The 144179-nt window shown below is 39.6% G+C and overlaps 1 protein-coding gene across 1 annotated transcript; it reads right to left on the bottom strand.

Annotated features, from left to right (window-relative positions):
- Window positions 1–32132: 32132 nt before the first annotated feature.
- LOC137003829 (cadherin-24) lies at window positions 32133–108015 on the bottom strand. Its single transcript, XM_067364087.1, has 12 exons — window positions 107733–108015; window positions 106419–106538; window positions 100685–100852; window positions 74356–74537; window positions 52103–52359; window positions 50218–50354; window positions 42142–42263; window positions 39409–39526; window positions 38730–39038; window positions 36898–37102; window positions 34871–35309; window positions 32133–33125 (listed from the first exon to the last, which is right to left on the bottom strand). Exons 1-12 carry the CDS (start codon window positions 108013–108015, stop codon window positions 32133–32135), a joined length of 3333 nt encoding a protein of 1110 aa, XP_067220188.1.
- Between the last annotated feature and the right edge of the window lie 36164 nt (window positions 108016–144179).

Below are 144179 nucleotides of genomic sequence, written 5' to 3'. Positions count from 1 at the left end.
CATTGGTATTTGGCCCAAACCCAGAGTACTCTCCCCGCATTCTGGTTGGGAAGATAACCAGGCAAGTGTGAGGTGACGGGGTGCTGGAGGGATGCTGTTGAGGAACATAGGTGAGTCGACTGCGTATTTATAACATCCTCCACTTATGCAGATTGGGTAGACATGTTGATTACTGATTGCTGACAGTGATGACGTGATGATTGGATGGATCACTTGAAAGCGCTCCTCCTGAACTTTGTTAAAGAGGTGATGAACTGAGAAATCAAATTTTGCTTGAGCTTTTGACAAATAAGAGGTCATCATACTATAAGAATATCCTGTAAGTTTTAGAGCTGAACACTTCGTCCAATAAAAGCTTTTATTGACACCAGACCCAGCAAACGACAGGATTTTCAAAGTGAGGATCTGTGACGTCAAAGGGCAGCAAGCAATGCCTCCGCAGAAGAACATCAACGCCTACTTCATCACTGCCTGTTTAGCCCCGCCCACTGATTCGCGCATGACATGCAATAGAATAGGTACACTGCAAAAAATGCTGTTCTTACTTAGATTTTTTGTCTTGTTTTTAGTCAAAATATCTTAAAGTTCTTAAATCAAGAAGCATTTTCTTGACAAGTACAAATTATTTTCTTGTTTTCAGGAAAAATAAGTCAAAATTAAGTAAGTCTTTCCTTAAAACAAGCAAAATAATCTGCCAATGGGGTAAGCAAAATAATCTTATTTCAAACCAAGAATAAGATATATAATCTTGTTTTCAGTTTGGGCTAAGATTATTTTGCTTACCCCATTGGCAGATTATTTTGCTTGTTTTAAGGAAAAAAGTACTCAATTTTGATTTATTTTTCCTGAAAACAAGAAAATAATTTGTACTTGTCAAGAAATCGCTTCTTGATTTAAGAACTTTAAGATATTTTGACTAAAAACAAGACAAAAATTCTAAGTAAGAACAGCATTTTTTGCAGTGTAGCCTAAGTAACATAGGCATATGTGGTGCTAAACCAGACTGAGCTACCAAGCAATAAACATGGCGTTGAGGACTACAAAATATTGTGCAGTGCCTGGACTCGACAGTAATGCAACATGTAAGTAACTGTGTTCATTCTAATGCCTGATCTGATATTAATGATTCATGTACAGTCAGATGTTCTTTCTATGTGTCAGTAAATCAAACCTGTGACTAAACGTCAACTTGCGTTGTTTCTATGAAAATATGAAAATAATCTGTTATATAACGGTGATTAAATTATATAAAGAAAGTGATCAAAGAGAGCTCGCTTTGCAATCGTTGGAGCAGCGCGCACTGAAGCTGTCAATCAAACAGTGCGAATTTATCAGTGACTGACACGCAAAACTCCCATTTTATTGAACAAATCTCTTCGTTATATCGTGTTTGCACTGTCAGTGAAGATGAAAGCATTTGTTAAGTGTTCAGAATTGCTTTCATGCGCTCAACATATCTCTGTAACCTTTCATGTCATGATCTAAATATAACGCCATAGATCTAAATGTAATGCAAACCTTTTCACGATTAGTTAACCTTGAGAGCTGTAATAGTAAAAACATGCTAAAAGAGAGTAATACTTGGCTTTTTCCAAAATGGAAAGATGTCAGCCAATCACAGCAGTAGGCGTTTACACTGAAGTCTCACAGCAGACACGCCCCTTAAAACAGAGCGTCCAAACCAGAGGCTAAAATCAGGGTAGCAAAAATGCCTTTTATTTATAAATTATGACAGTTTTGGATATAAAAAGCATACTAACATAAGTGCACCCCAGGAAACATTATAAAACAATAAAACAATGCAGTTCATGACCCCTTTAATAAAACATAATTTAATAGTATTTTTGTGTCGTGACACAAGGGGGCGGGAATATGTCATGTGCACTGACTAGACTGTTTTATTCTAGCATTTAATGCTGAGGAGGCCTCGAGCCAGTGTGGCCAAGTCCGCAGTTTTTCCCGTGGAATTGGGCTTGGGCTACTTTAACAGCATTGCCGTGGGTTGTTTTTCATGTCCGCGAGTTGAAGCGACCCCAATAACGTGATATTTATCCCCTGGAATGCTAGGGGAACCCCGCGAAAAAACAAGGATTTTGCCCCATGGGATGCGATTTTTACCGGGGGACCCCCCCCGAAATGCAATTGGACTAGTTTTGAGTAGCAATTGGGTGGGTTTTGTTGTGAAAACCTGGCAACCCTGACTCGCAGGTGTAAACGGGGACTAAAACGGTTTGAGCTTGTCCACGTTCGTCCACTTTCAGAGGTAGTCAAAAACACATTCAACTGGATTGCTTTCGTAGTGGAAACGCTCATGTGGTTGAATGCATTCGAACAGCCACAAAAGTCCACCGACTCTCCTTCTACTGACCGAATGCGTAAACATTATGGGAAGCGCGTTAGCCAGACGGGATTTAAACTTTGTCGCCTGAAGACCCAAGTTTGGTTTGAAGATGAAAAATGTACCAAGCACAATGTTCTCTCACCATTCCTGATTTCTGACACATTCACAGCGGTTTTGCGGCTGTCAGAGTAGAAACGAAAGCTGCATGTTCTCTGTATATTTTTCCGTTGTCTCCGGACGCGTGCGTATGTATATTGCTGTACCATGATGGTAGATGAATAAACTCAGGGTTATAGGATTAGTTTCGAGTTGACAAAACCAAACCACTCCAGTCCGGCTTTGTTGGTACCATGATGCTGATCACCAACTTTCTCTGTCAACTCAGGCTTTGATCCTGAGTTTGTGGAGCGCGTGCATATGAATGTGTGACATCAGTGGCAAACAGCCAGTCACATGCCTTGCAAAAGAGATAAACTCTGATTCATTTCTCGGAGAGAGCCAGCACGATTCAAAACACTTTCGCTGAAAATAAAGAATTTAAATGCATTTACACTAATGGAAAATACTTCCCTGTGAAAGAGGACAAATAAAAGAAATTATCTTTCTCTATCAGTGCAAGTGAAAGTAGTGAAGTTAGTTGATAGCGATAGAGACTTAAACATACAAGGTCACATGTAGTAATTTTTAAAGAGTATATTTACTCCTTATTTGGGCCTATATATGATCTATATATATATATATATATATATATATATATATATATATATATATATATATATATATATATATATATATTAATATTCATTTAAACTAAGTGCTTAATAACTACTGTTACACTAAATTTGCATGTGTGCAATGGATTAATAAAAATATAGATCATATAATTATACAAATCATATATAAATTATATTATCATTAAAAGCAGACAATTTCATCATTAAATATTTGTTTTTACTATATAATGACCTTTAATTTGGAGGAAGAGAAACTGGGAGAGTGACTTTATTGCGTTGGGTGTGTCAGTGTAACTTTGCTCACATCTGATTGGTCCAATTTCAGTTTGAGATCTCTAACCACGAACATAACCTGCCCTGGAGCAGGTTTTCCGTGGAGCGTAAGATACTATGGCCATGAACACCACTAAAAGCCAATTCACTTTCATGGTACCTAAAACCCAAACTAATCTGAAACTTACCTGGCTAGCCAGCTAATCCAGCTTCATGGTACAGGCCCCTGGTGTAAATGGGAATGTGTCTCCCTCGTCTACTTGTGATCCAATCAACCAAAACAAATCTTAATAACAGATGGAAACAGGCCTTAGGATGCAGTCTTCCATTTGAGAAGCACTCAATGTGTCCATGCAGTACATCTTTTTGGTGTACACTTTTGTTTTATTCAAATAAAAATGCATATCCCGGTTTGAAAGTGCGACTATACATTCATTTATCTTCTGGCATTCAGAATCCCATGACCAACATCAGCATATTTAATAATAAAGTTGTCAAATTAAATTTACTGCTGTTTGAAATCGCTGTGTATTGAGATGAGAATTAATTTCATTTGTTGTTCATGATATTGTTTACAGTACGCAATATTGTCCTGTCTGTGAAATAAAATGGAAATATGCCATAAAAGTCAGAAATTAAAAGTAAAAACAGTAAAGGATGTTTTTAAAAATGCATATGAATCAGGTTAGTGTTCATCAGCAGTAGTTTCACCTGATCAGCACCAGAGGTCATCATCGCCTGCTGTGTTTTTGTGATTTCTTTAAGAGATTGGTCTATTCTTCTGGGATTATATTGTCTCATTATCTCAGCAGAATAATCAGGGATGGGTTTACCATTTTGTGAGCCCTAAGCAAAGTGTAGAGCTTTGCTTTGTCCCCGTCGGCTGAAACTGTGTTCTGGGGTGAGGGGGATTTATGGCCAGCAGGGGGCCTCCCACTTTCATTTGAATAATGGTTAACAACGATACTGAGTATGTCTATTTTTGACATCTTTGCAAAGCCTTGCTTGTGTGTCACTGCAATTCTAAGCACTCTTCATTGTCATTGTTTGTCCTGGTTTTGAACTGTCAGCGTTTTTCTTGGATCATGGAATTGGATTTTTTTTGCTGGATCTTATCTACTCTGACTCTGTCTCCAGGCACATGTCTCTCTGAACTGTAACGACTTCCTTCATCATATAGTGGTTTTACTACTGTACCAGAGGCTTTACAACATGCAGCCAGATACTGGGCAAGTTCTGACAGAGGAAATGTCACAAAAGAGCCACAAATGCTGTTTTGTTTAGTGTTTTGTCCAAAGAGAACACATTTAAAAAATAGCTCAAATTATAAGAGTTTCAAATGAACACACAAATGAAAAAAAAAAAATATATATTTTCTACATCACCAAACTTGAAACTGTAAATTAGGGTAAATTCTTGTCAAATAATGTCTCTTCTTCTGCCTTAGTGTTCTCTTATCTTTAGTTTCAGTTTCTATGGCTTATCATTTCTCACATCTCTGTTTCTGTTCAATTCCATAAACAGATTTGCTCATATGACCTGTTGTAAATCAGTGCAAGGGTCATTAATGTTTCATTCTCTTTTGACTTACTTTGGTGAATTTGTAGATGAGCTCCTGAAGCAGTGTTGTATAATCAGAGGTTCTTGATTTTATCCTTCCAATGTGTTTTCATCCATCTCAGCAAAAGCTATTTTCTCAGTTCTGTCATCCTACATCAATCCTACTGGGAATGTGAAACCCCTGCAGACACCTAGAATAAAAATCATGTTGACACCTGGTTAAAAATCATTGCAAAAACACATCATTTGTTTTGCAGATGACACTTGCTTTGTGATTTTAAGTCTGGTTTGTCTAAATACTTTACTATTTGAATCATGTTCTATAAAGAATGGAAGATTATTTAATTCAAGTTAGTTTTATATTCATGTTTATCATATGGTGGCTTAGAGCAATAATGGATTACGTCATGACTGACACCGGTTCCCTCGCATATTTACTGTAAAGTTACCTGACGAATCACTTCCTTGTGTGTAAAACAGCCAACTGGAATTCAGTGCAGAGTTAAACTGATCAGATAAGCCTATAAGGAAAGTCTTTCTCACCACATATAGGCCTACAACAATGAAATAAAACAAACAAACAGACAGCTAAATAAAATATCATTCCCCATATTCTAGTTTTTATCTCTGTTTCCAAGATTTGTACTTCAGAACTTCTCAGTTTATAGTTCTGGTCCAACCTGTTTGACGCTGTGGAATAAAAGTGAAACTATTTGTAATATTTTTCAGCTTCTGCTGCACCGCTGTGGAGGTAGGTTGGTTGTTTTGTTAAACTTAAATCTACATTATTATTGTAACTTTAATTAAATGTGCAGTGTCAAATTGTCTTCTTAGAACATCAAAGAGAATTTGTTCACTAAATGATATATATATATATATATATATATATATATATATATATATATATATATATATATATATATATATATATATATGTATCATTATCACTGTAAAAAAGAATCGTTGGTTTTACTTAAAAATGTAAGTTAATACACTGAAGGCGATTGGTTTAATCAACAGAAACTCAATTATGTTATCTGAAAGTTGATTTAACAAAAGAAAAAATGTTGTGATAACAAATCATGAAAATAATGTTTTTGTATTATATATATTTTAGTCACGTCCCGATCAAGTTTTTTGTGCCCCTGATCCTATCCAAGTCATTGAATATTGAGTATCTGCACACTTCACATACAAGTTATGATTTACTTTTCCTTGTGTCAATAAAAAAATTACTTCCCATCTTCTGAGGAACAATTCTTTGGAAATGTATTTGTAAAAATGTCCCGTGTTTTTTGTCCATACAATGGCAAGTTTTAGACCCCACTGACTTTCATTGCATGCACTAAAATGCATGCATGCAATAAAAGTATATAAAATCTTCATATATATATATATATATATATATATGATTGAAATCACTTCAAAAAGGAAAATACAGTTAAGTTCAATGTGCAGCGCAAGTCTGTCATATAAACAATGTAATATAATAATAAGAACATTATAATTGTGTGATTGGGACATGGCTTTTAATTGTGAAACTTTGTCGTAATCAGGCTCTCATAAATTATATAAAAAATTGGATTTAGATTTATCGGCCAATATATCAGTTATTGGCTTTCAAATATAAAGAATTATCAGTATTGGCCAAAATATTTGTGCATTCCATATATATATATATATATATATATAAATATATATATATATATATATATATATAAATATATATATATATATATATATATATATATATACATACACTGTACTATATACACACACGGTAACACTTTATTTTAGGGTCTTTTTAACTAGTCTTTTAACTAACATGTATTTTACTAGAATATTGGTTGTTTTTTTAGTACTTATAAAGCACATATTAATGCCTTATTCCGCATGACCTTATTCTACATTCTTAATCCTACCCAATACCTAAACTTAACAACTACCTTACTAACTAGTAATTAGCAGTAATTAGGAGTTTATTGAGGCAAAAGTCATAGTTAATAGTAAATATGTGTTCCCCATACTAAAGTGTTACCCACACACACACACACACACACACACACACACACACACACATATATATATATACATATATCTAGCCAGGGGTATCCAATCGTGCTCCTGGAGGGCCACTGTCCTGCAGAGTTCAGCTCCGACCCCAATTAAACTCACCTGAACCAGCTAATCAAGGGCTGCATCCGAAATTGCATACTTCTCTACTATATAGTAGGTGAAAAACTGTACAGTACAGTCCAAAAGTTTGGAACCACTAAGATTTTTAATGTTTTCAAAAGAAGTTTCGTCTGCTCACCAAGGCTACATTTATTTAATTAAAAATACAGTAAAAAACAGTAATATTGTGAAATATTATTACAATTTAAAATAACTGTGTACTATTTAAATATATTTGACAAAGTAATTTATTCCAGTGATCAAAGCTGAATTTTCAGCATCATTACTGCAGTCTTCAGTGTCACATGATCCTTCAGAAATCATTCTGATATGATGATCTGCTGCTCAAGAAACATTTATGATTATTTTCAATGTTGAAAACAGTTGTGTACTTTTTTTTTCAGGATTCCTTGATGAATAGAAAGTTCAAAAGAACAGCATTTATCTGAAATACAAAGCTTCTGTAGCATTATACACTACCGCTCAAAAGTTTGGGGTCAGTAAGAATTTTTATTTTTATTTTTTTTTTAAAGAAATTAAAGAAATTAATACTTTTATTCATTGAATCAATCAAAAGTGGCAGTAAAGACATTTATAATGTTACAAAAGATTAGATTTCAGATAAACACTGTTCTTTTGAACTTTCTATTCATCAAATAATCCTGAAAAGAAATATTGTATACAAATATTTTGTACAATTGTACACATTAAATGTTTCTTGAGCAGCAGATCAGCTGATCTGATTTCTGAAGGATCATGTGACACTGAAGACTGGAGTAATGATGCTGAAAATTCAGCTTTGCATCACAGGAATAAATTACTTTGTGAAATATATTCAAATAGAAAACAGTTATTTTAAATTGTAATAATATTTCACAATATTACTGTTTTTACTGTATTTTTTAATTAAATAAATGTAGCCTTGGTGAGCAGACGAAACTTCTTTTAAAAACATTAAAAATCTTAGTGGTTCCAAACTTTTGGACTGTACTGTATGTGACAAAAGCAGTATGTCTGAATGCACAGTACTCATAAAAGAGTATAGGTCAAACGTCCCAGGATAGTTTACTACTTCTGGTGAGATTCTGAAGTATGCATACAATGGACACTTCACTATCCCATGAGATGGAGAGGATTTGTGAATGTCAGTGAAGCGACGTAACTGATGCTGGTAGGTCACATGATAATGACAACATGGCGACTGTAGTACGTTCAGATTACATTCATACTACATGCATTCGTACTATATAGAACATGCTTTTTTTATAGTTCGCAAAGTAATTACTTATTCAAAAAAGGATGCGATTTCGGACGCAGTCAAGGTCTTACTAGCATACTAGAAACCTCCAGGTGTGTTGAGGCAAGTTGGAGCTGAAGGACAGTGGCCTTCCAGGATTGAGTTTGGATCCCTGCTTTAAGCAAACCCCAATAATAACTAATGCATTGCAACATTTATCTGAAGGTTTGTTTACCAGACGTCTGTCCCATCGTGGGAATACAGCAGCAAGATGTTTCGGACATCTGTGTTTGTGAGCTCTTCTTGTTCTTGTGGTATGTGCCCTGAGTGTTTCTTTGTTGACATTCAACCAAATTGGCACAGAGGCGAACAATCCTACATAATGTATCACGGCACTACGATGTTCAATGCGATGAGGATCATGAGCGAGGGCTTCTCTCCTTCTGCTGACGGCATGCTGGGACCCGGAGTCTATGTCACTAGAAGCTTTGAAAAAGCTTCCCGTTATCCTCTGAATTCAAATGGAGAATCGCTTGCTGTTCTCAGACTCAGCGTAAGAGTGGGCAAGGTGAAGATAATCAATTACCAGGGTCATCCTTTACAGAAGACCTGGTCTGAACATGGATATGACACAGCGTGGGTTCCTCCTAAATGTGGCATGGTGAAGAGTGGCCTAGAGGAGAACTGTGTGCATGATCCGAGCCGGATCACAGTGCTGGATGTCATGCCAAACCTCCGATTCTGGTAGATTCTGTGAAACATAAGGAAGAGGTCAATATTACATGACTGGCAAATGAATTTACTCAACAACACACATTCTGGTTTATGATTTTGTATGTTTATTTTTGGTTTTATATAAAAACAGAACATTTTTACTTACCTCCTTAAAATATTTGTTGTATTTTTACATAATTTGTACACCTGCAATAAGACCATTTCTCTCTCTGAGCAACACAGACTCCAATTAATGAACTAATTAAAGGGTCAGTTCACCCAACAATGATATTTCTGTCATTAATTACTGTTATGAAGCGACGAGAATACTTTATGTGCACCAAAACAAAACAAAAATAACAACTTTATTTAACAATATCTTCTGTTCCCTGTCATTATCCTTACTCAGGTAACGTAGTAAGCACAGTGAAGGCTTCCGTGTTTACGCCCGAATGCCGGCTCAGTATTCAAAAAAGCTGATCAAGTTGATTTTTTTTTTTTTTTTTTTTTTTTTTGCAGAAAAAGTATTCTCGTCGCTTTATAAAGTTAAAGTTGAATCACTATCTCTCAAAAATGCTTACAGTATATGAACCTACTGTAGAAGGACTCTCAGATCCTCGGATTATTTTCTTTTAACTTTACCACAAAGTAGAACTAAAAGATTCGGTGATGGTGATTTTAGCCGTTATGCTCCTCGCCTCTGGATAACCTTCTGGAGGAAGTAAGATGTGCAGAAAATATTAATAGTTTTAAAGGATTAGTTCACTTTCAAATGAAAATTAGCCCAAGCTTTACTCACCCTCAAGCCATCTTCGGTGTATTTGACTTTCTTCGTTCTGATGAACACAATCTGAATTATTTTAATAAATATCCTGATGCATCCGAGCTTTAAAACGGCAGTGAAACAACGAGTATGAGCTGAAGAAAGTGTCTCCATCCACATCCATCCATCATAAACGTACTCCACACGGCTCCGGGAGGTTAATAAAGGCCTTCTGAAGCGAAGCGATGTGTTTGTGTAAGAAAAATATCCATATTTAACAAGTTATGAAGTAAAATATCGAGCTTTCACCAGATCGCCTTCTGTATTCAATGTATGAAGAAAGTGTACAACTCTCACAGTTCAAAACACTAACGCTACATCCTACAGCTTCCCTATTCAACATACAGGAAAAGCTTAACAGTTACACTTTCTTTGTAACTTGAATATGGAAGGCGGTCTGGCGGAAGCTCGATATTTTACTTCATAACTTGTTAAATATGGATATTTTTCTTACACAAACGCATCGCTTCGCTTCAGAAGGCCTTTATTAACCTCCCGGAGCCGTGTGGAGTACGTTTATGATGGATGGATGTGGATGGAGACACTTTCTTCAGCTCATACTCGTTGGTCCCGTTCACTGCCATTATAAAGCTCGGATGCATCAGGATATTTATTAATATTTCTCAGATTGTGTTCATCAGAAAGAAGAAAGTCATATACACCGAGGATGGCTTGACGTTGAGTAAAGCTCGGGCTCATTTACATTTGAAAGTGAACTAATCCTTTAAAACTAAATTATAGTCTGGCCTTCCTGTAATGTCTTACATATTTTATATGTTTTTCTTAATTTTTAGTTATTTATTTTTATATATTAGCCATCATAAACTTTATTCTTGTATTTTAATGAGTCTATTTTTATAGAATTTTTATACCAACTATTGTATCTATTGTTTCATTCTTGCTTGTAAAGCCACTGTGAACTGCACTGATGTTCTCTTGTTTTTTTTTGTTTTTTTTTTACATAATGCATAAGTAATTATAATCAGTTTTAACAATAATGAGCTTATTATACAAAATGCATTGACTTTGAACAATATTCATAATGTGTATTGGAGATTAATATTTGGTATAAAGTGGTAAATTATGTTTGTTTTTGTTTTTTTTTGTGCAAACAAAGCACTCTCGTCCCTTCATAAATTTTTCATTATGAAAAACCAGTATCAGTGTTAACTAGAATTTATACACATCTTACTGATTCCTTCAACATAGCTTGTTGAGAAATGCTGTTTTGACTTCTTTTGTTAAAAGACAGAATGTTAAAAACCTCTTGAGTTAGTGCAGGACTGTTTGTTTAATGATCACGTAAAAATACCAAGTGCACACACAGAAGCGGTGGTGTTTTCTAGTGGCACATACGGTATTTTATTTCTGTCACACTCTGTCATAAGACCTTTTTTTGGTTTCAGTGTGTTGAAATGGCTGGCAGTGTGACTTCACTTCTTCATATAAAAGTGAAATTCCCTTGTTCAATAAACTCAATGTTACACAATCCCCTGATATACAGTATGTCACAGAAAATAAGACGAATGTATTCCACCAACTCACTGGCATTAGCATTACAGAAATCATATAATAATGCTCAAAGAACATACCCAAAATGTATACAAGCACTATAACTATTTAACTCTGGATGTAAATTCTCTTCAACAGCATCATAACAGTCACCAGACAATGACAATATGTTATATAGGCCACAAAAGCCTTAATAAGCAGATTTTACTCAACTCTTTTTACAAACAACATTCAGCACATTATAATTACAATCTTATTAAACAAAATGCATTTATTTTGAACAATATTCATAATGTGCATTGGAATATTTTGTAAATAAAGTGATAAATTATGTTTTTTTGCACAAAGCACTCACTTCACTTCATAAAATTGAGGTTAAACCACTGGAATCACATGGATTACTTTAATGATGTCTTTACTACCTTACTGGGGCTTGAAAGTGGTAGTTGCGTAGGCTGTCAATGGAGAGACAGACATCTCTCAGATAAAAATATATCTTCGTTTGTTCTAAAGATGAATGAATGTTTGGAATGAATGTGTATTGTATATCTTCATTTTTGGGTGAAATATCCCTTTAAGTGTTCATTTGTGAGTTTCTAGATAGTTGTGTGTCATTGATTCCACCTGATCAACACCAGAGGTCACCAGTACTTGCTTTATGACACAGGTTTTCAAAGATTCACACAGTGACAAAACTTACAGACACTTCAGGTGCCCAATCCACAATGGATTATTAGTCTTTTAATATTGTGCTAACCTGTGCCAAAATAACTCCTGTTATGAATTAACAACATTTTGAAAATACTTTAAGAATAAAAAATGTACCAGCCAAGCCTGGTCTCAACTTTTGTACCAGCCAACCCAGTTGTCAACTTTTACATTTTTTTTTTTGGATATGTGTCATTGCAATTCAAAGCATCCTGCCTTGTCAGCAAGAATAAAAATCAAGAATATCTCGTCTTTCCTTTTTTTTTTTTTTTTTTTTTCTCGGTTTGAGTAATTAGATTTGTTGTCTCTCTTAGACTGGCTTTAGTTTGCATTTTAGTACTCAGTCTTGTATTACGTATATACATATCTTGTTAGGAGGTAACTTATGCCTTGAATGTTTCAGTATCAGTGTTAACGTCTCGGTTACGTATGTAACCCTCGTTCCCTGAAGGAGGGAACGGAGACGTACGTCAGTAGTGACCGACGAATTGGGATATCGCTTAGAGAGCCCTATCATCTTCGTGTAAACTAAAACAAGCCAATGGAATTGGCGTGCGATATTTGCATAATGCGCACCGCCCCCGACAGGTGTATATAAATAGGAAGCAGATGCAATCGCACTCTGTTTTTCGCTGAGGAGACAACTGGTGTCCGCACTACAGCGAGGGTACAGAAACTGTGGCGACGGGACGTACGTCTCCGTTCCCTCCTTCAGGGAACGAGGGTTACATACGTAACCGAGACGTTCCCTTTCAGTCGGTCACGTTCGACGTACGTCAGTAGTGACCGACGAATTGGGATCCCAACTAAAGCGCCACAGTTACGAAACCCCTTCCAGTGCCCAGCACAAGCTCAGCCGCCCATAGCACCGGTTGGCGGTGAAGGGGGCGAGCTTACACCGAGAGAGTCTACTGCTGTCTAACCACTACCCACTAAGTAAACTAGCACACTGGGGAAGCGAACCCGTAAGGGACGCTGCGGAAACCACTACCTACCCAATGGGGGAGGAGTTTACGTGGGAATGCACATATGGACTGGCCCGGAGGGGCAGTACGCATATGGAGTCCCTGGGATGGCTCCACCTGGTTAGGGGGAGACTCATCTGACAGGTGACAGCAGAGCTGGCTCTGCTAAGGGAAAGACACGGACTCGGCCCGTAGGGAGTTTTAAACCGTGGAAAATACACATATGGGACCGCTCACGTAGAGGGGTCACGACATATGGGCCCCAGCCAACAGACAGCGTCAGCGACGGATGTAGGCCTGGCATCAGACACTCCGCAATGTCCGAGCCGAAGGGGGAGGCGGAGGAACTCGACAGGGTTCACCAAGCGGGGAACACGACTGGAGTGAAAGTATGCACGTATCCGGCCAGTGGCGGGAATGGCATTGCAAGCCGACACTTAGAGTGGGTACAACACGTCTACCGACTAGTGGATGCGAGTACACGCGAGGATACCGGCTCTACACGTAGGCTATAAAACCTAGCGAACGTGTTAGGTGTCGCCCAGCCCGCAGCTCTACAGATATCTGTCAGCGAGGCGCCATGAGCCAGCGCCCAGGAAGAGGCCACCCCTCTGGTGGAGTGGGCTCTCAACCCGAGCGGGCAAGGCACGCCCTGGGATTCGTACGCCAAGGCGATGGCATCCACTATCCAGTGGGCCATCCTCTGCTTGGAGACAGCCTTTCCCTTCTGCTGGCCTCCGTAACAGATGAAGAGCTGATCTGAGGTCCTGAAGCTTCGCGTTCTGTCCACGTAAACGCGCAGAGCGCGGACGGGACAGAGCAAAGCTAGGGCTGGGTCTGCCTCCTCCGAGGGCAGCGCTTGCAGGTTCACTACCTGATCTCTGAAGGGAGTGGTAGGAACCTTGGGCACGTATCCAGGCCGGGGTCTCAGGATGACGTGAGAAGCACCGGGCCCGAATTCTAGGCACGTTTCGTCGACCGAAAATGCATGCAGATCCCCTACCCTCTTCAGGGAAGCCAATGCAACCAGAAGAACCGTCTTGAGAGACATTAGTTTCAGGTCGACTGATTGCAAAGGTTCGAAGGGATGACCCCGGAGAGCTGTGAGAACCAGGGTCAAATCCCAAGAGGGTACGGAGGAAGGGCGAGGAGGATTCAGTCTCCTGGCCCCCCTCAGGAATCTGACGATCAGATCGTGTTTCCCCAGGGACTTACCCTCAACTGCATGGTGATGTGCGGCAATGGCGGCAACATACACCTTGAGGGTGGAGGGAGACAGCCTTCGCTCCAACCCATCTTGCAGAAAGGAAAGCACGGATCCGACCGAACATGATCGGGGGTCCTCTCGGCGAGAGGCGCACCATTCGACGAACAGGTTCCACTTCAGCGCGTAGAGATTCCTAGTGGAAGGAGCTCTAGCGGAAGTGATGGTGTCTACGACCGCTTGCGGGGAGATCACTCAGAACCTCCGCATCCCGTCCAGGGACCACACGTGGAGGTTCCACAGATCGGGAGGCGGGTGCCACAGGGTGCCCCGTCTCTGAGTCAGGGTGTCCTTCCTCAGAGGAATCGGCCAGGGAGGTGCTGTCACGAGGAGAATGAGGTCTGAGAATCAGGTCCGAGTGGGCCAGTACGGAGCCACTAACAGAACCTGCTCCCCGTCCTCCCTGACCTTGCACATGAATAGTGCGAGAAGGCTCACTGGGGGAAGCGCATGTTTGCGCAGACCCGGGGGCCAGCTGTGTGCCAGGGCATCCGTGCCGAGCGTGCCGCCGGTCAGGGAATAAAACCACTGGCGGAGGGCAGTTTCCGGGGAGGCAAACAGGACTACCTGGGCCTCGCCGAACCGCTGCCAAATCAGCTGGACCGCCTGGGGGTGGAGCCGCCACTCGCCCGCAAGTAGATGCTGCCGTGACAGCTCGTCGGCTGCACGGTTGAGCACACCTGAGACACGAGTGGCCCGAAGGGACCTCAGATCCTTCTGACTCCACAACAAGAGATGGCGGGCGAGTTGCAACATGCGACGGAAGCGTAGACCACCTTGACGGTAGGTGTACGCAACGGCCGCAATGCTTAGTGAGCGGACTAGAACGTGCTTGCCTGACAACAGCTCCTTGAAGCGGGCCAGCGCAAGACGAACCGCTAGCAACTCGAGGCAATTGGTATGCCAATGCAGCTGAGGCCCCGTCCAAAGACCTGTCACTGCATGCCCGTTGTACGTGGCCCCCCATCCCGTGGCAGAGACATCTGTGGAGACCACAGCGTGCCTGGACACTCGTTCGAGGGGTACTCCGGCCCACAGGAACGAAGGGTCCAACCACCGGATAAGGGTGCGACGGCAGCTCGGTGTCACGGGGACACGGAGCGTGCCGCACTGCCACGCCCATCTCGGGACCCAGCCATATGCCATATGCCCCAGGAGCCTCTGAAAATCTTTCAGTGGAGCCGCTGTCCTGCACTTGAGCGAGCTCAGGCAGTTCAACACCGACTGGACGCGCACCTCGGTGAGACGCGCAGTCCGTGCGACCGAGTCTAGCTCGAGACCGAAACAAGAGATCCTCTACCCGGGGGCGAGTTTGCTCTTGTCCCAGTTGACCTGAAGACCCAACCGGTTGGGAGCTACAACCATGTCGGGTAGGACCTTGTACTGACATGCCCGACCCTCGAACGCAGACCGACCTAGGAAGGGTCTGTGTCGAGGCAGAATCGAGACATGAAAGTATGCGTCCTTCAGGTCTTTTGCTGCAAACCAATCCTGGGGACGGTCCAGGATTGGCCGTAGCCCACCGCCCTCTTACGGTACAATGAAGTAGGGGCTGTAAAACCCCGACTTCATATCGGCTGGAGAGGACCGGCTTGATTGTGCCCTTCGCCAGGAGGACAGCAATCTCCACCCGGAGAACAGGAGCACTGTCCAACGACACCGGAGTGAAGTGGACAGCCCTGAAGACCCGGGGGACGCCGGGCGAACTGAATCGCATAGCCGAGTCTGATAGTACGAATGAGCCAACTGGACAGGCTGGGGAGCGTGCTCCATGCTTCCAGACACTGAGCCAGCAGGACCAAAGGCACCACAGACGCACCGGGGGTGGGGCAGCAAGGCAGAGAGGGACCCGACCCGGACAGCTTGGGGGCGGCCCGGAGTGGGGTCAGACTCTGCGAGGCAGCAGTGTGCATGGGAGACGGCGCACGGGACGCGGTCTGCACCATCACACTGCCACCTGCTGGCGAATGGGAGAGCTGACTGCAGCGTGGCGGAGCCTGGCACACTGGCAGACACCCCCTGTTGTGACCTGGTGTTTGAGGAAACTGCTCCTTTTGTGGCAAAGTGGGTACCGCTGGACTCCGGAGAGCCAGCGGCGGTAGATGGACAGCCGCCACAAAATCCCCCCGGCCCTCCTCCGGGGGTGGGAGAGCAGATGGAATACTCTCCCAAAGGGCAGGAACCTTCCGCTCCAGGTCGCCCGTCTCAGGGCCGAGTTTTCCCCGACCGCTTGCCACCTGGCTGGCAGGGACGGGCTGGGCACCACGTCCGCGCCCGGCACCCTGCTGTTTGGCTGGTGTAGGCTGCTGCTTTGCCAACTTAGCAGGGGCGGAGGAAGACGCAGGCGGGCGCCCTCGGCGACGAGCGGGCTGAGGCTGAGCCACGGGCGGCTGGGTGGAGGCAGCAGCGGACCGCCGTGGCATGACATGTCTGATAGCCTCAGCCTGCTTCTGTGCAGCGGAGGACTGTTGGGCACAGCTCTCCACCGCGTCGCCGAAAAGGCCGACCGGAGACACGGGGAATCCAGGAACCGATGTTTGTCGGTCTCCCTCATGTCTGCCAAGGTCAGCCAGAGGTGGCGTTGCTGGGCTACTAGAGTAGACATCGCCTGGCCAACAGAACGCGCTGTCACTTTCGTTGCCCGGAGGGCAAGGTCAGTGGCAGCGCGCAGCTCCCCAAGCAGCTGTTGGTCAGGACCTTCCTGGGGCATCTGCGACAGCGCTTTTGCCTGATAGACCTGCAAAAGGGCCACCGCGTGCAGGGCAGAGGCAGCCTGCCCACAGGCACTGTAAGCTTTCTCAGTCAGACCGGCTGAGAATTCACAGGCCTGGGACGGGAGACGCGGCTCACCGCGCCAGCCAGCGGCCGTTGGACACAACTGCGTCGCAACAGACCGCTCGACTGGCGGGATCTTCGCGTACCCCCTGGCTAGCCCGCCGTCCAGGGAGGTGAAGGCGGACGAGGGACCAGGCCCCGTACGAGCCCCAAGCGGAGCTTGCCAAGACCTGGTCACCTCATCGTGTACTTCCGGGAAGAAAGGCATTGGGGGGGACGCTGGATTTGACCAGCGTGACCCCCCGCCAAGTACCAATCGTCCAACCGAGATGGGCCGGGACAGGGTGGAGGGTTCCACTCCAAGCCCGACGCACAAGGCGGCCCGGGAGAGCACAGCCGTAAGCTCGGGATCCGACTCGGGCAACGCTACCGTCCCGGGCGGCAGCGCGTCCGAATCCTCCCCCGAGGACTCAGGCTCACCTTCCGATGCAGCGATCGACATCTGATCCGCCGCCGGCACACCAAAGGTAACGGCTGGACAGTCCGTAGAGGGCCCAGCGGAAACCAACGGTGGCATGATGGGTTGCGGTGCTGATGAGGCGGCAGGTGCCCGAGGAGCGTTTCCGCTCGGCGGGAAGCCCTGACCGTAATCCTCCGGTCACCCTTCCTATACAGCGCCGTACCGTCATTCCGGTTCCCGGGGCCGGAAAAAACGGTCGTACGCGGCATAGGAGAGGGGACCCCCGCTTCCTGAGACTTCAGGAAGGAGAGTCTCGACCTCAGCATCGCGATAGTCATGTTCCCGCAATGGGAACATGAACCATCCACAAAAGCTGCTTCAGCGTGCAGAATGCCCAAACACGAGATGCAACGATTGTGCCCATCAGCAGGGACCAGGGAACGACCGCACCCATTAACGCACAGACGAAATGACATACTGTCAGGGTTCGTCTGTAAAGCTCTTTTAGAAGGGGAAGTCAACTCACTCGTGCTGAAGCACCCAGGGAGCGACGCGATGTGTCAGGTACACCACTCCCTGACACACCGAGGAACCGGCCCAAATCGCTACACACGCACACGCTCTTTGTGTTGCTGTGAAAACAGCAGTTTTCGAGCTTATAGCTCAGCTCCTCGGAGACTCGCGACCTCGCTGAACGTGCCCTTTCACCAGCACTGAAAGCTCGCTGTAAATCCTCTTCTGAGGCAATGTTTTAGAATAAAACAAACGAAGAAAGGAGTCTTCTAAAACAGGACACCAGTGAATGGCTCCGAAGCGAAAGACAGAGTGCGATTGCATCTGCTTCCTATTTATATACACCTGTCGGGGGCGGTGCGCATTATGCAAATATCGCACGCCAATTCCATTGGCTTGTTTTAGTTTACACGAAGATGATAGGGCTCTCTAAGCGATATCCCAATTCGTCGGTCACTACTGACGTACGTCGAACGTGACCGACTGAAAGGGAACTAGAATTTATACACATCTTACTGATTCTGTCTACATAGCTTGTTGAGAAACTGCTGTTTTGAATTCTTTGTTAAAAGACAGAATCTAAAAAACCTTAGCATTGTTTGTTTAATAACGTCCAAACAGGTGTGATTGCTCACAAAAAGAAACTGAATTGCATTCATAAGAAATGTGGTCTAAGCAAGTGTAGGCGACCACATCCTTAACCTCCAACCCTGTTTCCGCGAAATTAAAAGCGAAAGAAGAGTTACTCATTTCTAAAGGCTGTTTGGCTGCAAAACACTCCTGAGCATGTAAGTAAAATTAAAACAAATTTTTAGTCAAACAAACTTCATTCAGCTAAATTAAGTGAAGCTCTTTAAGCTTTTCAGTGATGCAGAGAACTAACTTTGATGTTTCACAGCATAATTTGTGTAGTGTTCCCAATTTCCCTTCACAACTTTCACACTGAAAACTGCAGATTTTTGTTATCGTGCAAATATTGTTTTTGGTTATTCACTAATTATCAAATATATTAACTTTTCAAAGTGCTTTGGTTATTGTGAATGCCATGGTGGACAACGGTTATGACAATGGAATACAGAGGTATCCTGGACGGAGAACATACATCATGTACCACGGAACTACGATGGCAAACGCACAGAAGATCCAACGTGAAGGATTCAGACCCTCTTCCGATGGGATGCTGGGTCGAGGAGTCTACGTGAGCCGGAGTAAAGAGAAAGCTTCTCGTTACCCTATAAATGATAGTGGACAACAGCTGGCCATTCTTAAACTAAGTGTTCGAGTGGGAAAAGTGAAGAAGATTGATTATCAGGATCATCCTTTACAGAAAACCTGGAATCAACATGGTTATGACACTGCGTGGGTCCCTGCGAACTGTGGAATGGTGAACAGTGGATTAGAAGAGGACTGTGTTTATGATCCAAGCCGGATCAGGGTTCTAGAGATTCTTCCAAACTTTAGAAACTAAAACTTTTGTCAGCTTTATTTTGGAACCTTTTGACTAGCACCTAAAAAATGTAATTGTAATGTCCTTCCACTAAGTCTTGCCAAACTGTTGAAGTAAAAAATTTGACCTTGTTAAAATGAATACATGAATGAATCAATCATAAAATATGCATATTGTACATGTATAGCTGTATACTTGTATGTCACCATATAGCCTACTTTTTAAAGTTACACTATGAAACGCTTGGCCCTCTATAGCGGTTAAAAACTAAAAACATGCATTTTATGTGAGAACATTGTTTTGGTTGTGCTTGAGCTCTGCGTGACTGTGTGGATGAATATGGTTTGGGGCACCTGTGAACACATGGAATTCATAATGTCATCTGAGCAAGTAGGCTAAGTGCAATATTTAATGCCGTTGTTTTGACTAATTGGAAACACAGATATATAATGCTTTACAATGCTTTAAATTCACAAGTTCTCATCAATGTACTAAAAACAGAAAAGTTTTTCCTTTGCATTTTCTGTGTACAGACAACAACATTGTCAAAATGATCCCTGTTCATACAGATCCACAATAACCAGTAGATGGCGATGTCACTTTGTAAAGAAACACCATGCGCTTGTAGACTGAACACATAATACTCATGCACATGACACCACTGTTTTCACAAATTCACATTTTTGTAGTTTACACAGGGATGATAACCCTATCATTTTCAAAAACTTTTGAAACCCCTTTTTTAAAAGTTTGCATTTTCAGGCCCCCAAAACGCGGGTGTCATGTAAATGAGTGGCCAAAAAACATAAAAGTTTTCCCTTTTTTAGTTGAAAATGGTGTTGTGTAAATGGTCACTTAGGGCAGTGGTTCTCAACCTTTTTTCCCAGTGGGCCGCACTATGTTCCAAGTGCAGGTCTCACAGGCCGCATATCATTGACATATGACGTCACCAATGAAAACCAATCAGACTTAATGGTATGGTATTAGCAGATTATATTATTATTATATCTAGATGTTGCACACACAGAAGTAGCAGTGTTTTCTAGTGGCACATACGGTATTTTATTTGTCACACTCTGTCCTTAAAAAATTTGTTTTGTTTTAAAATTTGTGTGTTGAAATGGCTGGCAGTGTGACTTCACTACTTCATATCAAAGTGAAATTCCCTTGTTCAAAAAACTCAACGTTACACAATCCCCTGATATACAGTATGTCACAGAAAATAAGAACAATGTATTCCACCAACTCACTGGCATTAGCATTACAGTAATCATATAATAATGCTCAAAGAACATACCCAAAAGGTATAAGCACTTTAAGTAAATTGTGTACAGACAACAATGTCAAAATGATCCCCGTTTACACAGATCTGCAAAAACGGCTAAAAACGCAGTGATATGTAGCCAGGCCAGTAGATGGCGATGTCACTATGTAAATACGCATGAACATGATGCCACTGTTTTCAGAAATGTTCATTTTTGTAGTTTACACAGAGTCAATAACAGTATCATTTTCAAAAAAACTTTTGAAACCCCCTTTTTAAAAGTTTCCAAGCCCTCAAAACACCGTTGTCGTGTAAATAAGCAGCCCAAAAACCTAAAAGTTTTCCCTTTTTAGTTGGAAATGGTGTTGTGTAAACAGCCATTTAGGGTATGTTTACACAACAACAATGAACTAATAGTGGAAAAGTTTTTCCGTTGTTTTATTCACGTACAGACGACAATGTTGTCAAATCGATCCCCATTCACACAGATCTGCAAAAACGACTAAAAATGCTGTGTTTTGCTGCTAGGCCAGTAGATGGCGATGTCACTTTATAAAGAAACACTTTGCGATTGTAGACCGAACACGTAATGTGCATGACGCCACCGTTTTCACAAATTCGCATTTTTGTAGTTTACACAGAGACAGTATCATTTTCACAAAACGTGCACCTTGAAACCATTTTCAAAACTTTCATTTTCAAAAACTTTTTTTTAAAAGTTTGCATTTTCAGGCCCCCAAAACGCGGTTGTTGTGTAAATGAGCGGCCAAAAAACATCATGAAAGCTTTCCCTTTTTTAAGCTGAAAATGGTGTTGTGTAAATGGCCACTTGAGTAGGTTTACACAACAATGTAAGATTTACCTTTGCATTTTTTCGTGTACAGACGGCAATGTTGTCAAAACGTTCCCCGTTTTAAAACAGATCCGTGAAAATGACTAAAAGTGCTGTCTCTTTTCTTTCCCAGCTATTCTCCTGCATTCTTGGTGAGACTGTTGGACAATGGATCAACTAATATATCAGTGGGGCAGTGGGGGATTGACTACCATAATATTTTTGAATTTCTACAATGGCAGTCAATGGAGGGCAAGATCTGCTTGGTTACAAACATTCTTCCAAATATGTTCCTTTGTGTTCAGCAGAACTAAAAAATTCATACAGGTTTGAAACAACTTGAGGGTGAGTAAATTATGGCAGAAATTTCATTTTCATTTTCACTATCCCTTTAATAACATCATGAATATATATATCCTGTCATCATTTACTCATCCTGTATGTCCACAAGAGAGCGACAGCTATCTTACTCTCTTTATTCCTAATGTGTCCATAAGATGGCAGCATCATCTTGGTCAACAAAATCAGCAAGGATTTTTATTTTGGATTTTGTCTTCTGAGTAATTCTGATATGTCTTACCAAACGTTTGTGTGTCTTATTGCGTCTTATTATAATGATGATGATTATTATTATCCTAATTTATTAAACTTTTTTTTTCAAGCAGTGCACTCTAGTGAACATGTTCAAGTTGCTCTGCTAAGACATTATCGTAGCAGCGCTGAAAAAGAGAAGAACCAGTATCCTGGACGGAGAACATACATCATGTACCACGGCATTACGATGGCAAACGCACAGAAGACCAACGTGAAGGATTCAGACCCTCTTCCGATGGGATATTTCAAATTTGTGTATTTGCCCACATTTTCACAAACAAACTTTAAAGTCAGTTTGGGAAGGTGGGAAATGTCTATTCATTCATTTTTCTTTCTAAAGACTATATATATATATATATATATATATATATATATATATATATATATATATATATATATATATATATATATATATTATTATTATTATTATTATTATTATTAGCGCGTAAATAAGGATCATTGTCAGCCACAGCTTAGATTTATGTATCTTCTACGCTGTGCTGCTGCTTCTCTCCATCTCAGCCGGTCAAGGTCACTTCACTCGTCCCGCATTCAAAGGTGGCTGGTGGCAAAGAAAATCTTCAGGGTTATTTTTTGCCAGCCAACAAATGGACATGGGGTAATATGCTTTATATGAGCCTGCAGGGTTTCTTCACTGCCTTCTTTCTTTCCTTGGACTTGTTTTCCCACTTGGCATCAAATATATGTAGTATATGTGATCCTACTCATTCCAGCATTCATTTTTTAAGGCTGTCAAAATGACTGAGATGGCCAATCAAATCAAAGAAGGCTGTCGTTGCAATTCTAAGCATCCTGCTTCATCAGCAAGAATGAGAGTTCCAATCAAGAAGAGACCTTTTTTAGATCAGTTGTCTCTCTCAGATTGGCTTTAGTTTGCATTTTGAGACTCTCTTTTGCATTTTGGATTACACTCTTCACATTTGGTTCTCGGTTGAGGATTAACTTAACTTCTTACAGGTGATCACACCTTTAACCACTCCCTCCCATCTTTGGTCCTACTGACAAATTAAAAGTGGAACCAAAGTTATACATAGAGTTTATTATTTGGAGTCAAAGGACTCTTTAGCCGGTAAGAATTTTTTTATTTTGAGTTAAATATAACATTTTTATGATGCATTTGTTTTTAAGAAACTACACAAACATCAGTTGCTATTAATTGATGTAGTAGGACGGTTTAAATACACATATGGTTCAAAAGTTTCCTTTTTTAACCTTCACACTGCAAACTTCATATTCTGTTTATATAATAATTGTCTTTGTTAGTTCACTAATTATATATGTAAACCTTACAAAGTGCTTTGGTTACTGTGAATGCTATGGGAAATCGTAGCAGCGCTGAAAAAGAGAAGAACCAGTATCCTGGACGGAGAACATACATCATGTACCATGGCACTACGATGGCAAACGCACAGAAGATCCAACATGAAGGATTCAGACCCTCTTCCGATGGGATGCTGGGTCGAGGAGTCTACGTGAGCCGGAGTAAAGAGAAAGCTTCTCGTTACCCTATAAATGATAGAGGACAACAGCTGGCCATTCTAAGTGTTCAAGTGGGAAAAGTGAAGAAGATTGATTATCAAGATCATCCTTTACAGAAAAGCTGGAGTCAACATGACACTGCGTGGGTCCCTGCGAACTGTGGAATGGTGAACAGTGGATTAGAAGAGGACTGTGTTTTTGATCCAAGCCGGATCAGGGTTCTAGAGATTCTTCCAAACTGATAGAAGTTTTGTCAACTTTATTTAGGTGCTACTTTTTACTTAGAAACATTATGAATATGTTCTTTCGCCGAGGCTTGCCAGATGGTTTATCTGTAAAGACAATGAATGAATGAATGAATGAATGAATGAATGAATGAATGAATGAATGAATGAACAAGACCAAAAATTGTGAAAATTGGTTTGTTTTGAAATATGCAAACACTGATATATGCAATGACCTTCATTGTGCAACTTTACAATCAATGTCTGCCTCTTCCTTAAAATAGTTACATGAAAGACACCACCACACTCAAAAGAAGCAAAGTGCAGCCAGTATACTTCAGTAATGCTGATATATTTAAATGGTCAAAATAATTTATTATTGTCAATAAACTTTAGGTCTATAGAATAGCTGAAGGACTGACGTGTCCGGCTGGTTTTTAGTATTCGAGGCTTGGGTCATTGGGCATTCACATTTAATCTGATTTAAATCCATATTGTCTAATACTCCAACTATACATTTATTCAAATTAATTCAAATAAACTCTAAATCCCCCCTCTGTCCTACTTTGTCTCTCAATATAAGAAGTCACCAACAAAATTCTGTCATAATTTCCTCGTCCTCATGTTGTTCCACCTGAATGAAAAGCACAAGATTGTGACAGCAGCAGAAGCATCATAAACTACATCTTGGATTGTTTATTTCTAATGTGTCCATAAGATGGCAGCACCATCTTGTTAGCAAAATCAACAAGGAATTTTTCTTTGGCTTTTCCTTGAGATACTCCGATTTCTTGCCAAATAGTTTGATTGCATAATTGTTGTCAAAGGTTTGAGTGGAGGACTATTATAACTATTGTTTAATAAACTTAAATGCTGTCAAAGTATGAACATTACGATTGAGTCATCATGCCTTCTGTTACTCGTTTCAATCTCCAGCCTTAACCCACAGACCCCTTTACTGCTCCTAGATGGATTTTCTGTCGGCTTACTGTTTTGGAGATCGAACACTAATTAAGATCGTTAATGAAGATTTCATTTACCACTTCAAACATGAACACATAGCACAACACAACAATCTGCCAGTCCAGCATCTAGACTATACGCAGCAATTGTTTCGTTCCTGAATGAATCAACAAATTGGTTGATTAAACGATTCAGTGGCTCATGCATAATATACAATAATGTTGTAGATGAACAGCAATCTCGCTCATGGTCATTGCTCAATTGCTATATAAAACTTCATTTTTATAATGACTTTATTAATAAAACATTCTTTATAGAGCATAATTGAATGTCCCCAAAAAAAGGTTTTGTCTCACCAATTTTGTCCCCAAACTAAAGGACACAGACCAAACACACTTTTTTTTTTTTTTTATCATGGTGGAAATTTGACATTGAAATCAAGTTTTGTTTTTTGTTTTTGCACTGACCCATGGAGATCTTCTAAATCTATCCCCTAAACCTAAAGGCAGGAACACACCAAGCCGACGGTCGGTTTTCTCAGTGTGTTCCGCACCGTCGGCTGAAGTTGGTCCTCGTCAGCTTTTTTTCGGACGATTCAATGGCTGCGTCCGAAAACCTAGGTAGCTGTCTTACTGCCTCGCTATCTTATAAGAGAATGACTTGTACAGCAGCGTTTGTGCATGAAGGCACCTCACGAAATTGATTTCGGACAGACTTCTGAGGCAGCGTGACAGTTTAATGATCTACAGCAATATAGCGCGAGCTTTGGTGAGAACTAAACAAATATTTAATTACCACAGTAGTAATTTCTTGATATAAATGATATCAAAATTGAAATATGTTGATCAAAATCGTACATTTATACACAAACTGAGCAGCAAACGCAACCTTCGGACGCCATCTTTATTTTTCTAGCTCAACTGTCACAGAATGGAAAGCACAGGATTGTGGGATATCAAAGGCAGCTAAGGATACATCTATGCTTCCTTCAAAAATCGATCTGACGAAGGTATCTCATGAGACAGGAAGTGAAGCTAACATTGGATTCGGACGTGCCTTGATGCCTTTTTACCTTGAAATGTGTCCTCGGAAGGCAGCATTTTTCAGTTTTCGGACGCAGCCAATGGCCAACCAAGTCTGCTTTTGTCACCACTAGTTTGTCGGCTTGGTGTGTTCTGGCCTTAACATAAAAACTTGCTTGCATTTAAATATTAAAGGGTTTGTTCACCCAAAAATGAAAATTCTGTCATTTATTACTCACCTTCATGCTGTTCCACACCCGTAAGACCTTTGTTAATCTTCAGAACACAAATTAAGATATTTTTGATGAAATCCGATGGCTCTGTGAGGCCTCCATAGGGAGCAATGACATTTCCTCTATCAAGGTCCATAAAGGTACTAAAAACGTATTTAAATCGGTTCATGTGAGTACAGTGGTTTAATATTAATAATATAAAATATAAATATAAAATATAAAGCAACGAGAATATTTTTGGAGCTCCAAAAAAAACAAAGTAACGACTTATTTAGTGATGGTCGATTTCAAAACACTGCTTCATGAAGCATCGGAGCACAAATGAATCAGTGTATCGAATCATGTTTCGGATCATGTGTCAAACTGCCAACGGCTGAAATCATGTGACTTTGGTGCTCCGAACGGCAGATTCGACACACGGATTCATTATGCTCTGATGCTTCCTGAAGCAGTGTTTTGAAATTTTGTGTTATTTGGTGCATCAAAAATATTCTCGTCGCTTTTTGGGTGTACTAACCCTTTAAGTCATCATTCAATGTTCATTAAGCCGTTTCTTCATGGGACTGTTCACTGTTCATCAGTCACTACAATGTTTGACTACCCTTGCAAAAGTAGGCAAAGCCACCACTGCTACATATAGACCTATACAATGCAGTTTGCAGTAATACAGAGCTAAATATGGCATGTACCACCAGCCAGTCTTGCCGTTGTCCCTTTCACCCACTGCCTCAGTGGGCCGGCTATTTAGTGGTTTAATTATCAAGGTTGGTGGGCATTTTCACCTTGCTGTTCCTGAGGAAACATAGAAAATGCAAAAGTGAAGAAACACTTTAGGTTCACATGCCTCTATTCCAGATGTATTGTGGTCAAGCTAAAGCTTCATTCTGAGTTGTGCAGGATTGCAGGACAATTCACCAAATTAATCTTCAATGAGGACATTTTGCAGTGAATTCATGTATTAATAGCAAGTTATTTTTGTTCTTATCTGTGTACGTCTGTGCTCCATGTGTTGTGATAAATGTTTTCCGGTCTATGAAAAACGAAATCTTCTGACGCTTTTAGAAATAACCCATCTGTGGTATCACTCTGCTTCATAAAACATGCCCAGATGCCATATTTATTTGCTTAAGATTTCTGAGAAAAATATTAGTAGTTTCAGTTAAAAACTCTTGATACTTTTTCTGTGATAGGTTCTCACACCCTTCCTATTTAGATATACAGTGCATTGCGTAATATGCTCAATTCATTATGTAACTCATGGACGGAGCGTGCATTCATAATCTAACTTTGCCTAAATCATTTTGAATCCCCCTTCTGCTCTAAGTGAATTTTGAAGCAATCACACTCTCTCCTTGTCTCTCTCGTCTGCTATTTCCTACATCAAGCTTTGTGAATGTAATTAACCAAATTTAATCTAACAGGATATGCGCTGCAGCTCATGAATAATTAACCAGCCTCAAATCAAAAAGGTGGCTGTGGCTTGTTTATTTGCCAGCACATGTGGGTTTACGCTGGTTTAAACACAATCACACACACATATTGCAGGATTGAGGTGTACGATAAGCAGGGTTGACTTGCAGGTGCAGTGGTTTGAAACAACCTTTATTTTCTCCACTTTCATCGGCTCAAATAAGGCATGTCAATCCCACTAATAAATCCCTCACTTTTTACGTAACCCAGACTTCAAATAGAGTGATCTCCAAGGAGAACATTGTCTGTCTCAAAGTGCAACCTGAACTCTCAGTTACCATTATTGACCTTGGGTTGTTGCAAGTCTATCACGTAACTTGGGAGTAAGTGGACTAGACACTGTGTTTACTCCCTGTCAACTCTGTCCCTGTTTGAACGGCCTCTATGGACATCTCCAAAGCCTGTACTTTCATTTACTCAAACACACAGGAGTCAATTCAATCAAGAGTTTCGTTAAAAAAGAAGAGCATATACACATCAGGTCGCGCACACATCACCTCAAAACATACTGTCTTTATTCAAATTTACAAAAAAGAAAAGGAAAAAATACAACAGAATAAATACATGTTTAATACACGCCATCGTGAGATCTCAGTACCAACAGGGACCACTTGGGGCCACAACAATGCAGTCCAATAGGAAGGCAGAAACCAGGATGAATGCAGTAACTCCACACCCAGTGTACAGTTGACCTAATCTACCAGAAATATATGGAATGAAACGGGACGCATTCCATTCTTCACAACATTTTGAGGCTGTCTACACTGGACGAAGCGAAAGTTACGAATGCATTTGTACTGTTGTCGGAAGTAGGCTAGTGTATGTCAGAAATGGACTACTTGTACTGAGCCTCGTGTTATATATATTTTCAATGTGCTGTAATCACCTAGCCGACTAAACGCCTCTTAAAATGAGAGTCCTCGGAATGATTTCAAAATCCAGACATATTCAGAGACAGGAGAAGAGATATTCTGATGATTACCATGTACAGATTTTTCCAAACTCAATGGAACTTTTAAGTTTTAATCCAACATATGCTGTGATTCTTTCACCACAGGGTGTCAGCGCTCTAAATTAGTGGCAGTCCGGGCAGTGTTGCCAAGTCTGCGTTTTTCCCGGGGAATTGGGCTACTGTTGTTGTCCGTGGGTTGAAGCAACCTCAAATAATGTGATATTTAGCCCCTGGAATGTGATTTTTAGAAAGGGGAACCCTGCCAAAAAAAGATTTTACCCCCCAAAACACGATTGGGCTAGTTTTGAGTAGTAATTGGGTGGGTTTTGTTGTGAAAACCTGGCAACCCTGATTGCGAGTGAGACCTGATGAATAAAATCAAATTTATTTATTTGTATTAAAGTATTTTAGTCACTATTCTGTCATTTTTATTGACAATATCAAATATCAATATCAATACCTCACATTCATTCAACTATTTTAAACACTGGAATTAGAGCACCAATGCACACAAGCAATATGTACTGCTTGTATGAAAATTAACCATAATTACTACACTTTTACCACGGTAAAACCATGGTTTGCTTTCATAAGGGCTTGATTAATTATAACTATTATATGAAAGGTAAGTTGTATGCTGTTTAATCATCAGTTTGGCGTGTTTGTGCATGTCTTGTAGGCTCTTCACTGCTCCTTTACAGTCAGAAAGCAGCTAACGCATGATGCTAACGGTGTTAGCGGACTTACAATGATTGTCAAACTGTTAACAGATTGCCCTGGACTGCGGCAGGTTAGTGGGGAAATATTTATTTATTATCAAAGTCATTTCACTCGGCGGCCATCTTCGAAACGTCTCTCGGACATGCAAGTGCAGCTTCTATCTCTTTGAATGGGGAAACATCAAATTCTCTAAAGCTGTTTGCCAAACTTTCGATTAAATTTCATATTTGAAATAACCAGTGAAATCTGTCAACAACTGTCTCATTAATTTTGTTTCCAATCGCTCAAATCATAACAAAAAAACTGTATTTTTCAGGCTGGATCGAGCTAATGTGCATGCGCAGTCCTAAGTGCTTGCTGACTGTTTCTAAAGGAACCGGAGCTTCTAACAGCCGCTGCAGTGACGCGATGACTTTACCAATTGACTCTTCGCCGGGAGTTTGATTGACAAGCGATATAACCAATCAGAACGCCAAATCCACCATTTTGTCCGACAAAGCAGTCAGGAGTTAGAAGATTAACCTCATTTGAAACAACATTCCTTCTGATATTCATTCATGTTTATTTGATGCTATAAATGAACTAGCAGGAAGAGAAGATCGGTTAACGAGCATCATGAGCTGAGGTGCTACAGCAATCTTTCACGATACATTAAAGAGCCACAAAACGGTTATTGTTTGAATTTCTTAAAAAAACTACACTGTGTGAAAGCTGGGACTTTGTTTAATATCATAAGTAACCTGCTCTGTCTTGTCTGTCGACGTGTTGTCAGTATCCTCTTTGCTCCGCGATGTATTTTTCACTCTGTGTGGCGTGACAGCGCCACGGCTTGTCGGACAAAGCAACATTAACTAAGGGGGGGCGGGTCTTTGCAAAGGGTCAATTGCGATTGGCTCTTATTTAGAAGGCGGGACTTATTCCGCCATATTGCGTGTTCAAAAACATACAATTGATGCGTCTTGTGTTATTGTATAGTCTTTGTTATTATTCAGAATGTGCATTTGGAAGGGAAATATATTTGTAAACATTTCAGGTTGAAGTTAATTAATGTAAATGCAGAGAATATGATTAATTGTTTAAAAAACATTCGGCAGCAGCCCTAAAACGTAGTAATAATCTGTATAGGTGTGCTGAACGCTGACCGGAAACACGGAAGTAGTTGTGCAAGTAGTCCATTTAACAGGCCATCAGTTTACAGTTGGTGTCCATCTATAAACTCCCAACGCATCCAGTGTAGACAGCATCACTGATTATAATAACCTGGCCTCTATTTGCTTTTCTACACGTCCAGTGTAGACACTATGTTAGGATAGTCCTGTTCAAATAAGCTCCAGGGGGATTTGTCATTCTGTAATGATACTTATCATACAAAAACATCTACATTAATATTTCATATAATACTTATAGGCTCATGCTTTTGACAGAGCATGATATTTGGGTGTGGGTTTGTACGGCATAAAGCCCCCTGGTGTACTGGTGCGCATGACTGTGCAGCGATACAGTGGTTCTGGTTCAGTCCAGTCACAGTGAGTCCTCGTGGCCAAAAACAGTGCGATTAATCGGGATATCAATGCAGAGTGTGTGCTCAACCCAGAAAAAGGACTTTTAAATACATTTATTTGGACCTTTCGCATTCAATAATAAAAAAAATAAGTTCCGTTTGGGAAACAGCGACACATCCGAATCCGACGTCGTACTGTAAATGGCGGGGTTTATTCTGCTTCAGTCAATCCAGTGTTTTCTGTTACATCCAGTGGATTTCGATGTGGCATTGTATATAATATTCTCCTCTGTTTTTATTTTATTAATCTATTATCTTTTGTTGCTTGAAGACTACAGTACTGTTGACACTTTTCACAATGGCATTCAGTGATATTTACAATTAAATGCATTTACATAGAACATTTCTTCATGTTTTTTCCTCCAATAAAAAAACAACAACACCATTTGTAATCTATTTTTGAACATCATGTATAAAAGTGCATTCTAGCTGAAGCAGACCCCTCAGCTCTCGTACTGTAAATCACCTTGACTTTTTAAATGTGGGATTTTTTTATTTATTTTTTGACAATGGTTGTTTGTGCGTAAGTTTTGCACAATTTTAGCATCCTACACATCCTACACTCCTAACTTTGTCATATTTTTTTCTTGAGCAACTTTGTATACAATCTGTTCTTGGCAGAAATGTAAGTCATTTTGAACCCTGACAATGAGACATCTGCAATGCAGACTTTTTCCAAGCAGGGTTTAAAACTGATGCGTGTTTGTTTTTGTGTGTATGTGTAAACACCAAGAATCTTTGTGCAGACACTTATTCAGGACTTTACTGTAATATTCAGTGCTTTCTTTTGAATAATTCAGTTCTCTTGCTTTTGTGAATGTATAAACAATTTCTGTACAAACATTAATTTTCCTACTCCCTCGTGTGTTGCCGTAACTTCATCTGCTATTCCGGCCTTGCATTTCTCCCCTCCTCCTGCGGTGCCATTGTCTTGCTCTCTGCCACAAAAATCCGAGTTCAAACCTCTTACTTTCTCAGTCGTAATTAAATGTGATCTGGAATACAGTGAACTTTGCTTTTCGCTCACTGCCAAACACACTTAAGGAATGTTAAATGCTGGCTAAAGAAACACGGCTCTGGCTGTGCTCACACATCAGCTTTTCAGCACTTATTGCTTCAAATTGCATCAATCACTCTCTCCACTGCCTCTGCTCTCTCTGTTCATTTTTCCCTGTCTTCCCTTATTACCTTTCCTCTTCGTCTCTCCCTCCTTACCCTTCACTTTTCATTATTCCAGCTCTTGTTGCCTTTTAATCACTGTCCCACCCAACCCCTCTCCTCCTCGCTCTCTTTCTCTCAGACATTCGCCTGCTCCTCATCTCCAGACTGCTCCTCCTTCTCTTTCCATTCCCTGTCCTTGTGCTTTTTGCTGACCTCTACATCCCTTTCTTTATCTTCATCATTCTCCTTCTCCCTTTCCCTAAAAAGCTGGGCTAGTTTCTGGAATTGCGGGCCCCAATCCTCCAGACCTGCTCCCCACACCTCCTTTTCGGCGTCTTTGCTGCCTTCGCTGTCCAGGGAGCTGAGGGACCCGGCGCGCGAGCCTGTGCCCTCCAGCCCGTACACCTGCACCGAGTCGTACGGCGGCTGCGAGGGGTCAAAGGTCACCTGCGCCAGACGCAGACGCAGGAACTCGCCGACCCTCAGGGCGAGAGAGTGAGCACCACCTCTTCCTGACGCCTCAGGTGCTGAGGGCCACGCTCCGCCATAACCCAGGATGCCCCCAAAAGCCCCCCGGCCTTGGCCAGGGTACGGAAGCAGTTGGGGTGTCATATCCCTCCTGCCCAGCGGGTACCCAGTTATGCCTACCCGTTCGTGCCAGTCTCCTATGAACCCGCCACCCTCCGGATACATCCCGGTGCTCAGCGGAATGCTGGCCTCTCTCTCGGGCCTGCCCACCACAAATCCGCTGCCCATCTCCAGCCCGCCCCGTCCCAGAGTCCCCGGGTAGTCCCTCTGCTGCTCCCCCTGCAGTATGGTGGCGTAGTTGCCGCTGACCGACTGCATTTCTGTGCTTCCGTTAGCAGCTTCAGCCATCCCAGGGTGGTTGGACTCGGCAGGCCCCGCGCCGCTCCTGCTTAGGGAAAGACTGCCCCGCGAGGAGTGCCGTCCAGCTCGGGGGAGCGTGGTGGAGTCGCACACCCACCCCCCGGCGGTGCCGGGCCCAGCGACCGATCCGGAACGGGTCAATACCAGCTCTCGTTCGCGGGGGGCTGTGTCTGGCTGGACCTGTATGGGACGGGGAGGAGCAGGAGGGTTAGAGCGGGAGGTAAGAATGAGTTTATTTTTCTGTTATTCAACAGAGGGATGTGTGAGGAGAGAGGGAAGAGAAAGCAGAGAGATAATTCAGACACAATGAGCAGGTGAAAACAAAGAAAAATGTGATAACAGTGAAGCGAGACAGTAAGTTATTAACGAGTAGAGGGAGGAAGTGACAACGTTAGACAGATGGAGAAGAGAAAATGGTTGACAATAGCTGAAACGGGTTAATTGAGCTCTAAAAAGAGCTAACACTGCACTGTGAGATGAGGATGAGGAGAAAGAGAGACAGTGAGAGACAACATGTGAAAACACACCTTCATCATCAACCTGTTTGGCACCTACAACAAGAAACAAGCAAAAACTAGCCCGCCAACTAACTAAGGATGTGCAAAACAACATATTTTCACACATTGGATGCATCCTCACTTTTAATAAAACTCTTTTTCAGTGGGAAAATATGTCTACATTTTGCATATGTGTGTAAAATCAGACATTAAAATTCACTGGTTGGTGCAATGGTATACAAATAATGCACGCCGAGTTTTGAATTCACGCCTTTCAGTTGCAGCTGAATCAGTGGCTGTCCAAGAGCAACACACATTATGAAATATACATTAATATTAATTTCACAGTTGTTTCCAAGTCTCCGGTTCAATTAATGTTTTTTCCACATATTACATTAATACTGATTCGATGCTGTCGGAGTGTGACTGAGAAGTGTGTCTATGAATTAGAATTACAGTTGATTTTTTCTTAGGCGTTGTGTTCATGTTCGGTTTGCTAAAGCTGTTTAACTTATCCAGCCTTAAGCAGTGGGTGGTTTTCTAATCGCCTTGTCAGTATTGTTGTTTGTTTAAAAGTCCATTAATTATTAAACAATAATGTATTATTTAAAGACCTCTGGAGAATGAAATTAATAAATTCAATGTAGTACATTTGGTTCTACTGCAAATATTGGTTATTAAAGCAGCTTTGTGGTTTTGAACATGGTGATTTACTTAAAGGGTAAGTTCACCCAAAAATGAAAATTCTGTCATCATTTACACACCTTCATGTCGTTCCAAACCTGTAAGTCTTTCATTCATCTTCAGAATACTTAATTAAGATTTTTTTTTTTTTTTTGATGAAATCTGAGAGCTTTCTGTCCTTCCTTTGACAGTTATGCAACTACCACTTTGATGCTTCAAAGTTTATAAAGAGATCATGAAACTAATCCATATGACTTGAGTGGTTTAGTCCAAATTTTCTTTAGAGACTCCATATGATGAACAGATTTAATTTAGGCTTTTATTCACATATAAACATTGATCAGCGAACAAACAGAAGCTCAACCGAACCTGCTTGATGTACAAGAACAAATCTCTTCCGAAAGATCAAACGTGCTGCGTAACACGAGAATGAACCTCATTGGTTCTCAGTCATCAAACGAAAATGCTTGAGCTTCTGTTTATCACAACTGATGTGTGAGCTGATCAATGTTTATATGTGAATACAAGCTTAATTAAATGTGTTCATCATATAAAGCGATTGGTACTCTTCAGTAAATTTGGACTAAATCGCTCAATTCATATGGATTAGTTTCACAATCTCTTTATGAACTTTTTGAAGCAGTGTTGTGTAGCTGTCTATGGAGGGACAGAAGGCTCTCAGATTTCATCAAAAAGATATTAATTTGTGTTCTGAAGATGATCGGGTGTGGAACGACGTGAGGAATTTTCATTTTTGGGTGAACTATCCCTTTAAATTATTAAGATAGAATTATGTTGCTTTACCCAATCCAGATCCTGGCTTTGACTCTGACTCTGCTGGGCATCACTGCTTGCATCATCCTTTGAGTCATTTTTCCTTGGCGTTCCTCCCTCAGATGTGGTAGCTCCATCCTGAGATGCTGTCCCTTCTTTAGAGCCGTGACCAGCCTCTGCTGTTGGCACGTAAATGGCCCCGGGCTCCAGAGGGCCGACCACAGCCGCCTGGTTTTGAATGACTAGAGAGTGATCTGGTTGATTCCCAGGAAAGCGGTAAGCCAGCTCGGATAAGCCGGGCTCGTATGGGCCCTGTGAGCGACGCAGCACTGGGAGGGTGTGGCTGCTGTAGCAGAACCGCCCGTATAGAGGGGCTGCTTGACTGGTGTACTGCCCAGGATCAATCGCTCCAGCCTGAGCCCAGCTGCTGTACGTACGAGCCTTTTCCTGACTGTGTTGTGAATAACGTCTGAGGGACAACAGAGTATATTATCAATGCAGGCTGGGAAATAAACAAAAAAATCAAAAGCAAAGTGAAATAAAATAACAGGCAGCAGCATAAAAGTAGTCCATATGACTTGAGTACAAGGAACAGACTGAATTATAAAGGCCATAATCTCATTTATGCTTACACACACATCTGCTAAACCTTAAAGTAATGACTTTAATAAAAATACATTTGAAAATGCGAAAGCTGTTTTATGTTTTTATGTGTAAAACCTCAAGGGAGGTGATGTGATAACTGCGATAAAGCCATGTGTTTGAGATGGTGTGGTCATGCTCTTTAGGCTGTCTTCTTCTGCTTTTGTTTGCTGTGTGCCTTTGACTTTAGTTTAAAACTTCATTAAAATATAACCATTGTGAAAACTAAACGTTAAAATGAGCAATTCACACATTTTAACATTAAAATAAAGAATGATCAACTCAAACCTTATTCATCGTAGACAATGGAATAAAGAAGCATTTAAATCTCCAACAGTCCTGGCTAAAACGGCCATGATTTATTAAAATAGTGACTACAAATAAGATGGATTTTGGAGACGATTTGAAGCAGAATTAAAAGTGCATGCATGATTTGAAGAAAAAATGTAATTGCAATTTTTCATAATATTTATCCAGGTTTAAAGGATTAGTTCACTTTCAAATTAAAATTTCCTGATAATTTACTCACCCCCATGTCATCCAAGATGTTCATGTCTTTCTTTTTTCAGTCGAAAAGAAATTGAGGTTTTTGATGAAAACATTCCAGGATTATTCTCCATACAGTGGACTTCAATGGCCTCCAAACGGTTGAAGGTCAAAATTACAGTTTCAGTGCAGCTTCAAAGTGTTCAGCGATCCCAGACGAGGAATAAGGGTATTATCTAGAGAAACCATTGCTCATTTTCAAAAAAAAAAAAAAAAAAAAAGTATACATTTTAAACATAAATGCTTGAACTAGCTCTCTTCTTCTTCTTCTCTATTTGAATTCCAGCAGTGTAGACGCTGCTAAGTGTATTACTGCCCTCCTCAGGTCAAAGTTTGAACTAAATTGTCATATACAATACGCTAGTGCAAGTATATAACATTTTGTTCAAACTTTGACCTGTGGAGGGCAGTAATACACTTAGCAGCGTCTACACTGCTGGAGTTCAAATAAAGAAGAAGAAGAAAAGAGCTAGATCAAGATGAGCATTTATTGTTAAAACTTATATAATTTTTATTTTTAATTTTTTTAATTGAGCGATGGTTTCTCTAGATAATACCCTTATTCCTTTTCTGGGATTGTGTAGAACACTTTGAAGCTGCACTGAAACTGTAATTTTGACCTTCAATCGTTAGGGCTCCATTGAAGTCCACTATATGGAGAAAAATCCTGGAATATTTCCATCAAAAACCTTCATTTCTTTTCGACTGAAGAAAGAAAGACATGAACATCTTGGATGACATGGGGGTGAGTAAATTATCAGCACAATTTTAATATGAAAGTGAACTAATCCTTTAACAAAAGAGTTGATGTAACAGATATATAGCCAATATAATCTTTCATCGGATCACATTGGCTGAGCCACACTCACATGTTCCTGCTGTCCAGGGTGCGGTAGCCCCTGCGGGCGTTATGTGGGGCGCTCTGCAGCGCTGTGATGTCGAATGCAGCCGTGTCAGCCTCACCCCCTCCTTCATCATCATACGTGATGATGTTCTCTCTTACATCATCCTCCTCTAAAGGCGAGAGCGAGTCCCTTTTCTGCCTCCGCAGGGACAGAGACAAAGCACTGACAGCTAGAGAGAGAAAGAAGAAAAACGGAGGGAAAGAAGCCAGTGAGAAATGAAGAGAAAAAGAGTGAGTGTTTTATGATTCCATTTATAAAAAAAGGAGGACATGTGTGTTTGTGCTGGGAGACAAATTTTTGCAATAAAATTGCAGGGTGCTACAGAAATACTAACACTTACACATACTGATGCCCCATAATTACATTTATTACACAGCTCTGGGGAATACTCAGTTCTGATTGGTCAATCACTGCATCCAGTGGTCTGATATTTTCTAATATTCACCATCATCCAAGACGACGCAGTTTATCAGACCACTCATTCAGGGGACTGAATTTGCCACTACTTTCACGTCTTTCACATCACACCATGCCTTTTCATATCACTCATGATCGTTTCATACAAAGATATTGACAGCGTTGACAATGACCTCAGAGGACTCCAGTATGGATATTATTCTAGTATTGTCACAATGTTCCACTTGTTGCTAGACCTATTGTTTTGCACACTGTAGTGGACTATTTTTCTTAGCGGAAGCTTTAAGATACTAAATGTTATTTTAGTATTATTTATATACTATTATAGAATTAATTCATATTTTTGTTATAATTGTTTTAATTTTCATTTAATTTTAGTAATTGTATGTGCTTTTCTCATTTTTTTAAAATAAATATTTCTATTCAGCCTTATTTTTATTCCAGCTTTAGTTTCAGTAATTTTAGTACTTCAACTAAAACTTATTTTATAGTTGCCAATACAACATTTATAATTATTGTCAAAGGTCTTTATGTTTATTTTTATGTAAGTTTTTCATCTAATATTTATATTTTACGTCATGAAAATGATTTTTATTTTCTTTGATTTTAGTTTTAGTAAACAATAACAATACTGATACAGATAAAATAATTTCAACTCAAATTTGCTCTGCGTCTCCCGATGACCCTGTGTTTATTTTGCTAAAATTACCATCTGACTGTATATTATCCCCTAATATATTGAATTTAAAGGTACAATAGGTGATTTAAATGAACATTTTACTGGTTGAAAATCTCCTCATATCCTGACAGCTATCTCTAAGTTAAATGGTATTTTTATAAATATATATCGTCTATGGAAGGTGTAAGACCATAAAATGTTCATCCAATCTTTATATTCGTCCAAATATAATACGATGTCCTACCTGCCTGTCAGCGTATGTTTTTACATACCCTCGCGCACCCTGTTTGCGCAGACATCAGACATTAACAGCTCGTTTCATACTATGCAGATTTTATGTAGACAGACGTCAGTCGCGGAGCACAACAAACAGTAGCCGCCTTTTACATTTCCTACTGAATCAAAACAACGAGCTTATGCTGCGTTCACACCATAACTACCATAATTAAGAGATGGCAACCCGTGATGTTCAAACCGGAGCTCTTCACATTCTCAGGCTCGGAATTACGCGTTTCCATGTCAGCAGTATCGACACCGAAATGAATCTGCAGCAGCGTGTGTGTGCGAGTTCATGTGTTTTGGAGGAGGCGTGGCTTTGGACGGTGATTTTCAGGGAGGGTGGGATCATATGCTTTCAATGCTAGCAGGCTAACATTAGCATTTCCCAGATCTCCCACTGCACCTTTAACACTAAACTTACCCAAAAGAGTGGCCACACAGGCTAAAATGGCCAGCAGGGCGGCAGTGCTGAGTCCAGGGGAGGGCAAAGAGGAGTGCTGGGGCAAACAAACTGTCTCTCTGTCCCACTCCGCCTCACTTTGCTTCTCTTTCTCTCCGGCCCTGGCTCCACCTCTCAGACAGGGACACACGGACACTGTGACGGTCCCGGTGCTGGTCATACCGGAGACCCCGTCCCTCAGGACCAGCGGGACATAGAGTGTGAGGGAGGAAGAAGTAGAGCGAGACAGTGTCTGCAAAGGTGACGCCAACACCAAACTTGCAGTGGGGCCTAGAAAAGAAAGTAATAGTAAAGAAATGTTGATACAGAGGAAAAGGGGGAGCTTTTAGATCAAACTGAGCTCGATGGAACTTTAATTTAATTGAACTCAATTGAGTGCAATTTAATTCCATTGCTGCTCGTATAACATTTGTACAGACCAGTGAGTCCAAATGCAGCATAAATGCCAGAGCACATTTCGTCTGTGTGTGCCGGGAGAAGATAGATGTGGCAGAGAAGCAAAAGCAAACAATGGGGAAAACAAAGGAGCGGGGCACAAAGCAGCCACACATTGCGGTTGCAGACACAGACTAACGGATCAAGAGAGACGCTGATGCAGACGGCTGGATGGGAGAAACAAATTGTGGAAGAAACTGCAGACCTCCACTCTCCCTGACGCTGAAGTTAAGGGCAGCTTTGGAGTCCGGAGGGATGTTGAAATGGACGGTGCTGTCATTTCCTCCCTCGTCTCTATCAATCGCCCGCAACACCTGCACCACCTGAGAAAATGAGATAGGAGAAAGATGGAGAGAGAGAAACAAAATAAGGGGCAGAGCCAAATGGGAGAAAGGAGAAGAGAGCGAAAGAATAATGGAGAGAGGAAAGAATCATTAAAAAAAAAAAAAAACAACCTGATGCACATTTTAATCTCAGATATCAGCATTAACCTCGCCAGCACCTTTGCAAATAGGTGACTTGAGACTGATTAGCCCACACTGCGCAGTCAAACAATAATTAACTCTGACCGAGTAGCGAGCCTTGGGGAACACCCAAACATAGACGCAGCTTTAGCATGTTCTCCAAAAATGAGGCGCTGACTCCAGAGATCCACTTAAACTAGAAATAATCACTCGATGGGCCTCTTTTTGAAAAGCTCCCCCCACACATTAGGGAAAAAGTTCAAACAAAAATGAGCCGTGTGATGCAGATCAGAGCTGCGGGTTAGGCGGTTATGCTGAGGCATGAAAAACGGTGTTTTTTTCCTGTGATTTCAGTACTGCAATGAGATAATGTCAAGTAACATTAGTAGTTTTCAGAGTCTTGAGGGTCACCAAACTTTCCTCGCCATAATGTGACTTGCAGTAGGAGGTTATGCAAGCTTCCAGTTGAATAAGCAAGCAGACATTTAGTAAAAGCTTTCATCCAAATTAAATTACATTGTGTCCTAACAAGATAAATCGACAAAGCGATCTCTTCTGTCTCAGTCAGAGTTTTTGTCATAACCAGTTTCAATCATGACAAATAACAAGCAGGACAAGAGTTTGCTGGTCATTCGGTTGATATGTTTGCTTCGTTGCGTTTTGTAGCCGTGCTCACACTGAAATTTCATTGGAGCAAAACAGCACTCCTCATATATAAACAAAAGTGCAAAAAAAGAAGTTAAAGCTTTTATTCAAAACTGGAAGACTGGAGTAATGGCTGCTGAAAATTTAGCTTTACCATTTTTTTCAAAAAGTTATTTTAAATTGTGATTCTTGGCCAAACAGTTCAGATGTTATAAGCAAAAAAGAGCCATTTTCATTTCTCCTGACCACTAAGTGGCACTGCGCTCTATTCTGACCAAAAAGCGCTGTGGCGCTATACGCTGCATCCGAAATCGTATACTTCTCTACAATATAGTATGCGAAAAACAGTATGCAAACAGAGTAGAGTATGACTTACTACTTCCGGTGAGATTCTGAATTGCGCATACAATGGACACTTTATTATCCCGTGAGGCCACGGGAGAGGATTTATGAATGGAGTTGAAGGGACGTAACTGACGCTGGTAGGTCATGTGACAGTAACAACATGGCAGATGTAGTCCGAATTCATTCATACTACATGCATTCGTACTATATAGAACATACTTTTTCAACGTTTAAATGTAGTACCTACTCAATAGTACGTGATTTTGGACGCAGCTTTAGCCTCACATCCATTTTGGTGTGCTTGTCTTTGAACATTTTTGTGTGTTATTTGAGAACAGTTTGAAAAAACGTCAACTTGAGATCCATAACTTTTTGTCGGCATGGTCTGAAGTTGATCTGGTTAATTTTTCATGAAAATTGGATCAATGGTGTAGGAGGAGTTTGAAAAAGTAGGTTTTTTGGAAAATTCAAAATGGCAGAAAAATTCTTATGATGGAAAATGACATTATCTTGAGTCAAGGAACAATTTTATTTCTAGCCCTTGTGGTTCAAAAATTATTAGCATAAACGTGAGTGCAAATTTGGACAGATGGTGGCGCTAGAGGGATTGAGTTAGAGACTCCAAATTCACTATGGTGACAGTTCAGACCGTCCTCTATCTGTGTTCCAAATTTCATAACTTTCCCGCATGCAGTTCTATTGACTGCCATAGACTCAATAGCAGAAGAAGAAGAACAACAAGTGGAAGAAGAATAATAAGAACACTGGAATCCACATCCAGTGTTGTTCCAGGACCAACAAGATTGATAATAATGTTGATCGAGGAACTACTTGGCGAAATCGCAATAAGTTTTTACAATGACCACAAGCTGCGAAGGCAGCAGAATGATCAAGACAGGAGAAAGGACACAAGCTGTGACAGTTTAACAGATGCACGCCATCCAATTAAGAATTGAAGGAAAAAAACATGAGTCAGGCAAAAGAAAAGAAAAAGAACAAAATCATGGAAAGACAGACACTCGAAATGCATGAGAGGCAAAATGGATGAAAGCCAACAGACCAAAAGATGAGCAGATTATAATGTATATCTATAGAGAGGAGATGAGAAAGCATGAAGCATCCTCTAAATGGGAACAGCAGTGATTCAGCTGCAGGGTAACGGCAGAACTAATCAATCAGCATGCGGGCTGTATAAATGGACACACTCACAGATGTGCACAAAAAAAAAACTTCATGCACCACCAAATCTATATGAACACAAAGAACGCGAGTCAGTGAGTCTAAAGGCCTGAAGTCTTGAGAAAAGGTAATTAATCACACATAATTCATCTGTGACAATTACCTAATTGCAAAGCTTAACAAAAGGACTCTAATTAGAGCACTTCCTGTGCTTTTACATTTCGGTGGAGTAAGGAATTAAAAAGTCAGTGGAGACAAGTACGACCTTCCTTGCACCCATAATAACACATGGCTTGTCGTGTCACCTGTCCAGTGGAGGCCGAGTCACACATGGCCGTGTTGTACTGCCTGTCCAGCTCTGGAGCATTGTCGTTTAAATCCAGCGTTTCTATGGCAACCACCACTCTGGACACCTGGCTGGGGTTATCTGAGGTAAGTGAGAGAGCAGAGAAAGCAAGTCACCAAAAATACACACGCACGACACAGCTGGAGTGGCTTTCCTGAGGTGTGCTCACCATTAAACTCGGCCACTGAAGGTAAATTGTTGTCTTGTAACGTTTATCACACATTTCCATGCACACGTCCATTTTTTGAGAAATCATAAACTGAATGGAGACAATTTTCACACAGTACGGAGGCAGTATTTTAAGGCATTGTATTGCGAAAGGTAACAGCATCACACGTATCCTTTGCAGACAATACAATTTCATAATGCATTGTGGCAAACTTTGAAAAATTTAAAATAAGCGCTATCAAAATTGGTGCGTTAATGCATGCGATTAATTTTTTCAGTTTAATGCATTAAAAGTATTTAACACAATTAACGCAGCATCTGTATATTCCATCATAATTTGTCTAGCATTACATTATATGATCAGGCTCTTATTCAGACAAATGTTTTTAAACCATTCAAGCGCCGTAAGACAAACGTGCTGTCTGTGAATATTGTGTCATATGACATACACACAACTCGTGTTCACAGAAAGATGTGCGCCAGTATCAAGTTCTCAATCACGCTTGAACAAACAATAACACACAAAATTATGACAAAATGCCTGTTTTGTTGAGTATGCTCACAAGAGCATTCTTAAATGAGTTAAATGTCTTAAAGGTGTTTTTAAAAGATGTAATATAAGTCTAAGGTGTCCCCTGAATGTGTCTGTGAAGTTGCAGCTCAAAATACCCCACAGATTTTTTTTTAATTCATTTTTTTATCTGCCTATTTTGGGGCATCATTAAATATGCGCCGACTCAGGCTGCGGCCCCTTTAAATTCTCGTGCTCCCCCGTCCCCGGAGCTTGCACTTGCCTTAAACAGCATAAACAAAGTTCACACAGCTAATATAACCCTCAAAATGGATCTTTACAAAGTGTTCGTCATGCAGCATGTCTAATCGCGCAAGTATGGTATTTATTTGGATGTTTACATTTGATTCTGAATGAGTTTGATAGTGCTCCGTGGCTAAAGCTAAAATTACACACTGTTGGAGAGATTTACAAAGAATGAAGTTGTTTATGAATTATACAGACTGCAAATGTTTAAAAAGTGAAAATAACGACAGTCTTGTCTCTGTGAATACAGTAAGAAACGATGGTAACTTTAACCACATTTAACAGTACATTAGCAACATGCTAATGAAACATTTAGAAAGACAATTTACAAATATCACTAAAAATATCATGTTATCATGGATCATGTCAGTTATTATCGCTCCATCTGCCATTTTTCGCTATTGTTCTTGCTTGCTTACCTAGTCTGATGATTCAGCAGTGCACAGATCCAGACGTTAATACTGGCTGCCCTTGTCTAATGGCTTGAACATGAGCTGGCATATGCAAATATTGGGGGTGTACATATTAATGATCCCGGTATTTGGTGTTTGAGACTCAATGTATGTCATTTCCATGTACTGAACTCTTGTTATTCAACTATGCCAAGGTAAATAAATTTTTTTATTCTAGGGCACCTTTAAATGAACTTAAGGGTGCAGTGTGTAAATTTTAGCGGCATCTAGTGGTGAGGTTGCAAATTGCAACCAACGGTGCTTACCCCTCCCTTTCGAATCACATATAGAAGCTATGGTGCCTGACACAGGACAAAGATGTTGTCGTTTGAGATAGCAGAGAGTAGCCAGTCAAGCAATGAGGTTTCTTACTTCTAACAAAGAATGTTCTATGCTTCTAATAACGGTGACTACTACTACTACTCTTTCGTGCGTATTCAGCGTAGTGATGATGCAAGCTGCCTCTGAAAACACCAACAAAGAAGAACAACAACATTGTGATGAAATGCACTCTGTAGAGCAGTTTGTCCATTTAGGGCTACTGTAGAAACATGCCGGTGCTAAATGGCGATTTAACATGTAAGGGTGTATGAGATAGAAATGGCTCATTCTAAGGTAATAAAAACATAATGGTTCATTATGTAAAGTCTTTATAGTTATGTACATTATATTGCATTTCTGTCAATAGATCCTCCTAAAATTTACACAATGTACCTTTAAAGAGTTAAAGAAAATGTCATGTTCGGCAGCGGCAGCTCTTAAAGCCACAGCAGCCTAATAAACCAGTTGCTGTGATGTCTGTCATTAATGTTGATCAAAGAACAAAGGAAACAGAAAATTGTAGTTTTAATAATGTTTAATGCAATGAAGAATTGATTTTCTAGTTTGTACGTTTTAACTTTTTTAATGGCATTGTTGTTATCTATTTCTGGGTCTATTTTTATTTTCTTTGTTTGGTAATTTTAGTGTCATTTGCTTGTTCTTGCCTGTAAAGCACTTTGAACTGCATTGATTTGATTGGAAAAGTGCTATATAGATAAAATACGATTTCAGCAGTTACTCTTCATATTACGAATGGCCTGTCGTGACGAACAAATAGCTTTCAGTAGCTTTTAATTCAGATAAGATTTCAGTCAGCATTTTGATACAGTATATCTTTAACAAACTCAATGGATTGGCGTGAACCTAAAAAGAAATTGAAGCATTCTGTCTTTCTCATTATAATTCAGTCCCACACACTTGCCTGTGGTTTGGACTGCTTTCACACAAATGTCTTGGACTGCATCCACACACACACATCCACACACACACATGACATGATGTTGTGGATTAGTGCCCACTGCTTCACATTACTGGGAAGAGCCTACAATAGCCATCAGGCCTCCCTGAAGCTGCTTAGACCTACTTTCCATACAGTAACACATCACTATAGATGCTCTACTAACACGCTATCTTGCTGAGCAGTTCAAATTCAATGTATGTTAAACCATGTTTAATCCATGCATGTGTAAAGATCATAAATAAAGAATAAAAACACAAATCCATTAAGTATCTGCTACTAATTTTAACCATAAATATTTCATTCTTATATGAATGTCATAAGCCAGATTTAAACTTGTTAGCAAAACTAAGCAGACATTTTCAACCAGTTTTATGAATTACTGACCTAATGAACAGCATGCCACACTGACCAATGTCCAGGTTACTGTATCTGGAGAAGTTATGAACTATAAATAACAATGCTAACATTTTCCAGTAGCTCAGCTGTTTTCAACATAGTGCAGCTTTTTCTGCAATGTCTACTTTTGAAACATGCAGCGGTGTAACATGACAAATCACTGTTTTTAATGTCAAATTATATTGTGCAAACAGCTTTACAGCCGAGCAAACTGAGGCATTAATCTAATGTGCTCTCCTGAACTGTATTCTCTCTCAAATGTTGCAGTGTTGGGAAATCATTTTACTGAATTAAACTTGAGAAGTATTTTTTTTTTAAATACTAGAATTAAATATTTCTCTATTAAAGAGGCAGTGATTTCTGCACAAACACATGAATCAGTGAAACGTTTGTTTTGAACTGGTTTATTCCCATGAAATATCCAAACAAACCAAATTTAAAAAGAAATAAATCACTGATGTTTGCCTCTATGCAGCAGTGTTTTCATTTATTGAAATAAAGCAGAAATAAAATTAAAAAAATAAATATTAGACAGGGTTCCCACTGGTCCTTGAAATCCTTGAAAGTTTGTGAATTTGAAGAAGAAAAAAAAAAATGCAAGGCCCTGGAAAGGTTTTGAAAATAAACATACAGGTCCTTGAAAGTGCTTGAATTTATTTTGTGCAAGAAGTTTTCTGGGAAAAAATTCCTTATTATCCCCTCCAGGCCGCTAATGTGTTATTTTGCCAACACTTAGTTAGATACGCAAATTTACGTGTTACGTGTTTCCCGCGTGAGGTACTTTGTGTTGTACGTTGCCATGACGTTCACGCGCACACAAAACTACTACGATAGTACCTCAACGTTTCACAGACACACCGTGAAACTTTGCAAAAATAAGCTGAAACTGCTGAAACATGATGCCTGGAAAATGCAAGTTTCAAGATATTTGGCTCACCAAAGAAGATTACAAAGAATGGCTTGCCATTAAATCTTCTGGTTACGTAAGCCAAAGCTCTTTTCAATAAAATGCTAATGTTAATATATCAGATCATTTTATAATACAGTATAGGATGTACCGAACATTCTTCAGTTTTATGCAGAAATACAACAAATAGAACATCAGATCACTGTCATATGGCCAATAAAATTTAAAAAAGCAAAAAAAAAAAAAAAAAAAAAAAATGCTTTTTTTGTATAGTTGTTTTTGACACATGAAAACTGTAACAATATATCTTACAAGGTAACACGATGTAACCTTGTTCTCACTTGTTCTCATTTGTCCCCACATTAAAGCGGAACTCAGTAAGATTTGTGAAGCTCCCCCTACAGGTTCCATCAGTGAATCACACTGTCATAAATTCTTCAAGCTCCAAGCGCATTTCTGGACTATAACGACTACAACGCTTACCAGCGCTGTAGTTTTGCAAATACAATACAAGAAATCTCGATGGATGTGGGTAATTTTTGAAATTGTCTTATAAAGTCATTGTGGCGACCAGGGCGGGTGAGAGCCGTGAGGGAACGGCACGAGGCCGGTGGCGCGAGTGTTAATGAGCTTTGCCTGGGAGGCGCACCGGCCTTGAGTCCTTCACTGTAGTCGCTCCTCCTTTTATGCTCCCAGAGCTCCTCCATGAGGGACTCAAGGCCGGTGCGCCTCCCAGGCGAAGCTCATTAACATTCGCGCCACCGGCCTCGCGCCGTTCCCTCACGGCTCTCACCCGCCCTGGTCGCCACAGTCATAATATATACATTGTTTTTGAATTACCGTAAAGCATTTTGTCACTCTCGCGTGAATGTGAACGTGTTGAGTCGGCGCAGCTCAACTTGCAAGTGCTGTTTTCTGGCGTAGACGTCCCAGAGGGGGTTAGTGCTCGCCTCAAACACACCACTACAAGTCAATTAACCATCGTAAGGACTTAAATAGTTTACCTTCATAAACTATTTATGAAGGTAAAAACAGTGACTTAGTTCTGCTTTAAGTCCTTGAATATTAGGGTATTGGACCTGGAAAGTCCTTGAAAGGTCCTTGTAATTAAATCAAATATATTAATGCATACTATAATGCATAAATACAAGCATATGTACTTTATACATACTATAAAGTACATAAATAATAATAAAATAATTATGCTGTGCAAAAGTCACTGCATTTTTAGTTTTAGAAATATTTAGCAATATTGTAGTTATATTGAACTATATTCTATTTTTATTTTATTTTTTTTTTATATGTTCAAGTGTAATGCTGTCAACCAATGTTCCCTCTAAGCTGCGCGCATGCGCGGCCGCGCAGAAAAAATAATTGCAGCGCAGAGAACAGACATGAAAATCATGTGTGGGGAAATCCATTTGATTGTAGTAGTTTATCTGAGAAATAGTTTATATGAGTTTAGATGAGAATTGCAGTGCTCTGGACAACCGCTATAGAGTTATTGTCGCTATAGAGTTAGAACCGGTGAATGCGGTTTACAGGTTTCATAGAAAGAGAACTCTGAGACATTTACATTTACACTCCCTCCACAGGTGTAGCTTGCAAACTCAAAATACATCAGTGATATACCTCAGTTTAAATAGATTATTGTGTGTGGTGGTGCTGTGGGTTTCAGGAATGTTTAGATAACTATAAAAGTGTTAACATGTTCACTTTTCTTAAAAATATTTAGCTATCAGATCTGTTTAAATGCTTCAGTTTGTTTTTACTTTATAATATATTAAAACAAGGAAGCATTTAAACTAATATAATACTGTATATCAGTTTAAATACTTAAATAATATATTATATTTTATTATATTACAATGTAAGCCTAATAAAAAAAAAATGATCTCACAAGGATTGTTTAGGGCTTGCCACGAAAAATCTTGAAACCTCCTGGTATATAAAATCTGGGAAATTCATAAGCAATAAACATGTAATTTTGATGGTTTAACACTGTCTGTTGCTAATAATTGACTGTACAAAAACACATTATGGTTGTTCCAAACCATCATTTTAACTGCTCATATTATATTATTATAAAGAATTGAATTGTCCTGCAGGAGGACAGAAATTATTTTTTAATAGACTTTCTTGGTAAAGACTGGTACAGTTAATACAGCAATGTGAAAAAATCTCAAGTAACCTAAAATGTGCTTAATTTAGTGACTGAACTGCTTGTTTTCAAACATATTTTTTCAATATATCACTAAATTACATCAAGGGTCAAATAAAATAGAAACGGCACATTAAAGTTAAATGCTACAGTTGCATGATAAAACCATTTTTTTGTGTGTGTGTTTACGTTGATTGTACAGGTAAAGTATGTTTTTGCACAGGTGGCCAAAATGTGCGCTCAACAGAGAAAAGTTTTGCTCAGCGAGAAAAAAAATTAGAGGGAACATTGCTGTCAACCCAATCAAGATTCATTTATTTACTTATTCAGAAACGTCTGAGCTCTGATTAAATGATATAAATGGATATTTATCAGGGCTGTCCACAGTGAAGCGTTAACAAGTGTGTTTGATTCAAAAATCCTTAATGTGTTATAATAATTTAACGCAAATAAATTACTGAAGCACATGAAATTGCGTTGCAATTTATGTCACGCAATAAGATGATTTTGGGAGTCGGGAGTTTTTCACACTGAGCATCTTTAATGGCGCAAGTAACTCTGGTAGGGGGAGATTTCTGTTCTAACCCTTTAATAAGCTGATTTCGCTTCTCTGTTTGCGATCAGATAAGCCACTAAACTCTGCGAAAGTTTTCAGTCCATTGATCAGTAAGCTAATTAATTCAAACAATCAGTCCAAAAGAGTGCTAAGTTCAAGAAAACCAGGTTGATTACATCATCAAATCTTGCGTTTTCAGTGAGTTATTCATTCCAGTGTGTGTTCAGCTTTAAAACACGAGCTCGGTCATATTCGTTGATTGTTTCTGAAGAGTGCGAGCCCTCATGCATTGCGCTGTGTGAAATACAGACTGAACAGAAGACTGCTGTAGAACCAGATGATACACAAACTATGTTTCTTGACTGGATAAAGCAAACCAGCGTCTCGCTAATAAAGTTGTGATGGATGAGGATTGCAATCAAGGTAAAGGCGACTGCAGTGACGTACAGTAAAGCGCCCGAGTCTGTTATATTGATGCACAAAACAAACCGTGTATGTGTGCTATTGTTGATGTACTGATTGCACATTGTATTTATGCACAGACACATTTCAGTACGCTACATTCATGTTGTTTCCACCCATTCAGGATAATGTCTGGATTTGTCATGTGTATGTTGCTGTATTTAGTAATTCTGAATGGATCCCTGTACTGTATACGCAGCCACATCAAGGGGGTTGGTTTAGTTTTTTTTTTTGGCACCTCCATGTGGTTCTGTCCGGTATCGCTCTAAGCTCTTTGTTGTTTTTACTGTACACATACTGTACACTGTGAATTCTGAAACTTTATTTTCCTGTAATGTTTTGTTTGTTTGTTTGTTTCATGGGTGCTTTGGTGTGCATACATTTATGAATTATATGGATGCCTTATATCAGTGTCCTTTTGGAGTCTCCAAGTGTTCCTGTTAGGAAAAACACCTAAATTTACCTTGGAAAAAAAGCTTGCAGAAACACAGTTTTGTGTGAGTCAACCTTCGATTTTTATAGTTCGTTTTTTGGATATAGCAAATTATGACAAAATGAATGCATTAAAACAGATAAATGGTGTATGCTTTATTTCATGATAAGGGTGCGATTAATCACGGTTAAAAATTGTAATCTTTGACAGCCCTAATATATACAATATATATATACTATATCTATATATCTCCAATTGTATTCATTATATAATTATAGAACTGGATAATTAACCTGCTTCACTATAGTTAGCTACTTTTATTTGTAGCTTGTAGTGTAGCTAACTACTTCCTTGACGCTGTGACTGTGTGTGTGTGTGTGTGTGTGTGTGTGTGTGTGTACCTCTCTGTGTGGCAATGATGGTGAGATTATGCCACTGCTCGTGTTCTCGGTCCAGCTCAGTCACTGTAGTGATGAGCCCAGTGTCTGGAGTGATCCGGAACAGAGCTTCTGGGTCAGACTGAGGATCGATGGAGAACCTGAGGGAGATAGAAGACATAAAAAAAGTCAAATGGAGAAGGAGAGATGTGTGGCATACACATGAGGTAGGCAGATGCATAAAGCCCTGGTTAATCAGACAATCTGTCATTCAGGAGCTGTTTTAGGCCCAGCGGCAGGAAACAAAAGAGCCATAATTGGCAACGTAAGAATCTTCAGATCCCTAACTAGGCACTGTTGAAGTAACTGCAGCTCAGATCATTGGGCTTTTCTATGTAGAAGAAAGCAAACATGCCCTGTAACATGAATACCTAGATTTCTGTGATAACTTTATGACGTGTTTTAACATAGAACACTGAACAGCATACAACCATAATTAATTAATGACATAATGGTTCAGTGGTTCTGTTCCAAACCCTAATGAGCTGCCGTTAGGTATTCCAGGCATGTTCCTGATGTGATGGCTGTTCCAAACAAAAGGCAGCAAAATTATGATGCCTTTTTAGATTCCTCATTAGTGCCACATTTTAAGGCAGTATGTATCTTTTGTGGGAAATACACTGCAATAAGCGAAAAAATGTCATCCAAGATGGTGCATAGAGCAATTTTATTCAGAACTTAAAGTACTGCTAAATACTTTCACCTGCACATTCAGTGTATTGATTGAATGTAGCTTGTACACCAGTGGTTCACTATGGGGCTGGGGCCAATTAAGGGGCCATCAAGATGACTTAAAATGACATTAAAATAAGCTAAAATGACTGAATGACTTATTTTAAAGGGTTAGTTCACCCAAAAATGAATTAATTACTCACCCTCATGTTGTTCCACACCCATAAGACCTTCGTTCATCTTCAAAACACAAATTAAGATATTTTTTGATGAAATCCGAGATCTTAATGTCCCTCCATTGACAGCAATATAATCAACACTTTCAAGGTCCAGAAAGTTACTAAAGACATCATTACAACAGTTGACGTGACTGCAGTGATTCAACCTTAATTTTATGCAGCGATGAGAATACTTTTTGTGCGCAAAATCAAAACAAAACGAATGACTTTATTCAACAAATTTGTCTCTTCCCAGAAAAATTATTCTTGTCACTTCATAAAATTAAGGACATGGACAAGATGTTTTTACTACTTTTCTGGACCTTGAATGTGGTAATTAAATTGCTGTCTATGGAAGAGTCAGAGAGCTCTTGGATTTCATCAAAAATATCTTAATTTGTGTTGCAAAGATAAAGGAAGGACTTACGGGTGTGGAACAACATGAGGGTGAGTAATTAATGACAGAATTTCCATTTAACTCTTTAATTAAGTCTCTTTTTTCATCTCTGAAGAACCAGTTTTCCCACAGTCTAAATATATGAGGTGACTTCATTTAAAAGTGTGAACTGTATACTTGGAAAAGTCATGTTAATTAAGAAAATCTTAAAACTCTGTGGGCCAAAATCTAAAATATTTCAGGAAGACATGGTGAGTAAAAATATTTTCAAAAATCCTTAAAATCCAGAAAATGATGAACAATTGGCAAAGACATGGGGCCTATGAATAATTTTGTGGACAACAGGGGATCTTGTAGTCAAAAATGTTGAGAACCACTGCTGTTTACTGAAAATAATTTGGTGTAGAAACAATTTTCTCTCAGAAATTGCTCGTAAATTACACAAATAATTACAAGGAAATGGCAATTAACACACTGAATTAAACGTGAAATTTTGAAAACTGAAATAGAATTTCTTGTCAAATGTACTCCAATAATAAATAAACAACTGTTTACAGCGTACCTGATGTTGTTTGTGAGCCCTGTATCTGGGTCCACGGCACTGATCCGCCCCACTGTGCACGCCGGTGGGCAGTTCTCAGACACATCCATTCGGTACCGTGCCCGTGAGAAGCGAGGGGGCTCATCTGCATCCAGCACAGCCACTCTGATCGAGGCGCGGTCTTTGAAAGGCCCACGCCGCAGGAATCGAGGGTCAACGATGGGATTCAGAACCTCCACTGAGAAAGAGTAGGAGCTACGGCTCTCATAGTCCACCGCCTGGAGATCAAGCAAAAACATCAATATGAACATAAACCTAATGACAAGACTGCATTGCTCATACTGCCCACATGAGTGCCACAGCTCAATATAGCACACTCTGACTAATCATTGATGGATTATTAAACGGGTCTATTGGGCATCAGCTCAATCCAGTAGAGGGCCCTGGTGAACTGCAGAAACAGCATTGTTATTGTTAAATAAAACTATTAAAATTGAAATAAAATCGAAATATAAGATGAAAAGCTAAGAAACATAGAAAGTTATAAATAAGAAAAGCTGATGTACTCAAATTGTTAAAAATGAAATAAAAAAGCTAAATACAAATATAAAAAAAAAACAAATGCAAATACTGTAACATAATTACTAAAACGTAAAATCAAAATGAAACCTGAAAAAATTTAAATTACTTAAAAATATTAAGAAATAATGCAAAAATAACACTGAAACAGGACACAGGACACAACTACTGTTTTATGCCAACAACAGAGCAATGGCTAATAATAATTATATAATACTAAGAATATATATATATATATATATATATATATATATATATATATATATATATATATATATATATATATATATATATATATATATATATATATATATATATATTATATTATATATATTAATATATGTTATATATATATATATATATATATATATATATATATATATATATATATATATATATATATATATGAATTCATTAACAGTGAATCAATGATTCATAATGTTTATGAATTAATATTAACAATAATTGGCACAAATAAAATTCATATAACAGTGCAGTTTCAAACAATATATAGTAATTGTTAATGTATATTAATACACAGAAATAATTGTCACAATAAATATAATTGATTCAAATATTATTTTTAATAGTTTATCAATAATGCTGTTCAGTATGAGGGAAAAATAAATGGATACTGTAAGCCAGAAAGTTTAAATTATTATATTTATATTTGCTTATTCAAACTAAACAAAATGAAAGTTAAAACTTCAATCAACATAATCTCTGTGCAGGACAATATAAAAGAAAATCAATTCACTTGAAGGGTTAATTCAACCAAAAATTTCCATGAAACTACCACTTTGATGCTTCAAAAAGTTCATAAAGAAATCGTAAAACTAATCCATATGACTTGAGCGGTTTAGTCCAAATTTTCTGAAGAGACAACATCGCTTTTTATGATGAACAGAATTAAATTAGGCTGCTCAATTCATATGGATTAGTTTCACAATCTCTTTATGAACTTTTTGAAGTGTCAAAGTGGAACTAACCCTTTAAATGGCAATAAAATATGTCAGAACTGAACTTAAATGACATAACTGTGAGTGAAGAAAGAGAGAAACCCATCTGCTACGATAATGCCTACTCAAATTGATATGCATTTGATGATGTTGTAGCTTGTGTTCATAATATGTTTCTGCGAGAGCAACTGCATGACCTGAAAAGGCTATTAAACTACACTTTCTGATGTGATAGTAAATAATAATCAAGCCAGTTCACTGGGTGACCCTAAAAAATACAATGCTGTTGAAAATGTGGTGGCGGTGGATCTTTGACATCCAATTTAAACTTGGAATGAGCAGTAAATAAAAGTAGATCGCTCTGACTATAATCAATGAAGCTGTCTACACCTCAAGATAAGTGTTGTCGAGTTGCTTCCTACAATAATCCATGAGCAGGGCATGTCAACGTCATACTCCTCCTCTACCCACAGTGACTTTGAACTCAAGCCACTGTGGTATTTCACGAACTTTGCCATTTGACAGACTTTAATTACTGGGTTTATCATCACAGTCTCTTGAAATTCAATCATGCTCTTTGATGAGGTTGACTATGCTAATGCAGCAGCGAGATCCAACATTTATTGTATTGTGACGAGTCATGGGATCTGAATCTGGATCTTGCACTGGGAGGGTTGTGTGGGAAGCTGGCACACCAGGAATGGGTAATGGGCTGGTTTTGGCAAGAGTAGCTGGACAGGGGCTGCTCTTCGCTATACTACTACACACACGTTCATTCACACTTTCCCACTCTCTAATACAAGACAAAGTTGAAGTTGGAAGAAGTCATTGGGGCACACAATGTGTTTGGCCTCGGTTTGCTCTGACAGACTGAAGGACAGAATGAAAAGAGCTGAATTAAATTGAGCTGACTGAAGGGCATCAGGTCACTATGGACACTACAAATCTCTGCCTCTTTCCTTCTCACCAGAGCTGGACTCTTGATCTTGAGGACTTTCATAAACATGGTCTGGGACTCATTACATGGTATCTTGGCCTGGGTCCCAAAACTACAGCAAATGGTCTTGGTTTATGGCCAAGAGACCTCAAGAAGTCATTCATAGAGGTGATAATTAACTCAACTGAAGATTACTGAAGTGAACAAAGAATTGGCATCACTCTAAGAAATGCTGGGTTCAGCCTGCTGGGTCATTTTAATAGGTTATTTTTTTAATATTTTTACCCAGGTGTTGGGTAGTTTTTATATTACTCAGCCTGCTGGGTCATTTTAATAGGTTATTTTTTTAATATTTTTACCCAGGTGTTGGGTAGTTTTTATATTACTCAGCTGCTGGGTCATTTTTACTTTCAATACAAATGATGAACCCCCTCACATCCCTACCCAGCAATTTTGGGTAGTCTGTGCTAAACCGGTTAAAACTGGATTTGTCAACAATCGTTTTGTGTTCTGTTCTGAGAGAAAACATCCTGAGGGGAAATTCCTGAATGAAATTAAGGTTTGTATTACATTATAGTCCTATCAAATTATTACTGTACAAAGAGGAAAACGTCTGTAGTCTCACATTTTGCCTTTTTGTTTACATGTATGCCACAGCTAAAGTCTGCTTGGACTGGTTTGATGTCTTGGGCGAAATCGCGTTCCGGGGGAGGAGAAATGGGATGCATTTCGTGATCAAAGGGGCAGGGGCATATGAAATAATCTTTTTAAATGGAAAAAGTTTACAAAAAAAAAAAAAAAAAAAAAAAAAAAAAATATATATATATATATATATATATATATATATAAAGAATAAAAAATAAGTCTTTGTTGAGTATCACATTTGAAACATGAGGCTTTGTGGCTCATATAGTTTGATAAAGGAGAATATGAAGCTCACACTCGAGGAAGAAAAAAAACAAACTGAGCAAAAATATGCCATTTTGGTGTAGTTGTTGATATTTATTTGGCCAAAGAGTAAGGTGGAAATCTGATCGCTTGCAATGTAAATCAATGAGATTTCACTTTATACTGTATCTCCCAATAATACGCCTTAGTAAGATGACATTTAAATGCACACTATCAAAGCTCTGTAGCTGGAAGCCGTGATAATACAATAATTAAGAGATGTACAAATAAAGATTCATAAAAAGCCTGATGTATCATAGTTGACACTCACAATATAATGATAATCAAGTAAACCTAAGTTGCTATATAAAAATTATTCATACATTTACTTGGAAAATGTTCATGAATGAAGAAGTTATTGAAGAAATTAATTCATACTTATATATTTTTTTCAATAACTTACATTTGTTGATTCATATAGTGATAAAGATTTTTTGAATTGTGAAAATTTGTTACGTGACATATTTTAATTTCCAATCATATGACATTTGTATTTATATTCCATAGTATTTTTTGTAAGATTAAATTATGAGAATTATGTGAATATTCGTGGTATGCTTTTTTAAAGCTTTGCATAGATTATACAGATCCTACAGGTACAGTTATAATGTTTATGTATTATTGTATATATCTACGTATATGGTGGTATAATCAGTGTCTATTATAATGACTATGGCAATAAACTGAATGTGGACATTTTTAGAATTATACTAAAAGGAATTTACTTGTAAAAAAAAATCAGATGGCAGAAGACGTTGTAGATTATGTGCAACGGGATTTTCAGCAAAGATTTGATCATGTTGATAATTTAGAGGTCTTAAAAATCAAATACGATACAGTAGAACTTATAGGATTAATAATTAATACTCGTATAGACATTAATCTCTCACTTTTCTGCTAAAACAGCTTCTGCGAAGGCTTTTCACTAGATGTACCATGGCTGCAGAGGTTTGCTCCCATTGTCAGTAAGGTCATAGGCTGATGTTGAGCTATGAGGTCTGGCACACAGTCTGTGTTTCAATTCATCTCAAAGGTGTTCAGCTGGGTTCAGGTCTGGCCTTTGTGCAAGTCAGTCAGGTTCAGACACAGAAAATCCTTCTTTATACACTCTGTGCACAGTGACATTGTCATTGTGTGGCTTTGTGGCTCTCCCCAAACTTTTACAACAAAGTTAGAAGCACACAACTGTCTGAAATATCATGGTGCCATAGCATTAACCCTTGTGCCATGTTGAAAACCCTGCAACACCTTGTGTGTTCCCGGTCACAAATGACCAGCCTTTTAAAAATTGCTTGTAAATCATTCGTTATGCTATACTATCAACAAACACTGGATTCAATCTTTCTGTCAACTTGTTTTCTTTCCATTAGCACAGGTCAGCAACTTTTTGAGTCAAAAAAGTGAAAAAATATGAGTAAAAATATTGGTCAATATTCAACAAAATATGGAAATAGAAATTGTAGTGTTTATCACACTATGAATCGATGATCTTCATAACTATAAATCTATAACCTAGCATAAAGAGAGATTTATAAGCTATTTTATAACAGAAAGAGAGATTTATAATCTATTTTATAGTATAAAGAGAGATTTATAAGCTATTTTATAACAGAAAGAGAGATTTATAATCTATTTTATAGCATAAAGAGATTTATAAGATATTTTATAACAAAAAAGAAAGATTTATAAGCTATTTTATAACAGAAAGAGAGATTTATAATCTATTTTATAGCATAAAGAGATTTATAAGCTATTTTATAACAGAAAGAGAGATTTATAATCTATTTTATAGCATAAAGAGATTTATAAGCTATTTTATAGCATAGAGAGATTTATAAGCTATTTTATAACAAAAAGAGAGATTTATAATCTATTTTATAGCATAAAGAGATTTATAAGCTATTTTATAGCATAGAGAGATTTATAAGCTATTTTATAACAGAAAGAGAGATTTATAATCTATTTTATAGCATAAAGAGAATTTATAAGCTATTTTATAACAAAAAGAAAGATTTATAAGCTATTTTATAGCAAAAAGAGAGATTTATAAGCTATTCTATAGCAAAAAGAGAAATTTATAAGCTATTTTATAACAAAAAGAGATTTATAAGCTATTTTATAACAGAAAGAGAGATTTATAATCTATTTTATAGCATAAATAGAGATTTATAAGCTATTTTATAACAGAAAGAGAGATTTATAAGCTATTTTATAATAGAAAGAGAGATTTATAAGCTATTCTATAACAAAAAGAGAGATTTATAAGCTATTTTATAACAGAAAGAGAGATTTATAATCTATTTTATAGCATAAATAGAGATTTATAAGCTATTTTATAACAGAAAGAGAGATTTATAAGCTATTTTATAATAGAAAGAGAGATTTATAAGCTATTTTATAACAAAAAGAGAGATTTATAAGCTATTTTATAGCAAAAAGAGAGATTTATAAGCTATTTTATAGCAAAAATAGAGATTTATAAGCTATTTTATAGCAAAAAGAGAGATTTATAAGCTATTTTATAGCAAAAAGAGAGATTTATAAGCTATTTTATGACAGAAAGAGAGATTTATAAGCTGTTTTATAGCATAATATTAAGCAGCACGTTTTTCTTTCAACATTGATAATAAGAAATGTTTCTTGTGTAGCAAATCAGCATATCAGAATGATTTCTGAAGGATCAGGATGTGACATAAATTCAGCTTTGATCTCAAGAATAAATTACATTTTAGCATATATTAAAACAGAAAACAGTTATTTTAAATCAGATAACTTCAGCCTTGGCGAGCATAACAAGACTTCTTTCAAAAACGTCTTTAGTGTGCAGTATACGCTCACATACACCATTACACACTCTGCTATGAATCTATAACCTGAAACAAGAAAGAAAGATTCAAAATTACTCAGGGGACAGTTGAAGGACACCGGTATTGAAATATAAACACAACAGGGACATGAAAAGAACAGAAATGAAAGTGAGAAAGAGACCCAAAAAAAAGGGACAGAGAGTCAAGCCAAGAGAGAAGAGGAAGGATAAATGGAGAGAAAAGGTTCCTAACAGGATCCCATTAGAGGCCGAGAGAGACAATCTGTCTGAGGAGGAGAGATGTCACTTACACTGTGAGCACACACTCATCACCCCATCCCTTCCTCTCTCACATACTCAATCACTCTCTCTCCCTCCCTCCTTCTCCCATCACTCGCTCTACGCCCCTCCCAGTCTGATACTGACATCTAGAATACACACTAGTCTCTCACTCACGCCTGTTTATAATAAACCTGCTGAAAAGACTGGACTGAAGTGAATTCACAGGCTGGTTTATGCTGGTTTTAGGCTTAAGTTTAGTTGAGGGTGGAATCTCCTCCTCTCTCTCTTGTTCCACTTTCCAGTTTTTCTTTTCCATGGCTCTCCAGTGGAATAGCAATTATGAGAAATGAATTAGGCTCTCTATATGGTCCAATATTCAACTATACTACACTACATTCATGAATGCCATATGGCAGATCATATAATTTTTCATGCATTTGATCTTTGGAGAGATCTGAAACGAAAGACGCTTTTGAAATAGGTCTTTTATGCTCAGGCTGCATTTGTTTGATACAAAATACATTAAAAACAGTAATAATGTCAAATATTATAACCATTTAAAAATTACTCATTTAATATATTTTAAAATGTGATTTATTCCTCCTGATGGCAAAGATGAATTTTCAGTATCATATAGTCTTAGGTGTCACATGATCCTTCAGAAATATGTTGATTGGTAATTATCTATGCTACATGCAAAAGGACATAAATAAGAGGAACACACACATTCACTCTGAACATAGTAACTTGTTACTATCATTTCTTTATCCTGTAAATGTAAGAAACGTCTAATATGTAGGCTGTATTCAATGACAAGCGGTTATCCCATTACAGTTACCACTCTCATAAAATACTTGAATTACATGTTGACTTTTAAACCTAAATTTAACATCCAACAACAGATATTTCAGCAGAATGATTAGAGTACCTCAGGGATGACGTGTTTTTGTAGGCAAAACCCCAAAGTGAGTTAGTGTTTTAGGACTTCCGGTTCCATCGCCTAGAAGTCAATGGGTTTTTCTAATGCGTTTTTGTTAAATCTCCTGAAATAAGGTCTGTGGTTAACAAAGCCTCTAAATATTTTCACGTTTTGATCTATGGCATAAAACACACCAGTTATAACCCGCTTGAGATTTTTTTTAAAGCTTTATTGTGTCTTAAAAACGGCAAACAATTTGCTAAAAGGGATTACTTTCTTTGGCGGGGACTTTAGACATCATCATGACAAACAGGACATTTGGACAGCATTTCTCGTGAAAAAGTGGATAAGTATTCATACACAGCGCATATATAATCAGCGAGCATGTTTTTAAATAGAGTTGTTTTCTAAATACAGTTTGAGGAAGCTTGGTGGTGACGACGTTGATCCGCGACCATGGTGTGCTGTAGTTTGTTTATTGTTAGCCTTTTATATCTAACAACTTTATTTAGGCTTCAAAATGTATAAATGTTGTGTTTACTTGTAAAGATTATCTTGACAGACAAAACGTGTAAGTGTCATAACCCTTTGTTAAACACAGAGCTTATTTTCTGCGATTTTCCAAAAGTCTATGGGAAAACTGCATAGGCATTCAATCGAGGGAACCCGTGCGCCGCTAACTTCCGGGTTGGCCTACAAAAACACATCATCTCCGAGGTACTCTCAAGCGGCAACCTCCATCCTTTTCGTGAGGCCAATACGGAAGTGGATTAAGCTGCAATTCATCGACTGGCCGCCAGGGACAGGCTCCAAAAGAGAGCAGAATCTCATTGAGTCCCATGTTAAAATGCCCAACTTTACAGCAGAAATAAACATGTTTACAAGTTGGTACAAATTGTGGTTTTGATCTATACTGATCATTTTGCCCTTCATGACATCTCTGAGGGGGGTGAATTCTGTTTAAATTATATTAAGCCTTAAAGTTCTGCATAATTAAGGGCGTGGTCACTTGAGTGACAGGTGGATCGCGCTGCTGTCTGTGAGCGTCACTTTACCTCAGCTAATTCCAGCGGCTGAATTTGGCATCTCTGCCATGTTTGTGTTTTTTTCTGGATTATTTTATACAATTATAAAATAATATGGTTTGCTGCATTAATGGTCGAGACAGATGTGCGTCTGTATAGATGTGCATGCATGCGGAAGGAAAGGATCGTCTTGGCATTGGCTAAAAGTTTTGTTAGTGAGATTTACTATGACTATGGCTGGAGAATATCCCTCAAGACACCACAAACTCCAACAGCACTGCTTGGATATTATAACTAAAACTGCTGCATTTTGGACGCAGGCTCATTTTTTTTGTGAGATATATACAGTTTTATAACATAAACGCTGCCTAGGTTCCATAATTTCTTGAAGAACGATGATGGAGAGCAGATCATTCAGAAGAAATGTGATGCAAACAATGGATAATATATTAATATTTCATGGAGTTAACGCTTTTGTGGACAAAAAGTACTTTTTTTAGTTAAGTTTATTTAAGTTTAAGTTTTTTTTTTTGTTTGTTCTTCAATGGACACTCATGGACATTTTACCCAAGTGCAACGGATTGGATTCATTTTGTCCCGTTTGATTTTTCGTGTTGACATGCAAACCTGACACAAATTTCAATTACTGGTGCTGGAGCATATATCGTAAAAAAGACGCCGTAGATTGACAGTAAACCTTTAAAACTTTATAACTTATCTTTATTAACTAATAAAGAAAAGTTATATCATTAGAATATTAATATTTTAGATCCATTTGCCTGCTAACATGGTTAACCAAGCCACTTCGCAAGTTTCAGGGTTTGGTTGCTCAAGGCTTGGTTGAAGTTGGAACAGCAAGAAGGCGGGGTAGGCCACCAACTCCTGGCCCCTCCTCCCCACCACCACCAAGATTTGTTTGAGTTTATCAGAGTGCAGATGCTTGTTTCGACCAAATCGCCCATTGGGGCAATGTGTTAATTTTTTTCAGTCGTGATTTTGGCCTTGTGTTCTTGTTTTCATTGGCCAAAGTGTGTTTGTACATTTGAAATCCAGTTCTAACATGCAACAAATAAAGCAAAAAAATAAAACATTGTTAAATGTAGCTGTGTGGTTGACAGATTATTTTCCTAAATTTAAAATAGTTTGCATGGACAGTGTTTGTTATTGTGATTCTTTGATACGCCTAAAGCCCAATGGATCAAATTTGGCCCTAATCCTAAATTAGGGAATAAAGGGTTAAAATTGAAAAAGTGGATATTTTGGTGTTCAGTGAACTTATAGCAGTAATTTAATGCATAGTTCATAATTTTCCAAAGAAGAAAATGGTTCTTGGGTTCTCCAGGGTTAAACATTATGCTAATGCATTAGCTTAAAGCTTAAAATAAAGCATTGTCATGTTTTGGGCAGTTTGGATCACGTACCTTTTCCGCAGCAGCTCACTCTGTTTCTACCACTAATTTTACATTCATTTTGTTCACAAAAATGTGTTATTCACTGCTGTAATTTGACACGACAAGCAGGAGTTTTCAGTGTATGATGGGCAGACGTGATTAATCGATAATGACATTCGTTGTCGACGATTTTCATTATCGATTAGTTGTTGCAGCCCTAGATCAATTTAAAGGTTTAGTTCACCTAAAAAAGAAATTTCTGTCATTAATGACCCTTCAATCATCTTCAGAACACAAATTAAGATATTTTTTGATGAAATCCGAGAGGCATATGACTCGTCCATATAATCAACACTTTCAAGGTCCAGAAAGGTAGTAAAGACATCGTTAAAACAGTCGACGTGACTGCAGTGGTTCAAACTTAATGTAATGAAGTGACGAGAATACTTTTTGTACGCAAAAACAAAACAAAATTAACTTTATTCAACAATATCTTCTGTTTCATTCTTGTAAGCTGTTAAGGTTGAACCACTGCAGTCACATCGACTTACCTTTCAGGATCTTGAAGGTGGTGATTATATTGCTGTCTATATGGATGAGTCATATACCTCACGGATTTCATCAACAATATCTTAATGTGTTCCGAAGATGAACAAAAGTCTTACAGGTGTGGAACGACATGACAAATTAATGACAGAAGTTTCATTTTTGGGTGAACTAATGCATCCTTACTGAGTAAAAGAAAATCTTACTGACCACAAACTTTTAAATGGTAATGTATGCACTGGCGTATATAGGATCAATATATTATGACAAAGTAAACCTGAGTGTAAATAGAATAAAATTAATTTAATATTTAAACCACCAGTGCTAACCTACTGCATCACATCAAGAAATATTTCACGAGGGATAATGATAATAATAAATATTATTTAAAATGCACCTGTCATAACCAAAAAAACAACAATAATACATTTTATTCATAATGCACCTTTCTCATACCCACAGCACTACAACACAACGTAATGAATTATATATAAATAAATAAAACAAAATAGTAAATGAAATCACCAATAGAAAAAGGCTATATTCAGCCAATACTATTGATGAGAGGGCTAAATTGCTCAAAAACACTGTCTCCACACCATTTCACCCTCATACAAACAGTAACGAATGCCGTCACTACTTGTGGGTGAAGTCATATCTCATGGTGCAACCCCCCATATTGGCAGAACGCCACTGCACATATGTGTGTGTGTGTGGCTATTTCGATTCATTCTCTTTGTGAATTCCTGATTTCTCCCTGTTTCTCTTTCTGTGCCCCACACATGTCGTCTCTGTGCTTGAAATGCTTGACTTGTGTATGTGTGTGTGCGTACGTCAATGCATTCAAAGGTGTCAGGCAGTCTTGAATAAGGTTGTCTCCCTGACACCTGATTCACAGCTGCTCTCTCTCTTGTGTTTTAAAACGACTCTGGGACGTTAAGCCCAGATTATCCTTTCACACACTATATTCTAACAACGTACTGCTTCCCTTCACTCGCTCTCTCTCTCTCCTTCATTTCTTACATTCTTAAACCTTACAAGCCCACATCTCTGAGTCTAAAAAACAGGTTTTATTCAAAATTCCACCTTTGGAAAAAATTCCATCTCTCTGATTCTCTTCCTTCTCACTATAATTCCTTCTCCTTTTCCCACAGTCCTTCTTCGCACCCTGAATCATGATCTCTTTTTCTCTCTCCCAGAGAAGATTAACACAATCTCTTCTCTCGGAGAGAAAAAACAAACACAGATAATCTGGCCAGCACCACAGGTTGATGACCGTGGATCAGCTCCACGGTTAAAAAGAGAATATATGGGAATATATAGATTTACAGCATCCCCAGATGTTTCTTAATCAGACGACACTAACACCACCAAGGTCATGGGTTTGACTCTTAGGGAACACGCATCCAAATATAATATAACCTAAGTGATGCACGCACTGCATAAGTTGTGTAATTCATGAATGTAAATATAATGCAAGATTTGAACCTGCAATCTTATATTCTGCATCGCAAATAAACAGGAAATCCATGTCTACGGACCCATGTTTAATTCATAGCATCACAGCTTCTTATTCATTTGCAACTGCAAGAAAATGTCAATCACCCTGCTCAAACCCCTCAAATCATGTTGCACCACTAGGTGGCACTGTTGGAAAGCTGTATCAGCCTGTAGCGATACAGTTACAAAAAGGTGTTTAATGTTACTTTAGCATTAGTCACTTTAAGGACAGGTTGTACAACAATGCCACAAGAGATCACAGATGTGGATCCATTGCCGGCATATTAAATATTCAAATGTACACAGACCTTTTCCATTATAGCCCTGTGTAATGCTGCTCTCTCACATACACAGACGCACACACAAACTCAAATGCATAAACACAGACTTCCAGCAATCTGCATACGCTTAATCAGAGCAGCATGCCACCCACCAGCCCACACAAACACACACGCGCCGTTCTGTCTGGATAATTATGCCTCTGAAAATTCACTTTGTGTTGATTAGTCTAAGAACAGTGAATAATGCTGCGTAATGCCAGCGTGAGGACAAAGTGTTAAACGAATAGTTCACACAAAGATTACAATTCTGTCATCATTTACTCACCCGCATGTCGTTCCAAGCTGACTTACTTTCTTCCGAAGAATGTGCCAGTTGGGCACTGCCAATGTGATTTTGGTGAATGTGAACAGGGTCTGTTAAGCTCCAAAATGACAAAAAAAAAAACTTATTCCAACTCTTCTGAAACCAGTTTTGTTTCAGAAACAGACCGAAATTGTAGTCATTAAAGGTGCTAAAGAGGATGTTTTGTTTTATATATTTTTGCAATATAATTAATAAACATCATCTGTGCACGAGGTAGGGCCTTACATGAGGCTGCGCGCTCCAGTTTCTTTCCACACTCCACAGGCGCTGCATGCAGTGTTTTTGTCAGGAGACAGGAGTAACAACTGCAGATTATGAGTTACCTGCGGTGAGTCCGACATAATGAATCCAAAAAACACTCGTTTTCCAATACTCGTGCACGAGTTTTGGGAGGCGTTCCTTTGAAATGAGCTGTGAAGGAGGGGGGCTGTTCTTACGCATGCGCTCATTTCAAAAACTCACTAACAGTCTTTGGATTCTCAGTCGACGAAAAGATCCTCTCTATCACCTTTAACAGAAATACCCCAAAATTAAATCATGGTTTTATTATAGTAAAAGTGTAGTAACCATGTTTTTTTTAGTAAAACCATGGTTAATGGGCATTAGAGTTTATGAGAAAAGTATGTCCAATTAAATAAACACAATACAGCAATACATAAATTCAGAGAATAATTTATACCATTATTTATAAATTGGTCTAAAACTGCTCTATGTTAAAGCCTTAAAGGGATAGTTCACCCAAAAATGAAAATTTGATGTTTATCTTCTTACCCCCAGTGCATCCAAGATGTAGGTGACTTTTTTCTTCAGTCGTTCACAAATGATGATTTTTAACTGCAACCGCTGCCGTCTGTCATTCAAATAATTGCAGTAGATGGGAATTTCAACTATAAGAGTGAATAAAACTTGCTTAGACAAATCCAAATGAAACCCTGCGGCTCGTGACGACACATTAATGTCCTAAGACACGAAACGATCGGTTTGTGTGAGAAACCAAAAAGTATTTATATCATTTTTTACCTCTAATACACCACTATGTCCACTCCGTTCATGACTCCTTTAGTGATGTCTGATCGCGCTCTGACAACGGCAGTGATGTCTCGCGCATATACTTCAATGAGTGTCAGACATCACTGCCGTTGACAGAGCGCGATCAGACATCACTAACCGATGCTGAACGGAGTTGGACATAGTGGTGTATTAGAGGTAAAAAATGATATAAATACTTTTTGGTTTCTCGCACAAACCGATCGTTTCGTGTCTTAGGACATTAATGTGTCGTCACGAGCCACAGGGTTTAATTTGGATTTGTCTAAGCAAGGTTTATTCACTCTTATAGTAGAAGTTCCCATCCACTCCTATTATTTGAATGACAGAGGGCAGCGGTTGCAGTTAAAAATCATCATTTGTGATCGACTGAAGAAAAAATGTCACCTACATCTTGGATGCACTGGGGGTAAGCAGATAAACATCAAATTTTCATTTTTGGGTGAACTATCCCTTTAAGGAATTTCAAACATAACAGTATGACTTTCTATAAAGCTGTGTATTGTGAAAAGCGCTATACAAATATATTTGATTTGACTATATGATCCAAATACGATCTTTTTAGTTAATCAGTTGATCCAGTTCACAAAACAGGCCTGAATTATTCGTTCATAAATTGGACCGATTCTCTAGTTCAGAGGTCTTCAACCCTGCTTCTGGATAACCACTGAGGTTTATATCCAACCTGCTTCAGCTTGTGATTTCCAAGAAATCCTGAAGAGTTTTGGTTAACTGCCTCAGGTGTGTTTGATTAGGGTTGAAGCTAAACTCTGATGGACAGTGGAGCTGAGTATTCTCTAGCCATTGAGCATATATCAGCTGTACACTCGTTATTGCGGTGCATTGTGGGATTGAATGAGTGCACTCGATAATGTCCAATAAGGTTTCGGACAACACTAAAAATGGCTGTTCCCTCAAATTGTGCCCTGTTTATGGTTATAGGGGGTGATTTCGGACACAGGGTGGCTATCCAGGAGCAGGGTTGAAGACCTCCGATCCAGTTCAGCTCACTAGTACAATTATCTGGTCAGTGTGGTGAAGCTCTCTGGAGTGGAAGATTGAGGAGTGCATAATTATTTAAATGTCAATCTACTTGTTACGCAAAGCTATCAGAAGACTTGGAATATAGCACACAAATGCTATGGGCTACTTTTATGATACTTTTATGCTGATTTGTGCCATTTTTAAAGCTTTAAATCTCTCTGTCATTGTAATTGCTTGCAAAAGGATCGGCCGGTAAATTATTCAAAATTTCTCCTTTTGTGTTCCACGGAAGAAAAGTCAAATAGGGAACGACTTAAAGGTGAATAAATGACAAAAGAGTTGTGAACTGAACCTTTAAATGCTCACTAAACTCATATTCAGACACATATAGAGTGGACGCACCTCAGAACTGATACCTGCAGATTTACACTTTGTTCCTTTCCTTAATCCTCAGCTCAAGGCATTTTTTTTTTCCTCAAGGACAAAGAGTTTTTGTACTGTTTGAGAATCAATGAATTTCTAAAGCTGTGCTCCACCCGGTTTTTAAAGCGCAGAAATGGCCGCAGCACATAACTAACATCCCCCAGGGGAGAGAGAGGAAGCGAGGGAAACTCAGCAGAGAGAAACCCAGCACAGCCTGAACACCGTAGAGAAGAAATGAGTGAGGAAGAGAGAGAGAGAGAGAGAGAGAGAGGTCGCAGTACAGCTTTACATGGAAACAGTTTCTCCTCAGACAGGCAGGCATGACCTAGCTTACCAAAAAGGGCCCTGACTGACCCATTCACACACTCTGCCTTAGGCTTTGTCCTCTTTATCCGCACATCAAAGGTCTCTTCTCTTATCTGCAAGAGGCTTCTTTCTTCAGTACCTTTCATTTTTATAATGTGCTCCATTTTTATGTCATCACATAGTTTGTATTTCTGGGCAATATTAACAGAGAGGGTGGAAAGGTCATGTGGAAATTTTGTGAAATAAAAAAAAAGGGATTGTAATTGTCTGGGACAAAACGATCAGCTTGGACCAGTTTATGCTTTTTTATAAAGAATGTGCATATCTTTCCAAATGCATATGACTTCCTTCCCTCTTTGTAACTTCTGAATGCAAATAAAGATATTTTGTAGATGTCCAAGCTGTTCTTTCCTACATGAATATAACTGCAGACTTGGACTGTCAAGCTCCAAATAAGGACAAAAAGTACATTACAATTGGTCCAGATAATATTTGACATCACTGAGTTTTTCTTTTCCCATTTAAACTTAAGTTAGGCCCAGTTTCACAGACAGGGCTTAGTCTACGCCAGGATTAGGCTTTAGTTCAATTAGGGTTTTTAAGTAGCTTTTATAAATGTATCTTAGAAAATAACATTACTGGTGTGCATCTTGAGACAAAACAATGGCAATGACATACTTTAAGATCTGTCAGTACAAGTTGCTTTCAGTTTAAACAGATCAAACATGCATTTTAGTCTAGGACTTGCTTAAGCCTTGTCTGTGAGATCGGTGGTTAATGTATGACTTTAGAAGATTTTTAAGAATTCATTGACTGCTTTTATGTCAAGTAAGTAATGCCCTGGTGCTCATTCATTTTTGTTTAAAAAGAGCCGCTTAGACATTCATCAAAATATCTTCCCATCTTTCATTGACAAAAGAAAGTCAAACAGGTTTAAGGGGAACAACGTGAGGGTGAGTAAACGATGACAGAAGCTTAATTTTGAGTTGAACTACAGTATGCCTTTAAGCATTCAGCTCCATATGGTCATCTGTACTTTCAACGAATGCATTATATGAGTTTCTGTGCATGTATGAGTCGTGTGCGTCTCCTCTAAGCTAAAAGCAACCACGCTCTAAGCTCTGTGGGTTCCTGAGAGGTCATGGCGGGCATTGTGATGACAGAAATTGCTCCTATTGGAAACACTTTCCTCCCCGGGGCGAGCTCTTCCTCTCTCTGCTCTTGCTTTCTTTTCTTTTCGCTATCTCTCGCTCTCCCTGTGTCTCAAAGAAATCTTTAACTTCAGTTTTTCTGATACGGAGCGAAATAAACAAGAGGCAGGCATGACGTTCGGCTGTTCTGAATGAGATAGGCAGGTGGCCAAACTAGAGCGGGTCCTGTAAACACAAACACAAACACAACAAATAATGTTCAGCAGGTTTTTTTTATTTTTGTTTAATGGGCCGGAAACCAAAGGGGAGCTTAGTGCTAATTTTACGCTTTGTTTATTCTAATTCTATTAGAGTGGTATCTTTCATGTTTTCTATTAGTTGCGCGTGGGTTCTCTGGCTAAATCCCTTTTAACCTCTTCAGTCTTTGTCTTTGGATACTCCCACCTGCATATCCTCACTCATTGTTCTCCGCCTTTGTCGTGTTCTTCATTTCCATCATTTTGTCCTACAGCGCAGCCAGGAGTCCTGGCCAGAATTCCGAGCCCTGATGGACAATGGACCCGTCTCTGTGGTTTTGACAGGAATATTAGAGAGAACCGAAACACGGGAGCAATTTTAGAAAATATGATTGGGCGAATAAAGCATCAGTGCAGTGGAGGATGAAGTAGGAATTCAAGGAGAGACATGGGAGGAGTTCATTTGTTTACCCATAATTCCCCCTTTTCATTTCCTCCTTCACTAAGCATTAGAAGACTGAAGTGCTCCCTTTTTTGCTTTCTACTACTCTCTCACTGTCTTTCCCACTTTATTCCTCCAAGTTGGCTCTTTCAAAGCTCACAAGGGGAATACTTCACCCAAAAAATTTAAATTCTGTCTTAAGTTACTCACCCTTTCTTTCTTCTGCAGAACTGAGTGAGAAATGAATCAGTGTTTTTTGTCCATACAATAGGGGTGTAATAGGACATGTATTCATCCTGAACCGTCACGGTTCGATGCATACAGTGAGGCGACAAAGACAGTCAGTCAGGCGATACACGCTCCAATCCACAGGGGGCGCGTGTGGTAATGCAACAGTGTTTGCTAACCGCCACAGCAGGAAAAAGCGCAGATGATCTACGCATAGATATGTTTACGTGTAATCACTCAACCAGTGTTTCAACAGCAGAAAGACATCAATAAAACATCTCACGTAGCATTGCATTTACCTCAGGCAAGTCATTTGGTGCCCACAGCATGTTAGTTCATGAGATAAATGAACTCTAGAGGGAGCATTTCACTAAATATATGCACTATATCAGCTATAAATATAAATGATATGTTCTCTTATGGGTTCTGTCTTTCTCTTTCGATTTCTGCTAACTTTACATTTTTTATCTTTAACACTGTCTCGTCTTAGTGTATGTCTTACTTCCACGTCTCTGTATCTCTCTATACTGTCTCCTTTCTCTGGCCACTCGTTTAATCTCCCTGCTCCTTTCTGTCTGTTTCCCCTTTCCAGTTTTCCCTTATCACAGTAACACATCCTTGGCCTAAAATCCCTCCCAGGCTCACCTGCAGCCAAAGCTTTTTTTAACACTGACTTCCCCACACCTGCCAGGACTGTCACAGTGGCAAACCTCCTCACATTATTCACACACACACACTTGCGTGATCGCAGTACAGTCGCTGTGATGTACACACAAATGAATCCAGGAAGCTGGATTGGCATCAATAAAACTGTGCTGGCTTTTCCCAGTGTCTGATCACAGATCCAGATCTGAACAAACAATCAACTGGCTACACTGAAGCTTGGAAATGGGGCTTCAAGCCCGTTAACTGTAATAGGCAACATGAAGTGCACATCACTGCAAAACCTGATTAGTTGAGATTATTTTATATGCGATTCCAAAGGGACAGTTCATACAAAAATCAAGATTATATCACCTTTTACTCAGGTTCATGTTGTTCCAAACCTGTAAGCTGTTATATTTACAGTCAAAAACACATAAAGAATCTGTAGACATTTGTTGAAAACAACAGTTCATTATAACTATGGGCTGTTAAGCTCCAAAAAGGACAAACAACAACAACAACAAAACATAGATGTAGTCCAAACTACACTTTTAACTTAACTTATAATCTTCTATACCCAGATTAAAAAATGTCAGTCATAATGTCAGTCGCTGAGTTGCCATACAAATATCTTTATGGCAAAAACAAACAAACAAAAAAACGTCATGGCTTATTTTATTATATGTATTGGTTTCAATAGTTAATACGTCAGTGCAGGAAGATTTATATGAAGAGTTCAGATGCAAAAACTGTCAAAAATAGATAGCCTAATGATAATGAGCGAATATCAACAGTTCAATGTAACTATGGGCTGAATCCTTTACGTATTTGGGCACTGTGATTGACAGCCAACTGTCCTTTGCACAACATGTGAATGATGTCTGTAAGAAAGCTAATCAGCGTTTATTTCTTCTGAGACAGCTGGAGAGATTTAATGTTAGACAGGATATCATGACTACAGTGTATCGGACACTTGTGGAATCAGTCATGACATTTAATTTTGTTTCTTGGTATAGTCTACTTTCAGCTGGAAATAAAGAAAAATTATCAAGAATTATTAAGCAGGCATCAAAGATTACTGGGGTCTCGCAGCTTCAGCTTTCAAATCTTTATTATGTGGCAGTTAAGAGGAAAGCAGCTTCTATTATTACAGATTGTACACATCCTCTTTATGATGCTTTTCAGCTACTTCCATCAGGATGCCGGTTTAGAACTCCTTTGTCTAGGAAGAAGGCTTACAGGAATTCTTTTGTGCCCAAAGCAGTAACTATTTTAAACAAGGTTAAGTGATTGTGTGTGGGTTGTTTTTTAATCCTAAGATGTTTGTTTTAAAATGATTGTATGTATGTATTGTTATGTTGTATTGTATGAGAGCCTTTTAACCTAAGAAAAATTTCTATCATTGCTGATAGACAATAAAGATTTTCTGAACTCTGAATGTTCTCCGCACATAGTATACGTTCATCAAATACTTTCACTTCAAATCCCAGCGTCACTCTGCCCATTCAGAAATACCGGTTCCTTGGCAGAAACCGCTAAATATGGAAGGTGGTTTCCACCACTACATGAAAAAATAAAAAAGGTAATTGCAACTTTACAACTTTATCGAAAAAATCTAACTTTTTTTCTCAGAATTGCGAGTTTTTATGAAGCAATTATGACTATATATCTCAGAATTCTGACTTTTTTTCTCAGAATTGCGAAATATAAACTCACAATTTGCAATTGCGTCATATAAAGTCAGAATTGGGACATATAAATATAACGAGTTTATATCTCACATTTCTGCCTGTATAACTCACAATTCTGAGAAAAAAAGTCAGAATAGTGTGATTAAAAAGTTGCAATTACCTTTTTATTTTTTATTTCATGGCAGAAACAAGCTTCCATAGCTAAACGCCACTTCCCCTTGTCAGCAAAAGCCTCTAAATCCACGGAAGAACCAATCGTAAGATGTAAATAGAATCATATGATTTCAAGATGAATGACAGTGTGTGTATGAGCCAGCTTTCAATCGCAGAGCTGCAAGTTTTTATTATGTTTTGTCCATCGTTACAGTAGCAATGACAGGATTCCGTGAGTAGCAAGTAAACACAACAGTGTTCCTTTTGCTGCTGTAAAACTGACAGAAACAGATGTCTTGTTGTCCAAAGAGGTGAATTTAGCTGGACGTAGCTGGTTTTGCAACAAAACACTGTCAAATTAGTGAAATACGGAAGAGGATTAGGGCCAAGCAATAATAAAAAAATAAAACCATCTCGAGATCAAAGTTGTTAAATTTCGAGAAAAAAGTTGAGATAAAATGTTTAGAATAAAGTCATTAAATTATGAGAAAAAAGTTGTTAAATTATGAGAAAAAAATTGTAATTTAATGACTTTTTTCTCATAATTTAATGGCTTTATTCTTAGCATTTTATCTCAACTTTTTTCTAGGAATTTAACGACATTTTTCTCATAATTTAACAAATTTGTTCTCTTAATTTAAAGACTTTTTTCTAGTAATTTAACTAATTTTTTCTCGTAATTTAACGAATTTGTTCTCGTTATTTAATGACTTTTTTCTAATAATTTAATGACTTTATTCTCAACATTTTATTTAAACTTTTTTCTCGAAATTTAACGCCATTTTTCTCTTAATTTAACGAATTTGTTCTCGTAATTTAACGACTTTTTTCTAGTAATTTAACAATTTTTTTCTCGTAATTTAACGCCGTTTTTCTCATGATTGAATGACTTTATTCTCAACATTTTATCTCAACTTTTTTCTCGAAATTTAACAACATTTTTCTCATAATTTAACAAATTTGTTCTCGTAATTTAACAAGTTTTTTCTCGAAATTTAACAACTTTAATCTCGAGATGATTTAATTTTTTTTTATTATTGCTTGGCCCTAATCCTCTTCCGTAGTTAAATACCAATGAATTGACTAAAGTACATTTTTTGAAAATAAGGAATTTCAATAACTGACTAATAACCTTTTCATTGCCATTAAAGTGAAATTACTGAACCTGTGAAAAATGCTCATTTAAAAGAAAACATTTGCATCTGAACTCTTCATATATACGGGGAGGAAGCAACATTTATTGACAAGGAGTGACAACTTTCTTAAAAATAATCCAACTCAGAAGTGTTTAACCTCACATTCAGCCAGAACACAGGCATATATTTAGAGCCTGGCACCAAGATTATCTATGAATAAGATTTAAATTTTTCACAAATCTAAAATAGTTTTGGAATATAATGCATGAGTCTTATGGACCAATTTTATGTTGTTTTTTTGTTTTTTTGTTTTTTTTTTGTCATGTTTGGAGCTTGACAGCCCCTGGTGACTACGAGCTGTCACTATATGACAAGACCTTCAAAAGCTTCTACTTTTGAGTTCTGTGGGAAAAAAATAACAGCATACGGGTCTGGAACGACACGAGGGTGAGTAAACAATGACAGAATTTTAATTTTTGAGCAAACTTATTCCTTTAATTTACTAATGCATTATGTGGAGTTTCAGGTGATGTGAAGATCCCCTCAGGCGAACAGTGACACTCAGAATCTTTATCAGTGGAAAAAAAGCGAGCTCTCAGAGATGAGTGTAGTCTCATGGGGCTCCGGCGTGTGGCATGCACCACACGGCATGTCAGCGTATATCACGCTCTTTTCTCTCGCAGCCTGTCTGATCCGTGTCTCGCGCACACGCACGAATGCGAGAGGCTGCACAGACTGGGGCTGATTCAACATTGACTCACATCGCCTAAACAGCACCGGCACTCATTTTGGCCTTTTGTTGAGGTTTTTTCTTCCACTGGAGCAGATATTCTCACGACACCTGGCAGAATGAGTAACCTGACCCTCCTACACCAGAGCATCATCTGCTCTGTGAAGCATCTTCTGATCTCTTCCCACCTTCTATGAATCCATGCCCACACACACATACACACTATTCCCAGTGTAGATGGTTACCAGAATGCACTGTGTTTTGGATGCAGGTCACCACTATTGTGCTGCCGTTCCCACCACGCTTCTAAACTAGCTTAGCCAGCAAGACTTTCTTGGTCAGCCTGCTTCAAACAGAAAGGCCATGCTGGTCGACAACCTTCACTACTGCAGCCATATTTAGCTGACAGCCAGCAGCCGAGTTTCTGTCCACATATTTTCTATGTGAATCCTGGGATATTGCCTAAAAGAGCAAACCAGCAAACTGGAAATTCATGCTGGCCTCAGATGGTCTTTTCAGCAAGGTTTTCTCTCTTTCCCATATGTCCTGTGGACATTCTTCCCACCTTGTTCAGAATGATCACGGCCTCTTGGTTGGCTCCGGTGATGTTAAAGGTGTCCCCTGACTCTCCGTCCAGGATGGTATACTCCAGCTTGGCATTGTCTCCCAAGTCAGCATCTGTTGCGGAGATCCGACCCACCTCCGCCCCTGGCACGGCCAACTCTGACACAGAGAACAGCCAGGAACCTGAGAAAGGGAAAAGATTTGGACAAAAAGACGAGAGACATGGAAACAGAGAATCAATAATTTAGCATCCACATACATCGCATCAATTTGATTTTCAATTGAAGGATCTCATATTTAACTGTGAGTTTATCCTTTTGAGTTTCTCTTTGTGACTTTGGCTATTGATTGATTTCCTAAAAATGGTTGTTAGCGAAGATTTTTCGTCAGTAATAACAAAAAAGCACATCATGATGACAATTAATCTGTTAACACTTTACAATACGGTTTTATTTGTTAACATTAGTTAACTACATTAGTTAACATGAACAATGAACAATACTTCTTAAGCAGATGATGTTAATTTCAAGCATTACTGATGCATTTTGAATATCAAAAGTTGTATCTGTTAACAGAAAATGCAAGATATTAATGCACTAACAATGTTTTATGAAGAAGAAAAATTCTAAAGACGGTCTGTTTGTTTCTGAAACTAAACAGTGAAAGAACAGCGTCAAACTGAAGCGCTTTGTGAGTGGGTTAATTAGCTCACTCAAACGCATCCTATACATATGAGATACGTACACCAAAGAGATGTAAAAAAAAAAGTTTTTATGTGATTAGTTTAAATCAATATAAAAATGAATATTTGGCTGAATTTTGCACTTTGTTATTAACTAACGTTAATTTCATCACCTAAAATTAGATGTCATTTTAGTCACAGTAAAGGCTGATTTATACTTCTGCGTCGGACCTACGCCGTAGCCTCTGAACAGTAAGCTATGCGTCGGTTTTCATTTATACTTCTGCGTCGATGTCCGCATCGACGCCTGCTACACACAGCCTATGATGTAGCTATGGAGTAGTTTCGACGCAGAAGTAAAAATCAGCCTTAAAGGCCCGTTCACACACCGTATAATTACGGTAACACTTTATTTTACAGTGTCATTGTTACATATGCTACATATACTATAGTAATAACTATAAATTATGCATGATTACAAGCTACTAACCCCAAACCAAACCCTAATCCTAACCTTATAGTAAGTACATGTAGTTACTTATTATTACTCAGTACTTAAATGTATAATTACAGTGTAACAAAGACACCTTAAATAATAACTATATAACTATAAAGATAACTATAACAGTAACTATATTGGCATCCACACCAATGCACAATAACATACTGTATATTATAAGCAAGCACTGCAGTTTTGTCAACTGCCACTTTAAATGGTCAAGCTCTTTAAAGCAGGATGGCTTCTGATTGGCTGTCAATGTTTTTATCATTCCTCAGCTGAAAAAAAAAAATAGTTCTGAAAGTGATTCCAACGATATTATTCCTCTGTGCGGTTTTCATTATAGTTGTGATGTGGACGCTGTGATGGACCCTTTACACATTTCTGTGGTTCTCAGAAGTGAAAGTCATCAAAGTTGGGTAAACATAGCGGTGAACGGGAGACAACAGCAATTTATGTATTTCCATTTGCTCCAATAGCAATATACACTATATTGCCAAAAGTTTTGGGACGCCTGCCTTTATGTGCACATGAACTTTAATAACATCCCATTCTTAATCCGTAGGGTTTAATATGGAGTTGGCCCACCCTTTGCAGCTATAACAGCTTCAACTCTTCTGGGAAGGCTTTCCACAAGGTTTAGGAGTGTGTTTATGGGAATTTTTGACCATTCTTCTAGAAGTGCATTTGTGAGGTCAGGCAGTGATGTTGGCGAGAAGGCCTGGCTCACAGTCTCCGCTCTAATTCATCCCAAAGGTGTTATATTGGGTTGAGGTCAGGACTCTGTGCAGGCCAGTCAAGTTCCTCCACACCAAACTCGCTCATCCATGTCTTTATCTTTGTGCACTGGTGCACAGTCATGTTGGAACAGGAAGGGGCCATCCCCAAACTGTTCCCACAAAGTTGGGAGCATGAAATTGTCCAAAATGTCTTGGTATGCTGAAGCATTAAGAGTTCCTTTCACTGGAACTAAGGGTCAAGCCCAACCCCTGAACCCCATACCATAATCCCCCCTTCAGAAAACTTTACACTTCGTACAATGGAGTCAGGTAAGTACTGCTCTCCTGGTAACTGCCAAACCCAAATTCGTCCATTGGATTGGCAGACAGAGAAGCGTGACCAGACAAAAGACAAAACCAAGTTCACACTGCCGCAGACAACGAGCAACATTTCAAACACAAAAGCAGAACATGCAGAACAAGGATAAAGAATAGTGATGGTCTAAAACAAAATATCTGCCTTCATCTGAGTTGTATATATAGTGAACATTAGTTCTAAAAGTCACAACCCGTGACGTTACACAGTATATCTCCATTAGACACATTGTATCTGTGACACAACAAAACAACAGCCTGTGATGAAAGTCAAAGCTAATCAACATCTCCATATATCATCAAACTGCAACTAAATGTGCAGACATAAAACACCAGCCCTTTAAATCACCCCTCAGTAGTGTGCATCAGTTCTGCATTTGAAGGGTTTTGAATTTCAGCACAGACTGGCATGTAGTTGATGTCCTGCTGTTCTTCAATGAGGGAGAGGTGGCTGATGGGGAAAAAGGCTATGGTACAACAAGTGTTTGAGGATTCGTCTACAGAGGGGCCACCGTGTCATTGCTCGGACTTTAAAACGCTCTGTCACTTCTGTCAAGCAAATGCAGGAACTTCTGCTTAGAAGATGCCGTCTGTGATTCGGCACACTTGAGGCAAAATCGAGCAGAGCTGTTTGCATTAGGATTTAAGGATTTGGCACAACAGGAAGTCAAACACAGACACACACATAAGTGGTTGCTCAAGGTCGTGTGCTTAAAAGACAAGTGAAAGACAAGATGCCCACTGGGCACAATGGTGTGTGTGTGTACTTGTTTATATTACATTGTGGTCCCCACAATGTAAATGGATTAATAAACATACTAAACTATGTTTTTGTGAGAAAGTAAAGGTGTGCACAGTTTCCTGTGATGGTTAGGTTTAGGGTTAGGGGTAGGGTAGGGGGATAGAAAGTACGGTTTGTACAGTATAAAATGCATTGTGGCCTATGGAAAGTCCCCAAAATTCACAAAAACAAACGTGTGTGTGTGTGTGTGTGTGTGTGTGTGTGTGTGTGTGTGTGTGTGTGTGTGTGTGTGTGTGTGTGTGTGTGTGTGTGTGTGTGTGTGTGTGTGTGTGTGTGTGTGTGTGTGTGTGTGTGTGTGTGTGTGTGTGTGTGTAGGTGTGTGTGTGTGTGACAGAGACACACATACTATCATTCAAAGGTTTGGGAGGAAAAATCTTTCTGTTTTTAATATATATTAAAATGTAATTTATTCCTGAGAAGGAAGGCAAAGGTGAATTTTCTGTATTTTCTGTATATGATCCTTCAGAAATCATTTTAATAAGCTGATTTGGTGCTCAAAAAACAGTACAAAAAACAGTTGTGTGCTTAATATTTTTGTGCAAACAGTGACATTTTCTTAGGATTCCTTGATAAATACAAAGTTTAAAAAAAAAAATAAATACTTTACTGTCACTTTTCATTTTATCTACTTCATTTTATATTCATATATTTATTCTTTTTTCCCTTCTTTTTTTCCTTTTTTTTTTTTTTTTTTTTTTTGCTGGCTCCCAAACTTTTGAACTTTAGTGTATATAATACAAAATTATCCACTTTTTTGATGCACTTAAATTTTTAGTAACAATTTATTGTTTAAAAAATGTTGGATGGAAATTGTAAGATACAATCAAAATTTTCAAAATTCATACGAAATGTATATGCATTTTTGAGGTGGACGTATTTAATTTTAATATTTTATTAGATTTTTATTTTTATATCATGAACTATAATAAAAAAAAGTAACATAAATTCTTAGATGTATGTCAAAAAACAAGTCATGTCACAGAATAATCGTTCAGAGAAAAGTCTTATGACTCGATCGGACTGAAATATAAATGGCTGATTTCTGCCACATCCTTTTAGACAGAAATACTATTGTAGATACAATAATCGAACAACATAAACCACCGGCGAGACGGCTTTTCATAAATTTGGCTGTCTATGTAGTACAGTGTTGCCAAGTCTGTTGTTTTCTCATGGAACTGGGCTACTTTTAACACTGTTGCCACGGGTTGAAGCGACCTAACATGATATTTAGAATATGGAATACAAATTTTACCAGGGGAACCCCGCCAGAAACACGGATTTTACCCCCCAGAACACTATTTTTACAGGGGCTAGGTTTGGGCCAGTTTTGAGTGGTAATTGGGCGGGTTTTGTTGAAAAAAACTGGCAACCCTGATGTAGTAGAAAGCCAGTTTTATTTAAGTGTCGGTGCTACATGTCTAGAGAAAATGGAGCTGTAGAGTTCCCATTTGCCAAAAAGGCAATGAAACAAAATAATTTGTAATTTCCCATGCCTTAACACTGAGCAAATTCACTTCAAACAAGCCAACACACAATGGCAGCTGCCTGTCACCTCTTAAATCCCAAATCAGGACAGAAGAAGAGCAGGAAAGTGAACCGATGCTCATATTTTTCTGAAGCAGCTTTAGTCAGCCAATCAAACAGCATGAAGGGACAAGATCAATGTTCTGTGACTTAGAGATATAGCACTCCCCACTGGGCCACTGTAATTGTGTTCAGAAGGGACAAGCGAAGAGCCACCACAGCCAGCCCCTGCTCAAACTCACTGCAAAGCACCACCTTTACTCTCGATCTCACCTCTGCAATGAGAGAACCTGCTTGTTTTATTCTTTTAATTCATTAAAAAGCCACTCTAATGGGGCTGGGTTTCACAGGGAAAGAAGGGATTGGCCGGTATGAGTCAGCGCCCAATGGGAGATTAAGAGGAGAGTATTTAGAGCTTTTCAGTGATAGGCAGATGGAGTTAATTAGCAGGTCTGTGGATGAATACAGGTTCAGCTCAGTAAATAGCATGGACAATTACCTCAGGTCCACTGAGCGAGATGTGTGAGACTCAGTGTGGGGCAAGACTACACGTGGGCAAGCAAAAAATGGATTTTGAAAAGAAACAGACTTAAACGATACAAAGAGTTCTCGATGGATGAATAGATACAAGGGACTGTATTGTTTGTAAATGGGAGGAAAACAGCTTGATTCAAAGATGTAGCAATTACAAACAGAGCTGAATAGAAATGCAATGCTAAAAGACAGAACAGTCAGGAGACAAAAATAAAGTAAAAAAATAAGAGAGGGTAAGAGAAGGAAAAGAGAAAATAAGAGGTCTTATCTATGGATGAGGCTTTATGTTGCCGTTAGAAATGAGACCTCTGAGATGGGAGAGTCATTAAAAAAGTGTCTAGCTGGCTAAAGCTCAAGCACTGGTTGAAAATTAGATAGAATAAAATCTGCATCCTTTTAAGACATCCATCACTGTGGCACTTATGGAGGCAGGGTGTAAAATGAAGGATGTGGAGAGAGAATTGTCACAAAGCATGTCAGATGTCCTGTCCCTTTTCTGCTTCTGGAAGATATCAGAACTACACCATCTGGATCCTGCCGCAGAGTGACAAAAAGGGACCAACAGATGTGGTCAACAGTGGTTGGTTGATAGTAAGTTATATATATATATACACACACACACACACACACCGATCAGGCATAACATTATGAGCACTGACAGGTGAAGTGAATAACACTGATTATCTCTTCATCACGGCACCTGTTAGTTAGTGGGTGGATATATTAGACAGCAAGTAGATATTTTGTCCTCAAAGTTGATATGTTAGAAGCAGGAAAAACGGGATTCGTAAGGATTTGAGAGGGTTTGACAAGGACCAAATTGTGACGGCTAGACCACTGGGTCAGAGCATCTCCAAAACTGCAGCTCTTGTGGGGTGTTCCCGGTCTGCAGTGGTCAGTATCTATAAAAAGTGCTCCAGTGAAGGAACAGTGGTGAACCAGCGACAGGGTCATGAGCGGCCAAGGCTCAATGATGCATGTGGGGAGCGAAGGCTGGCCCGTGTGGTCCCATCCAACAGACGAGCTACTGTAGCTCAAACTGCTCAAGAAGTTAATGCTGGTTCTGATAGAAAGGTGTCAGAATACACAGTGCATCAGTTTGTTGCGTATGGAGCTGCATAGATGCAGATCAGTCAGGGTGCCCATGCTGACCCCTGTCCACCTCTGAAAGAGCCAACAGTGAGCATCAGAACTGGACCACGGAGCAATGGAAGAAGGTGGCCTGGTCTGATGAATCACGTTTTCTTTCACATCACGTGGATGGCCCGGTGCGTGTGCGTCTCTTACCTGGGGAACACATGGCACCAGGATGCACTATGGGAAGAAGGCAAGCCAGCGGAGTTGGATGTTCTGCTGGGAAACCTTGGGTCCTGCCATCCATGTGGATGTTACTTTGACATGTACCACTTACCTAATTATTGTTGCAGATCATGTACACTCTTTAATGGAAAGGGTATTCCCTGGTGTCTGTGACCTCTTTCAGCAGGATAATGCAACAAAGCAAAACAAAGCAAAAATGGTTCAGGAATGGTTTGAGGAGCACAACAACGAGTTTGAGGTGTTGACTTGGCCTCCAAATTCCCCAGATCTCAATCCAATCGAGCATCTGTGGGATGTGCTGAACAAACAAGTCCGATCCATGGAGGCTCCACCTCACAACTTACAGGACTTGAATCTACTGCTAACATCTTGGTGCAGATACCACAGCACACCTTCAGGGGTCTAGTGGAGTCCATTCCTTGACAGGTCAGGGCTGTTTTGGCAGCAAAAGCGGGACCAACACAATATTAGGAAGCTGGTCATAATGCTATGCCTGATCGATGTATACTCTCATGCTTTATTTGCTTCTATTTTAGAACACTTGATTTTCTAATCAAAATAACAAAATATGTATCATAAAAAAGAACTAAAATCAAATGCATTTCTGATTTATATGTTGCTACTGGCTGCATGACGAATCAACAATACAGTTTGCTTTTTCATGTCCCTAGTTTAAACATACTGCTGTTCTCCACTAATACAGCATCTAGTCAACAAAATAATTACTTTATAATGATATGAAAACATCTACAGTAGTGTACTGTATAACATACTGTTTCATTGTCCGTTTTAAATCTGCTTCTGAAGTGTCCTGCTCTGTGAAGCGCACACCCTCGCGTGTCAAAACAAACTCCATGAAGCGTCAGTGATAGTTTTTATTTCGCCTCTAGAGGTCACTCTCATACTGTATAATGACAGTGGACCCTTCTCAGCCGCTCCAGCAAGACACAACCCAGAAAAACTATCGAATTGGATTTTTGCCAATAACCGATTGATTATTGTTGCCGATTAATCGGCAAAACTGATCAATCGGTCAACCTCAAACTATAGATTCCATCAATAATCGGCAAAAAAAAAGTCAAACAAAAAACAAAAACAAATAATATTTATTTTATATAATATTTAATTAACTCAAAAAACTAAATTCTAGAAAATAACTGGAACTTGATCAAAAAAGAGAAAGACTGACTATAAACCAAAAAAAAAAAACCCTTGCAAATATAAACCAATTTATTAGCCATGATGATATATTGATCAACCATTAGTGATAAATAGGTGTGGAATCCAAAAGGTTTGTTCTCAAAAGGTGATCTGTAAGCTGTGGAAAAGAAATCCAAAATAGGCCATTCAAAAGTAGCCATATATTCGGATGAAATATAGAGCTGTCACACTACATACCCATGAAGGAAGGATAAAACCTAGAAAAAGAAAAGGTGCTGTTCATCAAAAGAGCAAAGCAATCAATAAAGACCCACTGAAATGATATGATTATGCAGGGGTTTTAACATGATATTTACATCCAGGTCTTGCAGCGTGGCTTAATGCATTGTCGAAGTGCTGTTTTAGCTCACGTCCTGTGTGCACAGCATCATGGGATTGCGAGAGGGTTAACACAGCTCACTCGTGCCAAAAGGATAGATTCAGCACAGCAAGGATTCACCACAGGGGGAGTTACCTAACTGTATATGAACACATCAAAAGACTAACTGGAGAAACACTGAAAGTGAGAACGAGAGGCAGAGATTAGGAGAATGGTGTGGCGGGAGTGAGTGAGGACGACTCAAAGAGAGAGATGCGTGGGAGATGGACAGTTACTGCATACAGTTCCTCAGAATAAAAGGATTGAAAACGCAGGGGTGCAAAAGTGAGTGAAGTAAAGACAGAGACCAAGTGAAGACAGACACGAGAGAGATAATGTGAGTCCAAGTGTGGATGTGCATCTGTCTTCCATAAGTATGTGCTGTTGTGCGTGAGACTGAGGGATGAAGAGAAAGTTGAGGTACAGAGGGGGGCGGGGGACGTGTCTGTGGGCAGTGATTAAGCCATCAATTGAAGCAGAAAGTGCTGAACTTTAGATGAAATATTAATAAACAGAGCAAAAATAAGCATGCAGGCCAGAAAAATGAAAAGGGATTAAAAGGAGGCTAATATTAACTACTACTATTTTAATTACACTCTTCGAGGATGTGGAGCTTAATTAGAGAAGACAATTATTGGGATTATTTCTATTATCGAACTCCTCATATATTATTTGAATCACTATTTTCTGCCATTCTGCCAGTCAGTTTAATCTGCGCTAAATTAGGATGACTTAGCTTGAAACCTCCATTTACACAGCATGCACCAGACTGGTCTAGATCACCTTAATTAACACTGGAAGGCTTTACAATCACAGGGTAAGAGAGAAGCTCACAAGCTCTGTCTAAACTTTGCCTGCTATAACCCTGAGACACATTTTTGTTTTCAAAGGCTAATCGACATACACACTACAGCTAAATATTGTTGTCAGAGAGAGCCCAGCAAAAACAAAATAAATGGTGGCTCGGTAGATGCTAGTTCACTATTAACTGCCAGGTGATAATATGTCTCTTGCTAATATTACATTGATCACAAATATATTTAACCAACAAACAGGTTGAAGTGAAATGGGGAAAAAAATACTTATGGATGGGCGGACGGACGGATGGATGGGAAAAGATAGATGGATGGATGAGAAATATTAGGTGGATGGATGGGAAAAATTAAATGGATGATGAGAAATATTGGATGGATGGATGAATGGATGGATGGGAAATATTGGATGGATGGACAGATGGATGGACGGATGGATGGATGGATGGGAAATATTGGATGGATGGACAGATGGATGGATGGATGGATGGATGGTGCATGGATGGATGGATGGGAAATATTGGATGGATGGATGAAAAATATTAGTTGGATGGATAGTGTTACGGTATGCTGGTGTAGAGATGAGGCAGATCACGGATTTCCACAAATAGACAATACTTTAATGAACATAGGCAAGGAGACATCAAACATACGCTTAACACAACAGAGAACGGACAAGGAGTGAAGGGAGTGAGTGCAATATATAGGAGTGCTAACAATAGAGTCCAGGTGCAGGTGATCTGTGATGATGAGGAACTGACGAGGGAAGTGTGTGCAGGTGAGGAGAACAGGAGGATTCTGGGAAATGGAGTCCAGGGAAACAAGGGATCTGTAACAGTACCTCCCCCTCCCGGTAGGCGCGTCCTCGCGCCGTAGATGTAACAACCGGGAGGGGGGCGGGCGCCCTGGAGACCTCAAACCGGAGCAGGGGGAGGAGTAGACTGGAGTGGAGGTCTCCAGGGCAGGTCCAAAAACCATGGCGGGTCAGGAGCCGTGGGCAGCCATGGTGGATCAGGAGCCGAAGGCGGCCATGGAGGGTCAGGGGCCGAAGGTGACCCTGGCGGGTCAGGAGCCGTGGGCAGCCATGGCGGGTCAGGTGCAGCGGGCAGCCATGGCGGGTCAGGTGAAGCGGGCAGACATGCAGCGGGCAGACATGGCGGGTCAGGTGCAGCGGGCAGACATGGCGGGTCAGGTGCAGCGGGCCGCCATGGCGGGTCAGGAGCTGACGTCCTCACGCCGTCAAGCCCAGTCGGCGCAGAAGGACCGGCGGGAGATGGCGGAATCCATGGCTCCGCCGACCGAAGCGCAGCCGGGGCTCCAGAAGGCCGCAGTTGAACACAGACGACAGACAACAAAGTGAACACCAGGGGGAGTGAGGAAGCCAACTGGAAACGAGGGATGGAGGGACGGAGCGGAGACGGAGGAGTGCAGTCCAGAGGGGAGGGCAGGCTGACGAGGGACCAAGGTGTGAACGGGGGCAGGATGGAGACTTGTGAGGCTGGAGGACTGATGGGCAACGGTGGAGCAGAGGGAGGTTGGAGCCAGGGTGTAGGTAATCGCCCAGAGGTCCGAGGTGGAGATCTGGGCGAGGGGGCTTGAGGTGGAGGTTCAGTACAAACACAAATGGATGGAGGTGGGAGAGGGAGGCAGGGAGGGTAAACAGTCTTAGGGCTGTATGTTGTTTCAACCACAAAGTTCATAATAGGGGCTGGCTCGGCGGCGGCTGGAGCTGAGGGCTCGGCGGCGGCGGCTGGAGCTGAGGGCTCGGCGGCGGCTGAGACTGGCGCTGCTTGCTCGGAGGCGGAGACTGGCGCTGCTTGCTCGGAGGCGGAGACTGGCGCTGCTTGCTCGGAGGCGGAGACTGGCGCTGCTTGCTCGGAGGCGGAGACTGGCGCTGCTTGCTCGGAGGCGGAGACTGGCGCTGCTTGCTCGGAGGCGGAGACTGGCGCTGCTTGCTCGGAGGCGGAGACTGGCGCTGCTTGCTCGGAGGCGGAGACTGGCGCTGCTTGCTCGGAGGCGGAGACTGGCGCTGCTTGCTCGGAGGCGGAGACTGGCGCTGCTTGCTCGGAGGCGGAGACTGGAGAACTTGGCTCGGAGGCGGAGACTGGAGAACTTGGCTCGGAGGAGACTGGAGAACTTGGCTCGGAGGAGACTGGAGAACTTGGCTCGGAGGAGACTGGAGAACTTGGCTCGGAGGAGACTGGAGAACTTGGCTCGGAGGAGACTGGAGAACTTGGCTCGGAGGAGACTGGAGAACTTGGCTCGGAGGAGACTGGAGAACTTGGCTCGGAGGAGACTGGAGAACTTGGCTCGGAGGAGACTGGAGAACTTGGCTCGGAGGAGACTGGAGAACTTGGCTCGGAGGAGACTGGAGAACTTGGCTCGGAGGAGACTGGAGAACTTGGCTCGGAGGAGACTGGAGAACTTGGCTCGGAGGAGACTGGAGAACTTGGCTCGGAGGAGACTGGAGAACTTGGCTCGGAGGAGACTGGAGAACTTGGCTCGGCGGAGACTGGGGAACTTGGCTCGGCGGAGACTGGGGAACTTGGCTCGGCGGAGACTGGGGAACTTGGCTCGGCGGAGACTGGGGAACTTGGCTCGGCGGAGACTGGAGAACTTGGCTCGGAGGAGACTGGGGTTGAGGGCCATTTCATCCCCTCAAATACAATTAAAATCCCCACAGGCACTGGAGCTGGCTCTGTGGGGACTGGAGCTGGCTCTGGAGATACTGGAGCGGGCTCTGGAGATACTGGAGCGGGCTCTGGAGATACTGGAGCGGGCTCTGGAGATACTGGAGCGGGCTCTGGAGACACTGGAGCGGGCTCTGGAGACACTGGAGCGGGCTCTGGAGACACTGGAGCGGGCTCTGGAGACACTGGAGCGGGCTCTGGAGACACTGGAGCGGGCTCTGGAGACATTGGGGCCACTTTCTTCCTCCTCCTCCGCTTACTGGGCCCAGTAGCGGAATATGGGTCCAGCCTGGGGCAGGCAGGGAGTTCGCTGGAAAGGTGTGCGGAGGAAGCCGGAGGTTGACTGACTGGCCCGGCCAACCGTGTTTCTGGATGGACCGGACGACAACACTGATCCTGAACCTCTTCCACAAAGAATTTGGAGCCATTTAACCACAAAATTAAATTGATAGTTTCGCTTAAGGAGAAACAAAAAACAGGTTCATCAAAACGGATAGTGTCGTCATCCAATCCATCCAAAAACAGGGAGATCAAAACTGCTTCAGGCCAGTCAGACAAATAAGCAAGCTCAACGAACTCCTCCACATACCTCTCCAGCGAACGTCCTACCTGCAGGAGCCCGATAAGGCGATCGCTGGCTGTCAGGGTGAGAGGCGTTGGAGGAGCTGGATCCAGGGAGCTGGGGAAAGTCTCCATTTTTTTTTTCCTGTGAAAATCCAACGTTTTTGGGTCCGTTCTTCTGTTACGGTATGCTGGTGTAGAGATGAGGCAGATCACGGATTTCCACAAATAGACAATACTTTAATGAACATAGGCAAGGAGACATCAAACATACGCTTAACACAACAGAGAACGGACAAGGAGTGAAGGGAGTGAGTGCAATATATAGGAGTGCTAACAATAGAGTCCAGGTGCAGGTGATCCGTGATGATGAGGAACTGACGAGGGAAGTGTGTGCAGGTGAGGAGAACAGGAGGATTCTGGGAAATGGAGTCCAGGGAAACAAGGGATCTGTAACAGATAGATACATGGATAGATATATGGATGGATGGATGGATGGAAGGGATATATTGGATGGATAGATATATGGATAGATATATGGGTGGGAAATATTAGATGGATGGATGGATGGATGGATGGATGGATGGATGGATGGATGGATGGATGGATGGATGGGAAATATTGGATGGATAGATATATGGGTGGGAAATATTGGATGGATGGATGGATGGATAGATGGATGGATGGATGGATGGAAAGATGGGAAATATTGGATGGATGGATGGATGGATGGATGGATGGATGGATGGATGGATGGATGGATGGATGGATGGGAAATATTGGATGAATGAATGGATGAGAAATATTGGATGGATAGATATATGGGTTGGAAATATTCGATGGATGGATGGATGGATGGGAAATATTGGATGGATATATATATGGGTGGGAAATATTGGATGGATGGATGGATGGATGGATGGATGGATGGATGGATGGATGGATGGATGGATGGATGGATGAGAAATATTGGATGGATGGATGGATGGATGGATGGATGGATGGATGGATGAGAAATATTGGATGGATAGATATATGGGTGGTATGGATGGATGGATAGATGGATGGATGGATGAATGGATGGATGGATGGATGGATGGATAAATCGATGGATGGATGAGAAATATTAGATGGATGGATGGACAGATGATGAATGGATGGATGAAAAATATTAGATGGATGGATGGACAGATGATGAATGGATGGATGGATGAAAAATATTAGATGGATGGATGGACAGATGATGAATGGATGGATGGATGAAAAATATTAGATGGATGGATGGACAGATGATGAATGGATGGATGGATGAAAAATATTAGATGGATGGATGGACAGATGATGAATGGATGGATGGATGAAAAATATTAGATGGATGGATGGACAGATGATGGATGGATGGATGGATGAGAAATATTAGATTTCAACCATAGTTCAACCATTGCCATATTCATATCCGTTCACATAGATCCTAAAACTCTGACCCAAAACTCTGCAGTATAAATGTGGCCAATAAGTTTCTTAGGAGAGGAGAAAAGTGAAAAAGAGAAAACAGAATGAGAATGGTGACCGATATTGCTTGAGGAGGAGAAGGGGTGGGGGGAAAGCAGACAGAAAATGAGAAGGAGAAGGGACAGAGATTGTGTTTATGTCAGGGCTGCAGTGTTTCTGAGGAGAAACACAGGTGCTGAAATCAGTGTTGTGTGCTGCTTCAGGGTGTTAATACCTCCAGAGGACTCTCACTCTATTTCTCTCACTAAGATCACTAATCAAAACACATCCACACCCTCAGCTCAAAATGACTTTAATATCAAATCCCTCCCTCCGTAATTTCACTTTAATAACAGCGTCAATTGTGTCCAGGCCTCCCGGTGTATATTGTCAGGCTGCGTCCGGCTCTCCCAGGACACCTCAGGTCATCTGACGTGGTCGAGGCATCATTTAAAACACCCAGGTTAGACTAACGCTCACTCCGAGCTGCAATATTTCAGTACTAACTGCTGGAATAAGATCATCGTATGCTGACCTCTATCAACAGTGCCCTCAAAGAGACCTGTATAACTAAATCGGTCCTGTGATTCAGCGTGCCTGTAATCTAAGAGAGACCTTGCCTAGAGCACCGTTTCTTCAAATACTTCACTCTCCAATTACTCACCATCATGTATATGAGGCATGTTAAATAATAAAAGACAGTGCCAGTGTCCAGAAGAAGCGAAACTTCACAGAAATGAGCCAGGACTAGTTTATGCAGCCGTGGCTCAGAGTCCACACTGTCTTTCAGTTCTATGCGAGCGCCCACTTCACTTTCTTTTCGGCACCGTGCACGAGAGAGGAAGTTGCGAGTTCGCGGTTTGGTGCGAGACCCCCGTCGTGCTGGCAGTCCGACGGCTGCATTCATCATAGAGACATAGGCGCAGACAGAAAGCCCTGCCGGGAACATTCCCATTAGCATGGAAATCACTTCGCTCTTACCTACCCCCCACCACCCCCTCCACATCGCCCGTTCTCTGCCTCCATACAAGAAGAATGGCTCTAACTCCTATTATTCTGCGTGAAGGCACACTGCCAGGGTAGATGACAAGAAAAGCGAAACCGTTGACCATTTTTCCCGCACTCCACTCTCACTGTCGCCGACAGAACAACGGCCAAACCTTCTGATTGATTCCATTGCTGACGTTTGGCTCTGGGTTATTCCTCAAAAACTCACATAATGGACCAACACTCGCCTAAAAAGTTTCCCTACAGCTCATGTCCCTGTCCAGCTGCTCAGAGCAGAATTTTGTCACCCTTGTGTCAGATTGGAGAACTTCTTCTGTTGCTGGAATATCTACAGCGGTGGATTTTCTTAGCAAAGGAGCAGTGCTAAATGCAAATAATGAAATGCAAATCACTGCATTAACATGCATAATTAAGACATAAAATGAAGAGGCTTATCAGTAGCACTTTTACACTCCTGTTCTGCATGAACATACTATGTACTTATTCTAGCAATTACAATAACTGGTTAATAACTAGGTACTAACCCTGAACCTACACTTAAAACTAACCTTAACCCATGTAGTTACCTTATATTATCAATACTTTCTTGGGTAGAAAGTAAGTACACTGTAATTATACTGTAATTACATGCATGGTGCGATTTGTGAAAATCCAGAGGGGGGATGTTTTGAATTTGTTTTTGTTTTTTTCTCTTGGAATAAAACAAATAAACCACAGCGGAGCTATATGTATTATGTATATATATATATATATATATATATATGTGTGTGTGTGTGTGTGTGTGTGTGTGTGTGTATTATATATATATATATATATATATATATATATATATATATATATATATATATATATATATATATATATATATATATATATATATAGGTTTTTAAGTTTAAAAAAACTTAATGGAGATATAATTCATTTTAAAGTTTTATTAAGTGTTAACAATGAGATTATGTGGTTTTTATAATCAATTAACACTTCTTTTGTCATATTTTACAAGATGGATTATTATTTTTATTTTATTTTTTTTTACAAAATTTGTCACCAAAAAAGTAATTCGGTTTAACCAAAATTTCTGTTTTACCGAATGACGATATTTTCAAACAATGCTAACAGGCTGATATCTAGCTAGCTAACAAAAGGACAAGCGAACATTTTATATTTAGTACAAGTTTTTAAAATATAACAACATTTTCCATGTTTTATAGCGGTTGTACCGAATGACCAGATGTTTCGGGACATGCGTATGAGAGTGAAAACATGAATTTTTCAAATAGTTAAAAGAGAGTTAGTTACTTTGCTTCATGACCATGTGGTCCTTTGCAGGTGTCTGAATGATGTCACATCCTGTCACATGAAATTGACCCAGAATGGTCCTTTTATATTGGTTACTCCAAATGACATCACTGAAATACATTTTTCCGGACATTCTTTCTCATAACAAAGCAACGACTTCTACACATAATTTTAATATAATTTTGCATCTTGATATATAATGTTATAAAATCATGCCGGAATAAAAAATATATACATTTATTGCATTTTAAGATATTTTAATCACAAATTAAATGGCTGTATTGACCTTTGGATGGTTAAACTGAATGACCTTTTGACACTTCAGAATCTTTAAAATATCTTTATATGTAGCAAAATATAATTAAAACCTTTTGGTTTCAATAAAAGAGATCTAGTTGTACTACCTTACTTGGATGTCATATCTTTTTTTTAATTATTTAATTATTATTATTAAGGTCACGTCATTGACCCATATATAGACTATTGTTACAGAAACAATAAATATTCTGATATGAACTTGAGCTTTGAAATATTAGATAGATTAGATAGCTTTGATATTTGACCACTATTTATGGTAATACTTGGTTACAATAACACTAATAATTCTTCATTTCTGCCAGGAAGGCAAAATCATGCAAAATCAATCAGTACTTATTATATTTTGAATAGAATAACAAGACACAAACCTGTTCAATCGCGTTTGCTCCCTTTTATTTTTGGTCACATTGGTTCACTACGCAGCATACAAACTTTTAGTTTAAAAGTGTGCACATTTGGAGAAATATGTATTCACACTTTTACCTGATATTTCTTTAAATAGAATAGAACTATAATTTCTAAATGACTCTCAGAAAGACGATTCTCTGCCGATCCATCAGTCAATATTGCATGATCATAATTCTCACATTAGGGTAATTGTAAAATGAATCAATTATAAATATAAAATGATAAAAACATAAAAATATACACAAATATGTATTATATATTTTTTTTATAACAACAAAAATAATATATAAAAAAACTATATATCAAATCTTCATCCATTTTTCATTTTCCAGATATCTTAACATCTGACACTGCAGTATATCTTTCTACCCATTCTACCTACTGTCAGATGTACAGTATATAAGCTACCTGAGAAAATAAAACTATGCCTGATTAAAGAATGAATTCACTGTCATTTCCAACTAGTCTTTAGAAAACAGAATAAAACAGTAATGGTTTCCTGTAGCAGCTGAGATCTACTGATCTACTAAAGCTTAGTATTGCACAAGAAAAAAGTAAAGGTTCTTTTGCAGATAATTTGGCCTCTTGAGAAAAGACTGGATAGGTCTTTTTGATCTGTCTTACTGCCAGTGATTGAAACCTCAAAAAGTCTTTGCAGTGCTACTTTTTCTCCCATAAATGACTTTAAAACGGGGCACAGTCACTCTCGGATGTGTTTCACCTCAAACACACTCTACTCAGACCTTCACATAAAGTGTAAGCAGGCAGCCGCAAAGATACAGTCATCACCACAAATGGCCGCAGTGCTACCAGTGCCTCATGTGGAACTGTGGACCAATCCCAGCTCTAATTGGCCGTTGTGATACGACAGAGCGATTTCAGGGACGTTTTCATGCCCCACTGCTGTCTATAGCCCCCCGAGGAGACCCCACGGGCAGCAGCCAAGTCAGAAGCGCTTTGCCTGCTTGCCTTATTCATACCAAACCCAATCAGCCGAATCAGTCAACAAATTATCCGATCAGAACACATGGCTGAGCACCTCTCCGGCAAACTGACTCGAGGAAATGGACAAAGACCAGGCCACGCGTCGCAGATAAGGAGCCGCGAGCTCGCCGGCGTACCAGAAAAAAGTGTTTTTGAGCGCAGCGTGAGATGAAAACGACTCAGACTTCTGTGATTACAGCGGCTGGTATGGCCAAGATGAGGCTGTTAGTGTTCCTCTCATCCCTTCCTTCCTTCATCCCTCCTTCACGCTCGGAGAAGTCGCCCTAGGGACGCATCTTTATGGATTCAGACGCGCATTTCATGTCTTTATCGCGTCGTGCACGGCGAAAACACAGATATATAACCTTATGGGATTGGACGAGACTCGAGAATACAAATAGCTGGAGAGGCTCGCTGGCGGTGGGAGGCCACACTGAATAGAATTAATTGTGAAGGTACTGTCATTTGAAATGAGTGTTCAGGCCCCCGAAACCCCATATCCAAGAGAAAAATCGCTCCCAGACATGCAAATTCATTGGAAAAAGTCAAAAGGGATGCACTTTTGGGGTTTTTGGTCGCGCATAAAACCTCTTTGCTCTCGCCACAGACACATTGGTGAGACGCCAGGCAACTAATTCTTTACATTTTCCACTTCCTTTACTTTTAAAATGGATTCCAGCGTAGGCAGAGATGAGTTTACAGGGTGCATCTTAGTTACATCCAAGCTGTGGCGTTTTATTGCCATTATACTCAAGAGAACATATGCATCAGTCCTAATCGCCTGTTGAACTTGACACTGCATGATTCCATAATGCATAGCTAGAAGGCTAAATGAGCTTTATGCTTTGATAAGAGTGTAAATAAATGGGCTTTATGATCCGCTGAGAGTGCACAGTAAGTGTTTTGATGAACAGTATTTTATTGTCTGTGTGCACCACTGACCACTGAAGAGCCTTTAAATGCAACGCCAGCTGAGGGCAGAAGGGTGAGGAGGTCTGGAGAGGGCCGAGAAAAGAAATTCACATATCAAAGAGACACACAGAAAGCCAAAGAGCAAGTGCAAAGGATGCAGAATGAAAATTAGCCCTTAAAGGGATAGTTCAACCAAAAATGATCTCATGATTTACTTACCCTCAAGCCATCATAGTTGTATATGACTATCTTCTCTCAGACGAACACAGTCGGATTTATATAAAATAAATATTCTGGCTCTTCCAAGCTTTATAATGGGAGTGAATGGTGCTTGAGATTTTGAAGCCCAAAAAAGTGCATCCATCCATCATAAAACGAATCCATTGCGTACGGATGTTTGTCCAAAGCTGGTTATTATAGTTTTAAATATGTATATTTTTCTTACAAAAACGCACTGCTTCACTTCAGAAGGCCTTTATTAAAGGGATAGTTCACCCAAAAATGAAAATTTGATGTTTATCTGCTTACCCCCAGGGCATCCAAGATGTAGATGACTTTTTTTCTTCAGTCGAACGCAAATTAAGATTTTTAACTGCAACCGCTGCCGTCTGTCAGTCAAACAATAGCAGTGATTGGGAACTTGAACAATAAGAGTCGAAAAAACTTCCATAGACAAATCCAAATTAAACCCTGCGGCTCGTGATGACACATTAATGTCCTAAGACACGAAACGATCGGTTTGTGCGAGAAACTGAACAGTATTTATATAATTTTTTACCTCTAATACACCACTATGTCCAACTGCGTTCAACTTCCTGTTAGTGAGGTCTGATCGCGCTCTGACAACGGAAGTGATGTCTCGCGCTCATTGAAGTATATGGGCGAGACATCACTTCCGTCATCACAACGCGTTTTTTGACCTCACTAACAGGAAGCTGAACGAAGTTGGACATAGTGGTGTATTAGAGGTAAAAATTATATAAATAATGTTCGGTTTCTCGCACAAACCGATCGTTTCGTGTCTTAGGACATTAATGTGTCGTCACGAGCCGCGGGTTTTAATTTTGATTTGTCTAAGCAAGTTTTATTTACTGTTATAGTCAAAGTTCCCATCTACTGCTATTATTTGACTGACAGACGGCAGCGGTTTCGGTTAAAAATCATAATTTGCGTTCGACTGAAGTAAAAAAGTCACCTACATCTTGGATGCACTGGGGGTAAGCAGATAAACATCAAATTTTCATTTTTGGGTGAACTATCCCTTTAACTCCCTGGAGTCGTATGGATTACTTTCATGATGGATGGATGTGATTTTTTGGGCTTCAAAATCTCAAGTGCCATTCACTCCCATTATAAAGCTTTGGAAGAGCCAGGATATTTTTTAATATAACTCCGATTGTGTTCATCTGAGAGAAGATAATAGCTAAGTGGCTTGAAGGTGAGTAAATCAGGGGATAATTGTAATTTTTGGGTGAACTATCTCTTTAAGGGTTGATGACGAAGCCTGTCATCTCCAGCCGTGTTCTCTCCTCCCTCAGCCCGATGAACCGTCGAACGTGTGTATGTGACATGAATGTGTATGTGTGTGCGACACAGAAGCTGATGTGTATTCCTGTGAGCGTGCATTTGAGTCTCATCTCACGAGCCAGTCGGTGAGTGTGTAAATGGCATGGGCGAGAGATGGAGAGGGAGCAAGACATGAGAACAGACGGATGAAATAACACAGTGTCTACACTGGACACGAGCAGCAAAACATAATTTCTCTCATTATAGTAGAGCTACTCCAGTTCTGTTTTTCTGTTCATCTGAAAAAATATGTATAATATTTAACTTACAAATTGAATGTGTGTAAACGGACTACAAATTTATTTGTGAAATGTTATCACAACAAACACAAAAAAAGCACAATTAGTTTGTTTCACTTTAAAGGCACAATATGTAATTTTTCGCCACTAGAGGTCGCTTATTCAAAGGCGTAGCTTGATGATGCCTTGATTTCACAGAATCATGGGAGGTGTTGTCTTCACGTCTACAGCCGGTGGAAAAGAATCTGATGGGACTCGGGCAGAAATCATATTCATGGATGAGCTAATGTATTAAAGATTTATTAACATTACTGTAGTATGAAGCAGCGTGTGGGAGATGAACGAGGCCGCTGGAGCGATTGCTAATGAGAGACGAGCGTGACACACGGCTCGAGAGCAGCGGAGCTTTTATTATGCCACAGATGCTGCTTCTGCTTCTTCCGGTCATTCGTATGTGGGGTAACGTATTAGATACATTTGAGTGTGTTGAAAGTTGTTATAACGCTACTCTGTGTTCACTCGGTGGCTACTATGCACACTGTAGTAAGCTAAATCGATATCAGTCATGGTAAAACTTGGCGGTAAATCAAGAAAATTAGATTTAAACAAAACTTACAGTGTTGAGCTATAGCGTATATAACATGATTCGTTTTCTGTCGATGATTGTATCCAAACAGTTGCTCACCGGTCTAATAAAACACATAAAATATTAAAGCGTCTTTGGTGTTTCCATGGTTTCTACATAAGTGTAACGTCGGTATGATGTCATTCATAGGCGATGCACGGACATGGACCGCGTCCTGGATAAAATTGCTTATTTCTCTGGATTTAAACGTTCTTGGAAAAATTTGGGATAATGCCAACAAACAACAAAATATATAACACTGTTCTAGTGGTTTTTGGATATTTTGGACAATTGTGCCAATTCTAGAGCCTGTGCATGCTAAAAATTAATCAGAATAAACATTAAATACATTTCAAAATATTAATATGATAATTTAGTAAATGTTTTAAATTAATTGCAATTATTACATTTAAAAACAAAAATACAAATAAAAATGAATTAATTTATTAATCTATTATTTATTAATATTTATAAATAATATTAACTTATTTTAAGCCAAACAAAAAAATGAAATAAAATAAATAATAGTACCATTGGTGCTTGAGCCCTTATGAATATTCTAACCCCTGTTTTCTCAGACAAGTCTTAAACCTAGTCCCAGACTAAAATGCATGTTTGAGCTGTTTTAACTGAAAGCAACCGGCATATCTTAACATATGTCAGTGCCATTGTTTTGTCTCAAGATGCACACCAGTAATGTTTTTTTTCTTTCTAAGACACGGTTATAAAAGCTATTTAAAGGTGCCATCGAACATTTTTTCACAAGATGTAATATAAGTCTAAGGTGTCCCCTGAATGTTTCTGTGAAGTTTCAGCTCAAAATACCCCATAGATTTTTTTTTATATTTTTTTTTAACTGCCTATTTTGAGACATAATTAGAAATGCGGCGATTCAGGCTGCGACCCCTTTAAATCGTGCGCTCTCCGCCCCCTCCCGAGCTCTCGACTCTATCATTGCATAAACAAAGTTCACACAGCTAATATAACCCTCAAAATGGATCTTTACAAAGTGTTCGTCATGCATACTGCATGCATGCGTTGGATCATGTGAATACAAATATCTCTAAAATACAAATATCACTAAAAATATCATGTAATCATGGATCATGTCAGTTATTATCGCTCCATCTGACATTTTTCGCTATTGCTATTGCTTGCTTACCTAGTCTGATGATTCAGCTGTGCACAGATCCAGACGTTAATACTGGCTGCCCTTGTGTAATGCTTGAACTTGGGCTGGCATATGCAAATATTGGGGGCGTACATATTAATGATCCCGACTGTTACGTAACAGTCAGTGTTATGTTGAGATTCGCCTGTTCTTCTGAGGAAACAATGGAGTTTGAAACTCTGTATTTCATTTCCATGTACTGAACTCTTGTTATTCAACTATGCCAAGATAAATTCAATTTTTTTCAATTTTCAATTTTTAATTCTAGGGCTAAATATCCTAAATATCCCAATTAATCGAAGGCCTAATCCTGGCTAAATCTAAGCCCTGTCTTTGAAACCAGGCCTATATGTTTCAATTTTTAATAATTTCACTGTTGCTCACAGTATATTCAACATTGCTGGTGTGCAGCTTTGACGCTTCCAGTGTCGACAGGATATAATAGATGATTTAAAGGTGGGTGCACTGACACACACGCCCATAAATAAAACCGATTCCATTCTCGGAGCAGAGTTAAGCTGTTCCTTTACCTGTGTCATCATCACCTCTCCTTCCCATCTCCATCACTTCCTGTCAGCCCTTATTTTTGCTTTCTCACTCTGTCTGTGGACAAATTACAGTGATTACAGAGTTTCTCTATTCTTAAACTCCTCCTCTTCTTTTTTCGTCTTCCCTCAATCTTCTCATTTCCCCTCTCCTTCTCTTTTGTTCCCTCGCTCTCTTCATCAGTATCAGGCAAAGACTCGGGGGAAATGAATTAGTAATATTTATGATGAAACCTTCTTTGTATCGTTGCTTCTTATCTCATTGCCTCATAAAAAAGACACTGATCTTAACAGGCGTACCTATGTAGTCATCCGTCAAACAATCTACCCAGCCATCCATCACGGGCACAGTGCACTGCTCTGCTCCTCTCGGCTGCCCAACACGGCTGTTAAAACTACAGAAACCAGCTTAGCTCCCCCTGCGCCTGAGTCTGCATCTATTATACCGAGGGATGCATCAGCCTCCCCGCAACATTCTTCAAACGTAATTGCAATGGTCAAAACAGCTCCCAAAACGGCTGTAATTTGTTTGCTTTTATCTGAAGTGAATTGCCGGAGAGATTTCTAAATCGGCTTCCAAATACGAGGAGATTTACCCAACCTTGCCCAGTGAACCTGAACATCTACCTGGGTGAGACTTTGATATATTTTCCCCATACGCCCTCTCTTCAGGCTTGAGATAATCTCACCCTGGCTCACCCCGGTAAAAAAACATGCGAAAGAGAAGGGCAGAGCTGACGTCTGGAGAGAAAGGACTCTGCTTTGACCATACTAATAAAGGGCTGGTATGTAATTGAGCAGAACTGGAGGGCGGCTGCGTTTGATATCGTTATGGCCCTTATGCAGGCACGGTTAAACAGCTGGTGCTCAGCACTAGATAAGACTCTTTCTTATAGCCTGTTCTGTTGTACACACAATCAAGCCTATTTAGGAAAATAAAATAACACAAATCAAATGTTTTGGGATTTTCCCACTCTTATTGACGGAAACAACAGGGAGGGGATGGGAAAATGGGACAGAGATGTGATTTAACCCTCTGGTGCTTTTCGTGTGTTATTACAATGAAATTAAAGTTCTATATTTTATTTCGATAATATTTTTTTTATTCAATATTTTGTATTTTTAGTGGATTTTATGGTACTAAATTATATTTACGCAGTAGTTATAATAAATTTATTGACTTTTTGAGCATGGGCCAAAAATGAACTTCCAACTTAACCCTTAATGCATACCTCAGGTGTTTAGTGACCTTGGACATCATTAACTACCCTCCTCCTCGATCATTTTTTAAAGTTAGACATTAACCTTCTTGGTATTCCTCAATCAATTCATTATAAAGAATATAACAAGAAAAAAATCATAAAATTGTAAAAGAATGCCTATTTTTGTATTAATTTTTTTGTAAAAATTGTATAGGGTCACTAATGACCCGAGGTGTGTATGAGTGTATTTTTTCTGCACAACAATAATTGAATCTTAGATGACGGAAGAAGTGCAATTCACCTTTATTCCACAAGGTGGCAATGTCTGATACACAATGCTGAAGTGACGACTCATTCAGACAAAAAACGAAATAATAAGAAAAACATGAAATGGCTCAGCAATTTACTGCAGAGCAAGTACTGAACGCAATCAAATATGACTGTAACTGTTGCTGGATGGATCTGGTGAAGCTGTTAGCGATCAAAATATTGATTTTGAAGATGTTGAAAATTATATAGTTTTGAGATTATGTTTGAGATCGCGAATGGGCTCATATTCATGAACTCAAACATAAAACTAGCCTATTATTTGCTGAATGTACTGGGAAATGAGCTCTGACGAGGACAGTGATGATGGCATAAAATATCTGCTCAAACGGAGCCCTTTCAAGCCCCAAAAGGTAACAAAATATGCTTTGTTTTATCCTTCTGTAATTGTTACTCTAATATCAGAGTTTTATATTATCGTGACAGGTAGAGATCCTTCCGTGTTAGATATTGATCCGGGTCGATAAAGACCCGAATATGTAAGAATGATTGGCAAAACAGTCATGCATTTAAGGGTTAAACTGTCATAAATTTTGAATGCTTCACAGCACAGACTTAATTTTGGTCTCTTTTTACAGATGCCAAATGGCAAATTATTGCTGAAGTGAAAAAGGTTTAAAAAAGTTAACTTAAAAAAAGCTACAGAATTTTACGTTTATTGTAATGAAAATTTCACAAAAATACTATTTTAAACTTTTATATGAAATATATATTTTCAAAAACACATTTTACTGTAAAACTGCAAGAAAATCAAAGCCATAAATCTAAACAAGTTGTGTTCCAAATTTGAGCTTGATATCTCAAAAAATGGGCTTTCAGTAAGTCATTTTTGACCGTGAGGAGCAATAGTGTGACTATTTAACCTTTTCGAATCATGTCCATAATTTGTGTGTGTGTGTGTGTGTGTTCACATAGCAAGTGCCAAAACCTTTACCAAGTTTCATACCATTTTAATGAAGTAATAAATTCCTTTTACTTACTAAAATTTTTGCGAAGAGCATCACGAGCATCAGAAGTACTGTAAAATTGTAATGGGATGTACTTGAAAGAGCATGTCATTGTGTTTAACTTCTAATTTTGATGATAATGGTGGCAAATGCCAAGCTTTAGGGCTGCTAAATCATGACGTTAATTTGAAGGCCAACCTAGAATGTTAACTTACCGATATTGTTTTAATAGAAGCTGAAGGAATTGGTGAAGTCGCAAGAATTAAACACAAAAACATATGACCCAAACCTAACTCTAAACCTATATGTAACTGTAATAGAAAAAACTACAGAAGTTCAGTATAGAAAATCTATGGTGTAACACCGTGTCCTAACCAGACGTGACGCTGCGACGTGATAAAAAGTTATTTTTTCCATGTTAATCAGAGTATTTGTCATAACTAGCCGCGACAAGCAACGATTCTATTTTTAAAAAGGTATCTATTTTTCTGTGATGTCACGGCTGAAACAACAACATTTATTGTTAAAAGCATATGTCTGTTTGAATGTCATTTTGTGTTTTCTTTTCCTTTTGTGTTTGTGCACAATGACATTCAAACTGTCAACTCATTGTGAAACATTTATTATTATTATTATTAATGTTGAAAATGCTTTTTGGGGGGAAACTGACTTTTTTTGAGGATTTTGTGTGTGTATGTGTGTGTGAGACAAAGTAAAAGTCTTTACTATCACTTTTGATCAATTTGATGCATCCTTGCAGAATAAAAATGTAATAATTTATTTTAAATAAAAATGACCCCAAACTAAAATAAGTTTGTATGCTTGATGAATCAGACAACCATTTTTGTCTTTATATAGTAACATGTTATTAACTCATGCTGTTAAAGCACATGACTTCAAAATCTGTGTATGATTGTGTGTAATTTGTGTTGTAGAAATGTGAAAGTTCATTTCAATTTACTCAAACTAAAAACTCCCTGAAAATTTCTGTGGGGGGAAAAAAATGCAAATTCTCATGCAGGTTTTAGGAACACAAATGATTTTACATGGGATTTACTTCAAATAGTGTGTCTTATTTTTCAAATATGGCTTTTATTGTAGCATCTATGGTAATTTGACGGACATTTTTGGTAAAGGGTCTGTGAGGGACATGCGTAGACTTGATGTGAGATATGGAAAGTTACTCACTTTGTATGAAGCGCGGAGGGTTGTCGTTTACGTCCGTCAATCGTACAGTAACCGTAGTCGTTCCTGACAGGCCACCAAGATGTCCGCCCATGTCTTTAGCTTGCAGGACCACCAGATACTGATCCTGCGCTTCTCTATCCAGATCAGGAACTGCAGTGCGCAGGATGCCTGAGGGAGAAAGAGAGACAAAGAGAGAAGCACATCACAAATTCAATCATCTCCCTGAATCAAATAACTTCCATGTGTTCTCTGACCGTAAACTTTCAGAAACACGTCCCGGCGGACAAGGTCACCGTGCAAGACTCGTACCATCGGACAACAGTCAACAATGGAGGTTTATTAAAATATCAGAGGAAGTTTAACTGTGGAAACTGCATACAGGAGGAGACCTTTGAGAGTGCTACGGCTCAGATTGCTAATTCTCACTAATGAGTAAAAAAGAATGCCATGCAATGCATACATGACAGAATTGGGTTAATATCCTTGATTAGCATTCACAAACCTCCAGGAGAAAAAGCCTTCTCGTTCATATCAGCGTGGGGTCCACAAATGTCAACAAAATTAATTAGGTTTCATTAGACGGCCAAATGGAATCAAAACACGAAGGAAGTCCATTATCCACATAGACAGAGACACAATACACCGACTGCTACACAAACATTGGCACAATGGATCTGTGCTTGCAGTAAAATTCATCTTTCACTTTCTCGCTCCTTCAGTCTGCCTCATTCTTTCTAGCCTGTCATACACACAAATACCATCATTCTATTCTCAACCCTGACACTCACACATAGAGACCGGCCACACAGTCCCACTGTGTGTAGAATCGCCCAGCGCTCACTTCACTTCTGCCAATTCCACTCTACAGCACAAAGAAGCAGGAGTGATTTTTCAAATGACTACAGCCCCCCTGTAAGCCTGAATAAAAGCCTCTCGCAAGCCTCCGGGTCACAAACCAGACCCTCCAACAGGCAACAGGCACAGAGGCAGTCCTTTAAGCCTGCCATTTGAAAGAAAAGTTCATCCAGAAATTCTGCCATCATTTTCTCACCCTCATGTCAATGTGAACCCGTACGCTGTCATTTTATTCTGTGGAACACCGAAAAAGATATTTTTAAGACTCTTTGTGCACCTACACTAGCATTTAAACTTTTGGGTTGGTAAGATTTTTTATGTTATTGAAAGTCTCTTAGGCCGTGTGTCCACCAAAGCGTCTTTTTCCCCCGAGGTTAGGGTATTTTTCCAATTGTTTTCAGTGGGAGCACAGTGTTTTTAAAACAGCAGGAGTGCAATGAGGCGCTGGGCGCTCTGCGTTTTTTACTGGTCGCTATATTCAAGGGGCTCTATAATCCAGCCCCCAGCGTGAGTTTTTAAAGGCAACCCTTTTGCACCATCGGCGCTGGACCTGGAATTAATTAATGTTAACACACATACAAATAATGTATTAGTAAATGTTAAAATAAACATTAAAGCTGCAGTCCGTAAGTTTTGCCTCTTTGTCGCCATCTCTGTTAGAAACCTGCAATTGCAGTTATTTGTGTAATTATCTTTACATGGGTTGTGCAGGGACACGGCTCCTCAGCGTTTGCTGGATACTGTACTTCAGAATCACAGATTCTACATCTTGAAGTATGACCAAAATAAGAATTTTCACTGGAAAATGTCATCTGAACAAGTAAGTAACCTGTCTGCCACTTTTGTTCTGACCAACTGAGAAAATAAGAATTACAATAATCATGCTGCTAATGGTGATTAAATCTAACAATCACTTAGCTTGGATTACATCAAACTGTGCAAATTATTATTATTGTTATACTTTGTTCTCAAACTGTTAAAGGGTTAGTTCACCCAAAAATGAAAATAATGTCATTTATTACTCACTTTCACGTCGTTCTACACCCGTAAGATATTCGTTCATCTTCAGAATACAAATTAACAAATTTTGTAATGAAATCTGATGGCTCAGTGAGGCCTCTATTGCCAGTAATGTCACTGAACCTCCCAAGATTCAGAAAGCTACTAAAGACATATTTAAAATAGTTCATGTGACTACAGTAGTTCAACCCTAATATTATAAAGCGACGAGAATACTTTTTGTGCACCAAAACAAATATTGACTTTTCAACAATATCTAGTGATGACCGATTTTAAAACACTGCTTCATGAAGCTTCGGAGCTTTACAAATCTTTTGTTTTGAATCAGTGATTCGGATCGTGTATCAAACTGCTGAAATCACGTGACTTTGATGCTCCGAACCACTGATTCAAAACAAAAGATTTGTAAAGCTTCATGAAGCAGTGTTTTGAAATTGGCCATCACTAGATATTGTTGAAAAGTCGTTATTTTATTTTTTTTTTTTAGCGCACAAAAAGTATTCTTGTCTCTTTATAATATTAAGGTTGAACCACTGTAGTCAAATGGACTGTTTTAAATATGTTTTGAATACCTTTCTGGATCTTGAGAGGTTTAGTGACATTGCTGGCAATAGAGGCCTCACTGAGCCATCGGATTTCATCATGAATATCTTAATTTGTAAGGTAAGGAGATAGTTTTGAACACTGGGTGGTTATGTACTTGCTCAAAAATTTATTTTGGATCATTTTTAACCAAAAAATGTTGTGCACTGCAGATTTAAGATAAATAAACGCTGTAGAAGTATTGTTAAAAGCTGCATGTAGATAACTAATGTTAACACATGAAAACTTATTATAAAGTGTCACCATGTCACTTGTAATCAATTTAATGCTTCCTTGCTAAATAAAAATAATAATTACTTTAAAGAACTTATCTCACTGACCTCAAACTTTTGAATGGTTATGTATATAATGGCAGTATAAGAGCCATTAAAGTGTCATAAAAGTATCCCATTTGACATGAAGTCATACAGTACAATATCTTTATTTGTGAAACAGACTGACATTTAAGTCGACAGATTGCAAGAATGTTTCCTTAACCAATCAAGTGAAAAACATAATTTGTTACCATAGAAAAAAGCCAATTTAAACTGACTCACTAAGCCTTAAGGACAATTTATCATCAATTAAAAAATGTCAGAATCATCATTGAATCTGGAAATGCAGACTAGATGTGAGCTTTGGTGGCATCAGTGAGTAATGACTTGCAAATCTCATGCAAGCTATCATGTGACTTCAGAAGACTTGGAATATGATGCACAAGACTACTTTTTATGATGCTTTTATAGTGATTTCTGTCCTTTTTGGAGCTTGGTAACGGAATTGTCATTATATGGCAAGAGCTACTGTACGCAAAGATTCTTAAAAACATTTTACTTTGTATTCCTCTGAAAATATAACAGCATACAGGTTTGGAATGACATGAAGGTGAGTAAATGATGACAGAATTTAACTATTCACAAACCTGTGGTGGCGTCCCACTTTGAAGCATTTCTCTTTTTTCCCCACAGCCCTCAGAAGTGTGATTTGAGTTAGTGTTTGCAGCATTTGTTAGAAGTGCAGCAGCTCAGCCGGTGTGCATACATTTCTGCCACGTCAGTCTGGATTAACGAGCATTGAAGAGAGGGAGGGAAGAACCAGGAAAAGAGGAAGGAGGAATGAACCAGAGAGATGAAGGGATGACGGAGTGAGAGGGAACTTAGGGAAATGATCAGGGCTTTGAAGGGATAGAGCTTGGTGCTAATGGCTGATCAGGGACTGAGACTGGCCTAAAGACAGTATGAAACATGAAACTGAAGGCTCTCTATTCCACAAAAGCATTTTATTGTATTTTTCACTGATTTTTAGTCACTTCACTTGAGGTTTAGTGACTTTACTTGTCCCTCAAGGCTGAAGGATGGCGAGAATCTGATTAAGAACTTGTTCTCCATGGATAACGTTAGCCAAACACTCGAAGCGGTTCTTCAAACAGTTTCTCATAAATGTTTTAAATGTTAGAGGTATCTACTGTTATTGTGTTTCTGTTATTGCATGCTCTGCAGTCAGAGACCTTTATTTTTTCCCACTATTACTGACAGTACAGTAGAGAGAAGATGGGAAGTGATGGGAAAAAGAAGATCAGAAAAAGATGTAAGCCACAATCAAACTCAGACTTGCCACAGCATGTCAAAACTGAAAACATGACTTGTTTATGGTTGTTAGTGCAGGTTTGATGTTGGCATAGCTGATGGACCAAGCAATACTATGACAGGGAAACTGGTTGAAGAGTAATTTCTGGAATACATTGTCCAACTCCTTTGTCTTGCTAAGGCTAAATTCATAGCTAGCATTTTATGCTTTGCTACATACTGATTAAAAATAACATAATCACTCTTGGTTACATTTAATTTGAACTCTTTCCTGGTAATTCATGAGACAACGCTTCCCCACCATTGACAGAATTTTCATGCTGAAAATTTCATGCTGGTGGACCCGGGTTCGAGTCCCAGTTAAAGAGGGCAGTTCAAACAGGAGGGGTTACATTGGTGCCGTGACCCGGATAGTAGTGAGGTTGAGAGGGGTGAGTGTAATGGATGTAGGCCGGTAAGATCTGTGCATCTAAACCTCACTCCCCTGATCTCAATATGCTTTTTTATGAAACATTTAAATGTTGAATAAAATGGAATAAAATGAATAAAATGGTGGGGGGGTTTTTTTCGTTTAAAAGCAAAAGCTCTGTTCTTTCTTTTGATATATTGCAAGTTCAGATATTCATGCAACAAAATATTCTGGGGTGCATGAAACTTTTGTGAAAATGACCAAAAATGCTGGTGCTGACTGTCAATTTTTTTTTCAAAAGTGTAAGTGAAAGTGACACATGAAGACCAAGTATGGTCATTTCCTGCTGGTGCTGGATTAAAACCAGCAACTTTTGGGTTACCTGTCAGACACGCTAACCATTAGGCCACATAGTTCCCATTCAGTCGGTCACGTTCGACGTACGTCTCCGTTCCCTCCTTCAGGGAACGAGGGTTACCTTTGTAACCGAGACATTACATTGTACTTACTCAAATATGTACTGAGTAATATTAATAAACTTATGTACTTATTATAGAGTTTCAGTTAGGGTTAGGGTTTGGTTTAGGGTTAATTACTTGTAATCATACATAATTTACTGTTATTACTGTAGTAACATGTAACTACGTTACCTTATAATAAAGTGATTTTGCAAAATTTACTGCTTGTAAACAAAAATGATGCACAACAAATTTGTGATAATTGATTTTTACAGATAAAAACGATAATTGATATCCGCAAATTTAATGTTAAGCATGTTTTTCACTAATTCTTTTGTCTGATTTGTGGATTTTAATAGGAATGTTCACCCAATATATGAAAGTAATTTACTCATTTGATGTGCTCCATGTCTGCTGATCAATATTTATATGTGAATAAATTCCTAAATCAAAACTGTACATCAAATAAAGCAATTGTGTCTCTTCAAAAGACTTGAATTTAACTGCTTGATTACATTTTTATGAACTTTTTGAAGTGTGAAAACTTAAGACTTTCAATGTAGGGACAAGAAATCTCTCAGGTTTCATTAAAAATATCTACATTTGTGTTTTCAAAGGCGAACAAACGTTTCATGTTTTTGGAATAACAAGGGTGAGTAACTGATGACAGAGTTCATTTTGAGTGAACTATCGCTTTAAGATGGAAAGTAATAAAATGAATGCTAAAGTCATGCTAAAAAGTTTCCAATGTGACATTCTTAAAATATAAAGAAAACAAATTAACAAAAATCAGTTCCTGAGAGGATAAAAAAACAAAAACCCACCTGTCTGAGGATCCACCGAGAAGTGCGGCTGCCCCTGAACTAGCGTGTACACCAGCCGGGCGCTGTTCCCATACGTGGGATCGTCCGCATCTGAAGCAGTCACCTGGATGATGGAGGTCCCTGAGGAAGAGTTTCAGGGAGAAAGACAATAAGATATGATCAATACGCCACATATGAACACAGTTCATCGCAGGACAAGCACATTAAATGGAGAGAGCCGTATGAAGACTGACAGATTCTCTCCCTCTCTCCTCTCTCTCTCCCCCCTGCTGCAGTGTGACAAATACAGTATTCACTTTCTCTTCTCCCCAGCCGCACACCTTCTTTCATTCGCGCCTCTGACTGTCTCACTTCATTTCTCTTCATCTCCTTCTCCAATTCCCCATTTGCTCCCTCTCTCAATCTCTATGCCTGTTTCTGCGGCCACCCTCCCCTGTTCCCATAACTCCCTCACGTCTCAAATCTCTCCTGCGTTCCTGACAGATATGGACTTTTTTCCAACCAAATAAATCAAAGAGCTTCATGCGAAGGACTGAAGCGGTTTGAAGAGAACATATATATGTACAATGGAAAGAGAACTACGTTTCCCATGGGGCAACGGCTGACAAGCTCAGTGGGACGAAGGGATTTGTGGGAGCAGCTGTTGCTGTTTTCAGACATCAAAGGCCTGACAGAGTCACAGAGAGAGCTTGTGGGTTGCCGTCTGATTACAGATCTTTCGCAGGTAGTTAAGAAGCGGGGAAATAGGAGAAAGAGAGCAAGAGAGATTGTCACTGTAAACGAACAATCAGATAGGCAGATCAAAAAACAGACGCGACTGCCGGGTTGACGCAACATGCAGCGGCTCGGAGAAATCTATTCATATTCAATTTGAGTGGAACTAAAGAAACGCGCCACAATTTAGACTGATAACGCATTCACACCGCTGGAACATTAGATGTGAATGGCGCTCAGGTTTCGTTTACCCCAGCAAGGGTTCAAGCATTCAGATGCGGCGCAGAATATGTCTTGTTTGCGGATGGGATCCTTTGAAATTAATTAGATCTATTTCAGGCAAAACAAAACAACCACGACTGTCGAGGGGTAATATTTTGAGCCTGCCTCAAACGGACGTAAAATCGATAAATGCGAGAGGTTATTTCACCCGAATAAGCGTCATTAACATTTAAACGGCGCAAATTATAGACAGCGTTTCCTCAGCTTTTCATCTGAAGATTTTTGGGGCAGCGTGAATCCTGCATTATTCAATAATCATTGACATTCACAGAGAAAAAAACACCCTAGCGGGGATGAGCACATGTTGCCTTCCGCTACCTATGTTTGCCATCTCGGGTACTGTGGCGCTGTAGGGTCCGTCCTCGAAGACAGGTGGGTTGTCGTTGATATCTTGCACTCTAATGATGAACTGGGAGGAGGGCTCCAGGGCACGCTCCGTCTGACTGTCTGTTGCCGTGGCAATCAGCCGGTATTCGTCCTTCTCCTCCCGGTCCAAGGGCTTGGTTACGTGGATGTTGCCCGTCTTCTCGTCAATCACGAACACTGACCCTGCCCCCTCACCCCGCAGCACGTACTTAGTTCGTCCATCACCTCTGTCCATGTCAGTGTGAAGCTGATGAGGAGAAAAAGAGAGGAAAAGGATGAGAAATATATAGTATACGGACGTCAAAACACTACCGAATTTATAAAAGCATACATTTGCATCAAGCAAAAACCGTCAAATAGATGATTAATCTTGAAATATAGACGCCACTGTGATGGGCGAAGACTTCAGGGGCTCGTTCGCAGACGGTACAGATGGGCGGTAATGATCACACAGCCTTGCGTGAAGCGCTCGTACTCGAGGCATTGATTGCGGGTGGAGTCTGGTTACCGGATCAGCAGCGGTCTACGGCTAAGGAGCCTTCATGCAGTGGGCTGCAAGAGGAGCGCGTGACGCTCAGAAAAAAGAGTGTGGAGAACGCATCAGCATTCATCCTCATTACTGCTTCTACGTGGCCAGAATACGGCTGCTTAAAAAGACCCCATAACAGCAAAACTTCTACAAAAAGTGCCACACAGCAAGTTTGGAAGACAAATGGGAGCGTGTCCTATGTTTGCAAGCATTCGAGTGTGGAAAGAGCTGAGTACGTTCCCTCAATGGAATCAAAATGGAGATTTTTTTGGAATCAGAATATTCATTGGTTTTTCCAGATTGAATTTTGAGACAAGACATGTGGTTGTGTAGATGTTAAATCCCCAAAGAATGTCCTGAAACTCTGTGGGCAGTGATGAGGAAAACTCTAAGAAGGAACATTCTGCTCGCTGATACACACATTTCTGTGTACAATATCCAGTTGGCAGGCGATAAAACAGTTTTTCCATGTCGAGGGGTGTTCACATTGAGGTCTCCAGGTCGCTGTACTGTTGGTTGCTAGTAGGCGTTCAGCTAGCTGTATCAGGCGGCGTTCCTCAGTATGTTCATATGCAGTTTAAAAGTTCAACATCAATCAGATTAAAGCAGATCTATAATGCCCCTTTTCACAAGTCTCTGGTGTCTCCAGAATGTGTGTGTGAAGTTTCAGCTCAAAATCCCCCACAGATCATTTATTAGCTTGTCAAATTTACCCCTATTTGAGTGTGAGCAAAAACGCACCATTTTTGTGTGTGTCCCTTTAAATGCAAATGAGCTGCTGCTCCCGCCCCCTTTCCAGAAGAGGGCGGAGCTTTAACAGCTCAACAACAACAAAGCTGGAGAATCTCACGCAGCCAAAATGAGGATTGTCAGTAACGGTGTTCAGCCTTACATTGTTCAAACCGGAGTCGACACTGATGGAGAGACTCAGGAAGAAGTTACAACTTTTAGAATGAAACTGGATGTTTCTGAATGGTTAGTGGATAAATGTATGTAGTTGCTGTGGAGTTGATTCAACTCATCCACTAGCATGTGCCGTCATGTTCATCTTTTGTGCAAATCCAGTGTCGAACTCTTACGTATGAGTAGGGGGAAATCTGGAACTACTTGTTTGGAGAGACTGTTTATGATTTATGAGGATTATAAAAAAAGGAGTGGGTGGATTTTTACCATTATAGACTGGTTGTTTACACACACTGTGGAAACACATCGGTGTTCATATACCTTATGAAAGTGAATTTAGCATAATAGATCCCCTTTAAAATGTCATGTAAAAGTTTTAGATAGAATGAAATTTTACTAGTCTGATTTTTTCAAAGTTGGACTAACAGACCATTGTTTTGACCGTAGTCTAACATCATCCAGCATGTATAATAAAAATAATACATAATTTTATTAAATCATTTTAACATAAATACATATAAATAGAAAAATATAGCCCTTTTCTATGTACTTTCAAATACTACCGCTCAAAGCATTTTATATTTTATTTTTGGAGAGGAGACAGTGTGTAGTAGCAAATTATATGTGCATGATTTGGAGGCTGTGATGGAGTGAGGCCAATTTTACCAGGGCGCAGGGGTTACATACTGTTTTCAAAAAGCACCCCTGGATTTTTACTGATCATCAACAGTCAAGACCTTGGTTTACACCTCGTATGAAATCAGTTTTGGGTCAACCAATTACATATGGTCAGCCAAGACAAATCACCGTGTAGATCTGACAGTATGAGTCTCGTGTGACCTCTTGTGATCAGATTTTTAGGGGAGGGTCTCAGGACTATATACATCACTTACTACATCAGAGTGACGCTACATGTTTGCAGGTGCAAAAAAAGGCACAATGAGTCAGCACATTATTGATTATTGCATAAAAATGTAATCCTACCGCAAACATGATGTTTTGAATTAAATGTTCATGAGCTATTTTAGCTGCTATTTAAAGTAATTAATGGATGCACTTTCCATGATCTGTGTCCTTTAATGCTGATGCCATGCAAATCAAAAACTTTCCACACAGTCTTGTGCATGTATATGCAATGTTGTCTAATCATACAATCTGTATTCGTAGGTAAAATGTTCAGGCAAACATACATTTTTGTATAAAATCATAGACACTTTATATTAAAGTATTAACATGAACAACTTTAGAGAAGTACAAATGTTTACAAATCATGAGGATCATCATGTTTCAGCCTATTATGTGTTTTACATTGTTGAGCAATAGTTAATGGATTAGTTCACTTCAGAATTAAAATTTTCTAATAAATTACTCACCCCTATGTCATCCTTCAGCCTTTCTTCAGTGGAAAAGAAATGAAGGTTTTTGAGGAAAACATTCCAGGATTTTTTTTCTCCATATAGTGGACTTCACTGGGGTTCAATGGGTTAAAGGTCCAAACTGCAGTTTCAAAGGGCTCTATATGATCCCAGTCGATCCCAGCCATAATCATGTTGGAAAGGTCACGCATTTGTGGTTAAAATGTGTATAAATTTGTGTTTGTTTTTAGAAAATGGCAGATCGTTTCGCAAGATAAAACCCTTATTCCTCGTCTGGGATCATGTAGAGCTCTTTGAAGCTGCACTGAAACTGACATTTGGACTTTCAACTCGTTGAATCCCATTGAAGTCCACTATATGGAGAAAAATCCTGGAATGTTTTCCTCAAAAACCTTCATTTCTTTTCCACTGAAGAAAGAAAGACATGAACATCTTGGATGACCTGGAGGTGAGTAAATTATCAGGAAATTTTTACATTTTGAAGTGAACTAATCCTTTAAGTTTAAGAGAAGAGGTGGGATTAAAGGCAGAAAAATACCTAAGGTGGCAATTTTTGTCATTGAAATGACTTGGAAAATTGTCCCAATCAACCTGAATTCACCCTATATAGTAGTAAAATGGAAAGCTAATTATAATATGATATCAAAAATATTAGATGCTGTCAGTATGACCATATTATGTACATACATAAAAATGTCCATAAAAATGTACATGTAAATGTTGCATTCAATGTCCTATGAATACTAATGAGATGAGGCTTTGATGCAAAGGATGGATGTTTTTAATGCAAGTGTTCTTTTCTTCCTAAGCCCAGAAAGGTTTTGGACCCACACTTGTTATTAGCGCAGATCTCTTGTGATTGGTTCGCTGAAACGGAGGTCAATACCAGGTGTTAGTGAGTACTTCAGCTCGAGTTGGTAACCAGTCGAGGGACATAAGTGACTGCAAGTCCAGGTGTTGAGTGTCGTTGCTAGGGAGAACCGGCATCTACGAAGCTGTTGCTATGTTATGGCTTTGGAATTCCTGATTCCATCCATTAATTCCGCCTTGAGCTCTCGGTCAGTCAAGCCTGCCAGCAGTTTGCCGTTCCAAGCCCGGGGTTCTTAACGAAGGGCCTTAATGACCCGCCTTAACGACAGGCCTTAACGACAAGACTTAACGAGGCCCTTAATGAAGCTGCCGCTATCGTTAAGGCTGGAGATGGCGGGATGATGAAAGACACAGAGAAACCCCTCTGTGTAGTCAGGGTGAATGAGAGGACCGTGTCTCTTTGTCCCTGGCATTGACCTGATCGACGTGACCTCCGCCAACACTGCTTGTGATTTACACATCCAATAACACAGACGTAGTGACACGACTCCAAACAAACACTCAAACACATGCTCAGACTCAAGGACAGACACAGACACACACACACACTTCCAAGCAGATGCCTGACCACATTAGAGGCTTGATTTTAAACAGTCGCACCATTATTGGCCCTACTGAGATTTGAATATCGGTACTAAATGAGGCATAATATCTATACAGTCGAAGCGGGCTGACACCTTAATAAAGGATTTATCAGAGAGGCTGCTGATTCAAAAACAAGACATTTTAAAAAGCAACTGAATTATACATGAAACCGCACCAGAAAGGTCTAATTTATGCATTGACACCCAGCTGACCATAATACGCATTCAAATTAGCCGTGTAAAGACATCCTGTTTCAAGGACAGGTCCTCGGCTTCCTTTGTATACATGGGCATTATCATTAGGCCTCTAAATCAACTAAATTACTTATATTATAAAGTAATGTTCTTATACTCATATAGTCAATTTAATATTTTTGCAATAGCCATAAATCAGGAACTGTGGAAAAAAAATATTCAGTGTCAACCTCTAAATCACTTAAATAACTTATTCGGGTATACTCAATTTCACATTCCTGCAGCACAATAAATCATAAAACATTGGGAGAGAGGAAAAAAATGCATTTCGCATCTGTGCATTAACCTAATGAATGTGTTTTCCTGGGCAGATTTATTTAGCGCCCCGTGAGTTGGGAGAAACAGTGTTTGAGAAAATGGCACTTCAGCCATCATGTGAAATGGGTTTTGACTGCTCTAAACAGCAATGCGGTGGCCTGGATACCGAGAGGCCATCTACACACATAACCATTACAGAAACACACACTCCGATACACACAGATCTCAGCGTGTTATGAGTTTCAATCCCCCTTTGCGACCGGGGAATCTTATCAAAGGCTTTAAGGCTGATGGGAGAGAATCCTCGGCTCCTTCACGTCTGAGTGAGGAAGATGAAGCTCACACGCTTCTCCTCAGAGGAGCCCGGCCTCACATGTCTCACTGGCCACGTCGATGCATTTATATGTGAATTAAACAGGAAAATCTTTACAATAAGGTCTCATTTGTTAACATTAGTTAATGCAGCTAACTAACGTGATTTAACAATGACAAATATAGGCTCACAGCATTTATTATACCTTTCCTAATGCTAGTTAATAAAATGTTCATGTTCACATTTGTTCACAACTAATGTTAACAGATACAACTTTTAAAAATGTAATGCTGAGATTAACATTAACTTAGATTAATAAATGCTGTAGAAGTGTTGTTCATTGTTAATTCATGTTAACTAATGAAACCTTATTGTGAAGTGTTATTAAACAAATCTTTATTATAAAGTATCAATATATATGATACCATATATATGAACCTCTCATCACCATTGTGTTTGGTGGTTGTCGGTGTATTACAAAGGTACAAAACCCATATTAGTTCTTCAATAGGTTGGTAAATTAACATTATATCACACTGTAAAAAGTAACACACTCTAGCTACTCAATAAAATTGTGGCAACAGATTACAAGCAATGTGATTAATTAAATTCAACATATAAGAATTGAGTTAAAATTAATCAAATTAATTCCTTAAAAGTCAACCATTTAAAAGGTGTAAAATTAGCAAACACCATTACAAAAACCACAAACTGACATAAAAGGCAAAGAGTCAAACTGTCCAACCAAATGAAACACTGATTATGGCGATCAAACATTTTCAATAAAATCAACATCAACATCTGAAACTCTTTCCTCTTTCCTGTTTCTCTTTCTTTAAGTGATTCTGCTTGTTATCATCACATGTCTTCAATGTTGGCAGTAAAAAATAAAGAGTTCTTAATTCATCTTTGATGTCTGTCTGTTATTCAGAAATTTTGTTTAAATTTTACTCCTTTTAATTGGTTGACATTTAAGGAATTAATTTGATTAATTCTAATTCTCGAATCTATTTGTTGAATTTAATTAATAATATTGCTTGTAATCTGTTTCCAAAATTTTGCGTAGTAGATATAGCATATTACTTTTTACAGTACAGTTCAAGAGATGTGGTATTTTACTGTAAATTTAAGTTAAATCTGTAAAAACTTAAAGGTACAGAAGAACATGTTTTCAAAAGATGTAATTTAGTCTTAAGTGTCCCCTGAATGTGGCTGTGAAGTTTTAGCTCAAAATACCCCATCGTTTTTTTTTAATTATTATTCATTTTTTTAACTGCCTATTTTGGGGCATCATTATAAATGCGCCGATTCAGTGCGCGGCCCCTTTAAATCTCGTGCTCCACGCACCAAGAGCTCGCGCTTGCCTTAAACACCATAAACAAAGTTCACACAGCTAATATAACCCTCAAAATGGATCTTTACAAAGTGTTCGTCATGCAACGTATAATCGCGTAAGTATAGTATTTATTTGGATGTTTACATTTGATTCTGAATGAGTTTGATAGTGCTCTGTGGCTAACGGCTAATGCTACACTGATGGAGAGATTTATAAAGAATGAAGTTGTGTTTATGAATTATACAGACTGCAAGTGTTTAAAAATGAAAATAGTGACAGTCTTGTCACCGTGAATACAGTAATAAACGATGATAACTTTAACCACATTTAACAGTACATTAGCAACATGCTAACTAAACATTTAGAAAGACAATTCACAAATATCACTAAAAATATCATGATATCATGGATCATGTCAGTTATTATTGCTCCATCTGCCATTTTTCGCTATTGTTCTTGCTTGCTTGTCTGATGATTCAGCTGTGCACATCCAGACGTCCTGCCCTTGTCTAATGCCTTTCATAATGTTGGGAACATGGGCTGGCATATGCAAATATTGGTGTTACGTAACAGTCAGTGTTATGTTGAGATTCGCCTGTTTTCCGGAGGTCTTTTAAACAAATGAGATTTATATAAGAAGGAGGAAACAATGGAGTTTGAGACTCACTGTATGTCTTTTCCATGTACTGAACTCTTGTTATTCAACTATGCCAAGGTAAATTAAATTTTTGAATCTAGGGCACCTTTAAAATGTTGCAACCATATTTTTTACTGTAAATTTCTGACAACCACAGCAGTCGTTTTTTTTACCGTAAATTTAACAGATTTTTTTTTTTTAAAGTGAATGAAAGAACAAATGGATTTAAATAACATAGATATTATTGTGTACAATCAAGTAAAATACTTTCAAAATGTGATCTGACTACATGAAACATTACACCTGTTGCTGCCCATGAAGAAGAAGGCTGCCAGAAATCATGTCACCGTTGAAAGATCTGCTAAATATCTTCATAACGACTTCTGCGTAATAGCTTCAGGGCATATCTCGCAAAACAAGTCAAATGACAAAACCAGACAATCTATTACACATCTATGTTATTTCTGATCTGGCACAGTGTCAGGTCTCTCTCCTGCAGGTGCAGTGTGGGAGAATTCCAAATCGGGATGACCTTGCTTGGCTAACTCTCCACTTTTGGCACTGCTGCATGACTAAGAGCAGGCGTGACTGTGTCTTCTCACCCAGACTGACCTTCCATCTGTCTGGCCCCCAGCTAGAACCGACCTCGCATCCCTCACTGGATCTCCTCTGCCAGGCGGCTCCGCACCTGCAGCCCAAGGGCCCAGCTGAGAGTCTACGACTGTGGGGCCGACACAGAGCCTTAGCGGCGCCCTTATCTATCCACTGACACATAATTAACATCAGCCTTGCCAGCCAGCATTATTAAAGCTGTTTACTCTGCATGGCATAGGCTGACACCGTAACACCAAAGTGCCTTGTCTGGCTGAACGTATGACGCATATGGCACACTTAACAGGGAACACTTCAGGGTTTTCGAAGTAGCCATCTGATTTGTTGAATTCTACAGGATTTCCGTGAGACGTGTGTGTCGCGTTCTTTAGCGGTCCGCCTGGAAACAAAGCCGTCTTGACGGCAAACCCCTTCAGGAAAGACATAAGCGTGTTTATAACTGTGACAAGGAACGCTTATCAGGATCAACTAAAGATTGGATTTTCAAAAGTATGTGAAGTATGTAAAGTTCGACACTTTATAATACGTCCAAGAGTTTTACACACCAGTCTGTTATTTTGAGGACATCAACATTACGTTTTTATTTCCATAAACATGACGTGGAACCAGGGCTTGAAAATAACTTTTTTGCTCACCAGCCACTGTGGCTAGTTGTTTTCCAAAGTTACTAGCCACTCAGCATTTTCACTGGCCACAATTTTGACATCGATACCATAGGGGAAAACTGTCATATAGATATTTTTAATATTATCTCATAATTTGGCAGCAGGTTTATCTATTTTCCCCATGACACTGTGAACAGTACAAACCACATGGAATCTGATCTTTTCAATTACGATTTGTGCCACTTCCATATGTGGTGCTAAATCCCATACAGGTCAGATGTTTAGTAATGCAACCGCAGTATGAACAGTCATATCGGGATTAATGTGATTTTTATGTCACTCGAGATCAACATTCGTTACAAAGATTTTACATACCCAACATTATCAAGAATGAAGTTAGTCAGTAGAAGGACAACGATGTGTCAGAATTCATAAGAATTGCAGAGACAGCTCTATAATATTAGCAAAACATGAGGACTCGTATCATGAAAGATTAAAAACTCTGCTCTCTTTTGTCACATCATTGTCTTTATTTTTCATATTGCCTGTGCATAATTTAGCTGGCTTCAGATCACACTATAAATAAATGCGTAATCGCTTACTTTAATGCCCACCATGTTTACTTCCTGTGTTTTGCCAAGTCCACGATTTTCCCACAGAATTGGGTTACTTTTTTACTGTTTTTACTGTCACTCCGTGGGTTGAAGCGACCGCATTAACATGATATTTAACCCCCGGAATGCGATTTTCACCAAGATATCCCACGGAATGCGATTGGACTTGTTTTGGACTAGTTTTGACAAGCAATTGAGTTGATTTTGTGGTAAAAACCTGGCATCGTTCTTCAGTACAGAACCATGATCTATTCACACTGGAAATCTGATATTGGCCACATTTAAAACAACAATGTGAACAGCTATACAAAAAAAATCAAATCTGGACAAAAATCGGAATTGAGTATTAAAGGGATAGTTCACCCAAAAATGAAAATTTGATGTTTATCTGCTTACCCCCAGTGCATCCAAGATGTAGAGGACTTTTTTTCTTCAGTCGAACGCAAATTATGATTTTTAACTGCAACCGCTGCCGTCTGTCAGTCAAACAATAGCAGTGATTGGGAACTTGAACAATAAGAGTCGAAAAAACTTCCATAGACAAATCCAAATGAAACCCTGCGGCTCGTGACGGCACATTGATGTCCTAAGACACGAAACGATCGGTTTGTGCGAGAAAACGAACAGTATTTATATAATTTTTTACCTCTAATACACCACTATGTCCAACTGCGTTCAACTTCCGGTTAGTGAGGTCTGATCGCGCTCTGACAACGGAAGTGATGTCTCACGCTCATTGAAGTATATGGCCAGAGACATCACTTCCGTCTTCAGAACGCGTTTTTTGACCTCACTAACAGGAAGCTGAACGAAGTTGGACATAGTGGTGTATTAGAGGTAAAAATTATATAAATAATGTTCGGTTTCTCGCACAAACCGATCGTTTCGTGTCTTAGGACATCAATGTGCCGTCACGAGCCGCGGGTTTTAATTTTGATTTGTCTAAGCAAGTTTTATTTACTGTTATAGTTGAAGTTCCCAATCACTGCTATTATTTGAATGACAGACGGCAACGGTTGCAGTTAAAAATCATCATTTGTGAACGACTGAAGAAACAAAGTCACCTACATCTTGGATGCACTGGGGGTAAGCAGATAAACATCAAATTTTCATTTTTGGGTGAACTATCCCTTTAAGGCTCTTAGTGTGAACGTAGCCTTTAAGACCTGATGCACCCATTATATTGTTACACATGCATTTTCTTTCTCAACTGTTTACGTTCACTTCAAACATAACTGACTGTGTTTACATGAATACTCACCAAGACCAGTATTTTGATATTACTTTGTGTGTGTTTGACTTTTTAAGCGCAATAAGCAGCGAAAAACAACTCAATTTAGTACTGAGAGGTGGCTTTATGTGTGCGCACTTTGAGTGTGAGCACAAAAACTGTGGAAATTAGTCAAATTATGCACAATACGCACAATCCCATGCCGAAATTCAAGCCCTGTAACACCAACAATATTCACCCGGAGCAAATTAAACGAGTGAGTGAGTTGAGGATGGGGTTTGTGTGTCAACTTGTTTGCGGAGAGCTATATTGTGCCGAAAATGAGTAATGGAAGTATTTCAGATATTTCAGTAGCAAAATATTTTTGACAACACTATACATTGCATTTAGTTTATTATTTCAGATGCCTTTTTAAAAAAGTACAATTGAAAAACTTGCCAAAGTGGCTAGTAGGAGTGACTGCCTTACACACCACTGCTGAAATATACACCCGCATTTGGCGAATGTAAATGCCAAGCCCTGTGCAGAAGAAAAAACAAACTGTGATTGGTTGCTCTACATGTCAGTCAGATGGCCTCTGGGTGGTCCTTGGCCAATGAAAGCGGTTATGAAGTCCAGACCTCCGACTGTCAGTCTGTCTACAAAGACTACTATTGAAGTGCAGTGCTGTGGACTACAGAACAAGAAGGGTTGGTTCTTCTATGGGGCTTTGCTCAATCTGATGTGAAACAGTCATGTAAGCACTGCGAGAACTAGGTGAGAATGGTGTCTTGCAGTTGATTTCACAAGTTGAGTAGAAGCGCGGTTACAGGTCAGTGGAGTCACACCGCGGCCCGGTTTCACCCACACTCTTACACTAATGCCCCTAGCAAGTTAGTAGGGGTGCCGAGGATAGTTACTGGTGCTGAGTCTGAGAAAGGAGGTGTTGTTTTTGTCCGTGTTGTTTTTGTCGAAACTGATGTAATGCCATCTGACTCAGCTTGGCCCAACACCCGACAACGTCCATCACTCAAATGCCCATGTTTGATGGTCACATGAGAAGTTGTTTTACATCATCAGCAAACACTTTTCCAATTTGCTGCTGTTGCACAGCCTCCTTCATGCATCATTTATGATCAAAACCATCTTTATTTGGCACAAGTTTATGCAAATACCAGTGGTTATTAGCATAATCAGCTGAAATATGAAGAAAGAGCGCATGGTTGTTTTTATAGTGTTTAACTTTAATGGGTTGGCTTTGAGGCCGACACTATATATTTTATCTTTATTTACTTTAATATTTTCAACAGGGGATCATGTAGGCAGGAAAAGGCCACCAGTATTGATTCAAATCTTTTCTGCGCATTTAAAGGGCAGTTTGCTCACTTCTGTGCCATTGTCTGACGGTGCCAAGACGAGCAACCCTGTGCCAAAAACTATACATCACTAAATAGCAAAAGACAGAGCTTCTTTTTTAATTGTTCTGAGCATGACTTTGAGTAGGCTGTATGAATAAACGTACAAACAATACTAACTTGGCGCTTTTCCAAAACACTTTGCATAAAAAGTGCCATGCAGTTCAAAAATAGCAAGCGCTGGTCTCTCTGGAGAAACGTTAATCGTGTTTATTAACCATTAGTGTGCAGCCCATTTCAAAGTGGTCATCTCTATGCCTTATTCCCTGTAAAGGAGAAAACCCTTTGAAGTAATAACTCTTCAAGGGGTTCGCCGGAAACAGGGATCACAATTTGCAGTGGTCTGGAATATACATCTAACATCTCTTGAGGGAGAAGGGAGGCAATGTATCACTATGTTGTTTATTAATATCAAAGATGAGCAAATTCCATGATTAAATAGGCTTAGCATAGATTTATATGTATATTATATTATTGAGTATATATTTGAAATATAATATTTATAACATTTATATTGAAAATATGTGACCCTGCCTGGACCACAAAACCAGTCATAAGTCCCACAGGTATATTTGTAGCAATAGCCAACAATACACTGTATGGGTCAAAATTAATTTTCTTTTATGCCAAAAATCATTAGGATATTAAGTAAAGATCATGTTCCATGAAGATATTTTGTAAATTTCCTACCCTAAATATATTAAAAAAACATATATATTTGTGTGTGTGGATATGCATTGCACTTCATTTGGACAACTTTAAAGGTGATTTTATCAATATTTAGATTTTTTGCACTCTCAGATTCCAGACTTTCAAATAGTTCAAATATTGTCCTATCCTAACAAACCATACAACAATGGAAAGCTTATTTATTCAGCTTTCAAATTATGTATAAATCTCAATTTCAAAAATTGACCCTTATAACTGGTTTTGTGGTTCATGGTCACATATATTAAAATTTCATTTTTAAAATTTAAAATATTTCCCTACTCTTTCTGCAAAGAAAAGTGTTTGTCTTTATGAATTGAATCATTCATACAAATGATTCATTCAAAAACACTGATTAATTTGGGAGCAAAGCCAACAGTAATTGAATCACTCACTCAAGTGATTCATTCAATAAACACTGATAAATTCAGAATCTTTGAATTCAGAGTCTTTGAATCATTCTCTCAATTGATTCTTTCAAAATGCTGATTTATTTAGGAATGCCACTACTGTGTTGTTGCTCAGAAACATGCAACACTCTAAAAAATGCTGGGTTAAAAACAATCCAAGTTTGGTTGAAAATAGACAAACCCAGTAGTTGGGTTAAATGTTTGCCCAACCCGCTTGGGTGGTTTTATTTATAAACTTAACTATTGTTTAAAAATTACTTTATGGCTGGTTTAAAATGAACCCAAAATTTAAAAAAAATCAGACACATAATTACTAGAGGCAACAGTGATAATCAAAAGGTGAACATTTATTAATAAGAAATGTAATGAATGTTTATTGTTTATTATGAATTAAACTTACTAATAAATGTTAATTTCCAACATATTTGGGGGTCATTTTTAGCAAGCAATACAGTCATTTTTAAACAATACAATACCCAAGCAGGTTGGGCAAACATTTAACCCAACCACTGGGTTTGTCCATTTTCAAGCCAACTTGAGTTGATTTTTTTAGAGTGAACAGTTAATTCTGCTGTGGTTTTCTTTAGAACTGTTTTTGTTGGTGGAGTAAAAAGTAGTGTCTGAAATATTGTGTCTAAAATGTAAGTTACTCAATGTTAACTTCTTGTTTTGTTTTATTGAAATGATATCAGCACGGCTTTTGTCCGGTTGAGCGATAAATCGACCTGCAAAGCCACTACTGAATGGTTTACTTGCCTGCAACGTGAATGTCTTTGATATACCTGCATTTTCTCAGCACATATTGATGCATGAGATCATTTAATAAAATAAATCATCATTTCATGCATTAATTTGATTAAAGGTTGAATTGATTGGCAGCCCTAAAATAAACATTTAACAGCTCAAGACCTGTTCTGACATTGATGATGTGCCTTAGCAGTTCACAGGCTGTTAGATGCACATCTGAAAAAATGCACTGCACCTTTGTATATTCATGTTTTAACAGTATAGGGCACAGGTCAATTCCCCTCCCCTGAAGCTTCACCCTATTCAATAATGTCTCTTCATCTCTCTCTCTCTCAAGGGCAGTGGGCATGGTTAAGTAGAGCGGACGGCCAGCCTCAGCTGAGAGGATTCAGAATAAATATTAGCTCAAGGTCATGCACTGTATTCACACTGGACTATGCATAATCATGAGTTAACCCTCCGCATGACCATCCCCTGTCTGAGCATGAGCAAAGCCTTACAGTCCTCCAGCTGCACATCACTGACAGTGAACCACCTCTAAAAAAGCCTTTATACAAGCCAGGCATGTGAGAACCTTATATAATTTCTTCACTGTCGAAACTTGCCCTTACCACACTCTAAAAAATGCTGGGTTAAAAACAACCCAAGTTGGGTTAAATATGGACAAACCCAGCGATTGGGTTTTTTTGACCTGGTGGTTGGGTTAAATGTTTGACCCAAGGTGCTATTGTTTAAAAATTACTATATGGTTGGCTTAAAACAAACCCAATATAGGTTGGAAATTATAAATGAGACACATAATTACTAGATGAAACAATCATAATCAAAAGGTGAACATTTATTAATAAGCAATTTAATGAATATTAATTTCCAACCTATTTTGGGTTAATTTTAGGCAAACAATACAGTAATTTTTAAATAATAGTTGGGTTAAATAAAACTATCTAGCAGGTTGGGTCAAACATTTAACCCAACGACTGGGTCAAAACAACCCAATCACTGGTTTTGACCAAATTTAACCCAACTTGGGTTATTTTTAACCCAGCATTGTTTAGAGTGCAGGGTTTCCCAACCTGTGGGTCACCACATATATTTGAATTTAGGGGAACTGATTATGATTTTCTCTGAACCAAGAAATTTGCTACACAGACAGAAAATAAACACAGAGTGAAAACTTTAGTGTTTTTAATGGCGAAATAATGCTGAAATAAAATAAAATATAAACACATAGACAAAACTAGTTGAATTAGTTGAAAAAAAAAAAAAAGCTCAACTTTGAAATACTCATCTCGCAATGCATGTTGGGGCCAAAAAAAACTTGTTTCTTGTGAAAATCCTCAGCATTTGGCGAAATAGGTGTAATCAAAAGAAAGACATGCAACATATTGAAAATGTGCAGTGATATTCATATGCCAATCACTAAAATCACTCTGGATGTATCTGAAGAAATGTAGGCGCAAGATGAAATAGCAGGTAATTTGGTCCATTTATATTATCTGTTCACAGATATGCATGAGGATAGGGTCTTGTGAAGCATATTTTGTGGAGTAAATGAATGAATAAATAAATAAATAATAGTTTTCTTTTGTTAGAAAAAGGTTGGGAAACACTGATCTAGACTTTCACAGTAGATGAAATATAAACTACTCACACCATATCCTAAACTAGAGCAATGCAACAAGTCATTTCTCCATCCAATTCGAACAGCTGCACAATGTGACACAATCACTATGAAGCATCAAGTATAACCTGACTAATTTCATGCACCGTATGAATTACATGACTCAAAATGCAGTATTTGATGATAAAATGCTGTTACACCATAATGTGTTTCATACACAGAACGACAGAATTCTGTGTCTGAAATGAATCAAGGATTTTACATTTGACAGAAAGCAACTGGCTTTTGTGTTTCTGTGCATGAAATGCAAAAATAGATGAAAAAGATATATTTTTTTAAGATTATAATTGTCTTTACTGTCATGTTTGATCAATTTAATGCATCCTTTTTGAAAAAAAAATTAAATAATAATAATAATAATAATAAAAATCTCACTGACCCCAAACTTTTAAAAGGCGCATTATGTGGAGAGGTATTTTGGACCAATGAGATTTCACAGTGGGCGGGGCTACTACGCACAACCCCGCAGAAATAGAAATAAAGCAATCATCAAAATGTCCTGTTGCTCACTGCAGTCACGACCGGTAAAGGAAAAACTCCACAAAGATTTACATGCAAGAGATCGCTTTTACCGCTTGTCACGTTATTGCATCACGTTACGCAAGCTGTTTCTCTGTTGTGAGAGAGAATAACAGTCAAAGTTATTCAAGAATCAGAAAATATCAGAATGCCATGTGATAGCACCACTTATTAGAGAAATGAAACTAAGTTCACGTTTACATGCGATGAAAGCATGGGTAAGGGAGGAAAAAAGCACAAAAAGAGCTTGTGTGTGGCATTATCTTGATTTGAAAGATACACAGGGAGAGGCAGGGAACAGAATAAAGAGAGAGGAGAGAAGAGAATGGCTTAGACATGTTCTCTTTGAATTTCACTTATAATAGACTCTCCAGATCCTCCCCCTTCCCCCTCTCCTCTACTTCTCCCACTCTCAGAACAGAAACACGTTTGAATTTCTTCTCCACAGGGGTTTATAATAAAATGCTATTTAACCACGCTTTCTCTCTCTCTCTCATTCGCTCTTTCTTAGCTCTCCTTCTCTCTTGCATCCTACTCTTCCCTTGTTTGCTGTGCTTTTTAAAAATAGATATTATTTTGCAAGAATCCCTCTCACTGGATTTCCAGGTCATGAGCTTACATGTACAGTAGGGTCCAAAAGTCTGAATATACATTCAAAATCTGGGGTTTAAAATCTAATTTAAAGGAACAGTTCACCCAAAATGACCACTCTATCACGTAACCTGTCTCACATTCATTTCGTTTCAAACCTGAATGACTTTCTCTCTTTTGTGCAACACAAAGAAGATATTCTGTACTGTTTTTGTCCATACTATGAAAGTCAATGGGGTCCAAAACCTTGTACAGACAAAAAAAAAGTCCTCTTCAAAATATCTTCTTTTGAGTTGATGGAACATGAGAGGTCATTCATAGCATTGATTTTCATTGCGAACATGCACTAGCCATTCATGTTTAACATCAATCATTCACATCTTACATATTTTGTAGCGTCTCGCTCATGACACGGCATTCTACAAACGTAACGTTCTACCGCTTAAAGGGATAGTTCACCCAAAAAGGAAAATTATCCCATGATTTACTCACCCTAAAGCCATCCTAGGTGTATATAACTTTCTTCTTTTAGACGAACACATTCAGAGATATATATAAAAATATCCTGGATCTTGCGAGTTTTATAATGGGAGTGAATGGGGGGCGAGATTTTGAAGCCCAAAAAAGTGCATCCATCCATCATAAAAGTAATCCATGCTGCTCCAGGGGGTTAATAAAGACCTTCTGAAGCAAAGTGATGCATTTTTGTAAGAAAAATATCCATATTTACAACTTTATAAACTATAATAACCAGCTTGGACTTATGCCAAAAGAGTGGCCTCTGACCCGAACGGGGGCGTGAGTTTGAAGCCCAAAAAAGTGCATCCATCCATCATAAAAGTAATCCATAGGGGGTTAATAAAGGCCTTCTGAAGCGAAGCAGGTTTTTATAAGAACAATATCTATATTTAAAACTTTATAAACCAAAATAACAGCTTTATGCGCCTGACGCATTGTATGATGCAGGATGTAGGAGTATCGTAAGTTTAGACGCCTCTCGCTGTTCAAACAAATAGGGCTGGGCAACAAACTCAAGCTCCTCTTCTTTTATATTGAAATCCTTCGACATTTCTCTCTAAAAATTTCTAATTTTAGACTTCTAATTCGTGACCGGTGTTTTGTTTTGCTCTCTCCTCTGTGCTACCATTCGTTATTGCATCATGCGTCGGGTCAGAGGCCACTCTTTTGGCATAAGTCGAAGCTGGTTATTATAGTTTATAAAGTTGTGAATATGGATATTTTTCTTACAAAAATGCATAACTTCGCTTCAGAAGGTCTTTATTAACCCCCTGGAGCAGCATGGATTACTTTTATGATGGATGGATGCACTTTTAGGGAGCTTCAAAATCTCGCCCCCCATTCACTCCCATTATAAAGCTTGGAAAAGCCAGAATATTTTATAATATAACGCTGATTGTGTTTGTCTGAAAGAAGATATGGTTTGAGGGTGAGTAAATCATGGGAAAATTTTCATTTAAGGATGAACTATCCCTTTAATTTAAAAGTAGTGAACAAATGCAAAAAGTATTTGTCACGGTTCGCAGATGCATTGTTTCCTTCTTGTCGCGTGCTCTGTGTTATGACCGCAGTGGGTGTGTTTGTGTTTGTGTGCGAGTGTGTTTGTGGGTGTGCCCAGGCCACGTGGGTGATCAGTGGACCCAGCTGCCACTCATCACTCTCCCCACCTGCTGCTCATCACCTCAGTCTTTTTATACTCACCTCGTTCATCTCTCCTTTGTCAGATCGTTGTTTGGTGTCCTGTTCGTGGTTGTCTTGTCTGTTCCTGACCGGAGTCCCAGTTGTTTCGTCGTCATTCTGTGGATTACTGTCTTCGTGCCTTGTCTACTGTCTGGAACCTGGAATCATCTCACCGCCACTCTTCAGTCACCACGTCACGTCACCAGCCGACCATCTCAGTCCCTGCGCCACCTGTAGCCTGCCCGTTTTCATTGACTGTGTTTCTGTTACTGCTTGTTGTAGAATAAACGACGTTACTTGCATTTGCTTCCTGTAGTCAATCATGACAGAACGATCTGACCAAGGAGCGGAAGCAGCAAGCACTCAGCAGTCTTCACTGGAGGATTTCGTCAACAGCAGCATTCGTCGAATGGAGTCACAGGAGAGAAATCTCAACGAGACGGGAAGAGCCGTGCAGGCTCTCGTGGCGCAGGTATCCGAGCTCACCCAGCAAGTCCAGCTGCTTCGTGTTCCCGCTGCGCCGCCCACACCGGCCGTTTCCCCACCCACACCTGCGAGCGTCGCCGCTTCGGAGCCTCGTCTTCCAGTACCCGAAGCTTATTCAGGTGAACCAGGATTTTGTAGAGCTTTTCTGACACATTGTACCATGCACTTTGCTCTGCAGCCCCGCACTTTCAGCACCGAACAAAGCAGAGTGGCTTTCGTACTGACGCTTCTGACGGGGAAGGCGTCGCTCTGGGGAACGGCGGTGTGGGAGCCCCAAGACCCCTGCTGTTCCTCGTTCCAGTCACTCTCCGCAGAAATGAAGAGAGTGTTCGACCGCTCAGTCGCGGGGAGAGAAGCCGCCAGACAGTTGGCGGAACTACGCCAAGGAGAGAAGTCGGTGTCTGATTATTCCATCGAATTTCGTACATTGGCGGCAGAGTGTCACTGGGAACGAGGAGGCGCAGTGGGACATGTTCCTGCATGGGTTGGCTGACCGTGTTCAAAGGGAGATCTACGCGCTGGACCTCCCCACCACGTTTAATGGTCTCGTCGACCTGGCGCTCCGGGTGGATGCTCGGCTGACCAGGGCCGAGCGGAGAAGTCCAGTCCACAGGAGTGAGGAAATCCGGAGGTCCAGCGGCGGGAACACGGTCAGTCCTATTCAAGATCATGAGCCCATGCAGGTAGGTCGAGCTCGGCTTTCCCGGGAGGAGCGGGAGAGGCGGAGGTCCCAAGGACTTTGTTTATATTGTGGCAAGGCGGGACATTTCGCTTACAACTGCCCGTTAAAAGGGCAAGCCCGGCAGTAAGTTTGAGGCTACTGTCGGGTGGGATCTCCGCTGGAAAGTCCTCAACCACATCCACCCTCCTCCCGGTGAGATTGGGATGGTCACATCACCTTCACAACTGCAACGCACTTCTGGATTCCGGGGCAGAAGGTAACTTCATGGACCAATCTTTCGCCACCAAGTTCCACATTCCTTTCAGACCACTCACCGACAGAATCGCTGTTCACGCACTCAATGGACAGAGTCTTCCCACCATTTCTCACATCACTGAAGATATCACCCTGATCACCGCTGGCAACCATTCTGAACAGATTAAATTTTTTATTTTTGACTCCCCTCACACCCCCGTCGTCCTTGGTCATCCTTGGTTCACCAGACACAACCCCCGGGTAGACTGGGTCCAGAACTGCATTGTGGCCTGGAGTGAGGAGTGTCATAAGTCTTGTCTTGTCTCTGCTTGTTCGTCTGTTTCTGGTTCTGTCTTACAGGAGGAAGCAGTGGATCTGTCTACCGTGCCCGTTGAGTACCAGGACCTGAAGGAGGTGTTCAGTAAGTCCAGGGCTGCTTCTCTTCCTCCGCATCGTCCCTATGACTGTGCCATAGATCTAGTACCAGGGAAGTCTCCGCCTAAGGGCAAGTTATATTCACTTTCAGTTCCCGAAAGAGAGGCTATGGAGAAATATATTTCTGATTCACTAGCAGCCGGGTTCATTCGCCATTCCTCTTCTCCAGCGGGGCGGGGTTCTTTTTTGTGGGGAAGAAGGATGGTTCCCTGCGACCTTGTATTGATTACCGGGGGTTGAACAACATTACGGTAAAGAATACCTATCCTTTGCCGTTAATGTCTTCAGCCTTCGAGAGGTTGCAGGGAGCATCCGTCTTCACGAAATTGGATTTAAGAAATGCTTATCATTTGGTCCGCATCAGGGAGGGTGATGAATGGAAGACCGCCTTTAACACCCCTAGGGGGCACTTTGAATATTTGGTCATGCCGTTTGGGCTTTCCAACTCCCCAGCGGTCTTCCAGGCACTCGTCAATGACGTGCTGAGAGATATGGTCGATCAGTTCTTATATGTCTACCTGGACGACATATTGATTTTTTCCTCATCTCTCCAGGAACACGTACAGCACGTTCGACGAGTGCTTCAGAGGTTGCTAGTGAATGGGCTTTTTGTCAAGGCGGAGAAATGCGTTTTTCATGCACAGTCTGTTCCTTTCCTAGGATACATCGTGTCGACTGAGGGAGTACGCATGGACCCTGAGAAGGTTAAGGCTGTGGTAGATTGGCCAAATCCAGATTCCCGTAAGGCCCTACAGAGGTTTCTGGGGTTCGCCAATTTTTACCGGCGTTTCATTCGCAACTTCAGCCAACTAGCCTCACCTCTGATCGCCTTGACCTCCCCCAAAACTACGTTCAGGTGGTCAGACGCAGCGGAAGCTGCGTTTGCCAAACTGAAGGCTCGCTTTGTTTCAGCCCCTATTCTCGTTGCCCCTGATCCATCACGGCAGTTTGTGGTGGAGGTCGACGCATCAGAGGTGGGGGTAGGTGCAGTGTTGTCCCAGCGTTCTTCCGCAGACGATAAGATGCATCCGTGCGCGTTTTCACATCGCTTATCTCCCGCCGAAAGTAACTACGACATTGGTAATCGGGAGTTGCTGGCAGTCAAGTTAGCGTTGGAGGAATGGCGTCACTGGTTAGAGGGCTCTGGGGTACCCTTTATCGTCTGGACCGATCATAAGAACCTAGAATACATCAGAACTGCCAAAAGGATTGAACTCCAGGCAGGCTCGGTGGGCACTTTTTTTCGGACGTTTTGATTTTACTCTCTCGTACCGCCCGGGTTCCAAAAACATCAAACCCGACTCTTTGTCTCGTATTTTTGACCGTTCCGAACGCCCGTCTACTCCCGAGTGCATTTTTCCCGAGAGATTAGTTGTCTCCACACTCACATGGGAGGTCGAATCGAGAGTCAAGTCGGCTCTAGAAGGGGTAACGCCTCCGCCCGAGTGCCCACCAAACCGATTATTTGTGCCGGAGGGATTACGGTCCATGGTCATTCAGTGGGGTCATTGTTCCAACGTGGCATGTCATCCAGGAGTCAGTCGAACTAAGTTTTTGGTTAAGCAACGATTCTGGTGGCCTCTCATGGCTCGTGACGTTCGCGATTTTGTCTTGGCTTGCTCAGTCTGCGCCGTTGGTAAGACTTCCAATCGTGCCCCAGATGGGTTACTTCAACCGCTGTCAGTCCCTTCGAGACCCTGGTCCCATATCTCGCTAGATTTTGTGACCGCCCTCCCACCCTCCCAAGGGAACACGGTTGTTTTAACCGTAGTGGACCGGTTCTCGAAGGCGGCTCATTTTATTCCCTTGCCCAAATTACCCTCAGCCAAGGAGACAGCGGTTACGGTCATTGATCACGTCTTTCGGATTCATGGCCTCCCGGTAGACGTGGTCTCTGACAGGGGTCCCCAATTCGTTTCCAAATTTTGGCAGGAATTCTGTAGATTGCTGGGGCGACTGTTAGTCTGTCATCTGGGTTTTCACCCCCAGAGCAATGGTCAGACTGAGAGAGCCAATCAGGATTTGGAGCGAACGTTGCGATGTATGGTCTCCAAGAATCCTTCCTCTTGGAGTCAGCAACTCTCAATGGTGGAGTACGCGCACAATACTTTACCAGTGTCGTCCACGGGCCTATCTCCGTTTGAATGCAGTGTAGGTTACCAGCCACCTATTTTTCCCAGTCTGGAATCCGAGGTCGCGGGTCCCCTCTGCCCACGCCTTTGTCCAGAGGTGCCACCGAACTTGGACGAGGGCCCGAGAGACTCTCCTCCAAGTGAGGGAACGCACCAAGGCCAAGGCCGATCGCCACCAGTCAAGGCCTCCGGTTTACGTCGTCGGTCAAAAAGTGTGGCTTTCTACCAAGGACATTCCTCTCCGATCCGTTTCTAAGAAGCTTGCTCCTAAATTTATTGGCCCGTTCACTGTCACCAAGATCATTAGTCCGGTGGCAGTCCGCCTTAAACTTCCTCCAGTGTACAGGAGGATTCATTCCGTCTTCCATGTCTCCAAAATTAAACCTGTTTTTCATTCTGAGATTAACCCGCCAGCCCCGGTTCCCCCACCGCCGCGTCTCGTAGATGGGGAGCCAGCTTATTCGGTAACTCGTATTCTGGACTCTAGGCGGAGGGGACGCGGATTTCAGTACTTGGTGGACTGGGAAGGTTACGGTCCGGAGGAGAGGAGTTGGGTTCCTGCCAGGGACATTCTGGATCACACCCTTATCGAGGATTACAATCGACAGGTAAGGGAGTCGGGGAATGCCAGGAGGCATTCCTAGGAGGAGGGGTACTGTCACGGTTCGCAGATGCATTGTTTCCTTCTTGTCGCGTGCTCTGTGTTATGACCGCAGTGGGTGTGTTTGTGTTTGTGTGCGAGTGTGTTTGTGGGTGTGCCCAGGCCACGTGGGTGATCAGTGGACCCAGCTGCCACTCATCACTCTCCCCACCTGCTGCTCATCACCTCAGTCTTTTTATACTCACCTCGTTCATCTCTCCTTTGTCAGATCGTTGTTTGGTGTCCTGTTCGTGGTTGTCTTGTCTGTTCCTGACCGGAGTCCCAGTTGTTTCGTCGTCATTCTGTGGATTACTGTCTTCGTGCCTTGTCTACTGTCTGGAACCTGGAATCATCTCACCGCCACTCTTCAGTCACCACGTCACGTCACCAGCCGACCATCTCAGTCCCTGCGCCACCTGTAGCCTGCCCGTTTTCATTGACTGTGTTTCTGTTACTGCTTGTTGTAGAATAAACGACGTTACTTGCATTTGCTTCCTGTAGTCAATCATGACAGTATTTTAAGTATTTTTTTTTTTCAATGCAAAAATGCATTCTCCCTTGGAACAATGACTAAATGAATTTTCATTTTTGGGTGAGCTATCACATTAAACTGGAAATAAACATGTTAGTGGTTGAAAAAGTATGCTATGATGCAAAATTAATAATAAATACTTAAGAGTCCATGGTTGTTTTTACTTCCACTAAAGACCAAGATGCTCTTTGGGTTGTTCTCAAATAACACTGAAGAACATGATCATCAGGTTTGACAAACTTGTGTCATTGAAGCAGCTCGAATGCATGATGAGAGACAAAACCAAACCACTGAGACATTCTGAAAATGCAACTTTTCACTATTATTATGCTGATAATTTTCACTAATGATTTCAGACTTTTGGACCCCACTGTTTGTGTTTTCTGCGTTGACCCCCTCTTCCCCTCTTGCGTGCATTTCCAGCTCATTTGCTCCGCGGCATTAACCTTCCGACATTTTCTCATTCCTAGCCCATCTCCCTGTCCATCCGTCATCTCCGCCGCCCACCCCATCGCTCACCTCGGCATCTCAGCATCATTCCCGCATCTTCCTTTATCATTTACCTGTGTGCCCCTCCTTTTCTTCTCTCCCTCTTTCCCTGTCAGTCTCTTTCTCTCTCTCTAATTGCTCTCTCTCTCCTGCTGAGCTCCAGCCCGGAGGCTAAATGATTTTCACTGCAAGAGACAGAGTGAAAGAAAACACAAAGCCGTTCCGAAAAAGACATTCCGCAATTATTACTGATGATCTCTCTCGCAGCGTGTGTGTGCTGTAACTGTTGCCCCTGCATGCACTCTTTTCGCTCGTTCTTATTCTCACTTTATTCGCATTTTTACTCATGCCCCCTCCCTTGCTTTGTAGAGATATTTAATTCTATTTGGATGTGCAGTGTTTTAGAACAGCTTGTTGGCCATGCTTTTAGGAATGAGAGTAGACAAGCCGCTTGTGTGTGAGTGTGTGTGCGTGTGTGTGTGTGTGTGTGTGGTCAGATCACACGCTCTACGCCATATTGGCCCCCCAAGAGACACACCCCATTAAAATGCCAGTGACAGCCACCATCTACCCCTGCCAACACCTAACATATTCAAAACGCTCCCCGAGCACTCGAGAAATGAGAAATATAATAACCCAGTGTGCCAGAGCTGCAAAAGCGTACACAGCACGAAATTTGCACATGCTCCAAGGTTACTCAATTTCACCAGCTTGGAGCTCCACGGTGGCATCCTAACCTCATCTTTTTTATCCCGAAAATACGCATCGTGCTACAAACGTGCTCCTGTTGAATTCAGTTATAGGTTTCATCAACAGATTGTCTGAGATCTTGGTGCGTTCCAGGTGGATTCGCAAAGAATCTGCAGGTATCCCTCGTGACAGCCGGAGCCCTGGAGCTTGCGGAAAGAGTGCAGGGGATCAGGCAGCTGGTTGCTGCTGCAGTGTGTCATTCCTCCGAGCAACAGCTTGAAAGGAGGGCGTATTACATTACAGGTTGCTTGTAGTACCCACCAGCACCGGAGCATACGGTAGGAACACACACAAACATACTTAACATTACGTCTTGACAAACAGTCCAGGGATGGACTGGGACTCAAAGGCCAACACCAGACAATCACAACACACCATGGATCATTTCCCAATACACAAGTGAAGCCCTTTTTCACTTCAGAAGAAAAAATAAATTGGCGATTGTGAGATAAATCTTGAATAGAAAAAAAGTAAGGCTGCACGATTATAACAAAAATCATAATTGTTGATTATTCTCTTGAAATTGTCAATGCGATTATAAATTACGATTATTGTGTTGAATAGCTTTATACCATAGTTTGAAGCAACTGCATGCCATATTTTTTATATGAAACACTCTTCCTGAAAAACTTGTATTGCTTATCTACAGCATTGAGCCTCAAATATCAACTATACACTGCTTTGGTTTCTACTTTAAATACAAACAAGTAAAAATATGCATGGTATTATATTGTTATACTGAAACTAAAATATCTTAAGCATGCAGAATAATATAAGAGGACATTTTTTTGTAATTGCGCCTTTGAATGATTACGTAATTGTGGCATCTGTAATTGTGATCACGATTGCAAATTCGATTCATTGTGCAGCCCTAGAAAAAATAAATAATTGTGGGATGTAATAAAGCCACACTGCAGGAAATCATATTATGAGATATAATTTCACAGATGTGAGAAATAACAACAGCTTTTCAGATATAAAGTCATATAATGCGATTTAAAGTCATATTGTGAGGTATAAATTCACAATAAAGTCACAACTGAGAGATATAAAATCACAATATGGGATATAAATTTAGATTGTGAGATATGAAGTTACATTGTGAGAAGTCATAATATGAGATATTAATTCACAACTGTGAGATATACAATAATGGCACATTTTCAGACATAGTCACATTATACGATATAAAGTGAAATGTGAAATACAACCTTGCAATTAAGAGATTTAAAGTTGCAACCATGAGATATAAAGTCACAATATACAATATAAAGTCACACTGTGAGAAGTCATATTATGAGATATAAATTCACAACAGCACATCTTCAGACATTGTCACATTATGGGACAAGTCATTATGTGATATATACACTTTTTTTGGGGAAATAAAGTCACAACTGTGAGATATAAAGTCACTTTATGCAATATTGTGAGACGTAATGCTACATTGTGTGATGTAAAGAAATATTGTGACGTATAAACTCACAATCTTGAGAAATAAAGTCTCAATTCTGAGAAATTAATCACATTATGCAATATAAAAATCATATTGTGAGATATAAACTCTCAATCTTGAGAAATAAAGTCACAACTGAGAGATATAAAATCACAATATGGGATATAAACTCACATTGTGAGATATAAAGCCACATTGTGAGAAGTCATAATATGAGATATTAATTCACAACTGTGAGATATACAATAATGGCACATTTTCAGACGTAGTTACATTACGCGATATGAAGTGAAATGTGACATGCAAACTTGCAATTAAGAGATATAAAGTCACAATCTTGGAAAATATAGTTCCAACTGAGAGATACAAAGTCACATTATGCGATATAAAGTCACTTTGTGAGAAGTCATATTATGAGATATAAATTCATATAAACTCATTTTTGGGAAATAAAGTCGCAACTGTGAGATATAAAATCACTTTATGCAATATTGTGAGACGTAATGCTACATTGTGTGATGTAAAGAAATATTGTGACATATAAACTCACAATCTTGAGAAATAAAGTCACAACTGAGAGATATAAAATCACAATATGGGATATAAACTCAGATTGTGATATATAAAGCTATACTGTGAGAAGTCATAATATGAGATATTACTTAACAACTGTGAGATAATGGCACATTTTCAGACATTATGCGATATAAAGTCATACTGTGAAATGCAAACTCGCAATTAAGAGATTTAAAGTCACAATTTTGAGATATAAAGTTGCAACCGTGAGATATAAAGTCACATTACGCAATAAATAGTCATATTGTAATATATAACTCGCAATTTCCGTAATATAAAGTCACAGTTGTGAAATACAATTTGATATATAAAGTTGAATTGTGGTATATAAGTCATCTTGTGAGAAATAAACTCATAATTTGAAGAAATAAAGTAAGAAATACCTTTTTTATGCATTTCCTTAGTATTGTAATCAAGTTTCCAGAATCACAAGCATACACTGTAACACAAACTTGCCTGATGCCTGATATTACCAAACTAACTTTCAAGAGATTTAATGTGAACCTTTGAACCCCACTTTATAAAATGTTCTTACATAACCTTTTTTTCCTTGCAAAGGCAGCACAAACATCACACAATAAATGAAATAAAACTGATACTACTGAGTGATCTGATTTTTGATCGATAGGAGACTTTGACAGATTAAAAAGTCCAAAATTTGAACATGATTCTTCAATAAACAAGTAGGGTTTCATTATGTGGTTTTAGTGACTTTATTCAGCTGACCTGTACTATACGGCGCTAATAATATAACACCATACCCCCACCCTCCATGTTTGGCCTCTAGCAGGTGAGGAGACTCATGGGCAGAAAAATAGCAGCAGAAAAGCGATGGGGCAGCCAGCGGCAGGAAAGGAAGTATAACGCCCTGCGGTCAGTCAATGAATGACGCCTGGTGGTAACATCACAGTGTGCTACAAGGTCACTTTCAAAAACCTCAACACTTTCGGTCCATCGATGATAAAACAAACTCCTAACCCTCAGTCCATGAGATTCCTCAAAACACATATGAAAATAAACCTCTTTTTAAAATGCATTTATCTACATGAATGCATGAAACAGTAGTGGATAACCCCAGTCTAAACCAAGATCCCCACTCAGTGAAACCCAATCTGAAATATGAAGATACTACTGGAGCAAAAGGTTTCAAAAGCCACCCAACTGGAGATAGCTGAGCTGCCATGAAATTACAGAAATCAAGTGTTTGTGAGTGTTTTTAAATGGATTTCATAAAGCATTTGCAACACATTTTATGGTGTTTTGATGCACTTGCCATGAGAGGATTTGAAAATATGAAATGAAGAAAGTGAAAGATCAAAGCTCAAAATGCTGTTTAGAGATTCTCCTGGACAGAGCACTGTTAGTGGTCTGAGTAGATTTCTGAAGAGCTAAGTGAATTCGTTATTATTTAACAAATAATTATTTAGAACTAATGGTTGTGCTATCTCTCTGTTAGAGTCTCATTAGTTATTTCAGCTGGAGGAATAACATAAACACATCACAGCTGCTTGTGTAGTTAACTTACACTTACTGTTTCCAGTCCTAATCACTTAATATTGTCAGTTCTATCAGTGCTCGAAGTGGGTAAAATCAGATTTAAATTTGCTTTAAAAATTGATTCCTTCCCCTAGGCAGATGTCAGCCTACCTATCTATCCCATTCAGAATTTAATTGAAAAAGTTTTTTAAAACCCAATTTAACAACAGATAAAATGGCAGATTGGATGGATGGATGGATGGATGGATGGATGGATGGATGGATGGATGGATGGATGGATGGATGGATGGATGGATGGATGGAATGATGGACGGATGGACAGACGGACAGATGAAACGATGGATGGATGGATGGATGGATGGATGGATGGATGGATGGATGGATGGACGGACGGATGCAACGATGGATGTAACAATGGATGGATGGACAGACAGACAGATGAAACGATGGATGGATGGATGGATGGATGGATGGATGGATGGATGGATGGATGGATGGATGGATGCAAGAATGGATGCAATGATGCATGGATGGACAGACAGATGAACAGATGGATGGATGGATGGATGGATGGATGGATGGATGGATGGATGGATGGATGGATGGATGGATGGATGCAACGATGGATGGATGCAACGATGGATGGATGGATGGATGGATGGATGGATGGATGGATGGATGGATGGATGGATGGATGGATGGATGGATGGACAGACGGACAGATGAAATGATGGATGGATGGATGGATGCAACGATGGATGTAACAATGGATGGATGGACAGACGGACAGATGGATGGATGGATGGATGGATGCAAGAATGGATGCAATGATGCATGGATGGACAGACAGATGAACGGATGGATGGATGGATGGATGGATGGATGGATGGATGGATGGATGGATGGATGGATGGATGGATGGATGGATGGATGGATGGATGGACAGACGGACAGATGAAACGATGGATGGATGGACAGATGAAACGATGGATGGATGGATGGATGGATGGATGGATGGATGGATGGATGGATGGATGGATGCAAGAATGGATGCAAGAATGGATGCAACGATGCATGGATCGACAGTCGGACAGATGAAATGATGGATGGATGGATGGACAGACGGACAGATGAAATGATGGATGGATGGATGGATGGATGGATGCAACGATGGATGTAACAATGGATGGATGGACAGACAGACAGATGGATGGATGCAAGAATGGATGCAATGATGCATGGATGGACAGACAGATGAACAGATGGATGGATGGATGGATGGATGGATGGATGGATGGATGGATGGATGGATGGACAGACGGACAGATGAAACGATGGATGGATGGACAGATGAAACGATGGATGGATGGATGGATGCAAGAATGGATGCAACGATGCATGGATCGACAGTCGGACAGATGAAATGATGGATGGATGGATGGATGGATGGATGGATGGATGGATGGATGGATGGATGGATGGATGGATGGATGGATGGATGGATGGATGGATGGATGGATGGATGGATGGATGGATGGATGGATGGATGGATGGATGGATGGATGGATGGATAAAACAATGGAACGATGGATGGAACGATGGAACGATAGATAGATAGTTTAAATTTTAAATTTGATGCCTGCTACAGGTCTCAAAATAGTTGGGACGGGGGCATGTTTACCATGGTGTAGCATCTACTCCTCTTTTCAAAACAGTGTGAAGATGTCTGGGCATTGAGGTAAGGAGTTTCTGGAGTTTTGGTGTTGAAATTTGTTCCCATTCTTGCCTGAAATAGGTTTCCAGCTGCTGAAGAGTTTGTGGTCATCTTTGACGTATTTTTCTCTATAGGTGAAAGATATGGACTTCAGGCAGGCCAATTCAGCACCTGGACTCTTCTACGACGAAGTCATGCTGTTGTAATAGCTGCAGTATGTGGTTTTGCATTGTCCTGCTGAAATACACAAGGCCTTCCCTGAATTAGACATCATCTGGAGGGGAGCATATGTTGCTCTAAATCCTTTATATACCTTTCAGCATTCATAGTGCTTTCCAAAACATGCAATCTGCCCATACCACATATGCACCCCCATACCATCAGAGATGCTGGCTTTTGAACTGAACGCTGATAACATGCTGGAAGGTCTCCCTCCTCTTTAGCCCAGAGGACATGGCGTCCGTGATTTCAAACAAGAATGTCAAATTTGGACTCGCCTGATCATAGAACACTTTTCCACTTTGAAACTTCCACTTTGGCCCACAGGACATGATGGTGCTTCTGGACCATGTTCACATATGGCTTCCTTTTTGCATGATCAAGCTTTAGTTGGCATCTGCAGATGGCACGGTGGATTGTGTTTACCGACAGTGGTTTCTGGAAGTATTCCTGGGCCCATTTAGTAATGTCATTAACACAATCATGCTGATAAGTGATGCAGTGTCATCTGAGGGCCCGAAGACCACGGGCATCCAATAAAGGTATTTGGCTTTGTCCCTTACGCACAGAGATTTATCCAGTTTCTCATCAGTTTTTTGATGATGTTATGGACTGTAGATGATGAGATTTGCAAAGCCTTTGAAGTTTGGCATTGAGGAACATTGTTTTTAAAGTATTCCACAATCTTTTTACGCACTGTTTCACAGACTGGAGAGCCTCTGCCCATCTTTACTTCTGAGAGAATCAGCCTCTCTAAGACATCCCTTTTATAGCTAATCATGTTATAGACCTGATATCAATTAACTTAATTAGTTGCTAGATGTTCTCCCAGCTGAAACTTTTGAAAATTTCTTGCTTTTTCAGCCATTTGTTGCCCCCGTGCCAACTTTTTTGAGACCTGTAGCAGGCATCAAAAGTGAAATGAGCTCATTTAGTGAATAAAATATTGGCTCATGTGATTTGAAAGTCTTTTAGTTTTCATTTTATTCAAATTTAAAAAAATGTCCCAACATTTCTGGAATTCGGGTTGTAGATAGATAGATAGATAGATAGATAGATAGATAGATAGATAGATAGATAGATAGATAGATAGATAGATAGATAGATAGATAGATAGATAGATAGATAGATAGATAGATAGATAGATAGATAGATAGATAGATAGATAGATAGATAGATAGATAGATAGATAGATAGATAGGGTGGATGGGTGGATGGATGATGGATGGATACACAAATGTGACTATGGATGGATGGATGGAACGGTGGGTGGATGAATGGATGGAACAGTGGATGGGTGGATAAATATATGGATAGATACATGGATGGAACAATGGATGGATGGATGGGCGCAATGATGGATAGATGGATAAAACAATGGATGGATGGATGGATGGATGGATGGATGGATGGATGGATGGATGGATGGATGGATGGATGGATGGATGGATGGATGGATGGATACACGGACTATGGATGGATGAATGAAACAATGGATGGATGGATGGACGGACGAAACAATGGATGGATGGACATACAAACAGACAGAGAATGACAGACAGACAGACAGACCTATCTATCCTATTCAAAATTCAGAATTTAACTGAAAAAGCCTTTTAAATTCCAATTTAATTAAACTCCAGTTCAACTGAATTGTGCAAATAAAGCATAGAATAACAGATAAAACGACAGAGGAATGGACGTATGAATGGACAGACAGAAAGATAGATAGTAACCAGATAAAGAGAGGCCAAACAAGCTGCTGGCAAAACAACTGTGGAATTTTGAATCTGATTTGTAAACCACAACATTTCAAATCAAAGCCAATCAAACAAACTCTGAGGAGAGTCAAGGGCTGATACTGTAATCAAGAGACCCTGAGCACCACAACATCACTTCCACACAAAACACAAAACCACAGAGGAATTATGTTGTTTGCAAGCACTTCAACTACCAAATCTCAGTCATGCCACTTATATTTTGTACCTCCAAATTATGCCTGTTAGGAACAGCCTAGGGAGACCCACAGTTTTATAAGACCACTGTTCTGAGAAGTTCATACAATAGAGTGCACATTTATTTTCCCCATGCATCACACCCTGCCGGTGCTTTTGAATGCAAAAGATGTGATAATTTATGTCCATACATTAAGATCAAGAAGGAAATGCATTCATTTTGGAATTACAGAGGAGCATATATTGTTGTCATAAAGCCTCTGCATATGCTCACTGGCAATGAGTCCTCTGACAAAACATATGGATGCTTGTTATGCCAACCCCCCAATTTGATTATCATTATACGCAACCGTAATTGCGTATAATTGATGTTACCTACCATAAAATATGTTAAAATGCATAATGGGCCAGTGCTGTATTTATAGACGCCATAATGAGTATATGAATGCGCGCTCCACATGCCGAATCTGTGCTTAGCATCACGCTGTAGATTGAGTGAGCAGTGGCACTTGGCACGTCTGCCGCGGGGCTACATAGTTCGCTTCAGCCCTTTATTAAATCATAATCATCTCAGTTATAAGGCGCAGCAAAACACGTCCCCATTGACTCAACAGACAGCAGTGCAGGCGGCTCCGCATAGGGCCGAAGCAGCTAGATTAAACATCCGTAAGAGCATTAGGACACATAAGAGCATTAGGTGTGTACATACACACACAACACATGCTCAGGCTCCGAACGGGCTCAGCCGCGGTGTTAGATACCGTGAAGGATGGGAACTATCAGTGACAGCATTGCCACCTGTTAAGCACACCATATTGGCTCTAATGACATACAGGACTGTCCATCTGTAGTAATGGTCAACGGCACCTAAGGCATTTTCAGTCTCCTAATTCCCCATTCCTTCTCTCTGCTGCTTTCTCTCGCTCCCTCCGATTCTTTCTGCTGTCCACGAGGCCCTAATGAAGATCAATGCTTGTCTTCTTACCCACTCTAAACAGCCGTCCCGTTTGAGTGCAGTGATCTAAACAGTGTCTAAAACTATCGGGTGGATGTGTCTGGCTCTGGAGCTGGGTATTAACAGCACAGGGGGTTCCATTAAATGCTGCAGGAGCCAACTCACAGACAGGAAAACATCCCAGAAGAGAACACAAGAGGGTTTTTTTCATATCCCACAGTGCTGTCTGACTGCCTCAGGCAGACACGCAGAATCATCATCATTCATTTACTCAATGTATTAGCCCACCGCCTTCCCCTGCCACGCCAACTGCAGCTCAGGGAGACGGCTAGAGGAAAAAGATGAGAGACACGAAGAGAGAGGAGGAGACTGTGAAACAATGTCAGACATACAGTGCCAGGCAAAGTTTTGGAAACATCTGATTGATGTTTCTCATCATCTTAAAGACCTTTTCATCTAAAGGCTTGGAATTAAATACTTGTAAGACAAAAATATTTTTCTTATGGCAGCTTGTTTCTGCCACTGAATAAAAAATAAAAAAGGTAATTGCGACTTTTTGTTTCACAACTCCACAACTTTTTATCTCACAATTGCGAGTTATAAACTTACAATTCGGACTTTTACCTCAGAATTGTGTGATATTAACTCACAATTGCGAGAAAAAGGTGAACTGTGCAATATAAAGTTGCAATTACAAGTTATCAAATCAGAATTGTGTAATATAATCTCAGTTGCGAGATATAAACTTACAATTCTGACTTTTTTCTCAGAATTGCAACAAAAAAGTCAGAATTGTGAGATAAACTCGTAACTGCAAAAAAAAGTCGCAATTGTAAGTTATAAAGTCAGAATTGTGTGATATAAAGTTGCAATTGCGAGAAAAAAGTCAGAATTGCGAGTTATAAAGTCAGAATTGTGTGATATAAAGTCAGAATTGTGAGTTATAAAGTCAGAATTGCACAATATAAAGTTGCAATCGCAAAAAGAAGTCAGAATTGTGCAATATAAAGTCGCAATTGTGAGTTATAAAGTCAGAATTGTGTGATATAAAGTTGCAATTGCGAGAAAAAAGTCAGAATTGCGAGTTATAGTCAGAATTGCGCAATATAAAGTCGCATTTTGCGAGTTATAAAGTCAGAATTGTGTGATAAAAAGTCAGAATTGCGAGTTATAAAATCAGAATTGCGCGATATAAAGTCGCAATTGTGAGATATAAAGTCAGAATTGTGTGATATAAAGTCAGAATTGCGAGTTATAAAGTCAGAATTGTGTGATAAAAAGTCAGAATTGCGAGAAAAAGTCAGAATTGCACAATATAAAGTTACAATTGCAAGTTATAGTCAGAATTGTGTGATATAAAGTTGCAATTGCGAGAAAAAAGTCAGAATTGCAAGTTATAAAGTCAGAATTGTGAGTTATAAAGTCAGAATTGTGTGATATAAAGTTGCAATTGTGAGTTATAAAGTCAGAATTGTGTGATAAAAAGTCAGAATTGAGAGTTATAAAATCAGAATTGCGCGATATAAAGTCACAATTGTGAGATATAAAGTCAGAATTGCGAGTTATAAAGTCAGAATTGTGTGATAAAAAGTCAGAAGTGCGAGAAAAAGTCAGAATTGCGCAATATAAAGTAACAATTGCAAGTTATAAAGTCAGAATTGTGACGTAAAGTTGCAATTGCGCAATATAAAGTCACAATTGCGAGATATAAACTTACAATTCTGACTTTTTTCTCAGAATTGCTAGAAAAGTGTGTTTCCTTTCGAAAAGGAACTCTACACTCCGTTGTACTGCATATGGGGAACGTCACTCATGACATCAAATCTCTCCAATCCTATTAGCCAGCGACAGCCTATGACATCATCATAGTGCTACCCGGAAGTATATAAAGAGCGCCTAGAGACCCAGTCAGTATCTTTTCGCCTTTCGGGACTGTTTTGTCTGATCGTGATTTCATTGAATCTGGTAAGGACACTTTGTATTATGTGTGACAAACGTTTCACACACAACCTGTGCGTTTTCTGTCTGGAAGAGGAGCACGCACGGACAGTGCTTGAGGGCTCTGTCTGTGTTAATTGTAGTTAATTCTCGTTTGGGTAGCAATTGCAAAAAAAAAAGTCAGAATTGCACGATATAAAGTTGCAATTGCGAGTTATAAAGTTATAAACTTACAATTCTGAACAGAAACAAGCTTCCATATTTTATTCTTTTTACGGTTTTCAAAATAAATAAATAAAACAAGTTAGATTTACCAAAGCTGATATCAAAACTATTAAAGCTAATATAGAGAATACATCTTAAAACTATTTTACTGATCCCACTGACACTTTTTCTTGTTTTAAATCTAAACCTCAAAAAACTAAATCAAATAAAATGTATTCTATTCTTTGTTGACTAAGCTTAATTGCTTGGATTTATTATCTAACACAAAAAAGCAAATGTACCTAGGAAGATGTTTAAATATTTGTTTTACTCGATAACAGGACAAAAACATTGATTAAAAAATGATTTAGCAGTATCTGTATTAATTCCTACTGTATATAGCATGTATTTGTAAATTCTTTACAAAAAAAGAAATATTACAATACAACAATTAAAAATAAATAAATATATAAAATAACAATATATTATAAAAAAATATATAATACATTTAAAATTTAAATGAATGGTTGAGAAGTTCACCTCTTGATGTGTGAGAAAAGATTTGCAAAGCTGTAATCAAGGCAAATGGTGCTGAAAAACTAAAATAATAATAAAACTAACAATTTTAAAACTTTAATAATTATTCTAAAGATCATAATAAAGAATGTATGTCTAAAATTTGACTGGTACTATAAGTCATGCACACAGTTTAACACTTTGATCCCCAAACTGGGTCAGTAATGGAGTATGACTCATAGAAGAGAGGGCAGGTAACGTTTCCATGCTCCACATCCGGCTCTTGATTTTCTGATGAGAAGAGCTATTGTTTATCACAGCAAATACTGTAGCCTTAACAGAGCAGAATCAGTGGCTGATTAAGAGCCTGATTGAAACATTATTCTGTGACCTGCAGAGCTCGACTTCCTCAATCCTCAGGATTCAAATAGACAACGATAGCAAGAAAAAAGACTGGGATAATGTGAGTAATGCTATTAAGATCAGTGATGTGATAAACATTCAGACGTGATGTTCTGTGGGAGACGTCTTTCAGTCTCAGTGTGAGCTTTACTTTTACAGGTCGCTGTGTGGAGGGTCATATTGGTTAGTGATCATTTGATTTTCCTCTGCCAATTTCATTAATCTCAGCTCATTATTTAATTAGGATAAGTGGTTATTTTGATATATATTTAAAATCATTGTCTATTAAAAGTTGATAGCATTGTGTTTTTTTAAGGGAAAATTCACCCAAAAATGAAACGTCCTCATCAAATCTTTTCCAGAAGAATGTTTTTGTCCATACAGTGAAAGTCAATGGGGTCCAAAACAACACTGGACCCCACTGTCTTTCACTGTATGGGCAAAAACAAAACACAAAAAACACAGACATTTACCAAAAAATCTTCCTTTGTGAAGAAATAAATTCAAATGCTTTTGTTCAAAAGTTTAGGGTCAGATACATTAAATTTAACATCTGTTTTAAAATGTCTATTTATCAAAGAATCCTGAAAAACTGTATAATAATAAATAATTAGGGATGCACCAATATGAAAATTTTGGATGATACCGATAACTGATAATTCTTTATATTTGAAAGCTGATAACCGATATATTAGCCGATAAATCTAAGTCAAAAT

Source organism: Chanodichthys erythropterus, chromosome 16 (assembly GCF_024489055.1).
Source record: "Chanodichthys erythropterus isolate Z2021 chromosome 16, ASM2448905v1, whole genome shotgun sequence".
In the NCBI taxonomy this organism is placed as follows: Eukaryota; Metazoa; Chordata; class Actinopteri; order Cypriniformes; family Xenocyprididae; genus Chanodichthys; species Chanodichthys erythropterus.
This window is presented reverse-complemented; position numbering and strand designations above follow the sequence as displayed.

What these genes read in the sequence shown, in the direction of transcription:
- LOC137003829 (XM_067364087.1), bottom strand. Translation starts at nt 108,015, where the DNA reads ATGGACAGAGGTGATGGACGAACTAAGTACGTGCTGCGGGGTGAGGGG. An exon ending in CTCGGTGGATCCTCAGACAG is followed by an intron (nt 100,853 to 106,418) that starts GTGGGTTTTTGT and finishes TTTCTCCCTCAG; the next exon opens with GCATCCTGCGCACTGCAGTT. An exon ending in CCGTGATCATTCTGAACAAG is followed by an intron (nt 52,360 to 74,355) that starts GTGGGAAGAATG and finishes CTTGATCTCCAG; the next exon opens with GCGGTGGACTATGAGAGCCG.